Source organism: Mus musculus, chromosome 12 (genome assembly GCF_000001635.26).
Source record: "Mus musculus strain C57BL/6J chromosome 12, GRCm38.p6 C57BL/6J".
NCBI lineage: Eukaryota > Metazoa > Chordata > Mammalia > Rodentia > Muridae > Mus > Mus musculus.
The window spans coordinates 58,953,435-59,075,330 of NC_000078.6; the positions used below are offsets into that span (position 1 = coordinate 58,953,435).

The 121,896-nt window shown below is 41.7% G+C and overlaps 4 protein-coding genes and 1 non-coding gene across 8 annotated transcripts; 3 read left to right on the forward strand and 2 right to left on the reverse strand.

Annotated features, from left to right (window-relative positions):
- Positions 1–4,949: 4,949 nt before the first annotated feature.
- Positions 4,950–58,583, reverse strand: Sec23a (SEC23 homolog A, COPII coat complex component). 2 transcript variants are annotated; one of them, NM_001361956.1, is made up of 20 exons: positions 58,412–58,583; positions 53,556–53,797; positions 51,825–51,882; positions 51,056–51,142; positions 48,385–48,621; positions 44,825–44,904; positions 43,702–43,846; positions 38,691–38,849; positions 37,539–37,654; positions 35,916–36,039; positions 32,657–32,737; positions 31,698–31,787; positions 29,134–29,240; positions 25,028–25,181; positions 21,148–21,225; positions 19,447–19,608; positions 17,806–17,892; positions 15,379–15,534; positions 13,546–13,611; positions 4,950–6,652 (listed from the first exon to the last, which is right to left on the reverse strand). In NM_001361956.1, exons 2-20 carry the CDS (start codon positions 53,774–53,776, stop codon positions 6,563–6,565), a joined length of 2,298 nt encoding a protein of 765 aa, NP_001348885.1. In that variant the 5' UTR covers positions 53,777–53,797; positions 58,412–58,583; the 3' UTR covers positions 4,950–6,562. The 2 variants fall into 2 exon arrangements, with proteins under 2 accessions (NP_001348885.1, NP_033173.2); NM_009147.2 differs by having other exon boundaries at positions 53,556–53,801.
- Positions 58,584–59,956: 1,373 nt separating this feature from the next.
- On the forward strand, positions 59,957–75,036 carry Gemin2 (gem nuclear organelle associated protein 2). The gene is made up of 10 exons (NM_025656.5): positions 59,957–60,179; positions 60,536–60,620; positions 63,432–63,521; positions 63,734–63,793; positions 64,578–64,691; positions 66,955–66,999; positions 68,234–68,302; positions 71,569–71,679; positions 73,421–73,479; positions 74,303–75,036. The coding sequence occupies exons 1-10, from the start codon at positions 60,043–60,045 to the stop codon at positions 74,340–74,342; spliced, it is 810 nt and encodes a 269-aa protein (NP_079932.2). The 5' UTR covers positions 59,957–60,042; the 3' UTR covers positions 74,343–75,036.
- An 11,864-nt stretch (positions 75,037–86,900) lies between these two features.
- Gm22973 lies at positions 86,901–87,091 on the forward strand. The gene has a single exon (XR_003950375.1). It is a non-coding gene; the product is annotated as a U2 spliceosomal RNA (small nuclear RNA).
- Positions 87,092–89,657: 2,566 nt separating this feature from the next.
- Trappc6b (trafficking protein particle complex 6B) lies at positions 89,658–108,038 on the reverse strand. 3 transcript variants are annotated; one of them, NM_001306218.1, is made up of 7 exons: positions 107,722–108,038; positions 105,822–106,077; positions 98,207–98,274; positions 96,834–96,951; positions 94,689–94,772; positions 90,819–90,912; positions 89,658–90,242 (listed from the first exon to the last, which is right to left on the reverse strand). In NM_001306218.1, the coding sequence occupies exons 3-7, from the start codon at positions 98,239–98,241 to the stop codon at positions 90,211–90,213; spliced, it is 363 nt and encodes a 120-aa protein (NP_001293147.1). In that variant the 5' UTR covers positions 98,242–98,274; positions 105,822–106,077; positions 107,722–108,038; the 3' UTR covers positions 89,658–90,210. The 3 variants fall into 3 exon arrangements, with proteins under 3 accessions (NP_001293147.1, NP_084333.1, NP_001293146.1); NM_030057.3 differs by lacking the exon at positions 105,822–106,077; NM_001306217.1 differs by lacking the exons at positions 90,819–90,912; positions 105,822–106,077.
- Positions 108,039–113,484: 5,446 nt separating this feature from the next.
- Pnn (pinin) lies at positions 113,485–120,583 on the forward strand. Its single transcript, NM_008891.2, has 9 exons — positions 113,485–113,681; positions 114,345–114,416; positions 114,851–114,919; positions 115,292–115,364; positions 115,468–115,562; positions 115,682–115,757; positions 116,708–116,863; positions 116,945–117,083; positions 117,992–120,583. The coding sequence occupies exons 1-9, from the start codon at positions 113,569–113,571 to the stop codon at positions 119,377–119,379; spliced, it is 2,181 nt and encodes a 726-aa protein (NP_032917.2). The 5' UTR covers positions 113,485–113,568; the 3' UTR covers positions 119,380–120,583.
- Positions 120,584–121,896: the final 1,313 nt, after the last annotated feature.

Here is a 121,896-nt window from a genome sequence, read left to right on the forward strand (position 1 = left end):
GGAGCAAGCAGGCCAGAGCAAGAGGGAGAAGGGAAGGGGAAAAGTAAGTGAGAAAGAAAGAGGGGTGGAAGGAAAGGGAGGGAGGGAGGGAAAGAGGGAGGAAGGGGAAGAGAGAGAGAGAGAGAGAGAGAGAAGAAAGGTTCACTGGGCAGTGGTGGCACATGCCTTTAATCCCAGCACTTGGGAAGGAATTTCTGAGTTCGAAGCCAGCCTGGTCTAGAGAGTGAGTTCCAGGACAACCAGAGCTACACAGAGAAACCTGGTCTTGAAAATCAAAAAAAAAAAAAAAAAAAAAAAGGAAAGAAAAAAGAAAAGGTTCAAATCCCTATGGCAATTTATTTTAATGGGTTTCTTGATTTATCTGAAACAAAATGTGGTCCCCAAAACAGGTTAAATACACACATAGAAGCAGTGTATGGATGTGTCCTCCAAAAGGACGATGAACACAGATCAGAAAATAATTGTGGTACTAGGGAGATGGCTCAGTGATTAATATTTGCTGCTCTTGCAGAGGACGTGGGTTCAGTTCCCAGCACCCACATACCCAGGGTCACAACCATCCATAACTCCCATGCACTCATAGGTGTGCATTCATATACATAAATCTTTAAGGCCATGCAGAATTTAATCCCAGCACTTGGAAGACAGAGGCAGGAGGAAATCTGATTTCGTAGAGAGTTCCAGGACAGCCAGGTTATATAGAAAGACCTGCTTTCAAAAAAGCAAAAAAAGAGGGAAGAGGAGGAAGGAGGAGGAAGAGAGAGGAAGACAAGATGGGGAAAAAAAAGCAGTGGTTTCTCCAGTACATCAGTCCACATTCCCACAGGTACAGATCCCTAAGGCCAGGCATAACAATGTCCCCTTCTCTGCCAAAATATCCAGGTTACTGCAGTCAGGAGAGGATTGGCTAGTCCTGTGAGCAGTGGGGCTGACTCAAAACATTTTTTCAAACTAATCAACAGCTGAACTGGGGTCCCTAAGTTCCTTAAAAAACAATATTTGAAAGTGCCAGGTCTCTTTTTTTCCCACATTTTTTTAATTAGGTATTTTCTTCATTTACATTTCAAATGCTATCCCAAAAGTCCCCTATACCCTCCTCACCCCTGCTCCCCTACCCTCCCACTCCCACTTCTTGGCCCTGGCGTTCCCCTGTACTGAGGCATATAAAGTTTGCAAGACCAAGGGGCCTCTCTTCCCAATGATGGCCAACTAGGCCACCTTCTGCTACATATGCAGCTAGAGACAGGAACTCTGGGGGTACTGGTTAGTTCATATTGTTGTTCCACCTACAGGGTTGCAGACCCCTTCAGCTCTTGGGTACTTTCTCTAGCTCCTATATTGGGGGCTCTGTGTTTCATCCTATAGATGACTGTGAGCATCCACTTCTGTATTTGCCAGACACTGGCAAAGCCTCACAGGAGACAGCTGTATCAGGGTTCTTTCAGCAAAATCTTGCTGGCATATGCAATAGTGTCTGCATTTGGTGGCTGATTACAGGATGGACCAACATGTCAGGCAGTCTCTGGATGGTCCATCCTTTCGTCTTAGCTCCAGACTTTGTCTCTGCAACTCCTTCCATGGATATTTTATTCCATATTCTAGGGAGGAATGAAGTATCCACGAGTTAGTCTTCCTTCTTGATTTTCTTACGTTTTGGAAGTTGTATCTTGGGTATTCTAGGTTTCTGGGCTAATATCCACTTATCAGTGAGTGCATATCAAGTGACTTCTTTTGTGATTGGGTTACCTCACTCAGGATGATATCCTCCAGATCCATCCATTTGCCCAAGAATTTCATAAATTCGTTGTTTTTAATAGCTGAGTAGTATTCCATTGTGTAAATGTACCACATTTTCTGTATCCATTCCTCTGTTGAGGGACCTCTGGGTTCTTTCCAGCTTCTGGCTATTATAAATAGGGCTGCTATGAACATAGTGGAGCACATGTCCTTCTTACCGGTTGGAACATTTTGCTGTAGTAGATGGTGCTGCCTTATGCTTATTACAAAGAATTTAAAAACTGAGAAAGGGTTCAGAAAGTCAGCCCATTTCATTTGTCCAACATATATATTTTTTCCTTCCCTAATATTCTAGGTTCAAAATAAACATTTAAAAAATCAAAAAAAAAAAAAAAGGCCAACTTTCTTTTGTTGCCAGGTCTTTTGTTGCCAGGTCAACAGTCACAGTCACTGAGGAATGTCTTGGTTTTGTTGACGAAATCTAAAGATTATAAAGCCCTGTTCGAAGGTCCCTGGAGTATGCAATATTGGAATTCTACCCAGGGCGTTGTTTTCTGGTCTAAAAGTATAGGCTGCCCACCACAGTTGGCAACTTGGTGTCTTATTTTGTATTAGACTGGAAAAAAAAAACACAACAACCACCTTTGCAGTCGGCAAAGGTGTTCAACAGTAAACAGGGCGGGTAAGCTCTATGGAAGAAGGCTACATTGTATTTTTTAATAAAGTTTTATAAAGTCAAGTGACACTTGCAAGAAACTGAGCAAAGATCACCTATAATGCTATTGTCACCACTGTGACAGTTACCTTTTACATCTTCATAAAACACTCTAAAAGCTTGTTTTGTTTTTTTAACTTACCACACTTTTCCTGCGCTATTTCTTTCATCTTGGTAAACATCACATTGATCTTCTATTTTCCTCTTCTGGCTTGGAAGTTATGTCCAATTTTGGGCCTACCTTTGTCATTCTTTCTTTCTGTGTATGTTTGCATTAGCTTCTTTGCTCATTGCTGTGACCAAGACACCTGACAAAAGTAACTTAAGGCGGGGTGGACCGATTCTGGCTCACGGCTTGGGAAAGCAGTGCCTCACGGGCTGGGAAGGCCCTGTGGGAGCCGCCCTCAGATTTGGCTGTGGGGGGTCTAAGATTGCTTGTTCACATCTGCAGATCAGAAAGCAGAGGAAAAGGATGCCAAGCTTCCTCTCTCCCCACATTCAGTTGGACCTTGCCTCCTACTCGGTCCTTGCTGGAGACAGCCTTGTGTACATATCCAAGGGCCGTCCCCTTTGTGATTCTATTTAGCCAAACTGGCAGTGACTATTAACCATCACAATACTAAAATTATTACTAGTTGTTGGAGGGAAGATGATACAGAAATACAATTTTAAAGGGACAGAAAGGGGAAGAATGGGTTGACTTTTAAAATTAGATGGTTTAAACGGGTACAAAAGCTAATGAATTAAGTGCACTGTTCTAATCAGGATGACGTTCTGTTTGTAATCTGTTTTTGCTGCCTCTGACACTGTCATGACCAAGGCAGAAGGATATGAAACGTATGGAAGTAGACAAATAAAAGACAGCATCTGGCAAGCTGCTATGGTGGTGCTGATGACAGTGACATAAAGCACTCTACAGGATGGAGCCATCACTATCCAACTGTTAATTTATGACGTTAGGGAAACACAGTAAAATCCAAGGACCGCATGGCAAGGCATAATGTAAGCAGGAAATGTGAATGAGTGAGACAGACACAACCTAGTACAAGAACACACACGAGCAGACGACAGCAGACGTGGAGGATGGAGACCAAGGATTCCAAAAGTGGGGAAGGAGAACAAACAGGAATAAAGAGCAAAGGATATGTGCAACAATGCCATCCTGAAGTGCTTTACTTTGTAAACTAACTTAACACAAACGATGCACACACACACACACACACACACTGGAGTACTGCTGAACCATAAGTCTGAAATCCTATTAGTGGCAAAAATGCATAGGACTGGAGGTCACTATGTTAAGTAAGCCAAACACAGAAAAAAAAAATATGCTCTTCCATATGTGAAAACTTTTAAAGTTAGCCAGGCATGATAGAACATCCCCTTAATCCCAGCACTCAGGGAGCGGAGGATCTAGGATTCTTGAGTTCAAGGCCAGCCTGGTCTACAGAACAAGTTCCAGGACAGCCTGGACTAAACAGAGAACCCCTATCTCAAAAAAAAAAAAAAAAAAAAAAAAAAAAAAAAAAAAAAAAAGGTAACTTTCAAAATAGAACCACGGTTGTGGAGATTAGTGGTTGCAGGTCCCAAAATACAGATCAAAGTTATAGATTCTAGAGCAGCTATGCTTTAAAAGAGCCATCCTCACATTTGTAAGAACTAGCAAGAGTTCAAAAGTTAATACAAAAAAAGGAGCTATGTTGATAACCCTGACCATTGCATGCTGTGTGCATGTATTGAATCACTCACTGTGCACCTAAGTGTGTATAATTATCTCTAATAAAAGGAAAAATAAAATATATATCTGGTTTTGTTATTACACAGATTCCAAATATCCCACCTAAAGTTAACACTTAGATCAAATCCGATGCTCGACTCCACACACTTTGTCAACCGTGTATCTTGCACCATGTCCTAGGGTAAGGGCTAGGGTCTGGTGAACATTACAGAAGGTGACTAGGCCAAAATGTCTGGACCTTGTTGTAAGGCAAAGAGAAATGGCATGGTCCAATTTGTGTTTTAGGAACAGCATCCTTAGCCATCAAGATGTCTTTGTGAATAAAAGCACTTAATACAAAAGCCAACAACCTGCACTCAATGCCACAACCCAGGTAAAAAGCTGAATGCAGATGCACACACCTACACTCCCAGCACTCGTCCAGACAGAGGCAAGGTGGGGGAGACAGAAGAATCATCTAGAGGCTCAAAGGGCCAACTACCCTGAAGTAGCATCATGGCAGAAACTAAAGAGACTGTGCCCTGGGGTACAAGGTGAAAACTGACTTTCACAGGTCACCCTCAGACCCTACAGGTGGGTGCACAGTGGCACTCATACATGGGAATTCACATCTATGTGACACACACACACTTGCTCTCATACTAAAGCAGTGTGGTGATCACTGGAAACCAGGAAGAAGGGACAGAGAGGAAGGTTATATAGCAGGCACCAAAGATTAACTGAACAAAGTTCCAGTGTTCTTCAGCATAGCTGACTGATGGCAGTTTACAACAATTTATTGCATATTTTTATAAGAATTAAGAGAGAAAGGTCTGAAAGTTTCCAACACAAAGCAATGTTGTTTAGAAGAAATGAAAACACTAATTAAGGTAATCTGACCATTTCTATGAACAGGTATTGAATTATCACATTGTACTAATACATTTGTACAGCTGTGTGCCAATCAAAAAATGTAGGCCCAGTGTGGTGATGCATGCCTTTAATCCCACCACCAGGGAGGGATGCAGATCTCTGTGAGCATGAGGTCACCCTGGTCTACTAATGAGCTCCAGGACAGCCAGAGTAACGTAATGAAGCCCTGGCAAAAACAAAAAAAACAAAAAAAGCACTCTTATTTTACATGATGTTTCCCAGGCTTTTACTAGATTTTAAAATAACTAAGAAAACAGAGAAAGGTATATTTTATTGGCATTTTGGCCTAGCACAGTTCAATTCAAATAAAACAGAACAAAGTAATTTATTTAGATAGTTGAGTATAATAACAATTTACGTTTCTGCTTCGCCGTCGTCTGATTGTGTTCATGCGGGTGCAGTCAGTCCCCACTGCTGCGCCCACCAGAGCACCCTTACATGTGCAGCACTTGATACATACATTTCATTGTCAGACTTATCTGCTCAGCAATGTAAACACTTGCTACAAGTAAACTTTAAAAGGTAAAAGTGAATGATACTAATCAATAAATCAAACAGAACCATCTCCACATGACATAATTAAACATTATATTAATACTGTCTCAGTAAGAACCACAAATTCATAAATTCACAAGGAAACAGAAACAAAGAGTGAAGTGAAAACTCCTAGAATAGTGTTAAAATACTGAAGAACACAATGGGAAATTATCTAAGAAGGGAAACAATAAATGATAAAACAAAAAAAAAGATATGGTTAGTAGTGAGAACGTCCTTCTTTAAAAAATTACTCTAGTTAGTAATGTGAGTTGGGCTCTCTGTGGGAATTTCACATTTAATGTCTGCTGTGGGTTTATTACCTCACTCAAATTTTTTAGCTCTAAATAATTTTTTTAAATAACCAAAAATATTAAATTACCTTAACAAAAAATTGCTACTATAAAGTCAAATAATTCTTAAGCCATAAAATAAATCCAATTTAACAAAATACAGAATGGCATATACAATGTATGCTAAAAAGAAAACCAGAAAATTACTTCACAAAAAAAGCAAACTAGCCATATATCATCACTATTGATTTGTTCCTGGCTCTTATTAAATAACCCCTAACAGGTCAGGGAGGATGCCCAGTGCCACTCTAGAGCTGTCTGCAGTATACAAATAAGTGGTATCTGTAATACAAAGCAAACCATTCTAACTCATTAAACATAATTAAATCATACAAGACTTCAAAGTTACAAAACCAATTATAATACTGTATCAGGCAAAACAAACTTGTTCTCATTGCTCTCATTATATGTTTCAGCTTAATCTACAATCATCAACATTTTTCCATGTCACCTCACACCAAACTGACACAAAACAGGTTTAGAGAGAGACCTCTGTTGTTTCCACAGATAAATGAAAAAAGCAAAAGGAACTAAAGTAGTAATGTCAGTTGAGTGTCTGACACATCTGGCATGTCAAGCAGCACTCGACACTGCAAGTTTCTTCAAATGATCCATGAACACTTGTAAGCTAACATCATCCGTGAGAATTGGTGCTCCGGACTCCTGGAGGAAGAGAAGGATTTGTAATTAGAACACAGGTGTCACTGAAGATGTCCATGCAAGTCTCAAAACAGACAAATCCTTTTAAACAGAGTAATGGCCACCATAAGGACCCTAGATCCTGAGAGTGAAACTCATCTAAATTCCTAGGATTTCCTGAGTAACAGAACTGTCTTTGTTGTATAGGGACTGCTCCCAAAACATTAAAATTTCTGCTAGTAAATGAACTATCTCAGGCTGGGGCAAGTTACCAGAAGGACCACCAGTGTGGCAGAGTGAATGGTTAGGGCTCTCAGATGGCCTGACCTGGTGAGCCTTCACTGCTGGTAGAAACTCAGCCAGCCACCACAGAAATCATTACAGATGCTTCAAACACACTGCTTAATGTTTTCAGTTATGTGTAAACCAATGAAAATGTTAAAAATTCATTCAAACAACAAAGGGAGACCACAGCTGCCTGCCCTATGATCCAGTGTCCCACTCCTGAGCCTGTCCCTCAGGATCTGAGGCCTGCACAGAGATGCATGCACACTCACATTATACACTACATCCACAACAGCTAGACTATGGAACTAGCCAAGATGAACACATGAACAGGTACAGAAAATGCAGTGCAGTGCACACTGAAACATTATTCACATACAAAGAAACCATGGCAGTTGTAGAAAAATGGATGAAACTTGAAATCACTACTAAGAAAAGTAAGCCACAGTCAAAAAAACAAACATGTTTCTTCTGATATGCAGACCCAGACTTGAGGGTGTGTATGTATGTGCTTTCATTTTCAGTGAAGACACACACACATCTTCATTGGCTCACACATACATGGACATATGTGTAGGGTAGACTAGGAAGAAGGCTGAGAGAGGGAGAAGTCACATTAATGGGAGAGGAGATAATGCAATGGGATATATTTGGCATCAAAGCTGAAGCAGGAACTTAGTGTGAGAAGAGGAAATGGGACAGTGGAGACTGATAAGGGTAGAGGGACTGGATGACAAACTAGAATAAAGAATAATGAAGGCTGGAGGGGTGGCGCCAACCACTCAGGGAGTTTGAAACTCTTTTGGAGGACCAGAGTTAGATACTAAGAAAGGACCCTTATCAGATGGCATACAATTGCCTATAACTTTAGCCCCAGGAATCTGTGGCTACCTCTGGCCTTCACAAGCACTCCACAGATACACACAGACACACACATATACACATAATTAAAAACAAAATCCCGCCAAGTGTAGTAGCACACATCTTTAGTTCTAGCACTCAAGAGACAAAAGTAGATCAATCTCTGTGAATTCTAGGTCAGCCTGGTCTACAGAGAAAACTCTAAGACAGCAGAGCTACAAAGAAAGACCTTGTCTTAAAAAATAAGTATATAAATAAAATTAAATTAAAACCATAAGTGGAAATTTTGAAGATACCATAAGTAAATATCACTGTGTATTCTAACCTTAAAAATTAATAAATAATAGGGCTCAGCAATTAAGAGCACAGACTGCTCTTCCAGAGGTCCTGAGTTCAATTCCCAGGAACCACATGGTGGTTCACAACCATCTGTAATGAGATCTGATGCCCTCTTCTGGTGTGTCTGAAGACAGCTACAGTGTACTTATATATAATAAATAAGTTTTTAAATAAATTTTAAAAATTAATAATAATTAAAAAGAAAATAGCTAGAGTTTACAGAGCTGGCTCATCAGTCAATCAAGGGCACTTGCTCTAGCAGAAGATCCACATTTGGTTTCTAGCACACACATGGCAGTACACTCCTAACTACGGTTCCAGCTCCAGGGGATCTGGCACCCTCTTCTGCCTTCGCTGGCCTCCTGGAGCACATAAACTCCCACAGAGCCCGCATGCATGCACATGCATGCACACGCGTGCGCGCGCACTCACGCGCACACACACACACACACACACACACGTAATAATAATAAATCTTCTCTCTCTTTACTAAGATACCTTGATCTCCAGACTCCCTTCTCCCTGGCATTTTTAACAAAAATGCTAGCCAAAAGGAAGCAAACTCATTCATTCATTCATTTTCTCTCTCTCTCTCTCTCTCTCTCTCTCTCTCTCTCTCTCTCTCTCTCTCTCTCTCTCTCTTGCTCGCTCACTCTCTCTCTTCCTTTCTTCTTTTCCTTCCCTCCTCCTTTCCTTCCTTCCCTCCTTCTTTCTTCCTTTTTCTCCCTCCCTCGCTCCCTCCCTTCACCTCCTTTCTTTCTTTCTGAGTAAGGTTCTCACTGTGCAGTCCTAGCTGACCCGGACCTTATACAGACCAAGATGGTCTGGAATTCACTGACTGCTGGGATTAAAGGTGTGCATACTATGCCCAGCTTATAATATTATTTTAAAATAGCCTATGATTATCAATTTTTCTATTTATTTTAATTGATTTTGTATAATTAACAGGAATGAAGGAAATTTTCTAATATCCATTTTAATAAAAACTACATTAGAAAACTATATTGATAACCCAATCAATTGGCAACGAAATTTTACTATGGCAAGTAAAAGTATTTCCCAGGAGTCTACATTTCTGAATTTTTTCATTTTCTCCTGATTCACAAATTCCAGCATTAGTAAAATTTTTAAGTTTAAAAACAGGAAAATTATAGAAATCAGCAGATTAGTAGCATATATGAGAATTCACAGATCCATGGTACTCTGGCATGCCACAGACATGCCAAAACATATTCTGAATTAAGGAAAAATCATGAAACATGTTAATGCCTAAGGACGTGAAAGAACTGGCAAGGAAGGGGCAATGTGCTGGAACTGAGGAAATGGAGTCAGAAGGCCTGGGTTCCTGGGTCTCTGTTGCTTCTCAGAGCCCACTGAGTCTGTGTGTTTCTGCAGCTGCAGACTTCCCTATGCCCACCAGTGCTGTAAGGATGACCGAAGCAGCACAAGGCAATGGACAGCAGGCAGCACACTCAGTAAGCACATGTCAGGACACATGTTTGGGAAATCATCACTGTATGACACTCAAATCTGTCCTCATTCTATACTCGCCATTTCCTCAGGAGAGCTCAGGTGCCACCAACAACAACCTAGTGGCTATTGCTTGTGTTCTTCCTGTAGAAAACTTTTTTTTGTTTTACTTAGTTTACACCTCAACATATCCACTCCTAGATCTCTGTATCTCCTATGTTGTTTATTTATACCTAGTACAAAGATATTATTTCAAATGTATAAAATACTAATGCTCAATTCTATCAAAAAGTAGCAGGGAGTTGATATCTATTTTTCAAGTGAGTCTTTTTCTGTTTAAAATATACCAAAAGAGAAATGTGAACAACCAACCTAACCTACAAATCCTTTATCTACAATGGTGTCCTGCCTGAAAGATATGCAGGGCAATGGTGGCACAAAACTTGTGAGAGTGACCAACCAATACGTGATTTGATTTAAGCCCACTACATGAGATGGAACCCACACCCAACACTGTTTGAGTAACCAAGAGCCCGAGAATGGACATCCCTGAGACCTAGGATAAAACCGAATACTACTGTTCCGAAAACAACATAGCAATAAAATGATCCCTAATGACACTCTGCTAAATACTCATAGATCAGTGCCTTGGTCGGCCATCATCAGAGAAGCTTCCTCCTGTAGCAGATGGGAACAAATACAGAGACCCACAGCCAGACCTTAGGGAAACAGTGAGAGCCTTGGAATTCTCATTCCTAAACATGGATCTCCATCAAATCCCTCCCTTCAGAGCTCAGTGATCCCCAAGGAAAGGAGGCCATAGAGTGTACGATCCAGAGGGGATGGAGAACACCAAGAAAACAAGACCCTCTTAATTAGTGGCTCTCAGCCTTCCTGATGCTTCAACCCTGATAGCTCATGTTGTGATGACCAACCATAAAATTATCTTCACTGCTACTTCATAACTGGAATTTTGCTACTGTTAAAACTGTAATGTAAGTATTTTTGGAAATGAAGGCTTGTCAAAAGGGTCACAACCCACATGTTGAAAAACTGCTCTAAGTCAACATAATCAAAGCTCATCTGAACTCACAGAGGCTGGGGTAGCACGCACAGGCCTGTGCAGAGCCATACCATGTCCTGTAATGTCCACTATGGCCTCCGGCTTAGTGTTTTTATGTGAGTCCTGAGTGTGTGAGCGAGTGAGTCTCTGTTTCTCGTGCCTTCTCTTGGCTCTCTTCCTTCTGTTTGTTTGTTTCATGCAATTTGATGTGTTAGCTTATATCATAGCACAGCATAGCACATATCATATCATATCATATCATATATCATATCACAGTCCCTTAGAAGCCTGTTTGTGTTTTCTAATGAGAGACAGAAAAGGAGTGAATCTAGACAGGAAGGGAGGTAGGAAGGAACTGGGAGGAGCAGAGGGAGGGAAAACCACAATCAGGATGTATTGTGTGAAGGGAAAATCTATTATTAATAAAAGAAACAAAAGTAAGTAAAATATATCCGGAGGCTCATCAGGTAAAGGTACTTGACATGCAAGCCTGAAGACTTGTGTTCAGTCCCTGTACCCACATAAAGGTGAAAGTGAGCGCTAACTTGAATGTTGTCCTTGACCTCTACATGTGTATTGTGGCATGTGTGCACACAGACACACGTACATACATATATACTACACACACCAATAATAAGAAATAAGATAAATTTTAACAAATAAAGCACATCCGGGATTAGCTAGCTAGGCTCAAGCCTTACAGCACTGAGGATATAAAGCATGGCCTAACAGTGTTGCAGCGATGCCCTCTGCAGGCCAGTCATGGGTATTGCTTACCACTGGAGTTTTGTTTGAATGAGAACATGTGTGAGTTTGTGAGTGTGCATGTGTTTGTGTGGGGGTTCTGTGTGTGTTCTTTTTTGTTTTTTCATTATTAAACATCATCATGAGAAGTCTTTTTCCCCACAGGTTTCTTGTGTCTATACTTTGATTGTTCATCTGTTTCTGCTTTTTCCGGAAGCATAGCTATCATCCAAAGTGTCTGTGACATCCTAGTTCCAACTTGTCACTGGCTGAATCAAGGCAGCTGACTTTGAACCGAGGCCACCTTCATTCCCCTCAAGAACTAACTCATCTTCTGGAACTGAGATACTGAGCAAGCAGCACACGTCCTCCCTGGAACTGTGGATATATTATTCACTTATCAAGTTTCCGGCTTGAATAAGCGTCCCACTCCCGAGGAAGGACGCTAAAGAAAGGTGAGCATACGCAGACCTCGGCCTGTGCGGAAGGAAGCCCACGTTGTGCTCCCATCATGCTGTGCTCACCGGGCATTCACTCAGGACAGCACCAACAGTCGCGGCTCCTTTCCATCTCCCACCTGCATCAGCCCAGAGCACATCGCACTCACATCTGTGAGTCTGACATGGATGCGACCGAACTTCCTCTAGAAACTTCACAATAACTGCATCCTTCACAGTGACGTTGGTATTTTCCTCAATGCTGACATCTGAATGCTAAGAATGGACTTCATCCTCATAGTCCATGAGGCAGAAAAGTTGTTTGTTTTTTTGTTTGTTTTTGGGTTTTGGTGTTTGTTTTTTTGATACAATGACCTGTACCCCATGCTAACCCCATGCCCAGCTATCACTGGGTTCTTGATTTCTAGCAATAAGAATAGTAAGAGGTCAGATTCCATTCATTGTTAGCAAAATATTCAGCTAGTTAATTCCCAAGCTAGAATCATTAAATTAACTTAAACTATCAATTCTAAATCTGCAGTTAGTGTGGCTTGGGTTAAAAACAGGGCCCTGGGCCAGCAAGAAGGTTCACCAGGCAAAAGTATCTGCCGGTAAGCTTGCTGGCCTGAGTTCAGCCCCTAGGACCCATATAGGAGAAGGGAAAAACAAACTCCCCAGTTGTCCTCTGACCTCCACACACTTGTTCCTTGTAGGCAAAATAAATAAATAAAATGTAGTTCTAACCCCAATTTTCTCTCCTAGTGGGAGAATTAATAACATATGCTTCATATAAATTTTAGCAATTAAATCAAAGTGCATAAAAAAAAATAATGTCACTGTAAGAAGGACAGCAAATGGCTCAATGGATAAAGGCATCTGCCCAATGCTGAAGTCCACCCTGGGAACCACAGCTAGGAGGAAAGCATCAACTCTGGCAAGTTGTCCTCTGACTTCCACACTCACTCTGCGTAGTAGTACACACCCACATTAATAAATATTGATTTTTATTTCTTTTCTTTTTTTGGTTTTTTGAGACAGGATTTCTCTTTATAACCCTGGCTGTCCTGGAATTCACTTTGTAGACCAGGCTGGCTTCGAACTCAGAAATCCGCCTGCCTCTGCCTCCCGAGTGCTGGGATTAAAGGCGTGCACCACCACGCCCGACTTATAAATACTGATTTTTAATCACAGGTCACGAAAGGCCATCGGGCCAGGTGTGGTGGCGCACACTCAGAAGAATGAGGCAGAAGGGTCATAATTCCCAGGCAAGGAACTGCTGTGCTGCCTGTCACAGCAGTAACAGCGCATGGCTGTGGCCAATGGATGAGAGGGAATGGCAAGCGAAATAGGCAAAACGGGTGTGAGCAGGCAGAGAAGGGATGGGGGTTATAGGAACCAGCTGGAGCCTTGGAAGTAGAGCTCACTCACTGGCTCGCTCGCTCTGTGGAGAGAAAAGCAGGGCCATCAGACGCCCATGGAACAGAGTTCACTGCTTTTGCCTCCAGTGGACTGCAGCTAAACTCGGACTCCGAAGGTTCTATGCGACAGGATCATTTTCTTATTTTCCAATGGAGCACCAACTACCAGTTACACTTTCTACTGTCCCCTTATATTTTCTCACAGAAATTATCATTAAATATATAAGGGAAATATAGCTTTTACTAAAATAACTAAGGACAAAGAAAGAAGTTCTTTCCAAGACTGCTGTTCACACTTACCTGCCCCCAGGCATACATGTTATTATGAGTCTGTGAAGGGTTGACTTTCGAAAGGAGGAAACGAGCCTTAAAAGTAAAAATAAATAAATAAATAAATAAATAGTGCTGATCAAACACAGACTTAGTAAGATAAGCTACAGACAATATACCATTTAAACCCAACTTAACTGAATATTTTGGTAATTTTGTTAAAATGTAATACTTACAAAGTTAAATTTTAAAATGCATCAACCGAAAAAAATGCATTAACCACAATACAAATAATATACTCTTCCAACATTACATATTTGTAGCATTCATAAGATAATAGACTACTGAATCCCAAACTCAACAGATAAAAAGTTGTATGTACAGGACTAGAGAGATGGCTCAGCAGGTAAGAGCATGACTGCTCTTCCAGAAGAGCTGGGTTGGTTGGATTCCCAGAACCCACTGGTGACACACAACTATCTGTAACTATCTTTAACCTAGGGCATCTGACTCCCTCTCCTGACTTCTTCCAGTGCTGCATGCTTGTGTTATACGGACATCAATGCAGGCAAAGCACCCAAACACATGAAATAAAAATAAGACTGCAAATGTTTATTTGTTAACACAAACCTTATTTTAAAATGAATGTGAAAATACAGTTTTATCAACTACTCTGAAACAAAAGAAGTCTAAAGCCTCGTAAAAATGATTTTAATCCACAGGTGATAACTTAGGCAACATTTATCCATCCTCTACAACAGCTAATCAATCAATAAATAAATGAGTAATTAGATAAGGAAAATAACAATACACATTAAGATATTGATGAATGAATTCATCAAAAATCTTAATTCATTCTAGAAGAACAAAAGCAATTTAATCTTTTGAAAAATGTTTTTCTATTCCCTAAGTAGCTCTAGTCCTAGAATAAGAAGCCTGGAATTCAATTAACTCCTACTTAGGATTGGCAAGCTTACAAATGTAATCTCAGTATCTAGGAGACTGAGGCAGAAAGAATGTTCAAGGTCCACCTGAGCTATGTAGCTAAGACACTATCTCTTTAAAAAAAAAAAAAAAAAACCTAGCTCCACTCAATGTGCTTCCTTGATAGTACATATAACAAGTCTTAACTCTATTATATATAAAGTAGAGATAATAATAGAATTGGTATGAGGCTCAAATGAAGGAGGCATGGAAAATGCTTGCAAAGTCTCCGTACATGATAGACAGCTCCTGTTATAAACACAGTAAAACTAATAATCACCACTGTACATAAAGTCGGTGCTGATCCATCACTGTGTCAGAGAGAGAGACACAACACTAAACAAACTATCTCCCTGCTTTACTTATGGAAGAAGTAAAATGTGTGACAACTCACACTAGGAGTACTGTTCCAGCTCTGCTCAGAAAGGTTTCCTGAGGTGTGCTAAGCAGCCCTGGCCTGACCACATGTGCACGACTCCTTTGAGCTCTAAGAACCATAAAACCCATTTGAATACCACAATGCTTTCTTGAACCTGACAGTTACTTTCTATAAAACTGAAACAAATTAGAACCCTCATAGGCTTTAATTTAAGAAAAGCACACTAAATTGTCTTGCAAGCTGCCCTTGTATCTTTGCTAACCCACAGCTGGCACACTGTCTGGATGGCATTATGGCGATTACAACAGCTATGATGGAAGCAGAATTAGAAAAAACTGGCTGTTTGGGCAACTAGGCAATAACTGTATTGCTTTGTTCCCTCCCATCTGCCTCCTTCCCTTGCCCTTGGCCTTGAGTGGCAGATAGCTCCTAATACAATCAGAACACAAGCAGGATCACCTCACGGCAGCCCTGCATACACAACACAGGGTGTTCCTCACCTGGCTGCCACCATGCTCCGTGTCAATGTATCTCGGCATTGGAAATCTGGAGTGAAGAATCTCTTGTGCATCATCTACTGGGGCTTGCAGAAGGTGCCGGAAATTCTCATATTCTGGCATGTCCTGGTATCCTGACTTCCGCCACTGTGCTATAGTCTAATTTTAAAATAATTAAAGGAATTATTTTAAATTTCTTGGTAACCTAAAATTCTTGAGTAGATTTTTCTTCGAAGGAAGTTTTATCTTCTTTCTTTGGTTTTTTTTTTTTTTTTTTTTTTTTTTTTTTTTTTTTTTGGTTTTTCGAGACAGGGTTTCTCTGTATAGCCCTGGCTGTCCTGGAACTCACTCTGTAAACCAGGCTGGCCTCGAACTCAGAAATCCACCTGCCTCTGCTTCCAAGTGCTAGGATTAAAGGAGTGTGCCACTACTGTCTGGCAACAAATAATAATTTTTTAAAAATGAGACAGTGTTTGATCATATAGCCATGGCTGGCCTGGAACCTGCTATGTAGATCAGACTGGCCTCAAACTCACAGAGATCTGCCTTCCAAGTGCTAGATCAAAGACATGCATCGCCATGCCCAGTAAATAAATCCTTGTAAAAGCACTGGATAGTTCTATTTAAAAGGATACTAGAAGGTCAGGTGTGGTGGCTCACACCAGTAATCCCAGCACAGAAGGTTGAGGTAGAAGTATTCTGAATATAAGAGAAGGCTGGGCTATCATATCAGCGTCTCAACACTCAGCCATCCTCACCAATAAGTGAAATCTAAAGTTACAAATAAGGTAACTAGAGAAATGAGGCCATCTAAGATGCACTATACTACACGAGAAGCTCGAGCACAGGAAAAATGAATGTGCCGTGCAAACTGCTCCGAGTGGTGTTTTCATCCACAGAGCGTGCTGAGGCACTGGCTGAATGAATACACGCAGGGGCAGACCTCTGCCAAACACCCACATGGAAGCCCAGAAGCTACCCACACTACTCTTCAACCACGCATCACCTCAATAACTTATACACTTCTACTCATGCTGTCAATGCACTTTTAGGTATATGAAGCACATAGAAAAATCTTCATGTTACATAGAGTAATGAAGAGCAAGTTTACCCACTGACAAAGGCTGACTCCTGCCCTTCGTCTCTGCGTCCCTGTTTATGTTTTCATAGTACTATGCTGTGTGCAAATCTATTCACCCACTAGTGTGTAAACAAAACAACAAAATCAACACAAGGATCAGTATGATTGACACCTAAAACCCTATACCATGAAGAATCACACTGTGTGTGTGTCTGTGTGTGAGTGTGTGTGTGTGTATGTATGTATGTATGTATGTATGTATGTATGTATGTATACCCGTTGAGTATTTTCTACCTAAATCCTTGAGAGTACAAGTGCTATGGATTTCAGGCACTTTCATGTATTTATATGTATATGTAATGTATATGTATAAATTCTTTTTTTTTTACTTTTTTAAAAATATTTTAATTAGGTATTTTCCTCATTTACATTTCCAATGCTATCCCAAAAGTTCCCCATACCCTCCCCCCCACTCCCCTACCCACCCACTCCCACTTTTTGGCCCTGGCATTCCCCTGTACTGGGGCATATAAAGTTTGCAAGTCCAATGGGCCTCTCTTTCCAGTGATGGCCGACTAGGCCATCTTTTGGTACATATGCAGCTAAAGACATGAGCTCTGGGGTACTGGTTAGTTCATAATGTTGTTCCATCTACAGGGTTGCAGATCCCTTCAGCTCCTTGGTTACTTTCTCTAGCTCCTCCATTGGGGGCCCTGTGATCCATCCAATAGCTGACTGTGAGCATCCACTTCTGTGTTTGCTAGGCCCCAATATGTATAAATTCTTATTAAAATACTTTGAAGATGGGAACCAAGTGTAAACACAAAATGTATTTACGTTTTAAATACTTATATCTCAAAAAGTTATCCTATACATTTAAGTGAGTAATAGGGCCAGCAACATGGCTCAGTGGGTAAAGGCAACTGCTTCGCAGCCTGATGACTTAGTTTAATGCCAGGGACTTACAGAGTGGAGGAAAACAACTGATTCCCACAGTTATCCTTTGACCTCTGCTCTTGTGCATACACTCCCCCTCTACACATAAAATAAACAAAACCAATTTTATTTTAAAAAGTTAAATAATAACTTTGAACATGAAAAAATGCGATTTTTTATTTGTAGCATTTTAGTACACAAAATGTTTGGATTTTTAATTTTTGGACAATATAGTCAAATATTTTATAAATATTTATTAAGATATTTTTAATTAAAAATTTAGAGAAATTATATTTTATAAAAACATAAACCAAAGATTATCATTGCCTAAATATGAGCTACATATTAGACAAGAAAATTTTTTTCCTCAGAGTAAAACTATTTCACATACATAAATCTATCTACCATCTTACCTCACCGTGATAAATCAAAATCTGGAAGAACGTGTCCATGAGGAGAATCCGATCTGCAAGAATGCTGCTGCTGTCTAGAAGAACTGGCTAAAATGAAGCAATGATAGGGTAAGGTTAGCATCTTAATCCTTTCCCTTGTCTTAAATCTGCATGCCAGTGCTAGACATCATCACACCGTCTAACAGAGCGCGCTTCTGTAGCTCCTGCTCTCCCTTCATCTTAGCTCTTGGATTTTACATTTGCCAAACACTTCCAGACACTGTGAATTCTCAATCTATTTTAATTTTCTAAGGATCTAATACTGAAATAATTTTTAAAAGTCAATATGCCAGGCATTACAGTACACAACTTTAATCACTTGAAAGGCAGAGGCAGGTAAATCTCTATGAGTTCCAAGCCAGCGTGGAATACAGAGCAAGTTCCAGGCCAGCCAAGGTTATAAACAGATTGTATCAAAAAAAAAAAAAAAAAAAAACTTTTTTAAAGATTTAAGATATCAAAGATGGTCACTAAGCCTGCTGACAGTAAAGTGAAGGAGAGATAAATAAAAGGCCTGGGATATAAGAAATGTAGGCTGCAGAGAAAACAGTTCTGAATATGAAATGGAGCATCATGAATTGATTATAAGTTTGAGTAACACATGTACAAAGATGGCAACCAAAGCTATGGGGTTAGACTGAATCATTCAGAGAAACTGAAGATAAGGAAAATGAAAAGACTGAGAGTTTGTTAGAGGATGCTTGCTGCCCAGCACTGATGGTGTTGATTATTATATTATATGTTATATTATATTATATTATATTATATTATTTCAGGGACAAATTTTGCTTCAAATAAGCTGAGAAGGAGGTCAAAACTATAGACAACAGGGTTGGAGAAAAAATGCAGTGGTTAACTGTACTTGATGCTCTTCCAAATGTTCTGAGTTCAGGTCCCAGAACTCACATCAAGCAGCGTACAACTTCAGATAATTCTGACTACAGGACAGTCAGGGCTACACAGAGAAACCCTGTCTCAAAAAGACCAAAAGAAAAAAGTAACAAATATCATAAACACCCACTTATACTGACCTTTCCTAAGGTACTATTTCCAAACACAGCCACTATATAGTTTTAAATGGTGAAATGAACAATTCAAACTATTAGAAGGAAAGCTATTTATTTGATAACAGATAAAAGTGTGTTGAACACTTTTCCAAAACAGCCCAGAAGGTGGCTCTATCAGTCATATCTTATATTCTCAAAGGAACAAAGGAAAACGAGGTATGTGAAGAGACTTAATTTTGACAGATTGTCCTGTCAAACACTACGCTATGAAATTAGCCATCTCTTCCAGAATCGTGATCATTTCTGCGCTTTCTTAAAGGAAGATAAAGAGTCATCAACCCTAGGCAGCCTTACCAACCAAACACTAAACACAGTCACCCAAGAGTATCTTTTATAGTATTTTTGCATTGTTTTAATACTTTCGTATTACTTTATGATATACCCAGCCTAATACATAAATACTCATAAATACCTTTAAATGGGGCATCTTGAGATAATAATTTAACAAATTCCAACTTCATTTCAAAACAACAAGCAGTTGTCACTGTCTTAGTGCCACACCGCACAGTAGCAGTCAGCTCTCTCCCCTGCTTACCTCTGGCGGGCCACTGAAGGAGTAGGCGTACAGAATGGGCTGAATCATGATCAGAGACTGGGTCAGATCCTGACGCATGAAATGGTGACGATAGTATGAACTCTCATCAGGACTATTGTTAAAAACTTGCAAGAAAGGAGATCTTCTTAAATGAAACATAAACTACAAGACAAAGCAGGTGAGATTTAAAAATAGCTTTTATTGGTATTACTATGGCAATAGCAGTTCTCTAACAACAAAACCTTTGCTTACACTGTACATGAAGACACAAGGTCTGTGGAGAATACACTAAAGTAGTGCTGGAGGGATGGCTAGCAGTTACTTACGGACCCAGAAGTTAGTTCAGTTACCAGAACCCACACTGCGTGGTTCACGTCCCCCGTAACTTAATTTCAAGTTATCAGAAGCCTGGCCTCTGTAGGCATTTGCACATAGGTAGTACACATAAGTTTATACAGGGACACAGACAGACATAGTAAATAAATACATACATACATAAATAAATACAGAAGTGAATATTATAAAGTATATCACAAGAAAACTTGTCCTGCTGCCTTGTCTGACCTCAGTGGGAGGAAATGTGCTTGGTCCTTTGGAGGCTTGATGCCCAGAGAAGGAGGATGCTAGAGGGGTGAGGTGGGAGTGGGAATGGGGGGGGGGGGGGGCTTGGGGGGGGAGAAGGAGGAGGGATAACACTTGAAATGTAAATAAAATAATTTTTAAAAAACAGGATTATCCTGATGTTTATGAGCTACAGCGGGCTAGTGAAACGGCCCCAAAGTTAAGTGAGCTTGCAAAGCATGAGGATTGGAGTTCTGCTCCACCACCCACCCAAATAACAAGCTTTACAGGAAGGGCAAGGCATATTTCAGCTGGAGAGCTTGCCTCAAAAGAAAAACAAAAAAGGGCCAGGCAGTGGTGACACATGCCTTTAATCAAAGCACTTGGAAAGCAGAGGCAAGGGGTCTCTGTATGTTTGAGACCAGCCTAGTCTACATAGTGAGTTACAGGAGAAACCCTATCTCAAAAAAACGAGATAAACAAGGGGGAAAAAAAGGTTGCAGTTTCAGGACAAAGCTTTTTAAGGCAAAAATGAATTTCACTGAAATACTGAAGGTGCAAAATTACGATCCTAGCACTTGGAAGACTAAGACAAGAACATGACAAGTTCAAAACTAACCCTAGCTACATAACAAGACCCTGTATTAAAAACAGGAAAACAAAACAAACAAGCAAACAAACAAAAAGGCAGACCAACCAGAGATGGTAAAGAAACTGTAAGGCAAGTTTAAGCTCACACTTCTTACCTGGCATGGCATTATAAAACTGTTCACAGGGGATGATAATAGGCCATTATCCCATTATGTGGTAAAATAACCACATAAGTTTATTTGGTATCACTGTATTTCGAACCCCTTATCTCAGATGGCAAGCTAACAGGGTTTAACCTTGCTTGCGCCCATAGTAAGTCTCCAAGCACCGCAAATAAATAATAACTATTTGTAAGCCCCATGTAGGGATATTTTATCATTTACCACAAGCATAAAATTAACTTCTGAGTTATCCCAAAATTTACCTAACTAAAAGAATAATCCAGTAAAAATATGTTCATATGTGATTACTAAAAGACAAACAACAAAAAAGATGAAACTCAATGCTACTGGTAATAAGGAAAAAGAAAGTGGCCTTTGGCTTACTCACCTGAGGATAAAGAGAAAATGTTTCTGAAAACCGGAAGGAATTTGGATCATCTTTGTGATACTCTCCAAATTTTTGACACTGAATAAAATAAAACATTAGCAATTTGTTCCTGGTAAAGTAACTGAAAATTCTGCCCACTAAAAATCTATTTATAAAAAGTTGCTAATTTTAGGGAAACAGATACTCAACATAGGGTAAAGTTGGAATATTATGTATTGACTTAGCAAGGGACTGATTACAACCAAAAAAAAAAAAAAAAAACTATTTGAATTTCGGAAATATAGCAACAACTCACCCTAAAATGTTTAGATTTGTTGTTATAAGCAAATGTCTTTTGTAGCAAATAGAGAATATGTAATGCCAATGGGAGGAGGAGGAGGCCAACAGAAACTTCCTAAGACTACCACCGTATCTTTTTCAATACTGTCCACGGATAGAAAGACACACAATCAATGCACTACAGGAGCTACAAAAATAAACTTCTGGTACAAAGTATGCTATACTGAAAGTGCCCAAGGAGCTGGAGAGCTGGCTCAGAGGTTAAGAGCACTGACTGCTCTTCCCAAGGCCATGAGTTCAATTCCCAGCAACCACATGGTGGCTCACAACCATCTGTAATGGGATTTGATGCCTTCTTCTGGTGTGTCTGAAGACAGCTATGATGTACTCATATACATAAAAAAAGAAAAAGTGCGGGGCTGGTGAGATGGCTCAGTGGGTAAGAGCACCCGACTGCTCTTCCAAAGGTCGGAAGTTCAAATTCCAGCAACCACATGGTGGCTCACAACCATCCGATCACGAGATCTGACTCCCTCTTCTGGAGTGTCTGAGGACAGCTACAGTGTACAGTGTACTTACATATAATAAATAAATAAATAAATCTTAAAAAATAAAAAAGAAAAAGTGCCCAAAAGAAAAAGAGTCAAAGGAAAACCAAGCCTAGTGAAGAAAAAGATTTACAGAGTCAGAAGTTAGACTGAGGTAAGTCATGTCACAGGCAACAGAGAAGCAGGTCATGTATTCTCGAGACCATGGCAAGAGGCATCCAGCTGCCTCACCCAAGGATGAGCTCCTACTACAACAGCCATGACCTCACCCACCAGCCTCACTGTGTTAAGTAAGTCTCTGCCCCACAGGCCTATGTGCTGGAGGCTTGTTCACCAGCTCACAGGGGGGGGGGGGGGGGGGGGGGGAAGAGTGCCCAATAGGAGGTATTTTGGTCACTGAAGGAAGCATTTCTTGACGAGAACTGTAGAATCAGTCTTTCTTACTGCAGCGTCACACAGGCCTAAAGCCATAGGCCATAAACCGCAACCTCTGAACGATGAGCTGAAATAGAGCTTTCTCTGTTGGGGTGAAGGAAATATGACTAACATTTGGATAATGCCATTCTGTTTTGGACCTCATACAACCAAGGCACATAAAACAGGCAATAGATGTTACACAAAAAGTAGATACAGTCAAAAAAGACTATCTGCCTTTCTCCCAAATTACCTCCACTGGTCTCTTGATGTGACACAAGATCAAAGTAAACTTTTCACTGCTCTATCAATAACCTGTCCTCTGTGTACATGTTGTAAAATGTTCACTGTGTGGCTAACAGCTTGCTATGCATAGTGAGGAAACTTAAATTTTGTGCTTGATGCAATTGTCTCGTTTGGTTATTCACTAGGTCCTAATGATTTTTAATCAGTGTTTCTCTTTTAAAAATATATCAGATAATTACAGCAGTTTGTGAAGTTGAGGTATGAGATAAAAGAGAAGCCTAAACTTGCTAAAAAAAAAAAAAAAAAAAAAAAAAACTCCTTAAAAATTAAAAATTGCAATCCTAGCCGGGCATGGTGGCGCACGCCTTTAATCCCAGCACTCGGGAGGCAGAGGCAGGAAGATTTCTGAGTTCGAGGCCAGCCTGGTCTACAAAGTGAGTTCCAGGACAGCCAGGGCTACACAGAGAAACCCTGTCTCAAAAAAAAGAAAAATTGCAATCCTGCGTCTTTTGCAAAAGAAAAAGAAAAAAATTTTTCAATAGAAGGTGTCCAATGGGTTTTATGCAAGTTGATGGTGCAGAGTGCACTATAAAACTGTAGTGCCATGCATGACAACCTGTGAATGCAATAGCTCCAGCAAGATGGTCAGGACACTGTACTGCAGGTCACAGCTACTGCCCAAGTGCACACACTGGACACTTCAGCTTTTAGACCCTTAAAACAACACAACATTTATGAAGACAAAGTCATTTTCTATGAAAAGGCCCAAGAAGCAATCCATTTCAGAGCACAATTTATTAGCCACATGGAAAGCTCACATGGTTGGTGACATGAAAACACTAACATGTAAAATTAGTCAGTAAAATGCTAGGGCAAAGTGCAACCCAGGAAACAGGAGCCCTTCTATTTTAGCACACAGTACAAGAGCTAAGGAGTCAGCACACTGGCTGGATGGGGCCTTGAGTACAATTACCAACACAAGAAAGGTTTTTTAAAAGTTCCATTTAAAACAAAGTACTGGGGCTGGAGAGCTGGCTCAGTGGTTAGGAACACTGGCTCTTCTTCCAGAATTCAATTCCCAGCAACATCACATGGTGGCGCTGGCCCTCTTCTGGCATGTAGGTGTACATGCAGAAAGAGTACTCCTACATTCAAAATACGTAAATAAATTTAAAAAATAAACAAAGCAGAGCACTGAATCAAAGCACTGGGTACAGGCCACATGATGCTAAGAAGCCTGTGCAATAAACTGGGAATAGCTTCTCTGTCAGGGTGGGAAGTTCAGGATTGTGTATCACTCTTCTATTGATAGTGGTGATAGTCAAGAAAACTTCTTGGCTACATGACATTCTTCTGCTGTTTTGAAGAAGCTCAGGTGAGATACTTAAATATTCATCCCCATCTAGAATCAAAGAGCCCACAGAGGAGCTGTGCCAGTATTTGTATTAACAGTACCCCATCATTGATGGACTATACAAAGTTAAAGCTCATTTTAAGACACATTTAATACCAAACTCTGATTTCTTCACAAAGACATGTTGGGAGAAAGGGGGTGCTCTTATAAGGGAAAAATCTCAACAGTACTACAAAAGTAGCTAACTTTTTTTTTCTAAGATTTATTTAATTATTATATGTGAGTACACTGTAGCTGTCTTCAGACACTTCAAAAGAGGGCATCAGATATCTTTATGGATGGTTGTGAGCCACCATGTGGTTGCTGGGATTTGAACTCAGGACCTTCTGAAGAGCAGTCAGTGCTCTTAACCACTGAGCCATCTCTCCAGCCCCCAAAGTAGCTAACTTTAAACAAGTTCACTCATGACACCTGACAGACAGGCTAAAGGCACCTCTCTTGAGTTTGGTAGCTTAACAGAGAATTCTCAACAAGGTATTTAAGTTGAAGAGTAAATGAAAAAGTACAGGACAGAGTTTATAAAGTAAGAATTAGGTGTTAAGAGCTGCTTAAGCCTATAATCCCAGGACATGGGAATAAGTTTAAGACCAGCCTAGGCTACATTGTTATATTCAACTGAAATTAAAGCAGAAAATAAAAGCCACAGTAAAGACTAAACACACACACAGCAGTAATAGCAAGTTCCAGACCAGCCAAGGCTACAAAGACCCTAACTCAAAACAAAAACAAAATTCATAAAATCAATAATAAAAAATTAATTTCCACACTCACTTCATACAAGCCAAAATAATAAGTTGCATACTGCCATTCAATTTTAAGGAAAGGGGCTTTCTAGTTTCCTGGAAGTGAGTGGAACCCTGCTATTTATTGCTAGTTCTGTTCTTCCAACAGTTCTCCACACCCACTGTAAGGTCTTTAAAGGGTATTTACGACAAATGAAAGCTGACAAGCTGAGAAAAGCACAATGTCCACTTCTTACCAGTCGAATGAGTTGTCTGTCCAACCATCTTAGCACGTCTGGCCCTTCCTCTGTTTCTGCTCTGTATATTGCCAGCCTGGCCATGAGAATGGCAGCTGCTTCCTGGTCAAAAGATGCAGCAATATTTTGGATTTGAGTTTGAGCATCTGCCCAGCTAAAGAAATAAGAAAGCACAGAAACATAGCTGAGTTATATCATAACTCCACACTTAGTTACCACACACAGCTACACTTAGAGAATGCAGAATGCCACCTCAGTATTTCAAGATTCTAATACTACACAGATTAATTAGCATTATTAAAGTATCACAAATAACTGTTTATTACATTGATTTTCCTAAAAACAAAACCAGACCTTAAAATGTTTTCTAAAATGACTCTAAAGGAGTATGTTCTTTAATACAACAAGCCTTTTATAAGTAAAGATAATGTGTGGAGGTCAGGGGGATGGCTCAGCAGGTAGACACTCTACCACCAAGACCTACCACCTGAGCTCAAGTAGCAGACTCAACGATGGGAAAGGAGGAAACTGACTCCTAGAGCTGTCCTCTGACATCTGCCTGCATACAGTGACTGGCACATATGCACACACACACACACACAAAATCCTTTTTAATAAAATAGAATGTTTGAATGATATAGAAATCCTTATGGTGACATTCCTAAGAACTTAGGAGTTTATATATACACACACTTAAAATTAAAAAAATACCATATACATTTGCATAAACTATATAGATAGAATCATTCTTTTTACCTTAATACGTAAGTCTATGCTAATTTTTTTTTATGTATATGAGTACATTTTCGCTGTCTTCAGACACTCCAGAAGAGAGCATCGGATCCCATTACAGATGGTTGTGAGCCACCATGTGGTTGCTGAGAATTGAACTCAGAACCTCTGGAAAAGCAGCCAGTGCTCTAAACCACAGAGCAATCTCTCCAGCCCCCTCTATGATGAATTTTAATGTATTCAATTTTAGAAAAACAAAAAATGAATTTACAAAAGTAAAGGTTTTATTTTCAATCTTAGTGTCATTTGTTACACTGAAGGACAAAACATCAGAATTTTATTCTCATTAGTCTTTAGATAGAAATCAATAAATGTCAATGATAGAAATCACATAAATTAAAACTGCTGTACTTTTCTCCATGTTAATACACTGACCAAGACGAATCAAAATTAAGTAAGAGAATTTAGTATGGGAATATAAGCCTATAATCCCATTACTTGGGAGTTGGAGACAAAAGATCGGGAGTTCAAACCAGGCTCAACTACGCAGCAAATTTGAGGCCAGCCTGGACTCTAGGAGATCCTGTCTCTAAGATCATGGAACACAGTAGGTTTTAAGGTTCCTCAAAAAATTAAAACTAGAACTTCTAGGGCTAGAGAGATGGCTCATCAATTTAAGAACCTGGCTGCTCTTCCAGAGGTCCTAATTCGGCTCCCAGAAGCCACATCAAGGAGCTCCCAGTTGCCTGTAAGTCCAGCCCCTGCTGCGATGCCCTCCTCCTACCTCCACAGATACCTGTACTCAAAATTGTACTCCACAGACCCCCATACAAAATTCAAAAATAAAAGTATTTTTTAAACTTCCATATAATCCAACTATACCATTCTCAAAGAGTCAAAGTCAGCTTCCTAGGAGAGATACCTACACATCTATGGATATGATATAATTCTTAATGTAAGAAGCTGATGCAGGGGCATGCCTGCAATATTGCTAGGAAACCACAGGCAGGCAGCAATCCGGTAGGCAAACAGTGAGCTCCAGGTTCATTCAGGAAGAGAATTCCCGCCTCAAGCGCTAGGATGGAGAGTGACAGAAAAAGACACTTGATTCTGACCCCTGGTTTCCACACGATCACGCTTGGTGCACCCATGCATACACACACACACATATATACATACAGGGAAAATGAGAATTTCAGTCTGAGGGGTTGATAGTATTATAAACTGTGTGAGCCTGGCTGGCCTCAAACTCACAGAATAGCTCTTCATGCCTCTGCTTCCCAAAGAAGGTCATATGTTCTATAAACTTAATCCAGTCAAACTTTCTTTAGATAGAACCTTTTTTTAATTTCAAAGACATAATTCTGGGGGATTGGTTTGTTTTTAACACTTCTGCTGATCCTAGATGCAAAGCATCTCATCCTCTACAAGACTGGCAATTCTTTGTGTAAGGCTTGTATGTAAGTTGTTGTACATGTATGGTCATGTGGGGCGTGTACATGCACTGTGTCCAGATGCCTATGGAGGCCAGAGGACAACCCTGGATGCATTCTCAAGAGCACCATCCATCTCCTTTGAGACAGTAGCTCTTTGGCATGCAGCTCACCAATTAGCCTAAAGTGTCTGGATGGCAAGCCATAGGGATACTCCTGTCTCTGCTTCCTCTACACTGGGATTACAAGCACAGACCATGTCTACCTTTTCCACATGGACTCTAGTGATCAAACTCAGGTACAGGCAAGGATTGAACCCACTGACCCAACCCCTAAACCATATATATTACTTTAGATATGTTACTTTATATGTAATGTATTTTATAGTGACAAATTTAATTTTTTCAGCCTTTTAAGTTTTATTTTTATTCATGTGTATGTGTATATATCTGTATATATGTATACACAAGAGCACAGATGTCTACAGTAGCTAGAACAGGGTGTCAGGTCTCCTGGACCTGGAGTTATCAGTAGTTATTAACCATCGAACCTGGGTATGGGGGGTGGGGGAACACGACCAAACAATAGTCCTCTGTAAGAGCAGCAAGAACTCTTAAATGCTGAGTCAGGCCTCCAGCCCTGGGGTAGTTAGAAGAAGAACGGCCCCTTAAATGCTGAGTCAGGCCTCCAGCCCTGGGGTAGTTAGAAGAAGAACGGCCCCTTAAATGCTGAGTCAGGCCTCCAGTCCTGGGGTAGTTAGAAGAAGAATGGCCCCTTAAATGCTGAGTCAGGCCTCCAGCCCTGGGGTAGTTAGAAGAAGAATGGCCCCTTAAATGCTGAGTCAGGACCCCAGCCCTGAGGTAGTTAGAAGAAGAACGGCCCCCTTGGGTGCATATATTTGAATGCATTAGGGAGTGGCACGACTTGAAAGGGATTATGAGGTGAAACCTACTTGGAGTAGGTGTGACTTTGTTGGAAGAAGTCTATCAGCAGGTGGTGGGCGGGCTTTTGTCAAGCCAATCCCAGTGGCTTTCACTTCCTGTTGCCTATGAATCTGGATGTAAAATTCTCAGCCACCTTTCCAGCACCACTTCTGCCTAAGTGTTGCCATGTGCCCTGCTGCGCTGACAAGTGGACTAAACCTCTGAACTGTAGGTAGGCCCCAATTAAATGTTTTCTTTTACAAGACCTACCATGGTTATGGTATCTCTTCACAGCAATAAATCAATGACTAAGGCAAGCCCCTTTCTCTGTTTTTAATTTTCTCTCATCCAACAATATTTAAATGTTTCCAGTAAATAAGAGTAAGATATCTTAGTCTGGTAAAATATTGTCTTCTAAAGACAGACTTTCTCCCTGACCTGGAACTCCACAGATAAGCTAGGCTAGCTACAGCTACCCAGGATTCGCCTGTCTCCATCCCCCAGGATGCAATTGCACATGAGTTCCAGCACATCTAGCTTTTTGTTCTTCCCATGTTCTGGGGACCAAATTGAGGCCCACATGCTTGCTTACCAACTGGCCTCCCTCCCCACCCCTAGGAGTACTTTTAAAAACTGCTATTATAGCTGGGCAGTGGTGGTGTACACCTTTAATCCCAGCACTTGGGAGGCAGAGACAGGTGGATTTCTGAGTTCGAGGCCAGCCTGGTCTACAGAGTGAGTTCCAGGACAGCCAGGGCTATACAGAGAAACCCTGTCTCAAAAAAACAAAAAAACAAACAAACAAACAAAAAACACAAAAAACTGCTATTATACTTGTCATTGACTATTTTACAAAATAAGCTAGGCTTAAAAGACATAAAATGCCCTTAGTCACAAATGTTTATTTTTCTAGGCATAAATGTTACTCAGAAACCCAGCTTGGGAGTATGGCCTAAAATAGTTTTTATATATAAATTACAACTCTAATTTAAAAAAAAAAAAAAAAAAAAAAACTTACTTCCTAGCAATTGTGGTCACTCGGATGCGTCTCTGGCCACTTGAGTGCTGATACTGGGTCACAAATTGGACTGCACCTCGTCCTCCTTGAGGAATTGGAGCATTATGCTGTATGCATAAAAATAAAGAAGTAAGAACTAGGCAAAATCTACCATGATAATGTCACAGTATCAAAAATAACATACTCTCTACCACTAAGAAAATCACTGTAGGACAAGGAAAAGCCCAGGGGCTGGAGAGATGGCCCAGCAGTCAAAAGCACTTCAGAGGATGCAGGTTCAGTTCCCAGCACCCAGACAGTGGCCCACAACCCTCAGTCATCTAACACTCTCATCGGGCCTCTGCAGGCACCAGGCACACAGATAGTGCACATGCATACATGCAAGCAAAACAGTCACACATATAAAATAAATATAAGGATGGAATAAAGGCCCAGTGTTGGATGCCCTCACTACTGACGGAGCCCAGTAAATATTTAAAGAGCCGTCAGAACACAGTCCACAGTCTCACAAAGCTGTGTGAGGACCTGATGAGACACGATGAGAAAACTGAGTTAACAAGACATGAGTCTCATCATCTCTGTTCCCCCATCACACAAGTTGTCCTTAGAATGGGTTTTCATGCCTGTCCCAAGTGAGCAGACAGGAGTGAGTTCACTTTAGTCATTACAGCTGGCTACTGTTTATATTCCTCTATGGAAAAACATGTTTCACCACCGGCAGCTTGTCCTTGTCACTGACACTTTACTCAGGTGACGCTTCTTAACCCTTTATGCTCTGAATAAAGTTGGTTGCTGCATGAGACTTCATTCTACCTCATTTTTAGGGCCGCTCTCTCCCAGGTTTACATCACCAAGTAGGGTGACAACAAAGAACTAATACTAATCTTCTCAGTGTGGGATTCTCCCTATGGATTGACTCAATAGATGCAGTTGAATTAATGATATGATAGCACCATATCATTAAAATGAAAAACAAAAACCATATGTCATTTCAATAGACGCAGAAAAGGCATTTGATAAAATTAAGCACTCCTTAATGATAAGAATGCTAAACACATTTGGTATAGAAGGACTCTATCCCAACATAACAAAGGCCATGCATTAAAAGGTTATAACTAACATCACACTAAGAGGAAAAACTGAAAGTGTCTCTCTAACATCTAGAATAAAATTAGGATTCCCGGGGCTGGTGAGATGGCTCAGTGGGTAAGAGCACCCGACTGCTCTTCCGAATGTCCGGAATTCAAATCCCAGTCAACCACATGGTGGCTCACAACCATCTGTAACGAGATCTGACTCCTTCTTCTGGAGTGTCTGAAGACAGCTACAATGTACTTACATATAGTAAATAAATAAATCTTTAAAAGAAAAAAAATTAGGATTCCCATTTTACCACTGTCACTAAACACTGTACTACAAAAAGTCCTAGCCAGGAGAAAAAGCATCAACATTGGAACAGAGGACGTCAAACTGACACTGCAGATGACATGACTATCCCTCATGCAGAAATCTCTACACACTCAACCAAGAACTGTTAAAAATAATGAAAACAACTGCTCTTTAAAGTCAGGGGAGGAAGGAGCTGGAGAGAAGACAATATTAAGAGAGAATACTGTTCTTGCAGAGGACTCAAGTTTGATCTGTAGAACCCACACTGGATGATGGTTTACAACCACCTAAGCTCTAGCTGCAGGAACTTGATGCCTCTGTCTTTTGTGGGCACATGCACATAACCCACACACATACACATAATTTTAAAATAATTACTTTCCAAAAAAACAAAACAAAACAAAACAAAACAGGCATTGCGGCATCCTAGCACTTGAGAAGTAGAGTGCCAGAAGTTCAAGGACATCACCACCTACACAGGAGAGTCAAGGCAGCCTGGCTACAGAAGACTGTGTCTATTTAAAAACAAAAAAAGAAAAAACAGTAACACTGTTATACATCTATACCAAACTCTCTAAATGGAAATCAAGGGCTAGGCAAGGAGAGTTCAGTCATGGAAGGAGCATTGCCTAGCAAGAGTCAAGACTTGGGTTCAATCCCCAGCACTGCTGAGAAAGAAAGAGTTATGGCAATAATCCCATCTACAATAGCAATAAAACTAAACAACTATAAATAAATCCAAACAAAATTGACAGAAATTAAACAAAAATATAAACAAAAGGAAAGATATCTTGTTCTTGGACGGGAAAAGTCAGTATTGTTAAAATGTCTACACTACCCAATGCAATCTACCGATTCACTGCTAACCTATCAAAATTCCAATGGCATGGCTCACAGAACTGGAAAATAAATCCTGCAATTCATACGAAAGATTCAGTGTCTAAATTAAGTATCTGTTTACCTTCCAGTATTAAAATGCAGTCAGCCAGACATAGTGGTGCACACCTTTATCCCAGGATTTAGGAGGCAGAGGCATCTCTGTAAGTTCAAAGGCCAGCCTGATCTACATAATAAGTTCCAGATAGTCAGAGCTATATACCCTGTCTCAAAATACCAAAAATAAATAAATAAATGAAAATGAAAATAAATTTGTTTTTAAGGATAGGCAGTCATACCTGATTAACAACTTCAAAATATATGGCTAAGGTTGTGGTGGGGCTGAGGCCACAGATTTTCCACTGACAAGTGCCTCCTGTTCCAATCTCCTGCAAAAATAAAAAACAAGGTGTTTGAAAGCTAAAGAACCTTATTTATTAATATATAAGAAGAAGAGCAGGGATACGCCTCTGGTAAGGAAAAACACACACCTTTCAGATTAATTCAGTAAATGTTAAAAGCTTAAAATTTTTAACACTATATCACAAACACATAAAGTAAATTTAAGCGATTTTACATGATAAAATATTAAGAATATTAAAAGGTTTACTAAGTAAACTAAAAGGATACAAGGTCCTTTGAAGCAAGCACTTTTTAATGAAGGATCAACCAACCAATTCCTTACCTTTCCACCCCACTCTCCTATCTGTATAAAGGACTCTACATACATATATATGAATAGGCCCTCTGCATTATAAGCATTCTAAGGGCCAAGACACTTTAGACACAGGTCCTTACCATACAAACAGCATGTAAACTGATTTTGTATCTTTGTCGTTTTTGAAAGCTGGTTATCTACCGTGTACTATCTTATCATCGTAGCTGCAACCACATGACACTAATTCTGAAATGCATTATAGTCTCTCAACAGGCAGAGGAAAGAAAGGAGCTGAAACTTAAAACTCCTCTGACTTGGTTGCTCTGTTGCTAATTCTAGTGACAAAAACCACTTGGAACTAGTGTTGCCTTTTAAAACCTAAAAACTTCTAAACTTATTTCAAAGCACTAAGACAAAGACTCGCTTAGTCATATGCAATAGAGCCTTGGCAGTAGCCTGTGTGCCAAGAAGCACGCATGCCAATATACTGATGGAAGGTCAGCCACACAACTTCAAAGAAATGGTAGAGCCTTCCATGATGGGTCTGTCTTTGCACTAGCCTAGAGATTAGCTATATTATTTAGAACAAACATTACTTACATTTTCAGACACGCAAGGTCCTTTTGAATTAAGAGACACACAGGGTCCAATAGCTCCTGAAATCTTTATTTCCCTTGAAGTCTGAAAATAAGAACATGATACATTTGGTTCCCTAAAGATGAAGTTAGGGCTGGCAGGATGGCTGAGTGGATAAAGTACGTGCCCCGAAGCCTGAGTCTGAGTCCCAGGGTCACAGGGTAGGAGGGAAGAACTGACTCCTAAGCCATCCTCACATCCCACACAAACATTGTAGCATGGCAACACACAAATAAATGTAATAAAAATGTTAATACGTTCAGATGTTTATAAGAGTGTTAAAAAAGAAGACAATCTTCATATTTAAAATTCTAAAGTCCATGAATTCTAAAACTCATGGACTTTAGAATGTGGACATCTTTAATTCCAGCACCTACAGGCAAAGTCAGGTGGATCTCTGTGAGGCTGAGGCCAGTGTCTACATAGCAAGTTCCAGGCCAGCAAGATTATACAAAGAAATATGATTTTCCTTAACCTACAAATGACAGATCTATGCATCTCCAATCTACAACAGCTCACATAATTAATACTATGGGGTTTGGGGGTGGGGGTTGTTTGTTTGTTTTGTTTTCTGAGACAGGGTTTCTCTGTATAGCCCTGGCCGTCTTGGAACTCATTTTGTAGACCAGGCTGGCCTCAAATTCAGAAATCCACCTGATTCTGCCTCCCGAGTGCTGGGATCAAAGGCGTGCGCCACCACCGCCCAGCAATACTATGGTTCTTATATTTCAACCACCCACTCTCACAAGGCATTCCTCTCAACTGTCAACTTTTATGTTGGTCTCCTGAATAAAATTCACTTCCTCTCATCATTCAGAAAAACACTATAAGCCACATTCCCCTGGAATAAACGGTATCCTGGATATACTCACTTCTCTTTTTCGTTTGTTAGGATTTTGTTTGTTTGTTCATTTTATTTTTCAAATCAAGGTTTCGCTGTGTAGTCCTGACTGTCCTAGAACTTACCCTGTAGGCCAAGTTGACCTTGAATTCAAGAGAACTGCTTGCTTCTGCTTCCTGAGTGCTGGGATTAAAGGCATGAGCCACCGTGCACAGCTCTCAATTCTCTTCTTTATTTTTTTTAATTAATTTTTAGTATTTTTTTTCTTATTCACTTTACATCCTGTTCACTGCCCTCCCTCCCAGTCACCCTCTCCCACATTCCTTCCCCCATCCCTCCTCCCTTTCTCCTCTGAGTAGGTGGATGCTCCCTGGGTATCCCCCACCCTGGCATATCAAGTCTCTGTGAGGGTAGGTGCATCATCTCCCACTGAGGCCAGGCAAGGTAGCCCATCTAGAGCATATCCCACATGCAGGCAACAGCTTTTAGGATAGCCCCCACCTCCAGCTGTGAGAGCTGGGTGGGAGAGGGGATGGGGAGAATCGTTGGTTGGGAAGTTCAGGATCAGGAGTGGGGAGGAACAGGAGGGATGGCCACACGACCATGAGAATGATTGGAAATCTGTAACTGACAGGGTTGGGAGGTGAGAGCATCTCCAGAAAAAGACAGAGACCTGGGATAAGGAGGCACCCAAGAATCAATGGAGCTGTTGATTCTCTTCTTAAACTTCTCCATCACTTTGTTTTCTACTGTTAGTTTATTAAATCATATATGATTTTGAAAGATCCTGACAGAATGTAAAAGTTCACAGAAGCCCTGAAATTGACAAGATAGATGTCAGTGTTAGCAGAACTAGCTTTACTGATTTAGAAAAATAGAGGTGCACAATGCTCTGGCCACTCCTTGAACCCGTGTGTCTGCCAATGTTTTGACCGTTCCTTGAACCCATGTGTGTGCCCACTGATGAAGCCCATTGCCAGGTGTTTGTGATATTGGTTGCTGGGAAAGAGTCGGAAAATCTCCCCAGCAACCACAGTCGGGCTAATCCGGAGTTGCTACACCTGCACCAGACTCTTTCCTTGTACCCCTCCCATACCCATTTCTTGAGAATAGACATTGTTTAGATCTGGAAATCCCCTACTCTCCCCCTTCTCCTTTCCCCCCTGAGGGACTATAAAAACTGGGACCTCTTTCCCCTCGTGGTCGACTCCTCTACCCCTGCGTGGGATATGAGTCGTCCCCAGAGCTCTGGCTTTCCCCAAATAAAGCCTCGTGTGGTTTACATCAAGCTTGGTCTCTCCTGAGTTCTTGGGTGTCCGCTATTGTCCCGAGGCCTGAGAGAGGGGCTCCTCTCGGAGTCTTTCAATTTAATCTCTCAAAATTAAGTTTCCCTATAACAAGACCTCCACCTTAGAGACCCAATCACATCTTTACAATTTCCTACCATCATGCCGACTACATAGTAAGCCATCAATGAAATGCCAATAAGATATGTTTAATGAAAATTCAAAACCAATGGTTTTGTAATATACATGTAATTAACAATAGGCCTTCCAAGTGTTTTAAGTCAAAATTTGAAATTTATGATGCACTTGTACACCCAACACTAATCTAATAAAGCAAAATAATAATTTCCTCTCAAATTAGATAATATCCACCATTATAGAAAACATAGCAGGAGGGGAATGTGCACACCTCTGATCCCAGCACTCAAGAGGCAGAGGCAGGCGGATCTCTGTGAGTTCAAGCCCAACTTGGTCTACAGAGTGAGTTTCAGGACAGTCAGGGCTACACTGAGAAACTCTGTCTCAAACAAACAAAAATCTAACTATGCTGTGCATAGGGAAGCACACCTTTAATCCCAGACAATTGGGAGACAGAGACAGATGAATATCTAAATTTAAGGCAAATCTGAAGTTCCAGGACAGCCAGAGCTACACAGAGAAACCCTGTCTCAAAAAAACAATGCAAACGAATAAACAAAAAACCTAACATAATATAAATTGAGTATAAAAATATATAACGTCTAGTGCCAGCCACAGTAGAACACAGCTGCATCACAGCAACTGGAAAGCTGAAGTAGGAGGATCAGGAGTTAGAAGACAGACTGAATGAGACTTAGCTCTAAGAAACAGTAATATCCAATATAAGAAACTTTGCTTACATTACTTTACCATCATTCAAAACAACCCCAGTCTCCTGTACATATAATGACAACACCTCTTTCTGGGAAACAAAATCTCTAACTCAAAGTTCTAAAGTAACCATTACTTTTTAAAGATCATCTGAACTTGACTAATATTTCACAGTTACCACCGCCTTCAAGGGTCTCAACTGATAGACGTATCACACATGTCACACATGTCAAGTCTGGGTTCTTACCTTTATTTCTAATGTGCCACCAAAGCCCATTTTAAACTGGCCATGTATATCTTTGGTGAAGACTCTTTGAAAAGTTTGCTTGAATAAGGAAGTATTGAAAGAGTCACCCATTACCATGTATCCTCTGCACAGAAAAAGGCAAGCACAACATACAAATTAACTGGGCTCATGTATTACCAGAAAAAATAAATTACTTAGACTATGAACAAATAGTAAAGATATTCCCCAAAACAAATGTTATTAATGTTATTTGTATTAATAATTTTTAATTACCTTTACTCACTGTGTGTAGGGTGTGCACATGACACAGTGTTCATCTGTAGGTGTGAAAACAACTTTCCACCATCCGTCCACATTGTGTGTCCCAAGTATCCAACTCCCTCCCACCATGCCATCAGAGCCTTTACTCACTGAGCAGCCCACAGCCAGATTTTCTCCTTGTGTATGCATCATCTAAGATTATTCATTTTATAATATGCTTGATAATGCATCATTTACTTAAGACTGCTCCTTTTCACAGTTGGTGTTTATAAAAGTTGTCTATATTTTTGCTTCTCAAAGTGTGGTCCAAACAGGAAACACAAGTTATCTGTACAAGTTAATACCTGAGCAGCTCTTGTCCATACCAGCTGCTCCCAAGTCTCTCCTCCTGTTGTCTTTCCAATTGGCTCTAGGATCAGCTTTCACATTTAGTAAGGTTTTCAGAGGCTGCACAATGCTGAAGTGCTTACTCTCCACCCTGCATTGGTTTGTATCTGTGTGCCTGGCACAGCTGACCAGGGCCTTTACTTTCTGCTTGTTGACATTTCCTTAGGTATATATCTAAGAGAATATTAATGAAGCTGAACCCCTACTTCACTTTTATTCAGCAATAAAATGAAATCCTGGCACATCTTAAATATGCATAAATTAAGCATACTGAATAAAAGATGTCCGTGGGGGCTGGAGAGATGCTTCAGTAGCCAGGAGCATTTGTTTCCCCTGCAAAGGACCCAGTTCAGTTCCCAGCACCTACAAGGCTGCTCAAAATCACCTGTCACTCCAGTTCCAGGGGAGTCAACCCCTGTTCTAACCTCCTTGAGTACCAGACAGGCAAGGCACATAGTGCACATACATTTATGTAGACAAAACATTCATGCACATAAACAGTTTTTAAAAGTCAATGGCAGGCAAAACACCACTTATTACTCCACTTACAGGAAACATCCAGGAGTGGTGAGTAGTGTTGCCGAGGGCAGGAGGGCGGAGTGAGAAAGGAGGAGGAACGGAGATTGACAGGTAGCAAGCAAAGTCTCTCCAGGGCCATTGCAAATGTTCTAATTCAATCATAATAATGACCATATGCCTTGTGAACATACTACAACCTTATCATACATTTTAAGTGGATAAATTTCATGGCTTTCTATCTCAAAACACTACTAAAACAACCTAGTAACTTTATAATAAACTTTTTCAAAAGAACTTGTACCTTAATCTTTTCAAAGAAAAAAAAATGAAACATGAGCTCCAAACACACAGCAATGCTGTTAGCAAACATTGACAACGAGCTTTCCGTTTCCTGAGCTGTCAGCGTTGGCTCACATTTGCAAATAAGCGGTCATTATTAAAGACACACATACATACCCAGTAAGGTTAGGACAGCACTTCATCTCCAGCAGGCCTGTCTGGTCCAACGCACAGGCGTAGATATCAATGACATGCCCCGTTGTAGCAGCTCGATTAGCCAACGCTTCAAAATGCTACAGATTATTTTAATTAATATCAAAATATATGTAAAACCTAATCAAATATATAACCTCGCCATCCCATGAATCTTTTTCCTATTAGCAGATCAAAGTAATTTAAGAGTAAAAGAATAATTCATCGTAATTTACACATGACCTAGTCACATTTAATTTTCTATAGTTTCATAAAATTGATAACATTTCTAGAAATATGACTTCCAGACAAACAAGTGACAGGCATTTGGAAATCCAGCCCTGGGGAAGGAAGCTACAACAGGAGGATGCATTACATAGAAAGACTGTCTCAAAATAAAGTCTGATATTTTAACATTCTTTGATATAAAAGCCACTATTTTTAGACATGTCCCTAAGTGAAGCAAAACTAAACAATGGTATAGAAAACATTCTCTACTTCAATATAAACACAAGAGAACAAAACAGAACTTTTTTTTTCCTAGCTAAATCTACAGTCAAGTAAGCATTATGTAAAAACACATCAGAAAAGAGAAAAAATAAAATAAAACCAGAGGATAAGCAAATTTAGAGCAGTTTTTCCAACTTTTACAATAAAATAAAATTCCCAAGCTCAAAAAGGAACCTAACTAGCAGACAAAAAGCACTCAGTATTAAAAATTATGACATCGGGCTGGTGAGGTGGCTCAGTGGGTAAGAGCACCCGACTGCTCTTCCGAAGGTCCGGAGTTCAAATTCCAGCAACCACATGGTGGCTCACAACCATCCGTAACAAGATCTGACGCCCTCTTCTGGGGTGTCTGAAGACAGCTACAGTGTACTTACATATAATAAATAAATAAATCTTTAAAAAAAAAATTATGACATCAATTACTAGTAATATATTAACAATGGCTACCAAAAATATCAAACAGTATAGAGAACTAAACTAAAAGCCTGAATTAAAAACAAAAAAAAAAAAAAAATCCTCATAGCAGCAAGAGCAGCAACACCAAGGCCTCAGAGTCACCAACAGACGCTTTTGCAAAACACCCGAATGTGACGTTACACAAACAGAAAACTCACAAGAAAAAATTACCTTAGTTCCCTTTTTAACATATTTGGCATTGTCCTTCTCAATGTCGTGCCAGGATCTTATAGGTGTCTTTAGCTCATCTCCCACCACCATGCCAGGCCCCTGGGTAGCAGGACCACCGATGAACATCATGATCCGAGCACCAGTGTTGGGGAAAGTACACTATTGGAAAAAAGGAACTCACTCAAACAGTGCAAAGGATAACGAAAAGCAGGTATATGCACTTCTGACAACGCATTTTAATGTATTGTTCCTAGAAAGCAACATGTACTTGATAAGAAATAAGTAAATGTAGGCTGGAGAGATGGCTCAGCAGTTAAGAGCACTGACTGCTTGCTCTTTCAGAGGTCCTGAGTTCAATTCCCAGCAACCACATGGTGGCTCACAACCATCTGAAATGGGATCCAATGCCATCTTCTGGTGTGTCTGAAGAAAGTGACAGTGTACTGAGTACTCACATACATACAATAAGTAAGTAAATCCTTTATTTAAAAAAAAAAAGCATTATTTAAAAAAAGAAAGCCGGGCGTGGTGGCGCACGCCTTTAATCCCAGCACTCGGGAGGCAGAGGCAGGCGGATTTCTGAGTTTGAGGCCAGCCTGGTCTACAAAGTGAGTTCCAGAACAGCCAGGACTATACAGAGAAACCCTGTCTTGAAAAAAAATAATAATAATAATAAGTAAATGCTAAAAGGAAGACATTTATTTGGATAGATTTCTTTCTAAATCCTAAACAGTACTACATTCTTAGTTTTAAAGCAATCTCTAAACTTACCCTATAGCAAAGGTTATGTTTCCTGCTTTGTAGCTGTTGAAGTGGGTAAAAGAGAAGACATTGTCTTCTGGGTTTTATTCTTGTTTTCTGTATTTAAAATGGGAGTATTGCTGGGGCTTAGGTAACAGCACAGTTGCTAGAATGCTTGCCTAGTATCCACAAAGCCTAGGTTGGATCCCCAGCACCACATAAAACCAGACACAGTCTTCATGCCTGTAACCCCAGCACTTAGGAAGGGAAAGGAAGATCAGAAGTTCAAAACCAGCTTTGGCTACATGGCAAGTTTGAGTCTAGCCTTGCCTATGAGAATCTGTATTAAAAAATAAAAATAAAACATAAGCATTATTTATATGTGTAACTGAAGCTAATGGATTAACTACTCCAATCTACTTTCTCTTTATCACATGATGCCCATGAAATGGAGAAAGGGTGCCTGCCTCTTTAAAAATAGGGAAGCAGGGCTGCAAGCAAAGCTCAGAGGGAAATCTTTCCCAGCAATCTCAAGGCGCAGGCTGAACCCCAGCGCCACACACAACTTCAAATAAGTAAATAAAATGGAAACATAAAAAAGAATGCTATTGACACACAAGAAATAATGAGGAATTCAGACTATTATTGATTAAAAATGTTCTTAAAAGGAAAAAAATTAAAATCAAAACTACATATACACATGTGTATTAATACATGATAATGTTTGTGAATGTGCCTCTGTATTTAGAGTCACACCATAAACACAGCAACAAAGAGTAAAGAAGATACAGTGCTCAGAAATGGCTGTGGTTGGGGCGAGAGAGATGGCTCCGCAGTTAAGAGCCTGACTGCAACTCTAGTTCCAGTGTATTTGACTCCCTCCTCTGTCCTTCAAGGGCTGCTGCACACACATAGTAACACACACACACTCACACACTCACAATTTTTAAAAAAGACACCTTTCTTCAGTCAGGTAAATGTAATTTGGGGTTTTTTGTGTATTTGTTTGTTTTAGGGGTTTGTTTTTTGTTTTGGTTTTTTTGGGAGTTATTTTTTGGGGGGTGGTTTTTCGAGATAGGGTTTCTCTGAGTAGCCCTGGCTGTCCTGGAACTCATCTGTAGACCAGGCTGGATTCAGACATCCACCTGTCTCTGCCTCCCAAGTGCTGGGATTAAAGGTGTGCACCACCACTGCCTAGCTGTAATTGTAGTTTTTACCACTCATCAAGGAAACTACTTTTTGCAACAGAGACCATAGCCAATCAAAATGCAGAACGGTAGAGCCCATCGCAAGCTGCTATGTCTAAAGCATGACTCCTGCACATAAGTCTCAGGGGTCATTGTGGAGAAAGGAGCAGAGAGATCTTACAAGCAAGAAAAACAGGAAAGTTGTTGTGAGATTGTGTCTCCTAGCAGTGTCAGAGGAGCTACACCCATGATGTCTCATCAGCATGGCTGCCTATGACACCAGCAGACAGGCTAACATGGAAGGGGCATGGCCCATAAGGCCTCAACTATACACAGAGAACTATAGATGGCTAAGGAATGCTGAAAGGGGGGGGGGGGGGGGATAGTCTTCCCAGGGAAAAGCACACCAATTATCCAATGCCCAATGTTCAGCTCTGAGAATGCATACATACAAAATTTAAAATAGGCTTGGAAGAATGGGGGGGGGGGGTTGAAAAGAGTAGAGGGGAAAAGGGAAATGACATAATTATACTGCAATTTTTAACAAATCAAAAATTATTTAAAATGGAAAAATACCAACAGATACCAATGATACCAATGAAATTTTAGGACATCAAAAAAACCTTGATTCTACAATTTTAGGAAATCTGAAAAAAAAATGGATGCATTTCTAGATGTACAGATGTACTACAATTAAGTCAAGATAAAAAATATAGTAGACAGTTTGTGGTGGTTTCAATTAGAAATGCCCCCCCCCCCACAGGCTCAATCAGGCACTGGGACCCTCCCTCTGCATCTGGCCGTGCTGTCTGGGAGGTATGGGGCGGTGCAGCTGGCTGGAGAGATGTATCTATAGGAGCACACAGTTGTTCCCACTGCTGCCAGCGCTCTCTGCTGTGACTGAGTACATGGCAGCTCAGTTCCCTGCCCTGGCTGGCTGCTGCCATTCCTTCCCCAGCCATTATGGACTTTCCCTCTGCAATAAGACAAATAAACTCCTGTATTTAGAAAAGGGCGACCAGACATGGTAGTTGTGCTGGCTAGTTTTTATGTCACCTTGATACAAGCTAGGGCCCTAAGAGAGACGGGAACCTCAGAATTGCCTCCATACGATCTAGCTATAAGCAAGCCTGTAGGGAATTTTCTTAATTAGTGGTTAATGGGGGAGGGTCCAGCCCATTATGAGGGGGCCACCCTGGGGGCTGGTGGTCCTGGATTCTATCAAAAAAAAAAAAAAAAAAACAGGCTGAGCAAGCCATGAGGAACAAGGCAGTAAGCCTCCATAGCTTGTTCTTTATCAGCTCCCACCTTCAGGGTCCTGCCCAGCTTGGATTCCTGCCCTCCCTGCTTTTGATGATGAGCTGTTCTATGGAACTGTGAGTGAAATAAACCCTTGCCTTCCCAAGTTGCTTTGGGTCATAGTCTTTAATACAGAACTCAGGAGGCAGAGGCAGGCAGAGCTGTGTGACAATACTTTTCCAGTCCAGCCAGTACTACACAATAACCAGACCACTAGGTACTGGATAACCAACTGGTGTGCTCTTCCTGGGAAGACTATTTCCCCCCTTTCAGCATTCCTTAGCTGCCTATAGTAATGCTGAGTATAGGAACCTCATCTCAAGAAAAGAGAGCAAGAAGAACAGAGAGAGAGCGAGAATTAGGGAGGGAAGGAAAGGAGGGAGGGAGGGAGGGAGGGAAAAGGGGAAAGAAGAAAGAGGAATGAAAGAAAACTAGTAAGTATAATCCAAGAAAGTGTTAGAGGAATAAAACACATGAGCCCACCAGGTTCTAGAGAAAATTTACACAACACTCCTACTAATAGATCAAGAATAAAGAAAGATTGTAAGTTGAGCACCACTAGCCAATGATGCAGTCAATCTCCCCTCTGCAGTGAAGCTTCGCTAACCAGTCGTGGGGTGTGGGGTACTGCAGAGATGGCTCAGTGATAGCGACACTTGCAGTTCTTGCAGAAGACCCAGACTTGGTTCCCAGCAGCCACACAGCAGTTCACAATCATCTCTAACTCCAGTTCCAGGGGAACCAATGCCTTCTTCTGGCCTCCAGGGGCAGCCAGGCATTTATGTGGTACACAGACATACATGCAGGCAAAACACTCATTAACACAAAATAAAAACAAATAAACCTTAAAATAAACAAATAAATCAGGGGCTAGAGGTCTCTCCAACCAGAAGAACCCAGTTCGATTTCCAGCAACTATGTCAGGTGGCTCACAAACACCCCTAACTCCAGCTCTGCCTCTGACCGCCAAGAGCATGTCTACTCACATGCACACACAGACACACAGAGACATAACTGAAACTCATATAAACTGGATTTGGGGAGTTCCTGGATAGCTGAGCCGCTGTTGCTTTCTGGTGTGTGGTGTGGAGAGAAGTCATGCCCTTCCTCTCACGTCTGAGCTATATGAACTGCTTCTATCAGGTGTGGCCACTGTTCACTCTCTTTATCCTGACACGTAAGGAAAGGGCTTCCCTACCTTCATGGAGCCAGCCACTACAGGAAAATAATCAGCCTGAAGAAATACCCAACTCACAGACAGAAGTACAGACGACAACCTACTGTTTGTGTGGGGCTTTAAAAAAAAGAAAGTAAAGCCAGGTGTGGTGGCGCACGCCTTTAATCCCAGCACTGAGGCAGAGGCAGGCGGATTTCTGAGTTCAAGGCCAGCCTGGTCTACAAAGTGAGTTCCAGGACAGCCAGGGCTACACAGAGAAACCCTGTCTCGAAAAACAAAGAAAAGAAAGTACTGCACCCTGATTACAGAGTGAGAGAAAAGATCCATCACGCACGGTGGTGCACAATAGCAGACCGACATTCAGAGGCTAAATTCTCCTAAACCGCTGTCAGATAAGCTCAGCACTAACTCAACTGTGCAGTAAAACCGAAGAAAAGGATGGCAAAGATGGAGGTGGAGTAAAGATGAAGGAAAAGAAAGAAGAAAAAAAGGAAAGGACACCCACACCAAGCATCACCATGTGCTTTGCTCACATCTTTCCATGTGCGCACATGCATACACGCACACAAACTCTTACATTTCAAAATTAAGCTTTCATCATTACTACCTCAAGCAGTCCCACAGCTATGGAAAGCGCCACTCCTGAGGAACGCAGCGGTCTCTTTCCTTGTGGTACAGGCCAAGGGTCTCGCTGAAGTTCTCCCAGAAGATCTGTGAGATTCATGTCTATTTTCTGTACTGGCTGTAAGAATCTGCAAAACAACAGTAAACAAAAGCCATTTACAATTTGATATTTTACAAATTTCTCTTAAAAATAGAAAAAAAGTATGACACACAGCAGTCCAACAGTTCTCATGTTCTGTGTGCAGCAGAATGGACTGGAGTGTTTCTTTGAAAACTGCTGCTATTGGAGATGTAGCTCAGTCAGCAGAGGTCCCATCTAGCAAGTGTGAGACCCTAGGCTGGATCCCCAGCAACAGACACAGAAATACATGCTCCAGTGGGCGGGGGAAGGAGAGGCGGCAGAGGGGAAGAAGGAAGCAGAGGAGGAAGGAGAGAGGAAGGAGTCCCACATGCTGGTCATGCCTATAGTCCTCGCACTGAGGAGGAGGAGGCAGGACAATAAAGAGACCAAGGTCATCAAATGTCTATGGAGTCTAAGCCCAACCTGGCTACATGAGATGAGACTATGTCCCCCAGAAAAGGGGACTGCTATTCTGAGGCCTCACTCTACAGTCTGTATACCACTCCCAGGGATGCTGCTGTGCTGCTACAGGCAAGGAACTTAGACAATTACTATCAATTGATTTAAAGTTCTAAGTTTACCAAAATAATTAGAAGATAGATCAATTAACTCAATTTGTGTAATAGCACCTCTGCTTACAAGAAAAAGCTACCAGTAAAGACAAATTAAAAGCTTCTGAGGCCCATTTTTGCATAGTTGTCCACAAACCACATGAAGATTCTATGAATTAAAAATAAAAACAAACATATCAAAACTAAGCTCCTAACATCACGATGATAAAAAAAATGAACCATTTCAGTCAAAAAGAAATGGCCACAAGAAATTATAGTTTGTTTTTTAAAACCATATACTACTACTGCAATCTATTTATATTCTTAACAATACTTAATATTACATATCACCTAATATCTTTGGCCAAGTTGAGGGCATGATATGTTTCAAGTACCTGCCTGAACTAGAGGATTCTGTTTGCTATATTAATTACCTATTGGAAGGAGGCGGTTGCTGTACCTGAGGACCGCGTGTGGCTTGAGTAACAGGTACTTTAGAGAGTCCCAGCATTTCCTGTAAAGACATGATTTTGATCAGATCAGTTTACTTACTTCCACATTATTTATCAGCTTCTTAAGATGTTGAAGGTGCTACAAATTAGAAATCCAAAATAAGCATAAGTTTGCTTTTCCCAGAAGGCAAACAGTCTAGCTGTGGAGGCTGACCCATCCACAGCAATTCCCCAGAAGAGCAAGTACAAGGTGTAATGGAAGGAAAAGGATATTAATTTAGAAGTACTTCTTTCTTACCCAATGAAGTCATAATACATTAATGACGAACATAAATGTCTGTCTTTCTTAGCTTAAACGCATTCATCCCCTTCAGCAACTATTATCTTAAATACCTACTCTGTAGCAGGAATACCGTGGTTTTAAGAACACCCTCGATGCTCCCATGGTGGTTAGAAATCTGGAAGGAATGAAGCTATCTACTAAAGCAGTACAGAACTGTGAGTTCCTCGCGGTGAGGAAGCACATAAAGAGAGGAGGGAGGACGGCGTGGCGGCTGAGAGCGAGCCTTGCAGCTCTTACAGAAGACCAGGGTCTGAGCAGCACCTGTAGCAGGTGGCCGGCAGCCACATATAACCCCAGCTCCAGGGAATCCAATGCTCTCTTCTACCTCTGCAGGCAACTGAGCCCTCATGCACACACACACACACACACACACACACACACACACACTTTAAAAAAAAATCTGTTTAAAAAAAAAAAACAGTACATAGAATCACATTGGGGATATAAATCAATTCAAGATTTTCAAGCTAAATGACTTATAAAAATCCCAGTTTTGTTTTGGATTTCACAGATGTACATAATCCTTCTTCTATACATAAAAATGTCACCTTACTGCAATTTTCTTAATCTAGAAATGCCTAGTATTGTTTAGTATTATGGCAAAAATACTTAGCAATCAGAAACTCTGCATATTCCTCAAAGAAAATAACTGACCTGCTTCTCCAGCGCTCCTGGACTGCCGTCAGAAGCAGCAACTTTCACTATGCACCAAGCTCTGAGCTAAACGCTTCAGAAATACTACTCTCACAAAAGATAGTAACGACAAGCTGGTCCGGTGATGCACGAACTACTCCGGAAAGAGATTTAACAAAGCCCGTCTGGGATCCATAGACAGGCGTGATTTCCAAAGGGAGGGAAGGGATGGCTGAGCATGAGAAGGTGCTTGCTGTCAAACCAGACAGCCTAGACTCAATTCCCAGGGCCTGCATGCAGCATGTAAGACAGAACCAATACCACAAGCTGTCCCTTAATTTCAACGTGTGCACAGTATCCTAGTGATATTAGACACACACACACACACACACACACACACACAGGAGGGGGGGAGAATAAAGAAATGTAACATTTTTTAATCTTTAAAGGTGGGAGGATAAAAAGACAAAAAGGGCAGTTATAAAAATTTTAGATTACTTAGCGTAAATAGCATAGGATTTTAATCCAGATTTTGCTATTTACACTACACTAAATATCACCAGGAGGATAAATTTACAATTAAACAACTATAAGATTTTAGCATTGGAATCTCAGACTATTTATGCAAAAAGGCCAGATTCTTTTTAGCTGAACACAGAAAGAAGATAAAAATGTTATATTAAAAGAACACTTTTGTTGTATTGACAATCACTTGCCTGTTCTTGATGCCACATTTGTATTATATAATTTAAGTGACCACAGTGAGAACTAAACTTCTCTTTAAAAATGTGTAATTTAAGCTGGGCGTGGTGGCGCACGCCTTTAATCCCAGCACTTGGGAGGCAGAGGCAGGCGGATTTCTGAGTTCGAGGCCAGCCTGGTCTACAGAGTGAGTTCCAGGACAGCCAGAGCTACACAGAGAAACCCTGTCTCGAAAAAAAAAAAAAAAAAAAAAATATGTGTAATTTGCTATTAATGAAAGCAAGCATCTAAAGGCATAATCTGTTGTATTCTCGTGACCATCCTGAGAAGCAGACATCCTTCTAACGGCTTGTATGCCTAATCCAAAAACTCAAACCCTGAATGCTCCTAAACCTGAGTGTTCCTAAGTGTCACCAGAGCGCCACAATGGGAAATTCCACACATGGCGTCATGTGACGCACTACAGTGAAGTACAGATGTACTAAACATATTCCATAAAACTGCATTCAGGTTGTGTCTATAAGCATATACATTAAACATCAATTATTTTAACTTATACTTGGATATCATCCCCAAAATATCTCTTTCTATACAATGTCATGCCACATAATGACGTCTCAGTCAATAATGGACCACACAAAAAGAGTACATCGCCTATCGTGCCATAACTTCTTAGTTGATAGAAGTACTCTATGTCCACACCATCATAATTAAACTGCCTAATGACACATTTCTGAGAATGTATCCCACCCTTCCCATACCCATGTATAAAAATATTCCAAAAAAAACTAGTACTTACGAGGTAAAGCAGGCAGATCTCTGTGAATTTAAGACCAACACCATCTACATAGAGTTTGAAACTTGCAAAATGCTTCTGTTTCAAAGAATGCTATATATTCAACCTGTACCCACTTCTCCAGCTTCACAAAACCAAATGGTCCTCCTTTTTCTGCCTCCTGTCCTCCAAACAGAACGCCACCTCCTCCTCGGAAGCTGCCCTAGGCTCATCTCTTTCACTCATGCTCTCTAGTCTCTTTCTCTTCCACGTAAACTCACTCAACCATCTCAAAGGATCTTTAACAAATTCTCAAACTGTCTCTTTCCTTATCAACAAACCTACAAAAAGAACAGGCTTTAGAGACAGGCACAGTGATGCAAACATGTGCCCTGCACTCAGTAGGCTGAGGTAGACACCAGTAAAATGCCTTCAGTCACATCAAAATTTAAAGGTACAGTTAAAAGTAGATAGTCTTGGGCTATCTACAGTGTAGTCAGTAAAGTGTTTGCCTCAAAAGCATGAAGACCTGGGTTCAATCCCACAATGCATTAAAAAATCTGAGTGTAATGGAGCAAACCTGTAATCCACTAGAGTGGTAGAGACTGGTGAATGGATCCCTGGGGCTTCAAGGGCCAGCCAGCCTAGCCTAATCATCAAGTTCTAGATCCTGTCTCAAAAAACAAAAGACAAAGTAGAGGACACCTGATGACTAACAATGCATTAGGTTGCCCTAAGGCCTCCACCCACACACATGCATTTATACAGAAATAGTGACTATCTAAACAATGCACACAGTGAGATCCTAGTAAGTGAATAGAATGAAATTCTAATAAAGCCATCACAGAAATGAAACAGGTTACATATGTGGTTATGGAGAGATACCCCAGACACACTATGTTAAGTAGAAAAGTCTTTCATTTGTATGACAGTTAAATTGCACAAGAAATAAAACTGATGTCAACACTAAAGCTAAAGCCTTGTATTAATACAATTATAACAGAATGAGTCATCCTATTTTTAAAAAAATACATGCATCTAGCGAGCATTCACTAACATATACACTCCAACCCTCGCGCTCCCCCTTACCTGCAGTTGTTTGGCAGACAGATCCTTTGTTCCTCTGAAGACATAGCTCTTTGAGATGCCTTCGCATCCAAGCTCATGAACCTGCACCATTCTCCCAAAGGTAATAAGTCCAACCAAAGCTGTAGGTGGCAAAAGGCTCAACGACATCTGCATGGACTCCTTCAGAGCCTGCAAATCCTCATCTTCTATGCAAGTATCAACCACATAGAGAAATATCAAAGGCATCTGGGGACCACGCTGTAAAAAGAAAGTGCAGTAAGAAAGGTATTAACATTTTAGCACAATATTCAAGACAATCAGGAACTAATTAAAAATGCAAACAGTAAATATATTAAGAGTGTATACAATGGAATTCTAAGAAAGCTATACAGAAATGAAACATGCCATGTGTGGTCCTGGAGAGAGATCCAAGGCACAGCACAGCACTGAGAGAGTAAGTTTAAAGGGCTGACAAGATAACTCAGCGTTAGAAGCACTATGGGACAAGCCTGATGACCTGAGTGTATCCCCAGGACCCACAGTAGGTCAGTCCTGACTTCTGAAAATTGTCTTCTGACCCTACATGCACACTATGGTATGCACACATCTGCATACACGCACGCACAGAGACAGAATCATCATCATCATCATCATGAATCTTAAATGTAAAAATTAAATTTAGAAGCATATGTATAACTGGGCATGCTAATGCACACCATTGATGTCAAAACTCAGAAGGCAGTCAGGAGAATCAACAGTCAAGGCCAATCTGAATTCACAGCAAGACTCTGCCACAAAAAGCAGAATACACACACACTCACACACACACACACACACACACACGCACATTTATCTGGGCATGCTAACACACACCCTAAGTCATAGCACTTGTGAGGCAAGAGGCAGGCAGATCTCTTTGAGTTCCAGGCCATCCAGGACTATACCTCAAGATCCTGTCTCAAGAAACACACACATACACACACACACACACACACACACACACACACACACACACACCACACACACATACACCACACCACACACACACACACACACACACACACACACACACACACACACACACCACACCACACACCACACACCACACACAGAAAGAACACTTTGGTTTCCTATTTGGTTACATGTAGTTTAATTTCATATAAGCATTTACTACTTTTCAGACTGAGTATGCGCACAAGCATTGGGGAGACAGAGGGGAAGGAACAGAGTTGGAGGCCATCTTCATCTACATAGTAAGCTTGAGGCCAGCCTGACATACATGAGACTATGCCACTAATAATGAATAAACATTAATAATAATAATTTTTGAAATATTTTTCAGATAATACTTTAACAGCTACAAAGTTCAGGTCAGGTATGGGCATTCCTTTAGTCTTTAGTTGGGGAGGGATCACTTAGAACAATATATTCAAGATTTCCCTGGTTTAATAGCAAAGTTCAGTGCTAGATAAAAAATAAACCAAATAATATAAACCATGTACTGAGTTTTTGGTCAAATTGTATAGAATAAGTTAAATAGCATTCTACTAATTAGCATGATTGTATTTCTGTAAGCATAGACATCTTTCAAGTTATTTGTGTTTGGGTATATTTCACTGTTTAGTGATGTATATATGTTTGAGTTCCCACGTGTGGGTATGTGGATATGTTAATGCAGATGCCCTCAAGTCCAGAGCGGGGCATCAGATCCACTGGAGTTACAATTACAGGCAGTTTTGAACAAAATGCCACGGGAGATGGGAACTGAACTCAGGTCCCCTGCAAGAGCATCAACTATTCTTAACCACTGAGCCAGACCAGCAGTTTTATTTAAATCCTTTTAAACTAATAAATAATAATGGGCTAATGTTTATAAAATATTTATCTAAGACTGAGGATGACTTTTCAGAAAATCAAAAACTACCCAGGTCTGACAAACGTAGTGACTAGTTCAAGTGAAACATAACTATATCTGTTCCTATACCACATTCAGTGGTTTTTTATTGGCCAGGTGTAATGGCGCACACCTTTAATCCCAGCACTCAGGAGGCAGTCAGTGGCAGCCTGCTCTACACAGGAAGTTGGAGGCTATCCAGAGCTTCAGAGACAGACAGAGTCTCAAAAATATATTTAGTTTTTAAATTTCTACCTTTTTTTTTAATTTTTATTGTTCTGAGACAGAATTTCATAAAGTCCAGGTAGGCCTCAAACTTACAGACCAAAATAACCTTGAACTCCTGATACTTCTGCTTCCACAACCAAAGTTCTGTGATTACAGGCATGACCTAACATGCCCAGCTCTCCACAATTAAATCTATAAGCAATGCTGTAAAGCTGTTCACACTAGGAAGAAAAATTATTTTCCCAATTCAAGGACATGTTCATTCATAAACTCAGGGACACATCAGCAGACTTAGCATTTGATTGTCTAAGTCCACGGCAAGAGAACTTCCAATTATAAAATCAAGTTCATACGCTCAAGCTTACTAACCAAGTCACACTGTCCTGCCTAGGATCTGACCAATCACCAGATAATTCCAGTTGGGAATGGCTTTCAGCAAGTTGACCTTGACAGTTCTTACCTTTGAAATCCTCAGTTTGATTTGTTGGCATGCCCTTAAAGTCATCTCAATTTTCACATAAGCCCTTATCTACATATAGCTTTCTTAAATACCTACTTCTATGTCCTTACCAGAACTACATATTCAATGCTTGAAAACTGAGGTAAAAGCTCTGCAGGCTGGTTCAATTCAGATATCCCAGCATATGTAGGTGGAAACTACAACAAACAGAAAAAGAAAAAAGATTACCAAATTATTTGCCAGAAACAGAAATACAGTTTTAAATTCAAAATTATTTCCTTATCATTTAAATTTTTGCCTTTTTGGATGGCGGGAATGGGGGGAGTTGTTTTTTTGCTTTTTTGTTTTTATTTTTGAAACAGGGTATTCCACGCAGTCCTGGCTCTCCTGAAACTCACTGTAGACCAGTCTAGTCTCATATAATTACTAAGAAGGTATTTCTAGCTGGTGAGATGACAGTAGATCAAGGTATTGCTTCTAACCCTCACTAGCTTGGTCCCTGGGCCCGTAAGTTTTAAGCAGAGAACCAAACCCCTCATTTGTCCTCTGCCGTTCACCATTGCGTATGCATGCCCACCTACACGCAGCCAATAAACTTAATGAAAAGAAAACATTTTGTGCCAGTCAGTGGTGGTGCAAGCTTTTAATCCCAGCACTTGGGAGACAGAGGCAGGTGGATTTCTGAGTTTGAGGTCAGCCTGGTCTACAGAGTGAGTTCCAGGACAGCTAAGAGAGAAACCCTGACTCGGAAAAAAAAAAAAAAAAAAGAAAACAAAAGAAAAAGAGAACATTTTTTTCTAACTGCTTTATTCTTTTTAAACAAGCATTTCCCTATATGACCAGCACTACAGCATCAGCATCTGTAAAAGTTGTCCCTACCTGATTCCTTTGGTAACAAAAGTTGCAAGCCCAGAGTTTTGCTCGATAATCCACTTGGCTGTTGTAAGAAAAAACAGATTAGTTAGGCAACATTTCAGTTCAATTTCACAAGGACCTTATGTTAAATAAAATTAATTTCATTCAAATGCATGAATGGATTAAATTGATGATCAAAGTGATTGGTTTTTATTGGGGCATGAGGAGTTGAACCCCGAGCCTTACACACTAGGCAATCATTTATCACTAAACTAAACTGTACCCTGAGAATGGGTTGAGTTTTTTGGAGTGACCTTTACTATCACACCCAGCTGAAAACATTACTTAAGTAGCAGTAATAAAGATTAAAGGGCCAGCAAGATGGCTCCCTGGGTCAAAGTGCTGTCCAAGAAAGCCTAACAACCTAAGTCCAACACCCAGAGCCATGGTAGAAGAGATCCAACTCCAAAAAGTTGTCCAGTGACCTCCACACACACAGTATCACACATGTGCACACACACAAACACATGTCCACACACACACACACACAATTATTTTTTCATTAAACAGATAAAGAAAACAAAGATAGTTCTAGAGAATGTGCTTGGAACAGCTCCTTTAAGCAGAGCCTTCTGGCCAGCCATGTCAGTACACTTGCAATCCCAATCCTTATGAGGCAGAAGCAAGACCACTGCGCATCAAGTTCAAGGCTGGTCAGGCTACAGAGCATGTTCCAGGCCAGCCACATAGTGAGATTGCCTCAAAAACATAAATCAACAACAACAAAGATAAAGGCGAATAAAAACAAAGGAGTGACTGCAGAACTTGAAGAACAGCCTGAAGAAAAAGAAGTCAACCACAGGAAAAGGTTGCAAGATTTCAGGCTGTAGGTAAAGTTGGTGTGCTCAAGGCTCAGAAAGAAAACAGATGTAAGATAGCACATTGATACAAAAGACAGATTGAGCCAGGCAGAGTGGCACACACCTCTAATCCAGCACTAGCAAATACCAAGTAAAAAACAAAGAATCCATAATGTTTTGGAGGTAGAACTCACTACATTCACAAGCAGACTAGATAGAAGAAGTAGAAGAAAAAGAAATTTTTAAAATGTTTTCTGAAATTTTGCCTTAGATATGATAGCACCTTTTGGTTGGCACACACCTTTAATCCTAGCACTCAGGAGGCAGAGGCAGGCAAATCTCTGAGTTCCATGCCTGCCAAGGTCTACACAGAGAAACTCTGTCTCAAAGTATATTAGCACCTTTTGAATATCACACCAACTCAATTATGACCAAGTCATAAGATAGGTTCATACATAGCTAGTACCATTAGTATTCTTAATAGGATATAATAGTTTTTATATGACATTTGTGTCTGATTACCAATTTACTATATCTAGCATACCAAATTTTAAGTTCTTTGTACTTGACTATAACGCTAAACAGAAAAAAAATGGATTTCTTATATAAATGAACAAGAAACAATCTATTTTTTCTCTCTGTTGAGATGATCTCACGTAGCCCAGATTGGCTCTGAATTTGCTATGTAGCCAAAGATAATCTTAACAGAATTCCCCTGCCTCCACTCTCTGAGTACTGAGATCAGAGGTGTGTGCTGGTTTATGTGAAGCTAGGGGTTGAGCCCACCCAGAGCCCTCTGTGTGCTAGGTAAGCACTCCCCTTGGCTTAGCTAAGAGAGCACAAATTGCAGTTCTAAACAGTATTAGCACAGTAGTTTTTCCATGTATTTAATTACCATAAAGGATTCAAAACTGCACGGCAAGTGGTCCTACTGCACAGGACAGGCTCGTACTGGATGGGTGGTAGGTCGGGTCTCTCCTTCAGAGGTGTAAACAGGGCTGCCACTGGGACAACCATTCTTGTAGCTTCCAGACGACTCGATGGCCAAACATTCCAACTGAACCGGACCCCATCTCGTTCTTCATTTTGTTGGATAAATTCCAAATAGGTTGTCATGGTAGCACTTGATTCTTATTTCTGTCTGAAACATAAGTCAAAAGATATTTAAAGATCCAAAAGCCTCATAAGAATTGAGCCTAACACTCACAAGGCAGTAAGAGGAAGAGATGTTCACTCTTCAAATTGTTGACAAGAACCAGTGAGACAGGGTTAAAGGCACTTGATGGAGGGTCTGATGAACAGTTTGATCCCTGGGACCAACATGGTAGAGGGAGAGAACTGAGGTGCCCTCTAACCTCCTAATAAACAGATACAAAAATCATAAAGTTATAAAATATGCATAGTTTTTCATTATAAAGTGACAAGTTCTCATCAGACTTTCCAGGAGACCATGTAATAGTACTTCTGTCATTTCTTTTTTTTTTTTCTCTTTTTTTTATTAGGTATTTTCCTCGTTTACATTTCCAATGCTATCCCAAAAGTCCCCCATACCCACCCACCCCCATTTCTGCCATTTCTGAAGCTGGGTGGAGAATACTAATGGCATGATAAACAAAATGCCTATTAAGTGCTATCCCCAGGACTTACATCTTACAGAGCCTCTCACAGGAACTAAATCCTAACTTGTCAAAGCATTTGAGATATATAATTTTAACATAATACTTTACATTCCTAGGAGGGTTTAGGCTTCCTAGCTATTGTTTGTCGCTGTCATTGTTTTGAAAGAGTCTCACTCTAAAACCAGGTTATCCTGAAAACCTCCCTGCTCCAGCTGGGGCCTCCCAAGTGCTGGGATTATAAACATGTATCACCACAACCAGGTATCCTATTACCTTCTAACTGGCTGGCTAGGGTGCTGGCTTCCCCAGCTAGAGGACAGTCCTGCCTCTGGCTCTAAAGCTGGAAAGAGTGGTTAGTCATGAATGAAGGCTAAAGAAAACAAATGCACAAAGGTATAGAATTACAAATACTAATGCACAAAATGAAGACAATCAGGTTTAAAAAAAAATGAAGCTGGAGAGATGGCAATAGTTATGAATACTCATAGCTCTTTGCAGAACAACTTGGTTCTGTTTCCAGCACCCACATGGCAACTAACAACCATCTGCAACTCCAGTTACAGGGGCTTTGATTCTTTCTTCTGCCCCCCAAAGACACTAAGGCACACAAGTGGGTACACAGACATACAGGCAAGCAAAGAACCCACACACATTAAAAAAAAAAAAAAAAGTAAAAAAGAAACTTAAAAGGAGGTAGGCACGGATAGGGAGGTGACTCTGTGATTAGAAGCACTGGCTGTTGGGTTCAATTCCTAGTGTCCACGTGATAGCTTACATCCAGATTCTATGGCTCCAGCTCCAGGGACTCTAGTACCCTCGAGAATCTGAAGCAAGAAGCACCCACGTGGTACACAGACATTCATGCATGCAAAACATCCATAAAAATAAAACAAGTTTTTTCAATTAAATTTTAAAAAATAATTTAAAATCCATGGACCTACATTGTCAGAAGAACAAATATGGATATTAATGTTGCTAAGAGAGACAATGGGGAAAAAACCTGATTTTAAACGGATAGGATTTGTGGCCTTACTTTTAAAAGACTCCAGAAAACTCTGCTGTCTTTTCTGCATGTAAAAATAAACTACAAAGTGCCACGTACGCACCAGAAAGCAGGCCCTCACCAGATACCCAATATAGCATCTTGATTTGGATTTCTTCCAAAACTGAGAAGTTTCTAGTCAATAAAAATGCTGAGAAGACCAAGTTGGAAAGAACTTAGATGTTGTCATATCTAGGATTAATTCTGTGAGCCGTGCACACTGATGGATGAGGCTGATGGAAACCAGCAGGCTTGAATGACTTTCCATCTGTTGCTGGCCTGTTCACTAGGCTCTGTCCTCGGAAAAAGAAGCAAAAAGCCCAAGTGGTATAACCAGCAGAGAAAGGCATGGTGGTGCATGCTTGCAACCCCAGCACTAGGGGACACTAAGATAGAAGGATTGCTGTAACCTGGGCTACCAGTTGACAGAATGAAACCCTGTCTCAAAGAAACATAACTAAAAGTAGTGGGAGAAGAGCGAAGGAACAGAGGTCATACGTAAGAAAATGACTGCATGAATGAAAATCATCTTTTTTGCTTCCCCTCCCCCCTCCTCTGTTAGAATGCAGTCTTCACATACTTGTTTTATTTTTGGTTTTGTTTTTTTTAGGATATAAAAGTAAACATGTTTTTCTTTGGATCCTCAATACTGTTTAAAAGTAGAAGAAGGTCCTAAGAACCACTGCCTTCGTTTTCTCTCAGTGAGAAAGATTATTAAAAGATTCAGAAAGTGTTCACACTTAGGCAACAGCAGGGTGAAATTTCTACAGTAGGCTATGTACTGGACCCCCATCCAGAATGCTTCTTTAAATGATTCATGTTTATTGTATGTCCGCTGGTGTTTGGCCTGTATATGTCTGTGTGAGGATGTCAGATTCCCTGGAACTGGAGTTACAGACAGCTGTGAGAACATGGGTGCTAGAAAAACCCTGGTCCTCTGCAAGAGCAGCCGATGCTCTGGATGCTGAGCCAGCTCTCCGGCCCCTGGACTGAATTCTACTCCACACCCTCATATTTTATTAGGACAAACAAAGCGTCACCTGAGTGATATGTGAGCACAGTATCATCCCTCTTGCTCAGTTTTTTTCTCTCAACCTCTCTCTGCGCTCCAATGCCACTCACTGCTGTTCACTGAACATCTTAGCACTCTCACTGCCCAGCAGTCATCTGAAGCAAGCAGCACCCTGTTCTTACTTTGTCCAGCTACATGGTCATGCACAGCTTCCTTCTCTTTCCAAAGTAACCGTTCACGCTTCGAATCACAAAGCCCACCTCCAAAGTCCTGTCACAAACCTCCTTAGTGTGATGATCTATTTGGCAAGCGCCTGATCATCCAATACGAACATTAGCCGAAAAATAGAGCCAAGCTTGTTGGAACAGGACTTTAATCCTAGCACGTAGGAGGCAGAGGCAGATGGATCTCTTGTCAGTTCCAGACCTGCCATAGTAAGACCCTGTTTGAAACACATACACACACACACACATCCTGAAATATTGTTATAATGCAGATTTTACAAACTCATCTTCTTAAAACGTGATAAAGATACAAAAGGCCATTTTTTTAAAAAAAAGTCACATTTTTTCAATAATTTATTGCAGTGATGACTATTTTAATTAAGTAATTTCTCCTGATAGAGTCAAAGCCTCATGTCACTTTATCATAACACAGCAAACACTTTCCTACATCCTGAAAGGCTTCCCATAGTATCGGTTTTCTCTATTCCATTTTTACCCCCTTATGCATTCCTAATGGGAAAACATACAAATTTTAAGTAAATTAGTTATCTGTTACCACCTTACCTCCCTACATTTCAGTTGCAAGTTTTCTTTTATATATATTTATTTCATTTTTGTCTATTGGTGTTTTGCCTGTATCTGCCTGTATACTATGTGTGTGCAGTACCTGTGGAAGCCAGAAGTGGGTGGTGGATCCTCTACCAATGGAGTTGCTTGTTAACCACTAGTGAGCTGGGGGTTGAGATGAAAGGTATGTGGGTGTGTTACAAATCGTTGTAAATAGGTAATGAGGCACTGTGTGTGTAAGTGTATTACAAGAGGTTGTAAGCCAGTAGTGAGTTCTCTGTGTGAGTGTGTGTTTCTGTGCCCGTGTATGTGTGTGTATTCATGTGGATGAGCAACCAGTGCTCTTAACTTCTGAGCCATCTTCCCAGGCCCAGTTGTAAAATTTCCAATGAAATAGACTGAGTAACAAATTTTTGCTCTTGGGCAATAAACTTCTCTGGCCTTCAAATTTCACATCAGTTATGTGAGAATTTTGGGGGCAATAATAAAATTGGTCATTGAAACAATTAAAAAACAAAGGCCCTCTGATGATGCTGGAAAGAAGGAAGATGTTAGTATACATTTAAATTTAAATTTCTTTCAGTAAATGTGCCTAGCTATCCGTGGTTTAGGGTGGGGTTGTGTTAAGACAGGACAGAAGTTTAGCTGACGAGATGAATTAGACATCTCCAACTCTACTCTACCTATGGATTTATTTACCTCTTCCTGTTCCTCTCCCACAAACAGTAAAGCTCTACAGACAGAATAAATGCCCCAGTGCATGGTATTGCTCAGTTCTGAAACCTGATCATTAATAATCAAGGCCCCAGGCACTAGCTATACCTGGTGGTTTTTTCTTTAACCTTTATAAGGCCCAAGGCCGAATTACAGGTGATGTAGTCACCTGGGTTCAAAGTCTAGGGCACTCCTGGGCAGTCAAGAAACGAACCTAGAGGCCCCAGGGCACAGGAGCCTTGGGCAGGGTTGGCAAAGCGTGTCACCCAGGAGGTGGGGGTGGGTGCAGAGCCAGATGCTCAGACCCTCGGTCTCCATCCTGCTACGGTCCTTCCACCTAAACTAAGAGGACTAAAGACGAGGGCGCTCCGTCGCCATGACAAGCACAGGGTTCAGCGATCTCGGTTCGGCGCTGGGCCACAGCCTCCGGCACGCCCCGCTGCTTATGCGAGAGCACAGCCGGGACAGAGCCAACAATCCTGACACTCCGGCCCGCCGCCCGCCTCCCAGCTCCGACTAAGACCCCGGTGGAGCAGAGGTGGCTGCCACGCTAGTCCTTACCACAGTACCTACCTAGAAGCTCCGTGACGGCCACAGCCTCCGCCTTGCACAGTCGTCAGTCCGCTCCAAAGCCCTGTAGCAGCCGTGGCACCGCAATCAGGGGCGGCCCCGCCCCGCCCCCGGCCTCTTGGAGGGCCTGGGCCAGGACAACATGGCTGGTGCCGCCTCTGCCACGTCAAAGGGGAGGAGGCGGGGAGGGGCGACCAGCGAAGGGGCGGGAACAGTCCCGGAAGAGGCGGGGCGCGCAGGAGGTAATGGGCGCGTTGAGTGGCGGAAAAGATGAACCGGGAGTAATAAAGAGGGTGGGGCGAGCGTGAAAGACGGCCAAGCAAAGCGGAGGGCGGGGACAATTCAGGAAGGGGCGGGGCTAGCAGGAAGCGATGCGATAGCCAGGGCGGTGGAGGAAGGGAGGTAACCGGAGTAATAAAGGGTGGGATGTGGCCGCTCGAGGCCGTGTGTAGGATTAAGGTTAAAATACCTGACTAGGGCATTGCTAGCCCCAGAAAAAAAGAAAAAAAATGTTAACCACCAGATGTAGCTTTCACGTCTACTGTTTGCTTGAACGATTGTTTTTGTTTTCTAGTATATAGAAAAGGCTCTTGCAAGTTTTTTTCCTGACATTGTATCCGTGTCCAAAGAGGAGAAAGAACGAAGCACGAGTTAACAATTATTTGAAGTATTCGCTAGAAAATAGATGCTCGGATTCTCCTCTAATTTTGGGTTTTCGTCTGTGTGTTGTCAAGAGCCAATGAGAAGGCTTGGCTCAGGGACCTCACTTGCCTAGAACTCATAAGGCAGAAAAAGAAACTTTACTCCCAGAAGTTGTATTCTGACCTCCTCACCGACCCACAAGCAATCGCAAAATAGTAATTTTAAAGTTTTTAAGTATCTCACTCGGCTAGTGGTGATGGTTCATGCCTGTAATCTCAATAGTCAAGGTTAAAAAAAAAAAAAAAAAAAAAAAAAAAAAGGCAGCCCAGCTTACGTTACACTGCAAACTGTAGACCCTTCTAAGCCACAGAAGAGACAGTCTCAAAAACCTAAAAATTATCCTCGTGTGATACTTGGTACTCCAGAAGCTGAGGCCAGGGGATCGGATCACTACAAGTTTGAGACTCCTTGAGCTACCTAATGAGTTCCAGAACAGCCTCAACTAAACTTTAAGATGCTATCCGAAAAAGTGAAAAACAAAACAAAAAGTTCTGCATTCATCCACTCTGTTCCCCGCGAAGTCAGAAAGACACCACCCTAAGGGGTTGTAAGATTTAGACGAATGTAACGTGTTTACAAATGGTTAAAGGCTTTAGTACTCTAAAAATGACGATTATAGCGATATTGTTCATTAATTTTAAAAATATTAAAGATTTCAAAGTTCATCCTCAGTCCCTGCCGCCTACCCAAGCTTTAGACGAGAAAATGGGATTAGACAGAGCGACCTAGAAACTCTTCAGGAACCACTTCTGCCAGGAATTATTCTCGAGCGCTACATTCCACCACCGGTGCCATAAGCTTGATGCAACCAGCAGGTTTCTTGTGTGGCTCCGCCCCCTTGCGCCTGTAGCCGGTGGCCTCGGCGGAGGTCGCTTAGGCGCCTGCGCCGTGCCTACTCTGGGCGCCGATTGAGACTGGCGGGAGCGAGAACCATGGCGTGGGTTCCAGCCGAGTCTGCGGTGGAAGAGTTGATGCCACGGTTGTTACCTGTGGAGCCCTGTGACTTGACGGAAGGTTTCGATCCCTCGGTCCCCCCCAGGACGCCTCAGGAATATCTGAGGAGAGTGCAGTGAGTGATTTCGCCCCGTGCGAGTGGGCTGGTTGTCGTGCCCCTGTGTACAGCCCTGGTGCCGCGCCTGACCCTTGGTGTGCAACAGTCCCTCCTCTGTTTGCGTTCCTATCTTTCGGGAGGTCCGGGAAATTTAAGATCTTATTACACCCTACGGTTGGCAGATAACTTTTGAACTTGATTGCACGTTAAGACGTGTGTTCTTAAATTTCTTTGCTTTTCATCTAGGTGTCAGGCGTTTCGTTTTTTCATTGGGAGCTTGCACTTTTATTTCCCATTTCATAATAAAGTAAAACACATCTCTCTATTCTACAAAGCGAAATAATAAGTATCATGTATGTATTACTTAATTGTAGGATCGAAGCAGCCCAATGTCCAGATGTTGTGGTAGCCCAGATTGACCCAAAGAAGTTGAAAAGGAAGCAAAGTGTGAACATTTCTGTGAGTTTAACCAACCACCTGGGAATATTTTAACAACACACACATATACAACACGAACATTTTCCTATCATATCAAAAATATAAGTTATGGTGTGTATAAGATTAGATTGCTCCTTATAAAGTTAGGCACCACTTGGAAGCTAACACAGAGGCGTTTTGGTCTGGAGGCCAGCCTACATTGAGACCCTCTGGAAAATGTGTGTGTGTGTGTGTGTGTGTGTGTCATTTAAAAGATTACTTCCCCTACCCCCAAAAAGTACTTCAATTGTTTACTAATATTGACCTTTATAGCCGGGCGTGGTGGCGCACGCCTTTAATCCCAGCACTCGGGAGGCAGAGGCAGGCGGATTTCTGAGTTCGAGGCCAGCCTGGTCTACAAAATGAGTTCCAGGACAGCCAGGGCTACACAGAGAAACCCTGTCTCAAAACAAACAAACAAACAAACAAACAAAAGTACTTCAATTGTTTACTAATATTGACCTTTATAAATAATTAAGGATATTTTTTTCTGGATATACCTTTATAGTTATTTTTCAGGGTGGTGCATTGTACACTTTTTCAATTTGACCTGGTATCATTTTCTCAGTATAGAAACACAGCTGTCTTGGCAGCTTTCTGTCCATATTCTTTATTCATTTGCTTAGCCAGCACACTTTTTATTGAGCAGTTAGGTTGTGCTGGGCACTAAGAACACAACAGAGGATCATAAAGAAAAGGTCCCTAAAGACCAGGCCTGTTGGTAAGCACGCTTGTAATCCTAGCACTTGGAAGTAGAGACAAAAGGGTCAAGAAGTCCAGATCATTCTCAACTACATAGAAGATTCCAGGCTACCCTGGAATATATAAGACTCTCATCTCAGAAACAAAGGAGAAAACTTCCCTATGCTTGTACAGTATCGGTCTCCTGAAGGGCACAAAGAATAGCCAAATAATTACATCATCTGGTCATTGCATGAAGAAAATAAACAGCACTCAGTAGTCAAAACTATAGGGCTAGAGAGATGGCTCAGTGGAGTCCTTCCAGAGGATGCAGGTTCAATTCTGAGCAGATAGTGGCTCACAACCATCTCTAGCTCTAGTTCCAAGGGCTCTGATGCTCTCTTTACACCTTTTCAGGTACCACGCGTGGATATGATACATAGACATGCATGCAGACAAAACACTCATACACATAAAGTAAATAAAACTTTTTAGTTTAAAAAAAAAAATCTCAGCCATTTACGGTAGTACATGGTTTTAATACCAGCACAAATGAATCAGAGGCTAGCCCAGTCTACATAGTGATTTACAGAACATCCAAGACCACATAAGGAGACTCTATCAGGAAAAAAAAAAACAAAACAAAACTTGGGAGTAGGAGGGTGTTTCCTCAGGGAAGATTATATGAAACCTGAGGTCAGGTTTTTCCGTTTTTCAAGGTTTTTGACAATGTATGTTTGAAGTAATTCCTCTAATGTTTATAATTAGGACATTTTAATTCATGCACTATATATAACCTTACATGTTTTCACTAGACGCACACGAGTTCATGTGTACTTGGTCTTTTTTCCAATTTACCCCACTGAGTTCTGTTAGAAGGTGATACCTGATTATTTGGGGTTTTATAAAACATTTTTTTAGACTTGTTTCCGTTTTTGTTGTTTATTTTATGTATGAGTGCTCTGCTGCATGTAAACCTGCATGCCAGAAAAGGACATCAGACCCCATTACAGATGGTTGTGAGCCACTACATGGTTGCTGGGAATTGAACTCAGGACTCTGGAAGAGCAGCCAGTGCTCTTAATGGCTGAGCCATCTCTCCAGCTTGACACCTGATCATTTGTTAACTGTGTGCTATTTTGGAAAATAAAAGTAAGACTTGGCATGTTGAGTATTTAGCCACCTTGTTTGACAACTCTGGGGTTTCAATCATCACCATGCCAATCCCCACCTGTCTTAGTTAAGGTTTTACTGCTGTGAACAGACACCATGACCAAGACAAGTCTTATAAAAACAACATTTAATTGGGGCTGGCTTACAGGTTCAGAGATTCAGTCCATTATCATCAAGGTGGGAGCATGGCAGTATCCAGGCAGGCTTGGCACAGGAGGAACTGAGAGTTCTACATCTTCATCCAAAGGCTGCTAGTGGAAGACTGACTCCCAGGCAACTAGGGTGAGGATCTTATACCCACACCCACAGTGACACACCTATTCCAACCAGGTCACACCTATTCCAAAAAGTCCACACCTCCAAATGGTGCCACTCCTTGGTCCAAGAATATACAAACCATCACACCACCCATCAACAAAGTAAAGGAAATCAAGTAGACCTTTTCACGTCTTTAAGTTATTGGGTATATTTTGACCTTCCCAAATTCTTTATTTGGGGTATATCTCTTTTTTGTTTGTTTGTTTTTCTTCACTGTTCTAGAATCATCAGCCAGCTGGTGGTGGCACACACCTTTAATCCCAGCATTTGGGAGACAGAGACAGGTGGATCTCTTTGAGTTTGAGGCCAGCCTCAACTAGTGATCTGAAGGAGTTCCAGGCATCCAAGGCTACCCAATGAGACCGGGGGAGGGGGGGGGGCAGTTATATTCTTAGTTCATAGAATTTAGATTTCATAGAGACTTCACCCATAATCATTTAGTCCGTATTTTTTAGTAAGATGCCAAAGAATCTGTTTTAGTAACTGGTACATAGATTGTAAAGTGAGCTGCCTGCTTTTCTGCTCTGATAAAATGTACCTTTATTTTCTTATATAATCTTAGACATAAGATTCTAGTTACAACACTAACATTGACTCTAACATGTGTGGACTGATTTTCAGCTTTCCGGATGCCAGCCTGCGCCTGAAGGTTACTCTCCAACACTTCAGTGGCAACAACAACAAGTGGCACATTTTTCAACTGTTCGACAGGCAAGTGTCCCTTTTAATGAAATTAACCTCCTTCGGGTGTATTTCTGTTCTAAGACTAAAAAATTATAAATACGTAAGTATTTATGAGTGAGTTACCAAATTGTTCTAATCCTTAAACATATTAGTATGTATTTTCTGTGAATGTTTAAAATTTTATACAAAAACTTTTTTGTTTTTCATTCTTTGAAGAGCATTTATTTTTCTTCCTTTAGAGTGTACACAAGCATAGAAATCACTGGAAATCACAACAGTTGGACAGTAATGTGGCAATGGTAAATGAGTTTCTTGGCTTAAATTGTCTAGTATATACCTGTGTGAAATAATCCATAGTCTAGTCTTTAAAGAGTTAATTGGTTATTCCTATTATTTTTATTTTTCATCATATGCCATTATGTAAGTTTATCAATTTGCTATAGTAATAGTCTGGACCAGTTCATATTTTTTTCTTCTCTTTATTTGAGAGTATCACTATATCACCCCAGCTGGTATGGAACTCATTCTGTAGACCAGGCTAACTCAGACACGGGGATCTGTCTGCTTCTGCCTCTGGAGTGCCGGCGTGTTCTCATGCCTGGCCCATGACTGTTTTAATTAGCCTTATCTTGAGAGATTTACGGTAGATGTTGTTGTCAGGGTCAAAATAGAATATTAATGGTATATCAGTTGTAGTAAAATAAGTAAATAAGGCTGAGAAGTTGGAAAGTGTTCTTAGGTATTACTGCCTTGTAATAGTTGTTCTTTATGTGCACACACAAGTGAATAATAGAGAGGCCATGTGATTGGATTAGACTTCACTCATGCCTCCAGCTGCAGTCACAGCCTACAGTTCTGGCAGTGAGAGCTGCAGCATAGGGATTTAAAGGGCAGCATACTTACGCAGTTATGTCCTTAACTAGTACCGCGTCTTTGTGTTGGGAACAGTCAGGATGTGTGAAACCTTCACTTTTTTTTTTTTTTTTTAAGAAAATGTGCCAAAATTTTTAGTTGTTTATTTCTTGCATTTGAAGTATCCTTCAGTGATTTCGTTGGCTTCATTTTTTTTACTTTTTCCTTCAGCCAAAATCTGAAGATGAAGAAGGCTGGAAAAAATTTTGTCTGGGTGAAAGGTTATGTGCTGAAGGGGCCACTGGACCGTCTACAGAGGAAAGCCCTGGGATCGATTATGTACAAGTAGGTGGTGCCATAGGTAAACACACCAAGTGACACAGAGGGCAGACATCTGTTAGGCGATCGGAACGATCAGTCCACAGCCTCTGCCAGATTCAGACCGCAGCCTGCTTGTGTGTACCTCATGACCTGAGAGTCACTTGCTCTTTCACAGGCTGAGAAAGACAAAGCCGAGTCCCAGCACTTGTGAGGCAGAGGCAGGTAGAGCTCTGTGTGTTTGAGGATAGCCTGGACTACACAGAGAAATCCTGTCTCAAAAAAAAAAGAACAAGTCTGACCACCGAGATGTTGTGTGACTGGCAAAGATCAGGACTGTCCAATTCTGTGTAGGAGATGCTTGCCAGGCTCTCAGTTAGGTCATGGCTGGTTGACTTAGAGAGTGTCAGTCAAGTTTGTAAAATAATGTACCAGGCTCCTATCTCTTTAGTGTTAGATATATAATAATCTTATAAATTAAAAGATATTCTTTTAGTAAAGGGAGTTTTTGTTTGTTTTATTTTGGGACAGGGTCTCCTTGCCTGGATGGCCTTGCCACTCCTTCTTCCCCCCAGAGTCATCTGGATAGCTAGGGTACTGAGTGTATGTTATCCTTTCTTCCTAGGATTCAGGGCTTGGTACTTTGTTTGTTCTGATCAGGGTATTTTGTGAAGCAGGATTAGGAACTAATAAAAACATTTTAATATGAATTCAAAACACAGAGACTAGTGGAGAAAGAGGCACTCAGAATACACACCCTAGAACATCAGTGTGGACTTCTCAAGAGTCACTTTAGGGTTTTGGTGTTTTGCTTTGTTTTCAAAATTATTGGGCCTGGATTAAATATTAAGTTTTAAGTAGTCAGAAACAAAGAAAAACATATAATTAGAGAACTTTTTTTTTAAAGATTTATTTATCACTATAAGTACACTTTAGCTAGAGGGCATCAGATCTCATCATGAGTGGCTGTGAGCCACCATGTGGTTGCTGGGATTTGAACTCAGGACCTTCGGAAGAGCAGTCAGCGCTCTAACCCACTGAAACATGTTGCCAGCCCTAGAAAACCCTTGTTTTTGTTTTGTTTTGTGTTTTTTGTCTTCTTGTCAGATAGGGACTCACTGTGTAACCCTGGCTGGCCTGGAACTCCTGTGTAGACCAGGCTGGCCTGGAACTCCTGTGTAGACCAGGCTGGCCTCAAACTCAGAGATCCTCCTGCTTCTGTTTTCTGAGTGCTGGGAGTCATACCTGGCCCAATTAGGAAATTTTTAGAGTAATTAATACATATCCTTCACATGAAATCTTGAGAGTATATTTTAGTTTTTGGTGACTTTGTGGAGGACATTGAGACAGTCCTAGCCAGGCTGGCCTATAAGTCACTGTGTAAGCCAGAATGACCTGACTTCAAATCCTCATGATACCACACCCAAACCATGTGCGTAGCTACTATAGCCGTACATGTTGTGCCTAACTCCTTGTTCTTCACGATTGACCTGCATCTAAGTTTGAAGGTACCTCCATCACACGCGTTGTAAGTGCCAGCAGACGGCTCAGTGCCTTCAAGCCTGACAACTTGAGTTCAGTCACCAGAACCCACATGGTAGAAAAAGTCCATGGAGAAAGTCAACTCCTGAAGATAGTCCTTCCATGTACACACACATACACACACAGTCACAGAGATACATGAAATTTTTAAAAATCACTCAGTGATCCTCCTGCCTCAGTCTCACAAGTACTGAGTGCTAAGATTACAACCACCATTGCCTGGTTAAGAATATGATTTTAATAAATAAAATTTTTAAAGTATGAAATGTTTTAAAATGCTACTTAAAAACATTAGCTTTCTTTCATTTGAAGCAGTTTTATATATTCTACAATAGCAAGCCAAGTGAATAACAGTTTATAAGAGAGTCGAGTGAGGAGGCAAGCACACATGCTTTGTACCTACAGAGGCTACACAGGGGCATTAGATCCCAGGAGCTGGTGTCTCAGGTGATTTGAGAGCCACCTGTATGAGTGCTGGGACCTGAACTTGGGTTAGCAAATAGCCTTCACTGCTGAGCCATCTCTCCAGCCACTTTTCCTCTTATTTATTTGTTTATGTTCCCCACAGTACCAAGACTTAAGTCCAGTGTCTAACTCATACTCGCCAAGTGCTCTATCACAGAGCTAGATCCCTAGCCCTTGGGTTTTTTCTGTCTTTTATTTGGCAAGAAACTTACCAGTTTGCACAGAAGTAAATGAAGCCCCTCTTGTGTTGTCATTTAGTAAATACCTTTTTTTTTTTTTCCAGGTTGGTTTTCCTCCTTTGCTTAGTATTGTAAGCAGAATGAATCAGGTAATTGTCACCAAATAATACATACAGTCTTTTGCTTACAGTGCATATGAAAGGGTTTGAATCTACTTACCCAGTGTTTACAGCCTTATCCTAGGCCTTCAGTGATTCGGATTACGTTTTAGTGTAGGAAATTAATGTTAATAGCTGTGTCTTATAGCTGAGGAAACAGGATTTCATCATGTAACCAAGAATCCCCTGACAGTGGAGCTTGTGTTCCTGACATGGTACTAAGTCTTCATTTGTGTACATTCCAATTATAAGCGCTAAGTCTGCATCCAAAGCTCACTAAGTAAGGCCAAGACACAATTCCAGTTGTAAAGGGCCTGCCTCGGCCTGCAGTCTCTGAAAACTGATAACTTACTGGACCAAAGCGGGAAACAAATGGGATTTCATTCTTCAGTCTTTGAGGAATAGAGACTTTTTAATGTTCAGCAGTGAAGCCGGTTAGTGCATGTCTTTAATCCCAGCACTCAGAGGCAGCGGCAGGTGTGTCTCTGCGTTTGAGGCCAGCCTGGTCTACATATCAAGCTCCAGCATATCGAGGTCTCTGTCTCAGAAAGGAAAGACGTACTTATAGTTAAGGTCTCTTATTGAGTTTTCTATTAACATTTAAGGAAGGAAATATTCTGAAGCATTGATAATTTCATTTCTATAATTTTCAAACATCCTTCTCTAGCCAAGTTTGTTTCTCCTGAGATTTGGTTTTCTGGTTAATCTGAATTGGTAAGTAGACTGAAGGGTCTTTTGTAGGAGTGTTTGAAATTTTTCAGTAGTTACAAACTACTTTTTAAGCCTAAGATTTAAAGCCTAAGTTTTATACTTCAGAGTATAAAAATATTTCTCTTAAAGGATTTTATAGCCATGTATGCAGACTCATGCCTGTAATAGTAGCACTCCAGAGGCAAAGGCAGGAGGATGGCCACAAGTTCAAGGCCAGTCTGCTCCATATTGTGAATTCGGGCAGACCAGGGATACAAAGTGAGACACTGTCTCAAGAAACAAAACAAAAAGCCAGTTGCTATGTGTAAGCCATCTAATGAAATTACTCCTTACTCATGGTGTCAAGAACAAAGACATTTTAACCCTCAGAGCTGCTTTTTAACCGCAGTTACTTGAACTCATGTTGAACTTCTCAGTATTTTACCGCTAATGTCACTGTTTCCTGCCCCGCCTCTCCCTCCCTCCTTTCCTTCTTCCACCCCACCCCCACCCCCATCCTTGTCTCTTTTTAAAGACAACCATTACTAGTGTCTTGGAATATCTAAGTAATTGGTTTGGAGAAAGAGACTTTACTCCAGAATTGGTAAGATTGCATCTTTTTCTTTTCATTATATAGGCAAAATTACATTTACTTATGTGAGGTGTGACTGCAGGTTTTTTTGTTTTTGTTTTTGCAGGGGTTTTTTTTTAAGATTTATTTCCTATTATATCTAAGTACACTGTAGCTGTCTTCTGACACACCAGAAGAGGGCTTCAGAACTCATTACAGATGGTTGTGAGCCACCATGTGGTTGCTGGGATTTGAACTCAAGACCTCTGGAAGTGTAGTCAGTGCTCTTAACCACTGAGCCATCTCTCCAGGCCCCGTGACTGCAGTTTTTATACTTGTGGGTGGGGGGGTGGGTGCATGCGCACGCACACATATAAGTATTCATGTGTTCTGCATATAAAATTCAAATCTTGTATATAAATGTATTAGTCAGGGTTCTCTAAAGTCACAGAACTTATAGGTCGTCTCTATATAGTAAAGGAATTTGTTGATGACTTACAGTCTACAGTCCAACTCCCAACAATGGTCAGCAGCAGCTGTGAATGGAAATTCAAGGATCTAGCAGTTGCTCAGTCCCACATGGCAAACTGTCAAAGAAGGGAGAAAGCCTTCCTTCTTCCAATGTCCTTATGTAGTTCTCCAGCAGAAGGTGTAGCCCAGATTAAAAGTGTGTGCCACCACACCTTTAATCCCAGATGACCTTGAACTCAGAAACTTCTACCTCCCAGCCTCCAGATTAGGATCTATGGTGAGCCTTCCAATTCTGGATTGTAGTTCATTCTAGATATAGTCAAGTTGACAACCAGGAATAGCCACTACAATAAGTAAGGACCTTATACCAGAAGATAAGTCAATATATTCTCCTCCTTGAGAAAGCCATAGAGACTGGGAATGTCATGACATCCACCTGTAAATTGCAGTTCTTGAGAAGCGGACACAGGAGTGTGAGGGCAGCCTTAGCTTCATAGTGAATTGCAGCTCATCCTAGGCTGCAGAAGATCTTGTCTCAAAAGTAGAAACAAGCCGGGCAGTGGTGGCATATGCCTTTAATCCCAGCACAGGTAGATTTCTGAGTTCAAGGCCAGCCTGGTCTACAGAGTGAGTTCCATGACAGTCAGGGCTACACAGAGAAACCCTGTCTTGGAAAGCCAAAAAAAAAAAAGAAAGAAACAAGGAGCAAACAATAGTAGATAATACTATTAGATAGATAATAATTATTAGTAGATAATAATGCATTGAATGCATTATTCTACAACCATTTTATACAATTCTTCACTAACTAAGCCCCCTTTTACAGGTAATAAAATATAGCTGAGTTAGTAGATTGTTTATAGTCACACAGTCTGTCAGAGGCAGACTGTATAACTTTACTTGGGGTTTTCTCATCCACTTTTTAAAAATGGAGTTGGAGTTTATTAAAGATAATTTAATACAAAATTTAAGCACGGACATTAAAGGAAAAACTTTCTAAAGAAAATTAAGGCACACCAGGAACCTGGGTGTGGTCTTCTCTGAGAGCCACCCTTTCACATCCTCAGGCAGGTGTAGCACATGAACCTGCAATCCTAGAACTGGGTAGGCAAGGGCGGGCAAATCACGTGAGTTCAAGGCCAGCCTGGGCTACAGAGCAAGCCTGAGTGAGGCCAGCTAGGACTACGAAGAAGGCCCTATCTTAGTAAAAACAAGTTTTAATATTTTTTCATGAGATGATACACATTAAAATCAATGCTACTGATTTTGCCCTAGGGTCAGACCCGTCTTTCACATAGTTTTAATCATCTTATATATTGTAACATCCTGAATAGCAAACATTTCAAAAATCAGAAATTTTAGCTAGATGACAAAGACAAGAAATGTTTCTTTCGGGCTGGTGAGATGGCTCAGTGGGTAAGAGCACCCGATTGCTCTTCCGAAGGTCCAGAGTTCAAATCCCAGCAACCACATGGTGGCTCACAACCATCTGTAACGAGATCTGATTCCCTCTTCTGGAGTGTCTGAAGACAGCTACAATGTACTTACATATAATAAATAAATAAATCTTTAAAAAAAAAAAAAAAGAAATGTTTCTTTCTATTTTCTTAATATTCTTAACATTTTTATGTATAAACTATTACTACTTTTATATTTTGTAATTGAAATAGCATTCAAGAGTATTCCTACAGATAGCCCCAGAATATTGTGGGGTTTTTTTCAATGTTTATTTATTTATTTTTAATGTGCCTGCATATATGTCTGTGAAGGTGTTGAATCCCTCTGGAACTGGAGATATAGCTAGGTGCAAGCTGCCATGTGGGTGCTAGGAACTGATCTCTGGTCCTCAAAAGAGCAACCAGTGCTCTTAACGACTGAGCCGTCTCTCCAGCCCCCAGGTTGTGGGCTTTTTTTTTTTTTTTTTTTTTTTTAAGGAAGGGGTATTCACTTCGGCTCAGGTCCAGGGTCCTCATTCCCATGCTGCCTGGCTCCATTGTTCCTGGCTACACAGAGCGTCATGAAGGAAGGGACAAGCAGGTGCTTTACAGTGACCCTCAGCCCTCAGTTACTACTGCATTTCCAGACACAGTCTCAGTAAATTGGTCAGGCTGGCCTTGAACTTGTAGACCTCCTGTCTCAACCTCCCAAGACTCTAGCACTACACGTCCACCAAACCTAGCAATTTAGAGTTTTGCTTATATACCTTTAGCTTTATAAATCTTTAATCGTAGCACCCTAGAGGCAGAGACAAACATCTCTGAGCTGAAGACTAGCCAGAGATACATGAGACTCTGTCTCAAAAAAACTCAGAACATTTTTGCTTATAATAGAGAATCTCAGGACAAGGCATTCACGAGGCAGAGCAATAGATTTCTGTGAGTTCCAGGCCAGCCAGGGCTATGCAGTAAGACCCTGTCTCAAAAAGGTGTGGGAGGGGGACTAGAGAGATGGCTCAGAGAGTAAAAGCACTAGCTGTTCTTCCAGAGGTCCTGAGTTCAATTCCCAGCAACCACATGATGGCTCACAACCATCTGTAATGGGGTCCGATGCCTTCTAGCCTGCAGGCAAAATGTTATATACCAAATAAGGGAAGCGAGGACCTCAATTGTAGTACAAATATAGACATAAGTTCATTGGGAATCAGGAACTATTTTGAAGTATGTAGTGGCCTAGGTCTGTGGTTAGAAAACAAAAGTATTCACCTCTCTAGACACTGCCTTGATTCATTTGTAGCGGGTAAGCAGGTAACACCATCGAGCATGTAGAAAAACACAATAAATGGGTTCTTCATTGTTTGTCTATTAATCACTTCTTAAATTTTTTCTTAGGGAAGATGGTTTTATGCTTTGTTGGCTTGTCTTGAAAAGCCTTTATTACCTGAGGCTCATTCACTAATCCGACAGCTTGCAAGAAGATGTTCTGAAGTGAGGCTGCTGGTGGTGAGTTATACTGTACTATTTCAGAGTCTGTCTACTATGGTAGAAAAGAAGATATATGAGATAAAAAAAAATGTGGAATGTTATTAGTTGGGATTAAGGAGTCTACAGAAACAAAAAACTCAAATAGAGTATATTAAATAACAAAACTAGATATGGTGGCACATGACTGTAATTCAGCATCTAGGAGATGGAAAGGGGAGTATTGCAGTTCAAGTGCAAACTGGGCAATAGCAGAAAAGACCTTCTCTAGAAAGGGGGGAGGCCAAGCATGATGATGTGCATCTTCAATCCCAGCACATGGAGGGCAGAGGCCTCGCTGGGAGGCCAACCAAGGCTACATAGTAAGAACCTTATCTCAAGAAAATAGTATGGGGCAGGGGGACAATGAAGTTTGTTTCTCTCCAGTAAAGGAAGTCTGAAGGTCCAGACGAGATCTAACATGACAAGATCCTAGTCATTGGTTCTGCTGTTATGACTTCATCCTTCTCTTAGTTTATTTTTGTTGCTGTAGCGGAATACCTGAAGCTGCTGTTTATAAGCACAGAGGAATTGAGTCAGGACCTTGACTATGCTAGGAAAACCCTCTATCCAGTTTACAAAGAAATTGATTTTAGTTCAGTTTTGAGAGCTCAAAATACAAGCTCAAAGGCCCCGTCTGGTCTACCTTATATTTATATCATCCTTTTAGGGAGGATCATCTACCAGGAGTAAGCTAAGGGCAGTTCCTGGCTGACGTTCAAGAGGGGAAGTGTCAAACTCACTCTATTTAAACCCTCAGTTTCCATAAAACTACAACCCTTGAAAACGGCAATACAGCCGGGCATGGTGGCACACCCCTTTAATCCCAGCACTTGGGAGGCAGAGGCAGGTGAATTTCTGAGTTTGAGGCCAGCCTGGTCTACAGAGTGAGTTCCAGGACAGCCAGGGCTATACAGAGAAACCCTGTCTCGAAAAACCAAAAAGAAAAAAGAAAACAGCATTATAAGTCCTTCAGAACAGCATTATTCTCTAAATAGTGATCTTAGGCTGGTGATTTGAGTTTGATCCCTCCAAACACACACACACCAAACACACATACTAAATAGAAACGTAATTTAAAAATAAAGAGATTGTAGCTGGGGCTGTAGCATTGTTAATCACAATGCTCACCCAGGATGCACAAAGCTCAAGGTTCTAAACACAGTACTGCATAGTTCAAGTGTGGGACCCCAAGCCTGTCAGCACTGAGGAAGCAGAGGCAGAGGACCAAGGACAGCCTGGTGACTACTTAGGAATTTTGAGGCCTGGCTGGGATACATGAAACATTGCCCCAGAATAAAACAAGGGGCCTCTTATAAGTAACTAATAAACCCTGGTATCTGGGACCTCCCTACCCCCAAGTGGTTGTCCTTAAAGTCATATGCATACAAGGAATCATATATGCACTGAACAGATTATATATTCAAGAGAGAGAGGGCGAGAGAGAGAGAGTGTGTGTGTGTGTGTGTGTGTGTGTTTGTTTGTTTGTTTGTTTGTTTGTTTGTTTTGTGCTGGCCTCAAACTCAGAAGAGAGTCATGATATTGAGAGAGCTAGATTGGAGAGAGGAAATTTGGGACCAGGGAAAGTGATCTATTTATATTTTAATTTTATAAATGAAAGATGGGCAGGTGAGAAACCCTGTCTCAAAAAACCAAAAGAAAAAAAAAAAGAAAGAAAGAAAATACTTATGGAAAAAAAAAATAGCCTTTTTCTATTTTTCAGGGCAGTAAAGATGACGAAAGAGTCCCAGCTTTGAATCTGCTGATCTGCTTAGTTAGCAGGTGAGTTAAGAAATTTAACTTCATGTTTTTCCTTGTTATCAGTAGTAGGCAGAACATGTTTAATGCTGTGTTAATTTTCATTTGCTGTGTATTTTTATCTAGTATGTTTGATTACATTTCCTTTTGTCTTTTAATCTGTACTGGATGGAACCTGTACCTGTCAGGCAGGGAGTCTACCAACCAAGCTCTATCTCGTTCCTTCTATCAAAGTTCCTGCTGAATTGATTTGAAAATACAGCCTGTATCTAAGGAAAGGCACACATTGATTTTAGGTCTCTTCCTGGACATGCTTTGCTCATTGATCAGCAGTTTGTTTTGAGGTTTGGTTTGGTTTTGTCTTGCTAACACCTCTCTAAAGCTTCATATTAACTAAATACCCTCAAGTTATCCTTCCCTCCACCAAACAAGATGTATTTTTGAAAATACACACATAGTAAACACCTAGTTCTTGATCTATAATCACTATGTTTAATTTTCCTGGTGCTTTCTTCCAAGCATTTTTCTTAGTGTGTCATAATAGGAACTCATTTAATCCTATACCACCCAGTTTAGAGATGAGAAAACTGGCAAAAGAATGCAAAGTGCCTTTGCTGCTTCCTGAACATCACAGAGCTAGCTAGTGTATGGCAGAGACAGGACCCAAACCTAGGCAGCTTTACAGAAGAGCTCCGCATTCCCCCACACCCTTTGTATGTGTGTGAGTGTTCCCCTGTTGGGTAGATGTGCTGTGGTTTAGTCTTTGTTGAGTCATTGTGTGCTTTTGCTTCTACAAGCAGTGCTGTCCTTGATAAGTGTGCACACACTGAATTCTTTTTCTTACTAGGTATTTTGATCAACGCGATTTAGCTGATGAGCCATCTTGATGGCGCTTACCTCCTAGGGATGGAAGATGATTCTGTGGAAGGAGCCTAAGTCTGAGAAACACAGTTCCAACCTGAGGACAGATTACATCACTTCTTCAAGTTATGTGAAGGGCTTCATCTTAATCTGCAGCTCAAGCTGATATTCAAAATATAGATTTGATTGGTTTAAAGTGTCTGAAATGTCTGTGAAAAAGCCCATTTGGTATCTGATGAGCAATTGGAACAGTTTTCTCTTTTTTTGGGGGGTGGGGGGTGGTGGATATGGAGACAGGGTTTCTCTGTGTAGCCCTGGCTGTCCTGGAACTCACTCTGTAGACCAGGCTGGCCTCAAACTCAGAAATCTGCCTGCCTCTGCCTCCCGAGTGCTGGGATTAAAGGAGTGCGACACCACCGCCGGGCTGGAAGTTTTCTTAAGTTGCATGCATTGAAAAGAGGTCAAGTGTGACTTACTACTTAAGCAGCTTGTATAAAAACTGATGGCATTTTATACAGGCCCCTGGGGCTGCTTCATTGGGTTTTTTTTACAAGTATACATATATATTTATGTTGAAATGTATTTTGTCTATGGAAATTTTTTTGACTCTTGAACAAAATAAAAGACACTGGATGTCTTTAGAGTTGAAGTTCATACAGATGAAATGGCAAATCTGTTCATAGTCGACAAGACTAATCCAGTGTTCATGTTTAAACTCAATAGTTTTAGTTTAATTTCACCACCAAAACTTCTAACAAATCATTTTCAATAATGTTGTAATAAGCAACACATGGTAGTGCACACATAGCATCTTGGGGTTCTAAGCCATTTTGGGATACATAATTAGACTCTACCTCAAAAAAATCCAAGGACTGGAGGTGGAACACCAGTCAGGAGAACTCGCTGCTCGAGAGGACTTGGGTTCAACCTGAACACCTATATAGCAACTGACAACCGCTGAGACATCAGTTCCAGAGGCTCTGACACCTTCTGTCTTCCTGATGTCAGGCATGCACAGGGTCTACATAAAGACAAAACACTTCTGTACAGCGAAGTTAAATCTTCAAATTAACATCTAAAAACAACTGTCCCTAAAGCTTCATGGTTTTGCTGATTTCTTTGGGAGAGGAGGATGCACTGGGGGACTGGTAAACTGTCAGTTATTGGGTGGCTTTTGTTATTTCCACAGCTGGTTGCTGAGCATGAAGTTGTATATGCTACTCGCAGTAAAATTTCTGAATGGATACTATTTAAAAAGCAGTTTAGCTTATGCAAGTATAAGGAATAAAAATATGACCTTAGTGCAGTTCCATCCTTACTAGCACACTAAAGGATTTTTATTGTTGCCAAGACAAGATGGTATTCTTTAGCCAGCGTTGCCTGCAACTCTGTAGCCCAAGATGGCCTCAAGCTTGAATGAATCCATGCCTCAGTTTCCCAAACACTAAAACAACAGTCTGTGTTACCTGAGTTAGCTAGAGGATGTGAACACAATTGTGAAACTGTAACCACAGGCTTTTCCACCCAAGCCCTAGGTGCCTCAGTTCTCAAATAACAACTCAGAGGCTATATTTGATTTAATAAATGCCTGGGCCATAAATAAGCTAGGCTTGTTCCCACTAGATCATAACTTATTTAATCTGTTTATACTAGTCAACATCTACCACATGGCTACTTACCACTCCTCAGTTTCATCTTCCTCCAAAGTCCTGATGGTGGCAAAAATTCCTACCAGAGTTAAATTAGTGTGTGTGTGTGTGTGTGTGTGTGTGTGTGTGTATGCATGCCAGATGTCCCACCTTCTAATCCTGCCTCAGTTTATTGGTCATCAGGTATTTTTTGACAGATGATACTTCACACAGTACATGAGAGATTATCCCTGCAAGAAGCCATTTCAATGAATTAGTTTGGAGCCACCATATCTAGTTTACCTGGAGGATTTTGGACAGAAATGAGAAACCATTTATGTGTTTTAATATGGTATGATAGTGGACCAAATAAGGATATTTGGGTGTTAGAGATAAATAGAAATAAACATTTAGAACCACATGGCCTTTGCACAGTAACCTTGCTGATTGCCTCGGGACTCTAGAACTGTCCCTATTTATCACCCAGCTCCCAGCTTCTCAGAACAACAGAAATGCACTTATTGTGGAGGTAATTAAAAGCCCACTGCAGAGGTTTGAATAAGAATGGCCCCCTTGGGCTGGTGAGATGGCTCAGAGGGTAAGAGCAGTGACTGCTCTTCCAAAGATCCTGAGTTCAAATCCCAGCAATCACATGGTGGCTCACAACCATCTGTAATGAGATCTGACTCCCTCTTCTAGTATGTCAGAAGACAGCTACAGTGTGTGTGTGTGTGTGCATATAAAATAAGGAAAAGGAAAGGAAGAAAGAAAGGAAAGAAAGAAAGAGAGAGAGAGAGAAAGGCAGGCTCCCTTGTTGGGCAGTGCTGGTGCACGCCTTTAATCCCAGCACTTCAGAGGCAGGCAGATTTCTGAGTTCGAGGCCAGCCTGGTCTACAGAGAGAGTTCCAGGACAGCCAGGGCTACACAGAGAAAGCCTACTTCGAAAAACCTCAAAAACCAAAAAGACAAACAAAAACAAAGAATGGCCCACTTAGGCTCATGTTTGAATGCTTAAGGAATGACAGTAGGAGGTGTGACCTTGTTGGAGTGGCCTTATTGGAGGAAATATGTCAAAAGCCCAACCCAATCCCATTATCTCTCTTCTTGCTGTCTGTGGATCCAGATTTAGGACTCTGCTCTTCCAGCACCATACCTGACTGTGTCACCATGCTTGCCACCCTGATGGTAATGGACTAAACCTCTTTAGTAAGAGACTGCAAGTAATGGGTCTGGAGAGATGGCTCAGTGATTAAGAGCACTGACTGCTCTTTCAGAGGTCCTGAGTTCAATTCCCAACACTCACATGGTGGCTCACAACCATCTGTAAAGGGATCTGATGCCCTCTTCTGATGTGTCAGGAGACAGCTACAGTGTACTCATATAAATAAAATAGATCTTTTAAAAATAAATACATAAATAAATAACTGCAAGCAAGCCCCAATCAAATTTTCTTTATAAGAGTTACCTTGTTCATGGTGTCTCTTAACAAGCAACTGAAAACTGAGGAAGTCACCCATGAAACATAAAGGTTAAATGTCCAAAGCTTCAGAGAATTACTCTACAATTTATTTGTAACTTTAATGCCTGGAGCATTATGTTAACTATTTATATGTATATGTACATACTGCAGAATTCTGTGCGCTCTCTCTCTCTCTCTTCCCCCCACCCCGTGTGTGTGTGTGTGTACATGTGTGCACAGAGGTCAGAAGACAACTTATGGGAGTTGATTTTCTCCGTCCAATATGGAAGTCCCAAGGATTAGATCATGAGTCTTGGTGAAGTGACTTAACCTGTAACAGTTTGAATAAGCCTGACCTCAGAATCTGAGTACTTGGTTCCTAGTTGATGGAACTATTTGGGAACGGTTAGGAGTTGCAGCCTTGTTGGAGAAGTGGTGTCACTGCCTGAGAGAAGGCTTTGAGGTTTCAAAAATCATTCTCAATGTACTTTCTCTCTACCTCCTGTTTGTAAGATGTGAGCAGGCAGCTGCTGCTCTAACCACCTGATACCATACCTTCACTCCACCATCATGGACTCTAACCTTCTGAAAACATAACACCAATTGAATACTTTTTATAGGTTGCTTTGGTCATGGTGTTTTGTCACAATAGAAGAAACTAAGACACACTCTAAGCCATCTCTAAGGTCCCTAGTTTCTTTGTTAATATACCAGTTTACATGAGTCCATGTAAATCCATTTCATCTTTTTTTAACCACTGCAGTTTCGTCTTTGTAGAATCATGTAATCAGGTGCCACTAATCCTATACATTTCATATCCTTAATTTCTCAGCCTAACTTTATAATAAATGGAATTTCTGAGTTACAGCGTAAACATAAATGTTCTTATAAAAGCAGATATTCACTAATCCCTATGGCATATATTATATTTTTCCCTCTTCAAACATTTTCATGAAACTTTCTATCATCAAACCATCAAACATAATCCGCCCCTCTGGGTGTGGGTGTGAGTGTGTGCCACAATCTTCTTTCTTGTTCATTCTCAACATCATACATTAATTTTAGCATTATAGTATAAAGCATTTTACAAACGTGAAAGTCCCACAGTCAAGCTGGGAGTGGGGTACATTCCTTTACTCCAATAACTCCGGAGGCAGAGGCAGGCATCTGTGTGAGTTCAAGGTAGCCTGGTCTTCAAAGTGAATTGCAAGACAGTCAGCCAGGATTGTTATACAGAGAAACCCTGTCTCAAAACAAACAAACAAACAAACAAACAAACATCCCACAGTTGTACAAATTCACTTTAAAAATCAATCTTTAAAAAATAGGGCTGGGAAAACAAAACAAAACAAAACAAAACAAAAACTCAGTGGTGGTGCATGCCTTTAATCCCAGCACTTGGGAGGCAGAGGCAGGCGGATGTAACTGCCCATAAGGGATCTGACGCCCTCTGCTGGTGCGTCTGAAGACAGCTACAGTGAGTGGAGTTCAGTTCCCAGCAACCACGTGAGGGCTCAACCATCTGTCCAGCTACGGTGTACTCATGTATATGGAATAAAATAAATAAATCTTTTTTTAAAAAAAGAAGGGCTGACAGTCCAGATTATGTCCTAACTAAGAAAATGCCTTCCAGCCTGCTTAGAGTCATGGTGACATTTTCCCTATTGAGGTTTCCTCCTTTCTGATGGGTATAGTTTGTAATATTTAACCAATATTGACCTCAAACATGTGTCATTTCTCACACTTCAGCATCCTGAATGCTGGGATTAAAGGCATGCAACACCATTCCAAGCTTCAAAGCTTATTTTTCTTATGTTTTGTTTTTAATCTGTCTGAGACAGTATCTCCTGTATTTACCACATGCTAGTCTCAAAGTAGCTGAGAGTGTTTGAATTCCCGATCCTCCTGAGTGATGGAATTTCAGGCATGCGCCTCCATACCTGGATTGTTTGAGGGTTTATTATTTTGCACAGATTCTTATTATATAGCCCAGGCAGATTAATGATTTTTCTGCCTCTACTTCCTGAATGCTAAGATTACAGGCATGTACCAATAACCGTGTATAACTAAGGCTAAGCAATAGGTGGCAGGACCATTAGCCCATACGAGAAACTGAGAGTTAGGTCTAAGTTGCAATCCAATGCCATTGTAGATGTCAGGACCATAGGACATCAACTGAGGAGAGTTACCGGCGTGGACTGGAGCTGGCCAAAGAGAAGTCAGAATGTGTTGTAGGCATCAAGAGCTGAGGAAACAAAGCTACCCAAGTTCTTCAGAGCATCCGTGATTCTCCAGTTACTGAACATGGAGGTGGAGGATATTACCCTGCTGGATTTTGGTCTTACTTTGGTCCATCTCTCATGGTTTTGTCCCCATCCCTCCCTTTGGGAATAGGAATATTTATAATGTGACATGTTACAAATATATAACATGTTTTATAGGAATTCATAAGAGATTTCATTGAGTCTCAGAGGCCTCACTGAACTTTAAAACAATTATGGACATTTGTAGAAATGGATTAAGTGCATTTTGTATTTTTTTGTATTATCATTCTATTTGTTTACATCTCAAATGATGTCCCACCCTACCAATACCCCCTCCATTGCATTTTGTATTATGGGATGAAAATAAAACTTTAGGATGATAAAATTTTATTAAAGTTGCCGGGCAGTGGTGGCATCCACCTTTAATCCCAGCACTTGGGAGGCAGAGACAGGCAGATTTCTGAGTCCGAGGCTAGCCTGGTCTAAAGAGTGAGTTCCAGGACAGCCAAGGCTATACAGAGAAACCCTGTCTCAATCAGGTTGTCAAGTTAAGGACTGGAGGTTTGGTTGGTTGGTTGGCTGTTTGTTTGGTTGTTTTTGTTTTTTTCAAGACAGGGTTTTTTTTTTTTGTTTGTTTGTTTGTTTGTTTTTTTGTTTGTTTGTTTTTCGAGACAGGGTTTCTCTGTGTAGCCCTGGCTGTCCTGGAACTCTCTCTGTAGACCAGGCTGGCCTCGAACTCAGAAATCTGCCTGCCTCTGCCTCCCAAGTGCTGAGATGAAAAGCGTTCGCCACCACGCCCGGCAGGATTGGAGTTTTTGATGATTCATTTTCCTTGTCAATGTGGCTGGATTTAGAATCTTAACGGAAACAGTGAGTGGCTTATTTCATTTAGCATACACTTGCAAAGTTCATCATAGTTTAAGTGTCAGAACAGGCTGGTTTCAAACCCCACAAAGACGACAGCTGGTCTCTGCTGCATATAAGTGGACAATCTTGAACTCTTGATCCTCCTGACGCTACCTACCAAGCAATGAAACAATGTGCACCATCAGGTTTGATTTATGATGCTGGGGTGAAACCCAGCTTCATGCACTGGCAAGCTCTCTACCAACTCTGCTAGATCCACGGTCCCAGGAATTCCAGTTTTTAAAAGGCTCATCATTAGTGTTTCATACGTATATATCACATTTGCTTGGTGTTCTCGTTCCTATATACTTACTGTTGGTTCTTGTGAGAAATGTAGTAAACATGTCAATGACTGCTTCGGGGCTTCACTTCAATTTTTTTTGTTGTTGTTTTTGTTTTTTGGGGGTTTTGTTTGTTTGGGGTTTTTTGTTTTGTTTTGTTTTGTTTTTCAAGACAGGGTTTCTCTGTATAGCCCTGGCTATCCTGGAACACGCTTTGTAGACCAGGCTGGCCTCGAACTAAAAATCCGCCTGCCTCTGCCTCCCCTGTGCTGGGATTAAAGACGTGTGCCACCATGCCCGGCTTTTCACTTCAATTCTTGATAAATACCGTTTATCCTCGCAGCAGGGGAGTTACTGTAAAGGACCTCCCCAGACTGTCCAGACATGAGTCTAGTAGGATATCAATGACGTAGTAAACACTCCAGAGTGATCAGTCCATACAGAAAGGACTGCATAATACCCTTGAGGGAAATCCCGCTAAACCCACCTATTATATCTGCAATGGGTGTAGAGTAGTTCAGGGCCGAGGCTAGTGTCAGTGTTTGGGGTAACAGCCTAAGCATCTCTATGAGTACCTGGGAATGAATGGTCAATAAATTCTGCCTTACCGTCCTGGCTGTCAGGAGCAAAAGACAGTTCTGACTATCAAATACCCATACGGCAGCACCAGCGTCTTCAGATGCTTTAAAAGATGTATTTGCTCTATGTCTATGAGTATGCCGTAGCTGTCTTCAGACTCACCAGAAGAGGGCGTCAGATCTCAATGCAGATGGTTGTGATAAAAAGATGTATTTGCTCTATGTCTATGAGTATGCCGTAGCTGTCTTCAGACTCACCAGAAGAGGGCGTCAGATCTCAATGCAGATGGTTGTGATAAAAAGATGTATTTGCTCTATGTCTATGAGTATGCCGTAGCTGTCTTCAGACTCACCAGAAGAGGGCGTCAGATCTCAATGCAGATGGTTGTGATAAAAAGATGTATTTGCTCTATGTCTATGAGTATGCCGTAGCTGTCTTCAGACTCACCAGAAGAGGGCGTCAGATCTCAATGCAGATGGTTGTGATAAAAAGATGTATTTGCTCTATGTCTATGAGTATGCCGTAGCTGTCTTCAGACTCACCAGAAGAGGGCGTCAGATCTCAATGCAGATGGTTGTGATAAAAAGATGTATTTGCTCTATGTCTATGAGTATGCCGTAGCTGTCTTCAGACTCACCAGAAGAGGGCGTCAGATCTCAATGCAGATGGTTGTGATAAAAAGATGTATTTGCTCTATGTCTATGAGTATGCCGTAGCTGTCTTCAGACTCACCAGAAGAGGGCGTCAGATCTCAATGCAGATGGTTGTGATAAAAAGATGTATTTGCTCTATGTCTATGAGTATGCCGTAGCTGTCTTCAGACTCACCAGAAGAGGGCGTCAGATCTCAATGCAGATGGTTGTGATAAAAAGATGTATTTGCTCTATGTCTATGAGTATGCCGTAGCTGTCTTCAGACTCACCAGAAGAGGGCGTCAGATCTCAATGCAGATGGTTGTGATAAAAAGATGTATTTGCTCTATGTCTATGAGTATGCCGTAGCTGTCTTCAGACTCACCAGAAGAGGGCGTCAGATCTCAATGCAGATGGTTGTGATAAAAAGATGTATTTGCTCTATGTCTATGAGTATGCCGTAGCTGTCTTCAGACTCACCAGAAGAGGGCGTCAGATCTCAATGCAGATGGTTGTGATAAAAAGATGTATTTGCTCTATGTCTATGAGTATGCCGTAGCTGTCTTCAGACTCACCAGAAGAGGGCGTCAGATCTCAATGCAGATGGTTGTGATAAAAAGATGTATTTGCTCTATGTCTATGAGTATGCCGTAGCTGTCTTCAGACTCACCAGAAGAGGGCGTCAGATCTCAATGCAGATGGTTGTGATAAAAAGATGTATTTGCTCTATGTCTATGAGTATGCCGTAGCTGTCTTCAGACTCACCAGAAGAGGGCGTCAGATCTCAATGCAGATGGTTGTGATAAAAAGATGTATTTGCTCTATGTCTATGAGTATGCCGTAGCTGTCTTCAGACTCACCAGAAGAGGGCGTCAGATCTCAATGCAGATGGTTGTGATAAAAAGATGTATTTGCTCTATGTCTATGAGTATGCCGTAGCTGTCTTCAGACTCACCAGAAGAGGGCGTCAGATCTCAATGCAGATGGTTGTGATAAAAAGATGTATTTGCTCTATGTCTATGAGTATGCCGTAGCTGTCTTCAGACTCACCAGAAGAGGGCGTCAGATCTCAATGCAGATGGTTGTGATAAAAAGATGTATTTGCTCTATGTCTATGAGTATGCCGTAGCTGTCTTCAGACTCACCAGAAGAGGGCGTCAGATCTCAATGCAGATGGTTGTGATAAAAAGATGTATTTGCTCTATGTCTATGAGTATGCCGTAGCTGTCTTCAGACTCACCAGAAGAGGGCGTCAGATCTCAATGCAGATGGTTGTGATAAAAAGATGTATTTGCTCTATGTCTATGAGTATGCCGTAGCTGTCTTCAGACTCACCAGAAGAGGGCGTCAGATCTCAATGCAGATGGTTGTGATAAAAAGATGTATTTGCTCTATGTCTATGAGTATGCCGTAGCTGTCTTCAGACTCACCAGAAGAGGGCGTCAGATCTCAATGCAGATGGTTGTGATAAAAAGATGTATTTGCTCTATGTCTATGAGTATGCCGTAGCTGTCTTCAGACTCACCAGAAGAGGGCGTCAGATCTCAATGCAGATGGTTGTGATAAAAAGATGTATTTGCTCTATGTCTATGAGTATGCCGTAGCTGTCTTCAGACTCACCAGAAGAGGGCGTCAGATCTCAATGCAGATGGTTGTGATAAAAAGATGTATTTGCTCTATGTCTATGAGTATGCCGTAGCTGTCTTCAGACTCACCAGAAGAGGGCGTCAGATCTCAATGCAGATGGTTGTGATAAAAAGATGTATTTGCTCTATGTCTATGAGTATGCCGTAGCTGTCTTCAGACTCACCAGAAGAGGGCGTCAGATCTCAATGCAGATGGTTGTGATAAAAAGATGTATTTGCTCTATGTCTATGAGTATGCCGTAGCTGTCTTCAGACTCACCAGAAGAGGGCGTCAGATCTCAATGCAGATGGTTGTGATAAAAAGATGTATTTGCTCTATGTCTATGAGTATGCCGTAGCTGTCTTCAGACTCACCAGAAGAGGGCGTCAGATCTCAATGCAGATGGTTGTGATAAAAAGATGTATTTGCTCTATGTCTATGAGTATGCCGTAGCTGTCTTCAGACTCACCAGAAGAGGGCGTCAGATCTCAATGCAGATGGTTGTGATAAAAAGATGTATTTGCTCTATGTCTATGAGTATGCCGTAGCTGTCTTCAGACTCACCAGAAGAGGGCGTCAGATCTCAATGCAGATGGTTGTGATAAAAAGATGTATTTGCTCTATGTCTATGAGTATGCCGTAGCTGTCTTCAGACTCACCAGAAGAGGGCGTCAGATCTCAATGCAGATGGTTGTGATAAAAAGATGTATTTGCTCTATGTCTATGAGTATGCCGTAGCTGTCTTCAGACTCACCAGAAGAGGGCGTCAGATCTCAATGCAGATGGTTGTGATAAAAAGATGTATTTGCTCTATGTCTATGAGTATGCCGTAGCTGTCTTCAGACTCACCAGAAGAGGGCGTCAGATCTCAATGCAGATGGTTGTGATAAAAAGATGTATTTGCTCTATGTCTATGAGTATGCCGTAGCTGTCTTCAGACTCACCAGAAGAGGGCGTCAGATCTCAATGCAGATGGTTGTGATAAAAAGATGTATTTGCTCTATGTCTATGAGTATGCCGTAGCTGTCTTCAGACTCACCAGAAGAGGGCGTCAGATCTCAATGCAGATGGTTGTGATAAAAAGATGTATTTGCTCTATGTCTATGAGTATGCCGTAGCTGTCTTCAGACTCACCAGAAGAGGGCGTCAGATCTCAATGCAGATGGTTGTGATAAAAAGATGTATTTGCTCTATGTCTATGAGTATGCCGTAGCTGTCTTCAGACTCACCAGAAGAGGGCGTCAGATCTCAATGCAGATGGTTGTGATAAAAAGATGTATTTGCTCTATGTCTATGAGTATGCCGTAGCTGTCTTCAGACTCACCAGAAGAGGGCGTCAGATCTCAATGCAGATGGTTGTGATAAAAAGATGTATTTGCTCTATGTCTATGAGTATGCCGTAGCTGTCTTCAGACTCACCAGAAGAGGGCGTCAGATCTCAATGCAGATGGTTGTGATAAAAAGATGTATTTGCTCTATGTCTATGAGTATGCCGTAGCTGTCTTCAGACTCACCAGAAGAGGGCGTCAGATCTCAATGCAGATGGTTGTGATAAAAAGATGTATTTGCTCTATGTCTATGAGTATGCCGTAGCTGTCTTCAGACTCACCAGAAGAGGGCGTCAGATCTCAATGCAGATGGTTGTGATAAAAAGATGTATTTGCTCTATGTCTATGAGTATGCCGTAGCTGTCTTCAGACACACCAGAACAGGGCGTCAGATCTCAATGCAGATGGTTGTGATAAAAAGATGTATTTGCTCTATGTCTATGAGTATGCCGTAGCTGTCTTCAGACTCACCAGAAGAGGGCGTCAGATCTCAATGCAGATGGTTGTGATAAAAAGATGTATTTGCTCTATGTCTATGAGTATGCCGTAGCTGTCTTCAGACACACCAGAAGAGGGCGTCAGATCTCAATGCAGATGGTTGTGATAAAAAGATGTATTTGCTCTATGTCTATGAGTATGCCGTAGCTGTCTTTAAACACACCAGAAGAGGGCGTCAGATCTCAATGCAGATGGTTGTGAGCCACCATGTGGTTGCTGGGAATCGAACTCAGGACTTCTTGAAGATCAGTCAGTGCTCTTTTTTTTAAATTTAAAGGTTTATTGATTATTATATGTAAGTACACTGTAGCTGTCTTCAGACACACCAGGAGAGGGTCTCAGGTCTCATTACAGATGGTTGTGAATCATTATGTGGTGCTGGGATTTGAACTTAGGACCTTCAGGAAGAACAGTCAGTGCTCTTACCCGCTGAGCCATCATCTCTCCAGCCCTTCAGATGCCTTAAGAACTGTAAACTACGGGTGGTGGTGGTGCACGCCTTTAATCCCAGCACTTGGGAGGCAGAGACAGGCGGATTTCTGAGTTCGAGGCCAGCCTGGTCTACAAAAAAAAAAAAAAAAAAAAAAAAAGAAGAGGCCAAGAGGCCATGGGATATACGTGAGGGTTTGGAGGAAAGAATGGGGAGGAAGATATGATGTGATTATAGTCGCAAAATACAAAAAATATTTTTCAAAAACATGCACAACGAATATAAATGATTGCCTCTGCTCCCAAAAGCAAAGTATCAGCCAGGCTGTTTGAAACAATTTACCTAAGATGTTTTGCTGTCACAAGCCTCCGTGACCTTTAGATATCCATGTAACCTAAGCTAGAGAGAGAACACTTTCCCAGTGGTCTACCAAAGACTTCTGTGATGGATGCTAAAAAAAAGGCAAGGCTCTGATTGGTCCAAATTAGTACTAAAGACACAAGATAGCAAATGAGGCCAACACAGCTTCCATGGCTGTGATTGATTGCTCTAAACACACCTTTCTCTGACTGTATAAGCTGATTACATAGGCTCACTAAGTAAATCAAGAGGAAGACTCCTGTGATGCCTGTAACATTGTGTGCTGTACTGCAAGTCAGACCAAGAAAATGTTTCTCCCTAGGCGGGGCGTGCGTAGCCACGCCCCTCGAAAGAGGGCGAGACATGCAAATTAAACTGGATATTAGCATGTGGGAACGCCGGGAGAGCTGGGGTCCTGGAAATTGTAGCTGAAGCTGTGGGTGCTGGAGAGGGAGTGGAGTGTGGAGGACGCAGACACGGATGGGAACAGGAAGGAACCGCGGGGAAGACAGGAAATGAGGGTTGCGTGAGGTCACCACAATGTCAATGTGTCGCCTGGACACAGGTCATGGCTGTGTGGGCGAGGGTGGGGTATCGCTTCTCGGCCTTTTGGCTAAGATCAAGTGTAGTATCTGTTCTTATCAGTTTAATATCTGATATGTCCTCTATCTGAGGACAATATATTAAATGGATTTTTGGGAATAGGAGTTGGAATAGGAGCTTGCTCCGTCCACTCCACGTATCAACCTGGTATTGCAGTACTTCCAGGAATGGTACACCCCCTCGGGGGAAAAGTACTTGTCAAATAAAAGACTTCGAACTTGAAAGGGAGAGAAGGGATACTTAGTGTGTTCTTACCAGGAAACTCTCCATGACTTTATCAAATCTCAAGTGGGCTTGTAAGACCGTGTCAAAAAAGAGCCAAAAGTCTCAGCGAACCTGGGCTGAGAGTGCTAGTTTATCTTACAGGCTAAGGAATCTCAAGTTCTAGGCCTACAGAAAAGCCTGTTACTTAGCCCTGCCTTTAGTAAGCTTGTGATGTCAGCTGCAGCCAAAAAGTGAAAAATCCTCTATTTCAACAAATCAGTAGCAGAAAACAACCTGGTTGAAAACGCCTACAACCGCATAGATGTTCCTCCAAAGGAGGAATACAAATGACCAAATGAATATGAAAACATGCTCAACACTGCACAGGAAAATGCAAACAAAAGCATAGAATATACTTCATAGCACCTAGGATGGCCAGTATATGACAGATCGACATGTGTGTATATGTATGTGTGTGCACAATATCTCAAATAGAGTCAACGTCCCCGAGACCTGCATGGGGCTGTTAACACTGCAGATGACTGAACCCAATTGTGTGCCATGTGCTGTTGCCAAGCATTGAGGAAACAGACCATGAAGAGCTTCCTATTTCCAACCCCCGGACATTTTTTTTTTTTTTGCATATTTTGTTTACATTTCAAATGTTATTCCCTCCGAAAAACACCCTCCCACTATTCCCTCCACCCACCCCCTGCTCACCAACCCACCCACTCCTACTTCCTGGCCTTGGTATTCCCCCACACTGGGGGCACAGAGCCCATGAAGAGTTTCTTGAACTGGGCAGATGGCTCTGTGGTCAAGAGTGCTTGCCCTTCCCAGAACCCATATAGGGCAGCTCTCATGAAATTCCGGCTTCGGAGACCCCATGCCCTCAAGTACACACAACTACACACAGGCAGACACTCATTATTTAAACTGGAATTTTTAAAGATCTTTTTGTTTTGTTTTGTTTTTTGTTTGGAAGACTCCAGATCACTGATGTTAAAGGCATTCACTATCATCACCTAGCTTATGTAACTGAGTAGGACCTTGAATTTCTAATCCCCCAGCCTCCACCTGCTGAATGCTGAATTGTGTGTACCCTGCCACCATGGCATTTATACATTCCTGGTGATGGAATTTAGAGTTTCATGGATACCAGGCAAGTTCACTATCAAATGAACCACATCATAAGGCCAATTTTTCAAATTCTCTGTTTAAGTCTCTGATCCACCTTAGTTGACTGCTGTATATGGAATTAATGTAATGTCCAGCTTTACTCTTGCACTTGGGCATTATTTTCCTAGCATTTTAGAAAAGATGTGCTGCTTAGATTTGTCAACTTGACACAAGCTAGAGTCATATAAGAAGAGCAAACTTCAGTTGAGAAAATGCCTCCATTACACTAGCTGTGAGCAAGTCTGTGGGGCGTTCTCTTAATGGCTGATGTAGGAGGCCAGCCCACTGTGGGTGGCATCACCACTGTGCAGGCTGTCCTGGGTTCTCTAAGAAATTGGGCTGAGCAGACCATGAGGAGCAAGCCCGTAAACATCACTCCTCCATGGCTTCTGTTTCAGTTCCTGCCTTCAAGTCCTGGCTTGACTTCCCTCAGCAGACTGTAGTTCAAGGAATGAAAACCAAATAAACCCTTTCCTGCCCAAGCTGTTCTTGGTCATAGTTTTCATCGCAGCAATGGAAACCTAACTAATGTGGATGTTTAGTTCAGCCTTTTTGCTATTTCTCCTTACCATTTTTTTTTTCTACTTTTGTTTTGGAAAGGCCTTTACCAGAAGTTCATAAAAGTAACCTAATATTTTCTGTAGTGCTTTATGATTTTAATTTCATATGTAAACCTTTTAAGTTTGCTATAACCTCAAGAAAAAGCATATTCAGTTTGATTATCTCAACTAACTTAACCCTTTTGTTTCTACTAAAAGAAGTTTCCTTTTGGCTACAACTAACAAAACATACATTGACTAATGAACTGAGCATACAGTTCTCAAAAAGATGATGTGCAAGTGACCAATGAGCATATGAGAAAGTCCCAACACTGGTCAGAAGAGTGCTGTAAATTAAAATCACACCGAGAGTCTGTCTCAGCAGGCAGAATAGCACTGATTATTAGAAAACAGTAAATCCTTTTTAGGCTGTGAACAAAATGGTGGACTGGGAATTTAGACTTGCCCAGCCAGGAATCAACCTGAGTTTCATCAACAGAACAGATAGAAAACTGATACAGGGGCTGGAGAGAGATGCTAAATGGTAAGAGTACACACTGCTCTTGCAGAGGACCTCAGTTCATAGCGCCCACATCGGACAGCTCTCAAGCATCTCTAACTCCAGTTCCAAGCCATCCAATGCTCTCTTCTGGCCTACTACACTCTCAGGAAGCACAGAACCCTGCACTCACGATGAGTGCACACACACACACACACACACACACACACACACACACCCCTAATATTCTTTGGCACTAGAGTTACCAAATTCACATTTAAATGTAGAGTTAACTACATTTCACTGTGATTAAATTAATGGAGGTCTCAAGGACTCAAGTCTATTAAAATAAACTTTCAAGTAATTTAGACAGTAATGCATGTATTTATATATACACATATATACACAATGTATAAATGATATCCTTACATAAGCATATGAATTCTCTCGACAGAAATAAATTATAAGCAATACAATAAAAATTAAGCTTAATTTAACATAGTGGTTTGCTTTTTTAAATAACTAAAACAGATTTATAGTTCAACAAATTTTGGTCATTTGAACACAAACTATTCTGATTGGTGCATTTTTTTTAATACAGCAATTCAACACACCCTGAGTTTCACTTCCTATTGATGGTTAAATGCTAATCACCTATGGAAATAAAGATGTTTAAAATGAAGAGCCTTGCATCTTGGTGTCTAGTTCTCTGAAATCACTGAATAGGTCAGTCAGTTTCTGTCATGGTCAAAGGACCTGTGTCTACTTTGATTTGGTCTATGTGACTCTGGTGAGATAACGATTTGCTCCAACGCAGATAACCAACGATGAGGTGAAATCAGGATGTGCAACGCTCTGCCCAGGAGTCGCCAGCTCGCTCTACAGCTTCTGTATCATCACCTGAAATTTGCCTGAAAAAAGGAACAGAACCATTCTCTGATTTTCGGGCACAAGGAAAACAAGCATACTGGTTTCCACTTGGGAAGTAGTTTCACTCAAAGAACTTGCTATGCCAGAGGTCTTTTCACAGTCCTTAAGACATTCAATAAAGTCGATCCCACTGCATAATTATCTGTTTTATGAGGAGGTGCCTAGGTTTGTCTCCATTCCTGTTTCCTTTTTCTCTCTCTCCCCTCTCTCTCCCTCTTTCTCTATTTTGAGAAGGGTCCTCACTATGTATGTGCCCTGGCTTCTAGGCAAGCCTCAGACTCCCCAAGACTGGCCTGCCTCCACTTCCCGAACGCTGGGATTGAAGGAGTCACCACGCTGGGGATTCTGGGTATTTCACTACTAATTTGTCAGTGGGCAGAAAAGTAATGCAGCAAAATTCAACTCAACTGTATTCTCGGTTAGTAGCTTGAGTGAGAAGATAAATACACATTACCAAGGCAAAGGGCAGGAAAGTCAAAGTGTCAACCATTTTAGTCTCCTCTAAGTTTAAAAGAGAAAGATGATATGTACGTGTAAGACAAGTAAGCTGAACTTACAGGCAGGCATTGAAGAGACTTCAGCTGTTACAATACTTTTTATTCCCAAGTTCGACAAACCACCTCTGATTAAGCCACATGTGAATGCTAGATACTAAAAAGGAGAGAAAAAAAGGTAAGGATTTACCAAAACAACGAAGCTACTGATAACCGCGGAGCTGCTGTATGCTATGGCATCAACAAACCTCTGCTGTGTTTATCAAGGAGACGGGAAGAGGGATGACAGGAGGTGAGAGCGGGAGCAAAGGCAACAGGACGGGGAGCTGGGGCGCTGCCTTTAATACGGCACTCAGGAAGCAGAGGCAGGCAGAGCTCTTTGAGTTTGAGGCTAGCCTGATCTACACAGTGGGTTCTAAGACAGCCAGAGCTACAGAGTAAAACCCTGTCTCAAAAAACCAAAACAGAAAAAAAGGGTATGAAAGCCAGTGGTGGTACACACCTGCACCACAACTACTCAGGCTAAGGCAGGAGCAGCATTTCTTGAGGCAAGAACTGGAGGCCAACCTGAGCAACATATAGGGAGTCCCCACACCATACAACCTCTACTGAAAGAGAAAGGAACCCCCTCCGATCCCCCCCCCCAGATGTGGAGAAAGAACTGTTAGAGTTAAATCTAACTCTGACTAAAGCATATGGCATGCTGTGCACAGGATCTAACTAGACCCTTGCAGTACAACACTTAACCAGTTCTTTCTCATCACTTTACTGTCCTCAATTTCTTGCCTGTTACTCCTTCCTATCAATGTGGCTGACTAATCAAAGATCTCTCCGCTTCCTTTTCCTTTTTTCATCTTTGCAACAGCATCTCACGTAGGTCAGTCAGGCCTCAAGCTCACTATGTCTTTGTGCTTCTGTCCCTCAAGTACTGGGATGACAGGAATGTGCTACCATAGCCAGCTTCCTACAACCAAACATGGTAGCGAGAGTTCTCATTTCTTTAAAAACCAGTTATGGTATGTGACTACGTTTTCGTTTTAGTCCCAAGTGTGGGGTAAGAGGCTGCTTCACAGCAGGTGACTATGATTTGCCTCGTTCACTAGCAGGGGCATGGTTCTGCCAGCTGCAGATAGTTTTGACATTTGCCATTCTAGGGACTTTTGAGAGACTATAAATTCGGGAACCCCTGCCCACCCCTGGTGGGGCGTGTGTTCCCAGAAGGCTGCTGCTGCTGCTGCTGGTGCTGTTGTTTCTGTTTGTCCAGTGAGCAGAGGAAGGAGCTGGAGGTATCCTGATGATGAAGATTACACTTGCCCTAAGGAGCTTAACGTCCCTAATCAGCAAAACGTCCTGTAAAGAGGTCTACGCCCCCTTTCCCCTCTAACCTTTCTCTCCTACTTAGTGTTGGGAGGTTGGAAGGGATGAGGGTGGAATAACCATTTGATGGGACATAGCGGTATAAGAACCCAATAAAATAACTGAAAAAAAAATATGCCAGCAAAACATTTCACCTTGTTTAAAACGTACAGCCTAAGCCAGACGTTGGGAGCACATGCACTGGCCTACAGGGTGAGTGCCAGGACAGCCAGGGCTACACAGAAACCCTGTCTCAAACTAGCAAAACACAAAAGCCTTAGAGCATAGCTATGCAGCTGATGCTTGCCTGTAACTCTAGCATGGAGAAGCTCAGGCAAGTGGGTTACTACAGGTAGGAGACCAGCTTGGGCTATCTGGTAAGTGCTCTTAACTACTGAACCATCAATCTGGTCCCCAGAAGAAAATTTTAACTTATTCTTCAAAGCTGAAGAAACCAAGATATCCCAAAGTTGAATGAGAACTAAAAATAGCAAAATGTGATTAATAAAAAGAAAAATAATGAAATACATATAGTAACCATAAGAACACCATAACTATATCTGCAAACAATATGAGGGAAATAAAAAAAAAAAAAAAAAAAAAAAAGAAGGTGGGTGAGATGGCTCAGTGGTTAAGAGCACTGACTGTTCTTCTGAAGGTCCGGAGTTCAAATCCCAGCAACCACATGGTGGCTTACAACCATCCGTAATGAGATCTGACGCCCTCTTCTGGTGTGTCTGAAGACAGCGACAGTGTACTTACATATAATAAATAAATAAATTAAAAAAAAGAATTTAAAAAAAAAATAAAGAAGAAGTTCCTTTCTTCCTTTAAAAAATAAAAAAAAGAAGGCAATATAACACATGAGACATGAAGGCAGAAGGCAGGCTATTCCTTATTACCGAGTAGGGATCAGCACGAGGGAAGCAACGAGGCAGTGGGCGAGAAGAAGCGGGAAGAACAGAGTGTACATGACAGAGGAACCATGAAACCTATTTTGTATGGTAATTTTAAACATTAATAAAAAATTGAGGTATGAGCAAGTATTTACAGATAAATAGCAAATTATACTTCCCTGGATATTTTAATTCTTTTGAAGGAATCCATATATTAAAATCTGTTATTCTGCCAGGCACGGTGACATAGGCCTTTAATCCTAGCACCCAGGAGGCAGAGGCAGAGGATCTCTTTTTAGCTTCAGGCCAGCCTGGTCTACACAGCAAGTTTCAGACTAGCCAGGCTACATAGTGAGATCCTGCCTCTCCTCCAAAAAAACCAAAACAAACAAAGCCCAAAAACCTCAAATTTGTTACTTTTGTTAGTCCATCTGTTTATTCATTGATGTTTCTGTGAAATTAAAGCCTAGAAATACAGATATACTTAATGTAAAATACACTTTTAGAAACAAAAGACAATTACATTTCTTAGACATTTTGGCCTACAAAGAAGATGATAAACTCTGAGGTAACAAATTCTTCACAGGTACTGTCTGGATGTCTGAGTTTCTTTACTGAGGTGACCACATCATTCTAAAGAATGAGAAACACATCTGCATTCACTGGCACTCAGCAGTAGTGCTTCTCCTGTTGGTCTCCACTGCCTTATCACACACACAGAGCTGACGGTAGCATGCTTTCTGTTGCAGAGGAAACAGCTTGCACAAAATGGGATAAGTAAAATTACTAATTCTTGAAGCGGTTTATTAAATACAGTTTTAACTTGGATTTTTAACATGTGGGTTAAGAAAAAAAAAAGAGGAAGCTGGAGAGTTGGCTCAAGGGTTAATTAAGTGCACGTATTATTCATTCGATTCCCAGCACCCACATGGAAACTCGCCACCTCCTCAGGCATCAGACACACATACATAAATACACACAATAATAAAGGAGGCAAAAACACTTGTACAGGGAAAATAATAAAATAAAAATAAACTAGGAAAAAAATGATGTGCTTTTTAAAAAGGTTACTTAAGAATACGTATGTGGGGCTGGAGAGATGGCTCACTGACTGCTCTTCCAGAGGTCCTGAGTTCAATTCCCAGCAACCACATGGTGGCTCCCAACCAGCTGTAATGGGATCCAACGGCTACATCTGGTGTATCTGAAGACAGCTACAGTATACTCATATAAAACAAAACAAAATATAAAATAAATAAATAGTTCTTTTAAAAAGGAGGGAGCGGGGGCTGGTGAAATGGCTCAGTGGGTAAGAGCACCCGACTGGTCTTCTGAAGGTCCGGAGTTCAAATCCCAGCAACCACATGGTGGCTCACAACCATCCATAACGAGATCTGACGCCCTCTTCTGGAGTGTCTGAAGACAGCTACAATGTACTTACATATAATAAATAAATCTTTTTAAAAAATACTATTAAAAAACCAAACAAACAAACAAAAAAAAAAGGAGGGAGCCCCACAAACTTCCCTTTCCCTGAAGAAAGAAAGAGAACATATACTTAAGAACCCAGGCTTCTCAATGAATTCCTAAAATTACTGTTTAATTTGAATCTGTTGTGATTGATTTTGTAATTTTCCCTGTAATTCCTTTTTTCAGTCCAAAACCAAATCCCATTAAATACCTTGGACGCATGTTCTAAATACTGTTTTCCTGCAGACAGCTGAATGAGTAGTCGAAATTTGTTGTCCTGAAGTACATATATGCCCTGTTTCAAAAACACAAAAGCAGTATCAAAGTCAGTGTGTCCTGGAGTCCTTAAAGTCACCTCCCCCTAGGCAGGGGAGGTCTCCCATGTCTGTGACTCCAACACAGAGTCAGCAGTGAGCTGCAGATTGACTCTCTGTTTAGATAGGTAGGCAAGGGGGTCAATCAATCAATAGAATATAAACCAACCACTGCATACCCAAGCAACTCCTTCTTTAAGATTCATCTTTTTTAAAAAAAGAATTATTTATTTTATTTATATGAGTACACTGTCGCTGTCTTCAGACACACCAGGAGAAGGCATCAGATCCCATTACAGGTGGTTGTGAGCCACCATGTGGTTGCTGGAAATTGAACTCGGGACCTCTGGAAGTTTGAGCCATCTCTCCAGCCAGAATTCAGCTTTTCTGAATTGTTTGTGAGTGTCTTTCTGTCTGTGTGGGAATGTGCAAGTCAGTGTAGCTGCTCACTGAGAGGAGAAAAGCTGTAGGTCCCCCTGGAGCTGGAATCACAGGCAGCTGTGAACACCTGACATGGATACAAGGAACTGAAGTCCTGTTCGAGCAGAACGAGCTCTCAAGCACTGAGCCATCCCTCTCTCCAGTCAAAGCAAAGCATGCTATTTAAATATGAATATTTAATTTAAAGTTCTATGAATTAGACTTTAGAAAGTATCTATAGATACAAATCTAGATATATAACTATGGTTCTGAATGCACCATATGATAAATATCAATCCTAAACCAATTACTCTGGCATATGCTACATTCTAAAGATCCCACCCCCACCCCCCCAGATCTGACAGTTTTATTGGGAAATATGCCTTAGAAAAGAAGAACCATCTTATCATTTCTGGCAGTGGAATGAAGGACTGTGTACAGGGACCATTCAATAATGCTAAAAGGACCCTGGTTTGTCCATCTCTATTCACAGACCCAGGCATGGCACAAACATGTGGTCATTGAGTTATTCAGGCTTAAACCACAGACTGATCTCTTCCTCAACACTTTTTACTTAATCCTGCCATGAATCATGTTCCTGCCAACTTGAATGCAGAAAATCCCTCAAATGGTACCCGTCTATAAAAACACCACCGCCAACGAGGTGTCTCTTTGCCCATTGCCAGAGAGATCCCATTACAGATGGTTGTGAGCCACCATGTGGTTGCTGAGAATTGAACTCAGGACCTCTGGAAGAGGAGTCAGTGCTCTTAACTGCTGAGCCATCTCTCCAGCCCTGAGTTATTTTATGTTTAATTATATGTTTATATGTATATGTTTATGCATACACACTGATTCCCAAGAAGCCTGACACTTTGAATCCTGGAGCTGGAATTTCTGGAGATTATAAGACACTTGTAATGGTAATGGTAACAAACTCAAGTCCTCTGAAAGAGCAAGACATGCACTTAACCACTGAGCCATCTTTCCAGCCCCCATCTGCTGCACTTTAAATTTTAATACAACTTATGAAACCAGCAGAAAGAAACTGCTATAGTTACTGATAACTGCTGCCTTCTCCTTATTTATCTTACCCTATTAGAGATAAAGACTGACTTCTCAATAACATTAGAAGAGCATAAAGTTTATTTTTAAAAAACTCTAGTGGATTAGTAAGAAAGATGACTCAGCTCTTAAGACTACTTGCTGCCCTTGCAAAAGGGCCGGGCTCAGTACCCAACATGCACACTGAAGCTCACAACCTTTTGTAATCCCAGCTATAAAATTCTGGCCACTGAATGCACAAAGTGCTTTTATGTATGCAAGCATATACTTAAAAATAAATCCTCAAAAATTCTAATTTAAATAATAAATTAAGGGCCAACAGAGATAGCTCAGCATGTAAAAGTACCGTGCACGAGCCCCACAGTCTGAACTGGATCCCTGGAGCCTATAGTAAGAGAAACAACTCCTGAAGCTGTCCTCAATGTGCCAGCAAGCAATGGCATTCACACACATCACACACAATAGCTAAGTAAACAACTGGCACGAAGGCCATTCACATTTCATGACTTTTAAAAAACAGGGCTTAGGAACAACAGCACAAAGGTTTATCTAAATACCTGATGATTTGTCCTCAGATTGTCAATCTGTTTCTTGAATACTGTAGTCCAAAAATCTTTACAGATGAACTTCATGATGTCTAATTCATCCTTGAACCTTGCAGTATCTTTCGTAAACCTAAGAAGATCAACTAGAAGTAATACAATATATTTCTCCCAACGAAAACAAAGGAGGAAAATTTTTTTCTTACTCTTTCAAGAGGGGCGATTTATTAACTAATTTCTAAATATTACTAGCACTAAACATTTACTTCTAGTCATAAGGTGATACACCCCAAGTGAAGACAACCTCATCTCAGCGCATTTGGAGCCTTTATATAATTACGGAGCTCAAGAGCCTATTAGTTATCAGCCAGCTATACTTCCAGTTACACGTCAAACTATCGAATGAGCTACAGAAGACACCTAGGTGAGTTAATGGTTTGGGCCTAGAATCCAAACTCTCTGGAGGCTGAACAAGCTCTTCACAGGTTTGAAGCCAACCTGGGCTACATGAGTTCCAGGGTGGGTTGGGCTACAGTATAAGACTCTATCTCAAAAAAAAAAAAAAAAAAAAAGGTGATTGGATTATTTTTATGTAAAATTTATCTAGTATAAATTCAACTATCTATATATTCAGAAAAGAATAAAAAAAAAATGTGATCCATCCAAGTGAGGTGATGGTGGCATGCTTTTGCTATCAGCACTCAAGAGGCAGAGGCAGAAGAATCTTTGTGATTTCTAGGCCAGCCTAGTCTACAGAGTGAGTTCCAGGACAGCCAGGGCTACACAGAAAACCCCTGCCTTGAAAAACAAACAAAAAACCTGACCCATAAACACACATCTCTATGCCTATACAGTTAAACAAAATTTGATTTAGATTTTATAAACCTACCAAGCCAAAAGCAGAAAATGCATGAGACTGCAAATAGGTACCTCAATATATTAATATTTTCATTAAAAAATTACACACGTAAAATAGGTCTTCCTCAACTGGTAACGCATAACGTTTGCAGCGGGGCACAGTAGAGAAGAGTTAGAATCCCAGTCCTCGGGCACTGACAGGAAGAGGAGTTATGTCTGCAGCCAATCTAGGTTACACAGCAAGGCCATGTCCATAAACAAAAATCATAAAACCAAAATAACAAGTTAACTAAGACCAGATCTAAAGAGAATTTTATTGTCTGTAATGGAACTCAGGGCCTTGTACATGCAAAATGCAGGATCTACTATTGATATACCAGCAGTTTCTTAATAATAATTTTCAATATATCAACTACAAAAAATGAAAATTAAAAACTGGAAATTAAAATATATCCTATGCAATGACTTGCAATGGATCTTCTATGTTCATAACCTACCTGGAAGAAAATTTTCAAATCCATACTGCTCACCTTTCTATCAGTCCTTGCCCCACTCGGAACCCCATGCTCTCCAGCTTAGTAACACACCTTCCATTTTCCTACGACAAAACAAAACGAAACAAAGCAAACGGCAGCTCTGAGTACTGCTAGACTCTAAGTCATTGGCATTATAAAACAACAATATAGAACTCAGAGGACAGGAAGACGGCTCAGCAGGCACAGGCACTTGCCACCAACCCTGATGACTTGCTGTAACGGGCAGTGGACAGGGCAAGCGGTGGCACGCAGGTGGAAGGAAGAGGACAATCTCTGAGCTAATGCTTTCTCAGTTCTCTCTTCCCATCATGAGTCCCAGGAATTAGACAATTCCTTTGTAAGGAAGCAACTTAACAGCCCTAAACCGTGTCTTACGCGCATTTATGTGTGTGTTGTACATGCTCAGAATGCACATGTGGGAATCAGAAGACAAACCCTTTGGGTTGGGTTACTACTTCCACCATGTGGGTCCCAGGAATCCAACTCAGGTTCTCAGGTTTGGCAGAAAGCACCTTTATCAACAGAGTCTTCTGCTAGTACATATAGTGACAATTTTGAAATGCTAAAATATAAATTCAAGATGACACTCGCACATGCACACATACATACATGTTTGAATGAAGGTACACCACTTTAGAGATAATGTTTCCCATAGTGACACAGACTATGTAACAAAAACATCAGTGCAAGGTATGGGAAACCTCTCTACTGTTGCTAAGGGGAATTCAAGAAATTCCCCCAAAATAGTATAGGCCCTTGTCTTTGACGGCCTCCTAGAATTTGAAAGTAAGATCCTACTGCTGAAGACACAACACACTTCATGAAGACTAGCTACCATCACCACAGTATCCAACAGTGGTAAGGAGAAAAGCAATGAATAGTCCTCCTCAGCCATGATGCCTATGAGCCATAACAATGACCAGAATGGCAGAAGGTCCCCAAGAGTAAAATGGTGTCTCTTATTTCTTGGGGGTAACCTGCAGTCATCTAATTGGACATAGGCCAAGAGGAAGGAATCGATGCTGGTACTACCACCCGACTGACTGTGGCTGGAGAGATATGAATCCTAGAGGAGAATCTACGACTGCCACTTCCCTAAACCAGTATAATTTCTCTCTCTCTCTCTCTCTCTCTTTCTTTCTTTCTTTCTTTCTTTCTTTCTTTCTTTCTTTCTTTCTTTCTTTCTTCCTTCCTTCCTTCCTTCCTTCCTTCCTTCCTTCCTTCCTTTCTTTCTTTTTCTTTTTTTTTGGTTTTTCAAGACAGGATTTCTCTGTGTAGCCCTGGCTGTCCTGGAACTCACTCTGTAGACCAGGGTGGCCTCGAACTCAGAAATCCGCCTGCCTCTGCCTCCCGAGTGCTGGGATTAAAGGCGTGTGCCACCACGCCCGGCTACCAGTATAATTTCTAACTGCATTCTAAATACTAAATACCCCTCTATCTACAGATAAGTGTTTCTTCTGCAGCAGAGAGAGACCACTACAGAAACCCATAACAGGTAAAATACAGAAAACAACTGACTGTAAGGTGCGCACTGCCAATTGATCCATCTACACTACAACACCTATACACAAGGCTCAGGGAATAGATCAGAATGGGGGAGGGCAGAAAAATAGTAAGAGCCAGAGGACCAGAATGACGACTGTGTCTCCTGTAGATGACAGGGAAGCTGCACTCATAAACTCTGAACAGTATAATCACCTAAACAAGACCTACACAATGACAACACCAGTTGACATGCCAACAAAGATAAGGGGTATCTCACGAGGCGCCACACTAAATGAAGAGCTACGAGCAGTTAATGAGAGCAAAGAGAGGGAGAATCAGTCTTCTTCAGGGAGGAGTCCTGCATAGGTTATTCAATCCCAAATGGTCAGCCCTAACCACATATGCATACAGACAACACTAAAGGGACTCAGAAGGCTATGCTTGTGTGCGTGTGTGCACGTGTGTGTAACAATAACTAAGAATTTGAAATTATGAATTTGAAAGTGAGTGGGGGGAGGGTATGGGGGACTTTTGGGATAGCATTTGAAATGTAAATGAAGAAAATAGCTAATTAAATTAAAAAAAAGAGAGTGAGTGGAAACATGGGCTAAGTTGGGAGAGGGGAAAGGAGGATGGAAATGATTGAATTTAGTACTAATGCATGAAATTCTCAAAAAATAAAAACTTAAAAGAACAAAAGGAAAAAAGAAGACACTAGACAGAGGAACCTCCCATGCTCATGGATTAGAATACATTCTATGAAAGCCACTATTCAATCCCTACCAAAAGTGTAGAAATATCTTCACAGAACTAGGCAAAGCAAACCTAAAACTTGCACAAGATCCTGAATGAAAATGAAAAAGAAAGAAGGAAAAGGGAAGGGCATGACTGTCCTAGGGATGGTGGAGGAGGCTTATAGCAGGTGAAGGAGAGCACAGCCAGAGGCAGGGACACCTGGGAGAGGCCAGAGGGAACAAGACCCTGAGCTGGGCCATGTGAGGGGAAGGGAGGGAGAGAGGGGCCAGACTAAGCAGCCCAGAAGGAAAGGGTGAACCAGAAAGGGCCAGGTAACCAAAATGATTGGAATATTAAGGGAAGAACCTCTGGAGGAAGGGCATCCCAGACCCTGGGCTGCAGGTTAGGGGAGGGGACTGGGTATGCCAGCCATCCCTGTAGCAGGCAGGGATGGTGGGGATGCATCCTGAGCAGAAAGAGTAATGCTGCAGATACCCCAATGTCTGATTTTTGTATCACACTCCAGAGCTACAGTAACAAAACCGCATGATACTGGCACAAACACACAGACTAATCCCAGAAACAAACTCACACAGCTACACTGATTTCTCATACATGTACCAAAAAACATACACTGGTGAACCAAGTTGGAGATGTAGCTCAATGACAGATACTAACCTAGCGCATCTCAGGCTGTGGGGCCAAGTGTGGTAGCATACTCCAGTAGATCACACTGAAGAGGCCAAGGCAGGAGAATCATGTAAGTTCCCATGGTACAATCATCCCTAATAGCTAGGGTGGGAAGGGATCCCTGAAAACACTGGATGCTTGTGGGTAGAAGAATGAAACTAGGTCTTTCACTCTACACAAAACGTAGTTCAAATGTATCAGGAACCTTCATGTAAAAATCTGAAACTTTCAAACTGCTAAAGTACAGCACTCTAAGATCTAATAAGAGGCAAGGACTTTCAGAAAAGAGTCCCAGTAGCATAGGAACTAATCTTAAGAACCACAAGGGAGCCGGGCGTGGTGGCGCACGCCTTTAATCCCAGCACTCAGGAGGCAGAGGCAGGTGGATTTCCGAGTTCCAGGCCAGCCTGGTCTACAAAGTGAGTTCCAGGACAGCCGGGGCTACAGAGAGAAACCCTGTCTCGAAAAACCAAAAACAAACAAACAAAAAAAAAAAAGAACCGACAAGTGAGATCATATGAAATAAAGGGTTTCTGCATAACAGTCAGCAAAGTGAAGAGACTGCCTGCAGGGTGATGGACCAGAGGAAGAAAAAGTCTCTGCTAAGTATGCCTCAGACATGGGATTCCTAAAAGGAAACGTATAGGCTCAGGACCCCAAGACCAAGTTCTCAGCACAAAGGAGCCTTATTTGCCCCAGAAAGACAGAGGACAGGATAAGAGACAAAGACAGGAGATAAGGGAAGCAGGAGAGGAAGAGGGAAAGGGAACAAAAGAGAGAGGAGAAGAGGGAGAGGTGAGCAAAGAACCGTCTCAGGACAGACGTGACACACAGGAAAATGGTGGTTTATCAAGGTACAAGGGGAAGCCCCTTGTTAGGATGAGGTGTTTAATCTTGATTTGACATGTTAATTAGGTGAGCCAAAGGGGGGGTTTTGATTGCTGGACTTCATTCCTTTATAGCTGGACATGAGTAGTCAGCCTCAGGAAGGAGGATTGGCCAAATAAGGGAAAAGGCCTTGGGGGCTAGCTTCAGGAATGTAATCTAACAGTTTTTAGCAAGGCAGAGGGAACTGGGGAGAAGGGTTAGGCCTGCCAGAGCCCTGCTTGGCAAGCTTAAGCTGGCCAGAGTTCCTTCAACTGCTCTCTTGAGTCTACAAAGATCTCAAAAAATTTTTCTTTTAAATTAAGCCCTAGACGAAAACCTACTACTCTTGATCTGCTAAATGGGCATAGTATTAAACCAATTCCTAATGAGTCATTGTAAGACCCCAACTCAATGTGTTTCTTAGACCCCTAGAAATGAAGCCCAGCATGGAGTTCTTTGGCCTTCAGCCTGAGAGATGAGCTGTAATTCACCACCCCCATTCTTATGATGTTTACTCAGCTTCCCCATTTTTTTGGGGGGGGGGGGGGATAGGCGCTTTGAGACAGGGTTTCTTTGTGTAGTCCTGGCTGTCCTGGAACTCACTCTGTAGACCAGGCTGGCCTCGAACTCAGAAATCCGCCTGCCTCTGCCTCCCAAGTGCTGGGATCAAAGGCATGCGCCACCACGCCCAGCTGCAGTTTATTCTTTAAAAACCCTCGATTGCAACTGCTGGGGGTCGATGTCCTCTGCCCCTGAGTGGGTTACGAGCTCGGCCTCAGCAGGCTGATATCCGAATAAACCTCATGCGATATTGCGGTTTCTCTCGAGTTATTGGGGCGTCGGCTCATCCCGGGACATGAGCGAGAGTCTCCCCAGAAACGGCGGTCTTTCATCATGTTTATATCCATAAATGAAGGCATCTCGCAAACCCTCAACAGAAAGGTTCCTGTTTGTAGAGAGGGTGATTAACACAGAGACTCACTCTGGGCACCAGGAGGAGACTAAGAGACTGCATATCACTGAGCACCACACAGGACATCTATACCAGATACCCTCCCGCTTTAAGAGTGAGGAATGATTGCAGAAGAGGAAGCAGAAAGAGCCTAAGAAATGCCACATCAACTTCACCTGGCAAGAGTCTCCCAAAGGACAGTAACAAGCCAGAAAGACAAACAGCACATATTCCTTCTCATCTAAGGCTGCTTGCTAGCTCCAAGTCTTTAGATATGGAGTGGAGTTCTCGCCCCTCATCAAGGAAACTTTGCAACAGACTAAGATCATCACAGAAAAACACAACAGTTCAAAATGCAGAGTGGTAGAGCCCAGTCCCAACTGATACAGCTACAACACAACTCCTGCACCTGAGACTCAGAGAAAAGATGAAGGTGGGAAAGAAAGATTTTAAAAGCCAGACCAACAGGAAGTTAGCTGTGAGATTGTGTTTCCTAGAAATGTCAGAAGCTACACCCGTGAAGTCTCCCCAACATGGCTGCCTAAATATGACCCGAATAAGGATGACACCAGTAGACATGCTAATGTGGAAAAGGGAAAGCTCACAAGGCCTCAACCCTAGACAAAGAACTACAGGCGACTAAAGAATACTGAGAGCAGGAGAAACAATCTATTGTAGAATCATCCAGGAACACATTTATTATCAGGAAACACAGGTTTATATAAAACTCCAATCCTATGATTTATCACCCATGCCCAAAAGGAACGTAGAGCGGGAAAGGGATCCCTTCATTCACTTCCAGGGCACAGCTCACCATGGGGACAGCAAGGCTGGGACTCAACAAAGGAGCCATGGAAGAATTAGTGTCCAGCTTGCTCACTCACAGGCTAGCTAGCTTTCTTATACAGCCCAGGACTACCTCAGTAGGGATGGTGCCACCCACAGTGGACTGGGCTCTCCTGCATCAACTAAATTCCAAGCCTGGCAGTGGTGGCTCATGCCTTTAATCCCAGCACTTGGGCGACAGAGGCGGGTGAATTTCTGAGTTCGAGGCCAATGTGGTCTACAGAGTGAGTTCCAGAACAGCCAGGGCTACACAGAGAAACCCTGTCTCAAAAAACTAATACATACATACATACATATCCACAGCCCAGTCTAATACAGGCAATTCTTCAATACAGGCTTGAAACTCAGATAACTCTAGGTTGTGTCTAGAATTAATTAGGACAGCCGGTAAAGGCTGATTACAGCCAATCCTAACAAACCTGAGTTTAATTCCCAGGACCCATGGGGTGGAGAGAACCAATTCCTGAAAGCTGCCATTTGACATGTGTGTCATAGAACGGGGGGGGGGGGGGTGCATACCCACAAATAACAAATATTTTTAGAATGACATATAACCCTGTCAAATGTATGTTATATATAAAACATATCTCTCTCTCTCTCACACACACAGACACACACACACACACACACACACACACATAAGAGAAATGGCTCAGCAGTTAAATCTACTGACTGCCCTTCCAGAGGACCTTGGTTAAATTGCCAGCTACCACATAATGGCTCACAACAACATGTAACTCCAGTCCCAGGGGATCTGATGACATCTTCTGGCCTTCTCAGGCACAAGGCATGCATATGGTGCACATACAAGCAGGGGAGAAAAAACAAAATCCAACCAAACAACCAAAAAACCCATACACAGAAGATAAATAAGCAAAAGTTCTAAAGCGTATGTTTTGAAAATGAGGTAGGCTCATGCTTCTGTCGTGTAGCACTGTGGAGCTTCTGCCCGTCAGCCAGCCCCTTTTCTAAGTTACTGAAAGCTTTTCTTTTACTTTTTTTTTTTTTAAAGATTATTTATTTATTTATTTATTATATGTGCGTACACTGTAGCTGTTTTCAGACACTCCAGAAAAGGGCATCAGATTTTTTGTTACGGATGGTTGTGAGCCACCATGTGGTTGCTGGGGTTTGAACTCAGGACCTTTGGAAGAGCAGTCGGTGCTCTTAACCTCTGAGCCATCTCACCAGCCCTCTTTTACTTATCTATTTCTTAGTTACTGGCTTTCCCAGGTACTCTGGGCTTTTTCACGATTTTCTGAAGCCCCTGCCCTCTTTCTTTCCTCTCCCTTCCCTTCCCCCCCTTCTCGTTTTTTCAGTTCCCTTCTCCTGGCAGCAGCTGACACAGCTTGCCCATCAAGGTGTTTTTCTCATATATCTACCCCAAGCTTAAAACAACAGCAGGGAACTAAGACACATGAGTCAGCCTTTAAGAGCTCTGGCTGCTCTTCCAGAGGATCTGGGTTCAATCCCTAGCACCGACATGGCAACTCACCATCATCCGTGATTTCAGTTCTGGGGGATCTGATGCCTTCTTCTAGCCTCCTCAGGCATAGATATGATGCATAGACATACAAACACACACACATGCATACACACACACAAGTTAAACATCCATGCATATTAAAAAAAAAACAACTTTAATTAGAAGAAGAAAAAAGTCAGTGAGATGGCTCACTGGATAAAGGTGCTGAATTCTTTGTTACCGAGACTAAAACCTGCCCTTGATCCCTGGAACTCAAGTGACAGAAGTAGACAACTGACAAGTTCTTTCACCTCCACCTTTCTGCCCTGCTCAAGGACCAGGAACAAAACATCCCTCCAGCCCCAAAATAACATTTTTTTAAAGGTTTGTTTTAAGTTAAAGAAAAGGTAACAAAAACAGAATCACAGAATTTACTGTCACCTGATAATAATATAAGGACCAAAACAGTATGTAGAAACAGGTGTTTCTGACTGTGCCCCCAATAGATAAGATGCCTTTAAAAACACTGTATCGCCTTCTCACCCACTGGTTTCCTTGACCATTTCTACCTGGAAACACTTTGTAGCAGATGGATATTTTGAGTATGATGAGACCTTGCTGTGTTTTTCACTCTGAGAATGTTTTCCGCATCATCTGATGGAGTTCCATGTATTCATCAAAGGCAATAACAGCATGCTGTCTGCTCTATCTGCATACTTGCTCATACAGCCGAGCCTGAGTCTCAGGTCTCCTTGGAGATCTCTGAAGATGAGGGTGATGAGCTGCACCATCACCGTCAGCACCTCTGGGTCCGGCCATGGAATGCTGCAGTGGAAGTCACAGAGACCACTGGAATAGGAAAGTCACCTCAGAAGGTAACTTTAAGTTTCTTTCTAATTCCAGGTGTTATGGTGGTGCTCGCCTTTAATCCCAGCACTCCTGAGACAGGCAGATCTCTGTGAGATCAAGGTGAGCCTGGCCAACATAAGGAGTTAAAGCCAGCCAGGCATACAGGATGAAACCCTCTCTCAGTAATAATCATAATCTTTGCTCTCTATTCAGTTTTCCCCTCCCAACTAGAAATACATTTCAATAGGTAAGCCATTCACAACCTTTGGGTATTTTCTTTTTCTTAATTTTTAAAAGGATTTGTTGTGGGTAGAACCTTATTTTGGGCTAACCCACTTAAAAGTCAATAAAAGGGGCCTGGAGAGATGGCTTAGCAGTTAAGAGCACTGACTGCTCTTTCAGTGGTCCTGAGTTCAATTCCCAGCAACCACATGGTGGCTCACAACCATTTGTAATGGGATCAGATGCCCTCTACTGGTGTGTCTGAGACAGCTATATTTATATACTCATAAATAAAATAAGTAAACTGTTTTAAAAAGAAGTCAATAAAAGGTAGGAAGATTAAAATAATGGCTGAGATTTCATGATAAAAGATGAAGGAATATATTACTAGTTGTTTTGTGTTGGGGAGAGACTAAATGTTAAAGGCAGCTTTAGGCAACTACCAATGATAACACAGTGAAGATGCTGTAACGGGGAGTGGGGGAAGGGTTCTATTGTAGATGGGTGTAATTTGGAATAGAATTTAAGCAGGCTGAAGAGATGGCTCAGCAATTACAAGTACTGGCTGCTCTTCCTGAAGACCTGGGTTCAACTCCCAGTGCCCACAATGGCAGCTCACAACTCTCTGTACTTCCAGTTCCAGGGACTAACTATGAAGCCCTCCTCTGGCCTCTGTTGGCATTTGGCATGCAGGATGCACAGATAGACATGCTGGCAAAATACCCATATACAGAAAGCAGATGTAAAGCACTAGGCATGCTTACTGTTTTCCAGAAGAATCGCGAGAGACTAAGAACTCTCACACTCGATGTAACCTCCAAAAGGATGGGGTTACTTACTGTGGCACTCAACATTAACACCAAACTCCTAAAACCAGTTCTGACATAATGAACACTTAAGTATTTTTAAGTAATTAATTTAAGTGGTTTCATAATTACTGCTGAAAATCTCGCAAAGTTTCCTTGCTTTAACTCCACGGTTCATCAGGCTGTGGCCTTGGAGTTGTGTGCAGTGGTATCCTGAATCAAGAGATGAGAAAGGTATAGTCTCGCTGGGACAGTGGCTAGCTGGCCTCTAAAACTGTTGGAAAATTAAGCAGGAAAGTCACAATCAGCTCTGCAGTTAGACTCTAGGTAAATCTTATCAAGGTCAAGAATAAAGTCCTGTAGCACGCACTCAAAGGAACATACGGGCACGAACACACCACACAGAAGACAAAAAAGGAGATGGATGAGAGATCCCATCTCGGAGGAGGCAGCCGACAGACAGATTATATTCTGTGGGATGCCTCTAGGTGGACCAGCTCGGTCTAAGCTACCGGGCGTCTACGTCAGCAGGGCGGGAGAGGAATGGAGGCAAGTGTCACCGCAGGACCCCAGGGTGCGTGGCGGCACTCACCACTTCCCCCTGCTCGGCGGACTTGTACACTCCGGACACCATCTCGTTATGGAGAAGCAAAAACAACGCCTCGTCCGCCATTTCCCGCCGATCCCTCCAGCGCCGAGTCGGCTCCGATCAGTGCGGGACTCGAGGTTCCCGTTACCCCGCGCCCACCGCACGCCGTGCTCAGCGGCCTACCCGGGTCCTAAGGCCGCGGAAGGCCGCCGTGGACCGCGCCCCTCCCCGGGGCCGCCGCCACTGGGCCCTAGAGACCCTGTGACAGCCCCACACTCTGCCAAGACTATAGCGCTGGGCGTGGAGCCTGAGCCACTTCCGGGCTGGGCTGAGCAACTTCCGGCGTCCTGCTCTACGGTGGGTGGGCTGGTGATTAGCTGCTGCGGCCTGGTCCAGGCTCTCCCAGATGAGGCAGGGTCAGGGGCATAGGGCTAAAGGGTAAAGAACCAAGGGTCTGACTTGAAAGTCTGGCGTGGTGGTTCATATATATAATCCTAGCGTCCTGGGAGATGTAGCAGGAGGATTGCCTTAAGTTGGAGACCAGCATAAATTATAAAAAGAAGCCTCTGTCAAATATATATATTACACATAATATATTATATATGCAATACGTTATATGTTATATAATAGATGTTGTATATATTATATATAACATTATATATATATATATAACATATATATATATATTCTTTTTTTATTTTTTAATTTTTGGCCAGGTGGTTGGTAGTAGCACAAGCCTTTAGTCCCAGGCCTCAGGATGCAGAGGCAGGCAGATCTCTGAGTTCGAGGCCAGCCTAGCTCAATCTAACCTCAAACTTTGAGCTCCTTCAGCTTCTCATGTGCAGGAATTAAAGGCTCGCACCATCACACCGGCTTCTAAACCCTCTTCAGACTACAAATAGCAGATCAGAATACGGTGGATTAAACGAAGTTTACCAAAAAACAAAAACAAAAAAAGCCTAAAAAGCCATCTTGCCTTTGAGGATTCTTGGGAAATGGATTTAAGGGACAATTAGTAGTGGTATAAGAACATAAACCCACAAGACACACTTAAATAGGAAAATATAGTCATTATGAGGACCAGGTAAAAAGTGCTGGCAGAGGCAAGTGGATCTCTTAAGTTTGAGGCTAGCCTGGTGTACAGAGCTAGTTTCTTTTTTGTTTTTTTGTTTTTTTGTGTTTTGGTTTGGTTTGGTTTGGTTCAAGATGGGGTTTCTCTATATAGCCCTGGCTGTCCTGGAACTCACTCGGTAGACTAGGCTGGCTTCAAACTCAGAAATACCACCTGACTCTGCCTCCCAACTGCTGGGATTAAAGGCATGTGCCACCACCACCGGGCCAGAGCTAGTTTTGTTTTGTTTCTTTTCTTTTCTTTTCTTTTCTTGGTTTTTCGAGACAGGGTTTCTCTGTATAGCCCTGGCTGTCTGGAACTCACTCTGTAGACCAGGCTGGCCTCAAACTCAGAAATCTGCCTGCCTCTACTTCCCGAGTGCTGGGATTAGTTTCTTGACAGACAGAGGTACACAAAGAAACCCTGTCTCAATAAAGCAGGAAAAAAAAAAAGGCTGAAGATTTTTTTAAGAAGGTTTATAATAAATTATTATTATATATAAGTACACTGTAGCTGTCTTCAGACGTACCAGAAAATGGTGTCAGATCTCAATACAGATGGTTGTGAGCCACCATGTAGTTGCTGGGATTTTTTTTTTGTTTGTTTGTTTGTTTGTTTGTTTGTTTTTCATGACAGGGTTTCTCTGGAACTCACTCTGTAGACCAGGCTGGCCTCGAACTCAAAAATCCGCCTGCCTCTGCCTCCCAAGTGCTGGGATTAAAGGCGTCGCCATCACGCCCAGCTGGTTGCTGGGATTTGAACTCAGGACCTTTGGAAGACCAGTCGGTGCTCTTACCCACTGAGCCATCTCTCCAGCCCCCAAGACTGAAGATTTTACAGGTGTCACTGAAATGATGTACACAAGAGTCTGTGCTAGAACAATGCCTACAAGTACAAATACGCATGCTTCGTTATAACACGCCCTGTATCAGGGCTGGTCCTGAATTCCTGACCCCTCTACGTCCAACTCCTAAATTCTAGAATTACAGATGTACACCACTGCGTTGTCCTTTACTTTTGTGTGGACATGGGGCATCCAACATGCGAAGCAAATATGTTGATGTTGCTGAAACAGATTAGTCTGGTTGTGTTTGGCTGGTTGGTTGGTTTTGGTTCTGAGGTCCATCTTACATTGGTGTTATACTCAGGGCTTCTACTGTTCCTTCTGCTTTGGACTCTTAGTACTACAAGGGTCACTACTCTGCCAGCTATGTGATTAGTTAGTTCTTTTCTCAGTAATTCATGAAATAGGTATTTCTTCCAATTCTTTCCCTGTCTCCCCTACTAACATTAGTTTTCTCAAATTGGTTACAATAACCTAATGTTACATTATTTCAAAGGAACTTTTAAGTGACAGTTCTATAATTATAATAGTAAGTGTCATGGTTAATATCAGTTTGACAGAATCTAAAATCACTCAGTGGACAAACCTCTGGATTTGTCTGTGGGTTTCCAGATTGGGAAAACTGAGGTGGGGAAGATCCACTCTAAATGTGGCTTACACCATTAAGGGCTGGGGTTCTAAATTGAATAAAAAAGAAAATGTGAGCTGAGCACTTGTTTCTATCTGCTTCCCGACTGTGGCTGCCACAGGACCAGCCACCTTAGGATCTTACCAGCATGTCTTCACCGCCATGGTGGATTGTGTTCTCAAACTGTGTGCCAAATGACCCTTTCCTTCAGTTGCTCTTGACAGGTATTTTCTTTCCAGAATAAGAAAAGTAGCTAACGTTGGATCACTGATGCTGCCTGAGCGCGGAGCGGATCAGCCTCGCCTTGCCTTCTACCTAGTACCATCCCGAAGCTCATAGCGTGTAGAAGCCCCAGTAGAGCCGAAGAATAGGACCGGCTCACTGATGCTCCAGCCCTGGGCAACCTGAGTTGTGTGGCCTTATATTCTATTTAGTACCGTCATTAAACTGCTAAGCTCAGGGACCCCTCTCCTCTAGAGCACTAGTTCTCAACCTTCGTAATGATATAACCCTTAAGTACAGTTCTTCATGCTGTGGGGACCTCCAGCCATAAAATTATTTTGCTACTGTTATAAATTGTAATGTTAATATCTGTGTTTTCCAATAGTCTTAGGCAACCCCCGTGAAAGGTTGAGAACCACTGCTCTAAAGTCTACAGAAGTAAGAAATATCCTTTATTCTGTAGGTTGCCGTAGGACCTCCTATCCCAGCTTCCTCAATGGTAATGAAAGGAAGAAAGAAAGAAAGGAAGAAAGAAAGAAAGAAAGAAAGAAAGAAAGAAAGAAAGAAAGAAAGGAAGAAAGGAAGAAAGAAAGAGAAAGGAAGAAAGAAAGAGAAAGAAAGAAAGAGAAGAAAAGAAAGAGAAGGATAAACTTTAAAGAACATAATCTGCCTAGGCACATCTCTCCAAGGAACTTGGAATCATTGTTTAAAACTACCACTACATGGATTTGCTTGTTTTCCTAATAATCCCTTCTAATATTTAAATTCATTTATGTCGTTCGTCATATAAAGGAAACCTAAACATTCCACTTAAAAGCCACGCATGCTGGTATGGGTGTGGACTCGCAGAAGTTGGGGAACAAAAGCAGAGACTTTCAGCCGTGAAGGGACAGATGTAAGGCACTGACCCACTATCACTCACAGCAGCCTGGAGGAGTTTCATAATCTTTTAAAAATATTTATTTTTAATTATTTTATGTGCATGAGTATTTCACCTGCACGTGTATATATGTACTCTTCGTGTGTCTGCTCGCCATGAAAGCGAGAAGAGGTTATCGGGTTCCCCTGACTGGAGCTATCGGTGGTTGTAAGCTGCCCTGAGGGCGATAGGAACCACACTCAGGCCCTCTTGGAAAACAGCCAGTTAGATTAACCACTGGGTCATCTCTCCAATGCCAAACATTTATTTTATTCCTGAGTGTGTGTGTGTGTGTGTGTGTGTGTGTGTGATATGTATTATAAATATATAAATAGATGGGAGGGGACACCTGGGTTCAGTTCCCAGCATCAACATTAACCTTGTCTGTAACTCCAGTTCCAGTGATCCCACCCCCCACTTCTGGTCTCTAAGGGCATCATGCATACATGCATGTAGTTGCACAGATAAACATGAGGGCAAAATACCCATACATGCAAAATAATAGTAAAATTTAAAAGATCCTATCTTTTATGTATAGATAACTCAGTGAAACCTTGTTTACAATTAGAATTAAATAATTTTTAGACTTAATTGCTTTTTACCAAAGAAAAAATCTTGGTTTTCTATATTGCTTCCTGCTAATATGCTATACACCTTCAAGCTTCTTCAAAGATATTTCCTGTCACCCTCTCCTTTTCTCCCTTTCTCTCTCTCCCTCTCCCCCTCCCCACCCTTCTCTCTGAGGGGGAGTAAGTATTTCCAGACAGGATTCTCTGGCTGTCCTGGAACTAGCTCTGTAAACCAGGCTAATCCACCTGCCTCAACCTGTCATGTGCTGGGATTAAAAGGCATGTTACCACCTGACTTTTCTCTTCTTCTTCTTCTTCTTCTTCTTCTTCTTCTTCTTCTTCTTCTTCTTCTTCTTCTTCTTCTATTTCTTCTTCTTCTTCTCCTCCTCCTCCTCCTCCTCCTCCTCCTCCTTCTCCTCCTTCTCCTCCTCCCCTTCCCCCCTTCTTCTTTTTGGTTTTGGTTTTATTCAAGACTGGGTTTTTCTGTGTATCCTTGGCTGTCATGGTATTCGTTTTGTAGATAACAGGTGCTGTTAACATTGATAAGATAATGAAATTCTTCCTCACCTATCCAGTTATGAGCCTCCACACAAATAGCATACAGGATAAGACCAAGTTACTGTTACTAAAAACAAAACAAAAATTCTTGTTCCTTTTCAGGGAGAAAACTTGTAAGGATTTGACCTTTGCATTTGTGTAACATTTTTCCGAACTAAAACGTGTACCTCTATGTCAAGTACAAAACCAGCGTCCATATTGGCATTGTGGGTAGGGCAAAGTGGAATCCAGAAAATACACACAGGAAACCACTGGCAACTTCTCCAGACCCTCTATTATACCCGCAGGCATTAGGCCCTGCTGGAAACAACTTTGCTCAGGATCAGAATATAAATTGCCTCTTCATCGAGATCTGACGACCTGTTGGACCTAGGTCCGCAGCCTCAATTTCCTTATCATTAAGCACCATCTCATTCAAGTTTCTAGTTTTTAACGACTAAGGCACGCAAAGCGATTCTCAGTGTCCACAATAACTATTAGCTGTTAGGATGAAGACTCCTGGTGGTTCAGTTCACTAATGGAAGACAGCCTGCGCCTCCCTGCACTCTGGGCATGCGCAACAGCCATTATTTGCCATGCCCTTTTCTGATTAAACCTCTTGGGGAAGGAAAAAAAGGATGTATAGCCTCTTCCGTCCCATGGGAAGAGTTTAGGCGCACTATGAAGTCAGCGACATGTCAAGTTTAAGAGGATGCCTTTGCAGACCCCCGAGATTGGATCTATCACACCGACGTAATCCCTCCCCGCTCTGCGCAAGCAGCGGAGCGCAACCACGGCAGGCGGCGAGGGGAGGAGCTGAGTGACTTGCCGGCTTCTCATTGGTCCAGAATCACGGATCGACAAGCTTCTTCCCCTTCCGGTCCTCGGGTGGTCCAGGCCCGAGAAGAAGCCCGCGATCATTGGCTGGGGCCGGCTGTCAGTCCTTCCGCGTGGAGCGGCGGGCGCGGTGCGGCGCTGCGCGGCCTGGAGAGCGGTCGCGAAGCCTGCTGCAGAGAGAAGATGGCGGTCGCCGTGAGAGCTTTGCAGGAGCAGCTAGAGAAGGCCAAAGAGAGCCTCAAGAATGTGGACGAGAATATCCGCAAGCTCACCGGGCGGGACCCGAATGATGTGAGGTACGGATCGGACGGAACCCCAGAGGTTGGCGAGGTCCGGGGCCTCGGGGCCGGGCGCACCCGGGACAGAGGGCAACCGGCCGCTTGTGGGCCGACTGGGGTCAAGGGGCCCGTTTCCCGGGCGGCGGGCGAGCCCTCTGCTCGGCTAGGCGGGGAGACGCCATGCCTGCGCCTAGGGCACTGGGTGCGAGTGCTTGCGAATGGAAGGAAGGCCCGCCCGGCTGCCCGGCGTGGTTTCCGCGCCCCCGGGAAGGCCGAGACCACGGCTTCCCGCCCTTGGCGCTGCAGGCCCGGAACTGCAGTACAAAGCCCCTTTCCACCCCTGCGGCTCCGAACCCTTGTCAAGTCGGAGACCCCCGGGGGAAGCAGTGGCTGCCTCTCCCTGCTGGCTTGGGTGTCCTTCCCTTGAGGTTGGCAGATAGGACCTGACCCAGACTTATTAATATGTAGCAGTCTCGAGATACATATATTTTCGTAACGGTGGTCTTGGGGAAGCAAGAAAGAGGATTTTAATGTTTGGTTTCGAAGAAGTGGATCTGAAACGGTCATTTTAGAATTATTTGTGTTCATTTCTACGTAGTGTGTACCTTAGTGTGTGGAAGTATATGAAGCCCTCTCATGTGTCTGCATAGGACTTTTACACTGATTATAATTCTTTTTTAGGCCCATCCAAGCCAGATTGCTGGCCCTTTCTGGTCCTGGTGGAGGTAGAGGACGAGGTAGCTTATTGCTAAGGTAAGGAGATGATAACTGCCTTGTTTCTAATAAATGTATTGCAAAAGTAGAGGTTGGAGAATATTAGAACAGTTTCATATGCACTACACTTGGGAGGCAGAGGCAGGCGGATTTCTGAATTCAAGGCCAGCCTGGTCTACAAAGTTACAAAGTGAGTTCCAGGACAGCCAGGGCTATACAGAGAAACCCTGACTGGGGGGTGGGGGTGGGGGGGGGACAGTTTCATATAAACTTAACTGTTTTTAAGTTCTGTTAAGGCTTTTGACATCTAAGAATGTAATTGGTGGTAGGGTGTTGTTCATGTAATTGTTTGCTTAAGTTTGCTTCACTTGTGTTTTTCTTCTTTATGAAATCAACTAAATTCTCTAGTCGACTAGAAATACCAGTTTCTGCTAATGTTTCTCGAGCTTTAGGTTGGATGTTTCTCATTGCAGGCGTGGATTCTCAGATAGTGGAGGAGGACCCCCAGCCAAACAAAGAGACCTGGAAGGGGCAGTCAGTAGGTATGGTTTCAAAAGATGTCTGGAGAGTCAGTACCCATCTTGTTTTCTGGGACACTACAGATATTTCTATGTCATTGGGATTGATTTGAACTGGGCTAGCCCAGTTTACAGAACTCAGTGGGATTAGAAGTAACACGTTCTGTTTTGTACTTTAAAAAACACCAAGAAACGTTTGGATATGAGAAGAGAGCAAAGCTTGGTTTGGAGCATCTTGCTTCCACCCCTCCCCCACCCCCCATAAGAAAGTGGTAAATGCGATATAAACTCAGTAGAATATGCCTTCTGGAGATGAGCATTTGAACACCCATTCACCTTTGATTGATTATGCATTTGATTCCATAGTGGTCATTTCAATTCTTTCTCCCGTGCTAGGCTGGGTGGGGAGCGTCGGACAAGAAGAGAATCACGCCAGGAGAGCGACCCAGAAGACGATGATGTTAAAAAGGTATTGAAATTAAATATTAGAGGATGAACACAACTCTTAGTGTGCTTTGAAAAGCATGATAGCCCAGAACAAGAAATCATTGATCCTTTCTTCTCTCTTACAGCCAGCACTGCAATCTTCCGTTGTAGCTACCTCCAAAGAGCGCACGCGCAGAGACCTTATCCAGGATCAAAACATGGATGAGAAGGGGAAGCAAAGGTGCCTGCTCGGCGCCAGGGGGAGGGGGTGGAAGGCTCGCACTCAGCAGACGAGACGCTTGCTTACAGGACCTCTCAGACAGGGCATGCACACGTTCATTTTCCTCTTATGTTTCTTAGGAACCGACGAATATTTGGCTTGTTGATGGGCACTCTTCAGAAATTTAAACAAGAATCTACTGTTGCTACTGAACGGGTATTGGTGCCTTTTTTTTTAACTTTTTCTCTTCCTTGCTTTACCTCATTTACTCATTACCAAAGAGGAGATTAATGTTATACAGTGCAGGTAAGGGTGACTCAACAGAGACCTGCCTTCTTTGCTTCTGGGTACTGGAATTAAAGGTATTAGCCACCATACCTGGCTTTATAGTAGGTTTTTGCCTTTACTTGATGTGACTGGGTGTAGCATATATATATATGTCTGTACACCCTATGTGTACAGTGCCTTTGGAGGACAGAAGGGAGCCCAGGTTTTTTTTGTTGTTGTTGTTGTTTATTTGTTTGTTTGTTTATTTTGGTTTTGAGACAGGGTTTCTCTGTGTAGCCCTGGCTGTCCTGGAACTCACTCTGTAGACCAGGCTGGCCTCGAACTCAGAACTCTGCCTGCCTCTGCCTCCCGAGTGCTGGGATTAAAGGCGTGCGCCACCATGCCTGGCTTGGATTTTTTTAAAATTACATTTATGCCGGGTAGTGTTTTCAGTAAAATGCCTACCATGCAAATATGAGGGACCCGAGTTCCATCCCCAGAGCCCATGAAATCTAGAAGTGGTAGTCGGCACTTGTATGTTGGTAAGGTGGAGACAGATGGATTCCTAGAGCTCAGCAAAGGCCTAATACAGTGAGCCATCTTGAAAACCTAGGCTAAATTGTATTAAGGAAGCTTTTATGATTGCTGACTAGTGACTTTAAAATTTAGATATTTGTGGGGAAATGCCTCAGTTACTATTTCCCAAAACACAGATTGCAATCAGACCCAAATACAAAGTTAAAATTAAATGGGAAGAAACGTGATGAAAGCCTACGAGTAAATTTACATAGTAAAATTTAAGTTTCAAATAAGCAAGATGTGTGTGGCCTTTATTGTAATTAGATTAAAACTAAATGAACCTTGGTTGTCTTATACTGAAGAAGATTACTTACTTTTAGCAAAAAAGACGCCAAGAAATTGAACAAAAACTTGAAGTTCAGGCTGAAGAAGAGAGAAAGCAGGTTGAAAACGAGAGGCGAGAACTGTTTGAGGAGAGACGTGCTAAGCAGACGGAGCTGCGGCTTCTGGAGCAGAAGGTTGAGCTTGCGCAGCTGGTGAGCAGGGTTTTCCACCCGAAGTGAGGCAATTAATTGTTCATGTTTACACATTGTTCATGGTCACCTTTTTACCTTTAGCAAGAAGAATGGAATGAACATAATGCCAAGATAATTAAGTATATAAGGACCAAGACAAAGCCCCATTTGTTCTATATTCCTGGAAGAATGTGTCCAGCTACCCAAAAGCTAATAGAAGAGTCACAGAGAAAGATGAATGGTACGTATGTGAAGTCCATTGGTGTGTCTTAGTGGTAAGACTATACATTCACATATGCCCGTTTTTAAGGAATAATTTAATAGTTTAGTTTGGGTTTTTTTTTTTTTTTGTATGTGATTTCTGAAATTGATAGTGGTGTCAGGGTTCAGGGGTATTTTCTGGGTAGTTGAGTTTAACCTGAAACTCATTTTATAAATAGTAAAGACTTCATGTAGGATCTTTGTGTGTTGGGGCTGGAGAGATGGCTCAGCAGTTAAGAGCACTGACAGTTCTTCCAAAGGTCCTGAGTTCAATTCCCAGCAACCACATGATGGCTCACAACCATCTGTAATGGGATCTGATGCCCTCTTCTAGTGTGTCTGAGGACAGTGACAGTGTACTCACATAAAATAAATAATCAAATCTTTTTTTAAAAAAGACTTTTTCTTATTAAGGATTTTTGTGTTTTACAATCCGAGCAGACACAGAAGAATGATAAGGAAAGAAGGCAAAAGAAGCATAAGTCCATGTCAGATATTCACATAGAGGGCTAGACGCTGGTGATTGGACATTTTGCTGTGCCTGGGAACAGAAAAGTTAACTAAGTAGTGCTTCCGCTTTAACGGGGTTGTGTTAAGCTTCACCTAGCATAAAGCTCAGCAGCTGAGGTATCCCTGGTGTCGCTCAGGTGTTTGTCCAGGTTTGTGTGAGTAGAATCCCTAGGTCTGGAGGTGTCTTGCGGATATTTGCATTTAGACCTTGAGTTTAGTTCTCAACATACTCCCCGACCCTAAAACAAACCAAAGCAAAACCTAGAGGTACAAAAAGATGCTTAGTTGACAGTAACTATTTTTGACCTGGTATAAAATTGTTATTTTGTACTTTCTTAACTGTCATAAACTTTACACGTGTAAATTTTTTTTGTTTAGCTTTATTTGAAGGTAGACGCATCGAATTTGCAGAACAAATAAATAAAATGGAGGCTAGGCCTAGAAGACAATCAATGAAGGAAAAAGAGCATCAGGTGGTGCGTAATGAAGAACAGAAGGCGGAACAAGAAGAGGGTAAGGTGGCTCAGCGAGAGGAAGAGTTGGAGGAGACAGGTAATCAGCACAATGATGTAGAAGTAGAGGAGGCAGGAGAGGAAGAGGAGAAGGAAGCAGGTATAGTTCATAGTGATGCAGAGAAAGAACAGGAGGAGGAGGAACAAAAGCAGGAAATGGAGGTTAAGACTGAGGAGGAGGCTGAGGTAAGAGAAGGTGAGAAGCAGCAGGATAGTCAGCCAGAAGAAGTGATGGATGTGCTAGAGATGGTGGAAAGTGTCAAACACGTAATTGCTGAGCAGGAAGTAATGGAAACTAACCAAGTTGAAAGTATAGAGCCTTCAGAAAATGAAACTAGCAAAGAATTGGAGCCAGAGATGGAATTTGATGTTGAGCCAGATAAAGAATGTAAATCTCTTTCTCCTGGAAAAGAGAATATTAATTCTCAGGAAGTGGAAAAGGAGTCTGAGGAGAAAGAGGAAAAAGAAGAGAAAGAACCTGAGCCCCAACCTGAGCCTGTGGCTCAGCCTCAGCCCCCACCTCAGCCCCTGCCCCAGAGCCAGCCCCATTCTCAGCCCCACTCCCAGCCCCAGCCTGTACTCCAGTCCCAGCCTCTCTGTCAGCCTGAGACTTTGCCATTAGCTGTTTTGCAGCCTCCACCTCAGGTTATTCAGGAGCAAGGGAATCTACTACCTGAGCGGAAGGATTTTCCTCTAGAGTCTATAAAACTCCCTGAGGTGTCTGTAGAGCCAGTCTTGACAGTACATTCAGAAAACAAAAGCAAGAATAAGACTAGGAGCAGGAGCAGGGGGCGAGCAAGGAATAAAACAAGCAAGAGTAGAAGTCGGAGCAGCAGCAGCAGTAGTTCCAGTAGCAGCTCTACTAGTAGCAGCAGCGGGAGCAGCTCCAGCAGTGGCAGCAGCAGTAGTCGAAGCAGCTCCAGCAGCAGCTCCAGCACGAGTGGGAGCAGCAGCAGAGACAGCAGCAGCAGCACTAGCAGTAGCAGTGAGAGTAGGAGTCGCAGTAGGGGCCGAGGACATAACCGAGATAGGAAGCACAGAAGGAGCGTGGACCGGAAGCGAAGGGATACTTCAGGACTAGAAAGAAGTCACAAGTCTTCAAAAGGTGGTAGTAGTAGAGATACAAAAGGATCAAAGGATAAGAGTTCCCGCCCTGACAGAAAAAGGTCTATATCAGAGAGTAGTCGATCAGGCAAAAGATCTTCAAGAAGTGAAAGAGACCGAAAATCAGACAGGAAAGACAAAAGGCGTTAATGAAGAAGCCAGGCTTGCTTAGCCTATTCTTTGCAGCAGAAGATGTCTTGATGAGTAAAAGGATTACCTTGTAAAGAGGATGCTGCCTTAAGAATTGCATGTTGTAAAAATTCTTTTTGGAGAATACAGACTGTTTGTTTACCAGACATTCTTGTACTTTTTGCATAATTTTGTAAGAGTTATTTATCAAAATTATGTGAGGTTCCAAAATATGTAAAAATGATAATAATAAAAAAAGATTAACATCCTTTGTCATCTTTTTTAACTACCCTATTACTGTTCAGTCAGAATCCGTATATTTTAATAGGTAAATCTTTAAATTGTTCCTTATGTTCTGTATCATACATTGCTTTTGTAGAAATAAATATGCATCTTTCATTATTTTTGGGATGTCCTTGTTGACACTTGTATAATAAATATCTTTATATCATTTTCAGTTTTTGTCACAAGATACTGAACATGATTAGGATGTTTTTGAAGGTTTCATCACTTTGATTTGCCTGAAAACAGTTGCCAGGTTTTTACAGCTTTGACAGGGAATAGTTCTTTTAAAACATTTATTTCCTATCTTACAGTTTTTAATCTAAGCATTTTTCTGTTTTTCATTAAAACCATTCAGTTGGTAGATAACTTCAACCGTACGATTTGGTTGTCATTTCACGATTATAGAACAACATTCTCTTGTCCTCTCAGCTCCTTGTGTGATAACAACTTAGAGTGTAATCTGTTATAGTTATCACCTCCCGGGTGGTGGGGGTCGGGTAAAAATCTCTTCTAAACTTGGTTTTTGAATCTGTGGTCTTGTCTTTTCTGTTGGCTATAACTGAAACATGCCAATCTGTGTTTTCAAGAATTTTTGTTTAAGGAAGTATTGTATGGAAGTTTACACAATGAAGGAAGTTCATCTAGACTTGAATATGTAAACAAGATAACACACAAGTGTACCAAGTGATTATTAACTTTGTTGTTTATAAATTTGTATGGACCTGGAGTATCTGTTGCCCATTACTATATATGTGCAAATAAATGTGACTTAGACTTGTGACTGTTTAAAATTAGTACTTGTATTAAAGTTTTGATGCATATGAGAGCATTTAAATGACAGTGGCTATTTTAACATTGTAGTTTTAGCCTGATATTAAATATTCAGTATATTGTCTATAAGTAAATGGTTTCAGTGAAAAATGAACAAATATCTTCATTTAGTTTTGTGTCTGAACCACTCATGTGTTAAAGCAAATGTGAAAAAGAATTATTTTTAAAAATCCTTTTCTTGGATTAAGTGAACCACTTACATCCAAAAGCATGCTGATGCCAAGACGGGCTTAACCAACGGCTTGTACTTGGCAAAATGCTTTGGCCTTGTGCTATGCAATGAGACAGATTGGTAAAGGACTGACTAGATTAGAAATGACAGGAGCCCTCCCCTAGCACATAGTGGGAGGGGGACTCCAAGAAAGGAGTACTCAATAACATGTTTTACTTAAATGTTTTGTCTGTGGGCGTGTGCAGGCAGGCACCAAGGCAGCCAGAAGACATTATATCCCTCAGAGTGAGAGTGAGGCATTGTTCATTGTGGAGGCTGAGGAACAAACAGGTCCTCCTAAGATGTGTATTACCACAACCACCCTAAAAAATTTTTTTTAAAGCTCTCATTTCTGGATATTTTAAGGTTTTGTGTATTTAAGTATTTTGCTGTTTTCTAATTTAAAGCATACATACTATGGTACTACTATCTTTGCAACCTTCACTGTCAAACTCATAAGCACAGCAATGCCCTCCTTCCCCCCGTTTCATAGTGCCTGGGATCAATCCCAGGGCGTCAAGTATGTTAGCAGGTACTTTACATCTGAGCTCTAACCCCCAGACCCAAATGACTAGAGTTTAACATTCATCCCTCTGATGGGAAATAACAGACTTTGAAATCCCTTTTCTGTTAGTAGATATACCTAAATTCTAAGTGGGCAAAGGCATTCCATATAGAAGCAACACTTGTCTGTGCCTTGGAGTTAGTTGTGGCCATCATGGGAATGGAAGCCAGGGGTAAACTCCCAGGTCACATATCTCCTCCACTTTTTCTTTTTTTTTTTTTTTTTTTTTTTGGTTTTTTGAGACAGGGTTTCTCTGTGCAGCCCTGGCTGTCCTGGAACTCACTTTGTAGACCAGGCTGGCCTCGAACTCAGAAATCCACCTGCCTCTGCCTCCCAAGTGCTGGGATTAAAGGCGTGCGCCACCACCACCCGGCTCTCCTCCACTTTCTTATTACCAAATAGTGTAGCATGTATTTGCTAGTAATAAGCATTGATCATAGAGAAAAGTAGCTCAAAGCAATTCGCGGAACTGACCCATCCATGCCCTCTGGGACCTCCATGTTCTGATTGTAAGTGAGTCATTCAAAGTAAGGTTTGCAGCATATAGCTCTATTGACTAGCTTCTAAATTGTTTGCAGTTGTTTGATAATAAGTAATACCTTTGAATGTATCATGGTACATGTATAGAAATATCTTTTTCAAATAT

What these genes read in the sequence shown, in the direction of transcription:
- Sec23a (NM_001361956.1), bottom strand. Translation starts at nt 53,776, where the DNA reads ATGACAACCTATTTGGAATTTATCCAACAAAATGAAGAACGAGATGGG. An exon ending in GTGGCACATTAGAAATAAAG is followed by an intron (nt 32,738 to 35,915) that starts GTAAGAACCCAG and finishes TCTTATTTTCAG; the next exon opens with ACTTCAAGGGAAATAAAGAT. An exon ending in ACATGTATGCCTGGGGGCAG is followed by an intron (nt 6,653 to 13,545) that starts GTAAGTGTGAAC and finishes CTCTTCCTCCAG; the next exon opens with GAGTCCGGAGCACCAATTCT.
- Pnn (NM_008891.2), top strand. Translation starts at nt 113,569, where the DNA reads ATGGCGGTCGCCGTGAGAGCTTTGCAGGAGCAGCTAGAGAAGGCCAAA. An exon ending in CGGGACCCGAATGATGTGAG is followed by an intron (nt 113,682 to 114,344) that starts GTACGGATCGGA and finishes ATTCTTTTTTAG; the next exon opens with GCCCATCCAAGCCAGATTGC. An exon ending in GTCACAGAGAAAGATGAATG is followed by an intron (nt 117,084 to 117,991) that starts GTACGTATGTGA and finishes TTTTTTGTTTAG; the next exon opens with CTTTATTTGAAGGTAGACGC.
- Gemin2 (NM_025656.5), top strand. Translation starts at nt 60,043, where the DNA reads ATGGCGTGGGTTCCAGCCGAGTCTGCGGTGGAAGAGTTGATGCCACGG. An exon ending in AGCAAAGTGTGAACATTTCT is followed by an intron (nt 60,621 to 63,431) that starts GTGAGTTTAACC and finishes ACTGATTTTCAG; the next exon opens with CTTTCCGGATGCCAGCCTGC. An exon ending in CTGATCTGCTTAGTTAGCAG is followed by an intron (nt 73,480 to 74,302) that starts GTGAGTTAAGAA and finishes TTTTCTTACTAG; the next exon opens with GTATTTTGATCAACGCGATT.
- Trappc6b (NM_030057.3), bottom strand. Translation starts at nt 107,802, where the DNA reads ATGGCGGACGAGGCGTTGTTTTTGCTTCTCCATAACGAGATGGTGTCC. An exon ending in ATCTGAGGACAAATCATCAG is followed by an intron (nt 94,773 to 96,833) that starts GTATTTAGATAA and finishes TTTTTGAAACAG; the next exon opens with GGCATATATGTACTTCAGGA. An exon ending in AGTCTCTTCAATGCCTGCCT is followed by an intron (nt 90,243 to 90,818) that starts GTAAGTTCAGCT and finishes TCCTTTTTTCAG; the next exon opens with GCAAATTTCAGGTGATGATA.